Raw genomic sequence first — 141,548 nt, 5'->3', positions numbered from 1 at the left:
CGAGTTTATTCCTCTCGGGTTTGAGTAGAAACGCACCGGAGAGATTCAGTCTGTCATTCCTTAATGATCCCCGGCTCCGGCTCACTGACAAACACATCTCGAACTGCTCTTCCACATCCTTAAAATGCAACAATAACAGTAGAAAAACAAAGAAAATGTAAGTTACTTTTTTTAAAATGTCGTTCATAGCCTAAATTATCCAAAAATAATTAATAAAAGCACATACAACAATAAAAATTGGGTTACAAGTTAGTTTCTCAATGCACTATTTTCTGACACAAAGTGCGCGATAAAAAGTTTAGTTTTATATTAAGACTTTTACTGCATTGTAAAGCGACCATTTTAAGTCATATGTGCATGTCAATAGAAGCATTTGAATGAAGACTATATATATATATATATATATATATATATATATCTACCGGGTGGCATAGGGTGGCAAATGCTACCCTAGAAGAAAGCCTTGCCACCCCAGTTGGCAGCAACGAATTTGAAAATTTACAAGCGCAAATCTTTCTCGCGATTCGTGATCCCGCTCTGAACTCCCGTACTGATTCAAATGATTCGCGAACCCGCTTTGAACTCCCGAACAGACTCAAATGATTCGCGAACCGCTACGAACTTCCGAACTGACTCAAATGATTCGTGATCCCGCTCCGAACTCCCGAAATGATTCAAATGATTCGCGAACCCGCTTTGAACTCCCGAACTGACTCAAATGATTCGCGAACCCGCTCCGAACTCTCGAATTGAGTCAAATGATTCGCGATCCCGCTCCGAACTCCCAAACTGACTAAAATGATTCGCGATTCCCATAACTGACTCAAATGATTCGCGATCCCGCTACGAACTCCCGAACTGATTCAAATGATTCGCGATCCCCAAACTGACTCAAATGATTCGCGAACCCGCTTTGAACTCCCGAACTGACTCAAATGATTCGCGAACCCGCTCCGAACTCCCGAACTGACTCAAATGATTCGCGAACCCGCTCCGAACTCCCGAACTGATTGAAATGGTTTGCGATCCCCAAACTGACTCAAGTTATTCGCGAACCCGCGTTGAACTCCCGAACTGACTCAAATGATTCACAATCCCCATAACTGACTCAAATGATTCGGGATCCAGCTACGAACTCCCGAACTGACTCAAATGATTCGCGAACCCCAAACTCTAATAATTTACTAAGTATAAATATATATAATATTTTTGTTGCTGTTGTTGTTGCTATAAAAACAGACCTAAGCCATCAATAGCCTTTAAAATTGCTTAAAATGCATTTTATAAAAAATACTGAGGCAATAATGATTGGTTAATAATAACACTGTTAAAATACATAATGTAGGCAAATACAAAATAAACTATTTATGTACATGTTATTACAAATGCCATGTGATTGCTGCTGTTACACTTACAGGACAATCAAATCCTTGTTTAGGCTACTGACCAAACATTTCATTCAAATATTCACTTAATCTTTCATTTTTGGCCACCTTTTTTGCTATAGATGACACAGGCTTTATAATTTCTTCAACTAAAAATGTGCATATCACAACCCTTACAAAAATAAACCATGGTTTTATCATAGTAAAACTGCTTAGTTTCCTTTTGCATGATTTCTGAATGCTTAAGACTATAAAATAAATTAGAGTCATAATAAAGTTATAGCCACAGGTAAATGTCGAGAGCTATAATTGTGATTTGTAAATAATACAATTTATTCATTTAGTTTTTTATTTGATTAAAGTTCTTTTTTCACCCCTGTAGTAGTTTTTTTTTTCCATCATCATATTTGAGGAAGGGGGGCACAACAATAAATCCTGCTTATGGGAACCCTTAAGGTGTTGTTATACACGTCTCTGGGAATGTGTGCTCTACTACACACACACACACACACACACACGGAAGCACGCGTGGTGTTTTCAGCTCTTCACTATATTGATGCATGATGAATGCTACACATGTGCACGTCAGTGCGCTATGAGAGGATTTCACCATTTCATTTGATAAAACTATCGTCATTCATTTGTATCGTATACACAGACTGACAGAAACGGCACTGTCTTTACGACAACCTGTCAAAATAAAATTTCGGTATAACTTGAAGAAATTCAAACAGAAATATAGTACTATTGCACAGTAGAGTATGCCATACTTATACTATGCTATACTTCCTATTAGCTAATAATAATAGTTAATTAAAAAACACATAAACTCTGGTTTCAACCCACCAAAATAAAAGTTTGGTCTAACTCAAAGAAATTATGTAAGAAATTGCTTAGTAAAATATACTTAAAAAAAAGATATACTAAAACAAGTTTTCATAGAAGTTTTAATTTAAGCTTGCCAAAACAATAACACCATATTTTTCAAAAACAATTTCTAAAAGTACATTTGTATTTGTGCCTATAATGTTTATTTATTTATTATTATTGTCAGCTTCAGAGACCATATTCATATAACATCTAAGGCTAAATGACTCTTGACTGGTTGAGTTAGATGATGATTAACACTAAACAGTAGAAAATCAGTTGAGTCTCCCCAGCTGGAAATGTCATTGGCTGTTAAAATCTTGTGTTTCTTATAATAAATTGACATATTGATAACACTGAACCTTTTTTAATGCTCTTAATTACATGTTGATGCATACTGCATGCATTAGTGAGTGTGGTGGTGCTTATGGGGTATGGTCACTTATTCTTTATATAAACTGTTTCAAATGCAAGACATTGATTACATGAGATTAAATTTGTAAATAAAAGCCTATGTCCTTTTGTAGTGTGCACATATATTTATAATCAAACTGTGATAACAGTGACTAAATTCAGTGTATATACGTCTGCCATATGTTGCCACCCCTCAAAAACTGCTGCCCCCTTCTCGCCACCCCATCAATATTTTTCTAGATCCGCCCCTGTATATATATATATATATATATATATATATATATATATATATATATATATATATATATAAAATAAAACGTATACTACAAATAATATTACTTTTATCACATTAAAGGGACAATAAGTAATTTTTTAGGTATTTTATTATCTAAAATCAATATTTTTATTCATAAATATGCCCTCAATGGTGTACAAATACCTATGCCAATGTTTAAACTAATCCTTGTAAATGAAGAATTTATTATCTTTATATACATGGGACGGGTAGGTCCACGGAGGCTTCCATGTAGTTCCGCCATCTTGCAAAACTATAATAGCAGAGAGGGACAAAAAGTACTAAGCCAACGCGTTTCCACAGCGCGTTTTCGGTCAGAGCCAGAAACGCAGGTGCAGAGCAGTGAGAGGCGCTTGAAACTGCACCGGCAAGTTTAAAAGTCTGGATTGCATTCTTATTATGGACCATACATATGCCGCGCCACAGGAGAAGAAAACATCATCACCAAAACAGTCAAAAATAGAACGTAAAAGGAAACGTGACCGTAGATTACAGAAAACAAGAGTTAATGTCGGGGAAGCTTTTTCTAGGTGGAAAGAGCTAATGCTGGATAAAGATTTCAAAAGAGACGCTGAAGTGGCCAGTTTTCTTCTCGACAGGTAAGTCAGTGTTACAGTCTATATTATAATATTTTTTTTATATCTAACAATGCATATAATTCAGAAAATATAACGAATAAATTAGACATAACTACTAATTACAATATTTCATGTTTTCCACAGTCAGTAATTCATACTGTAACATTCGTTTGTTAGTTGTCATGTTGCAGTTTGTTTGAAATAACACACCTGTTCACCTGAAGGAAAACTCGATGAAGTGCTATTAGAAGACATCCTGTCAAAGCTTTTTGGTACATATCGCCTACCGTAGATGCAACGCGCATTTGAAAAAGCGAGGCGCTGGAGAGCAAAGTTAGTTTGAATGCAAAATACAATTTCACCACTAGATGGGAGTAATTCCTACTCAGTGTCCCTTTAAGATATTAATATACAATTATTATTATTAAATTCAGCTAACTAGACTTTCACTAGACCTACACAAATATATAAACAGAATTGATTTAAAGGGATAGTCCATAAAATCATTATTTATTTTTACCCACGTGCTGTTATTTTTATTTTTCTCATGGAACAGGACAATATAATTGTTTGAAGAATCGTTCTACAAATTTTGCCATGCAACAGAACTACAGCTGTCAAACTTCAAAACAGACAGTTAATAACAGAAGTATCACATAAGTAGTCTACATGACCCTTTATTTTTGGTTGAACTCACTCAATGTTATATTTGACGATTAAAGAACTGAAGAAACAAAATTGTGTCTTACCTGATTCAGGTGGAAACTTGATTTGTTAGGTGACAGCTTTTATTGTGGTAAAAGACTAATATTTCCTGTTAATATAAGCGAAAAATAGCTCTTAAGTTAAAACAAATAATTAATTCACAATTATTCCTTCCATTAAAGTCAGATACTCCATCTTGTAGGTTTGGTAAACAATCCATGTCACTGAAGGCTTTCTAATAATCTCTCTCTCTCTCTCTCTCTCTCCGTCAGTGTTGCTGTAACCAAACCCGACTATTTCCAGGTTGCTACACTGTGTTCTCTTGAGAATACAAACCTCATACCTGAGGGAACTACAGAAATGTGTTGTCACCCTAAGTTCTCCATTCTATAATATGTTGTAATGATTAAAGCAACTGTTTACGTTCATTTAATATGTGTTCATTCCTGTTTGTTTTACAGTGTTTTCTTAAAGAATCAATATTCAAGAACATTCGTGTTCCAAAAGCAGCAGTAGTATTATAAAGGTATATTTTTCATAGTATTTTATGCCTATTCCTCAATGTATTGGTCACTTCCATGCTTGTGGTCTACTGGTTGCCTTCGTATCATTGCAGGACTGCACATACTTTACAGGTCTTCAGCAGATCACTGGAGCTGTGCAAGGTCCCTCCACCATCATCCCCATCCCAAAGAAACCCAATCACAGGACTCAATGACTACCTGTTGCTTTAACATCTGCATATGGTCATGAAGTAGTTTGAAAGCAAACAGCTTTACTGAGCAAACAGGTCCGTGGATGATGGGACTGAACTACATCCAACAACATCTGGACAAATCAGGGACTTATGCAAGGCCATCCCAACACAACCAGCTTTCTGTTCCTAGCTCTGTTTGGATCTCCAGCTTTCTGACAGATATAAAACAGCTAGTGAGAATTGGTAAATTCACATCCATCAGCACTGGTGCTCCTCAGGGATGTGGAGTATTGTATTGTTTATTATTTTTATGGCACATTTAAAAGCAACTCATGTTGGCCAAAGTCTTTTCCAATAAAACAACATTTAACCAAAACTAAAACAGCAAGAATATCAAATAGCATGACTTAAACAAACAAGAGCATCAGATATACACCAGCTATCAGTAAGTGCCTTCTTAAAAGTGTTTTAAAATGACCTAATGATGTACAACATCTAATTTCCAGTGGCAGGTCATTCCAGAGGCAAATGTGCTGCAGTTAAAAAGACATCTCCTTTTGACTTTAAGCGGGATTTTGGGACCTTTAAAAACATTTTTGAGATTACCTCAATGTCGGTGTCGGAGAATAAAACTGGATCATGTCTGAAATATATTTAGGTGCTAGATCATGCAAGGATTTAAAAACAAAGTAAAACCTTAAATTGAACTCTAAAATTAACTGGCAGCCAATGCAATGAAGCTAGCACTGGGTTAAACACTGACCTGTTCCTTGGTCCCAGTCAGCAATCTGTTAGCTGCGTTTTGTAATACCTGAAGACGATTCAACAGAACAGTGGGAGTCCCCAAATACAGCGAATTACAGTAATCCAAACTTGACATAATAAAAGATTTATAACACGCTTTAAATGATCAAACGACAGAATTGTTTGTATTTTTGCAATATTTCTTAACTGAAAATATCCCATCGTTACCAAAGACCACTCCCAAGTTTCTTACCTGCTTATGCAGATTTGTGACTTAAGACCTAGACCGGTTAACACATGTGAAGACGGTATAATAGGGCCAAATATTAAGCATTTTGTTATAGCCTCATTCAACTGTAAAAAGTTATTTGCCATCCATAACCTAATCTCATAGTAAGTCATCACAATCACCAGCATTCAGTGGAAGATAGAGTTGTGCATCATCTGCATAAAAGTGGGACACATTAGACCCTCTAACATTAGTTTTAGTCTTAATTTAGTCTTAATTTACTTTCAGTTTATTAATAAAATCTGGAAAAGGGAAGGGGAAGAGGACAAGAAAATACAGGTTTAGTTTGCCGTATTTTCTAGACTATAAGTCGCACTTTTTTTTTATAGTTTGGCTGGTCCTGCGACTTATAGTCAGGTGTGACTTATTTATCAAAATTAATTTGACATGAACCAAGAGAAAACATTACCATCTACAGCCGTCAGAGGGCGCTCTATGTTCTCAGTGTATACTACAGGAGCACTGAGCAGTATAGAGCGCCCTCTCGTGGCTGTAGATGGTAATGTTTTCTCTTGGTTCTTGGTTCTAAATAAATGCGACTTAGGCTACGTTCACACTGCAGGCTGAAATGACCCAATTCCGATTTTTTTTGCCCCTATGCAACCTGTATCTGATCTTTTCATGACAATCTGAATGACACAGATCCGATCTTTTCAAATGTGACCCAGGCCACTTGGGTATGTGGTCCTGAATCCGAAACACATCCGATCTTTTGAAATGCGACCTCCGTCTGAACAGCCAGTCCACATATATCTGACCCATACGTCATTGATACGCTACAAATGTTATAATCCTTCATTGAAGTAGGCGGGAACGAGAAGAGCCACTCACATCAGTATCCCACCACTCCTGGCTGCGACTCCACACCCACACGTTTCTCTGCACCAACGTTGCTAACACTGCTCCCCAAAACGCCATGGCCAAAAACCTTGCTATCCTCCTTCTTTTTAATTTTCTTCTTAAAACGAGAAGATTGTAATTGTGCTGGCTCCGTTGGGAAAATAACTTTAATATTGCAAAAAGAGCTCCGCTGTTGACTACACTGTTGTTGACATCCATGTTTAACGTTAGCTACTTCCGCAAACAACGAGTGACGTCGTTCACCGTTGAGTACTCTTCTGCGCACGCGGGTCACTTCTGGGTCATTCCACGTTCACACAGGAGATCACAAAAGGTTGCATTAAATTGGAAATGTTAACGTCCTTGCAAAAAAATTGAATTAAAAAAATCGGAATTGAGCATTAAGCCCTGTAGTGTGAACGTAACCTTATAGTCCAGTGCGACTTATATGTTTTTTTCCTCATCATGACGTATTTTTGGACTGACGTGACTTATACTCAGGTGCGATTTATAGTCCGAAAAATACGGTAATATAGATAATGGATAATAGCCTAATTTCTAATCATAATAATGATTTATGATAACAATGAGACTGAAGTGATTTTTTAGCAATTTTAGTACCTGTATAATATTAAACAGATACATTTATTAGGAGGACCAAACATCTTGTGCTTTATGAAAATGAAATAGTTCATGCATTATAATTGTACAACATTTTTTCATGATAAATGAAACAGAGAGGACAATAGGTTCAAATTCATTAAACGTGTCTGTATATTTTACGTTTTTATTTATTTTATCACAGGTGATCGCAGAAGATCACACATACAAATGTCCCTTCCTCCATTTTTGAGATATAGGATAACTTAGCAGTTTGTCCAACTTTAGAATATCCCAAAGGGTTTAGAATAAAAATAACCGGCTAGAATTGTGTATAAAGTACATTCAGAATGTTTGCTCAATTCAACATCTTAAATGAGTCATAATAGAAAAACATTCACACATAATATCTGTGAACAGGATAAACAATCATCACTTTTTCTTAGAATCAAGTCCCATATGTCGTCTCATAAACATTTCACAGAAATAGAATAAAGTAAATGATCATATGAATCAGTAGAGTGGCTTCTAATGAAATCTAAATTGAAAACATTCATTGTGTCATTGCCATGCACCTTTGCAAGTAGCCAACGTTTAACTCTACAGATGCTTGCATTTTACAGACATGAGGTTTTGTTCGAGGAGCTGGGATTATTTTACTTCAGACAAAAAAAAAAAAATTAAAATGATATTAAGATATCATTGTCACAGAAATCGTTACATCTGGAGGCTTTTGTTTTTATTTTTCTGATTTTCAGTAGATGATTTTAAGATCTCTTCGATGCCCGCTGATGAATCTGTTTTGTGGTTAATGACTCAAACCAAAGTTCATTGACTGTCGCCCACAGGCGGATTCCAGCGGCCTCTGCCGGTCAGAGCGGGTAGTGCGGCATGCTAATATGCTGGTGGAACGCGCCGTGGTGCGCGCCGTACAGAATCTCCGTGGACGCGCCGCTCAAGCCCGTGCACAGCGGCTCATGGTTGCTCAGGACCGTGGACAGATATTTGGCCTCCTCCGTGAGTCTTTTCACCTCTTTTCTGAGCGCTGCGTTTTCCTTCTCCAAACTTTCACTTTCCTGCAGAACAACAGAAAATCAAATACATTTAATAAGCTCCTGAAGTCAGATTTAATGTGATACTGTACTTTTTCTGAAAAACATGCAAGTATATTATACATTCTGCAGGACATGAATTTTGAGTTTTGTCCTCTAGATGTCCTTATAGTTACAAAGTACACAATAATCATGGCTTGCATCAATGTCGACCGCACTTGTGGGCTTTGCATAATCCTGGGGTAGTATTTAATCTTGTGTATTGAGTATTTGTTACCGTTCACATATTTATGAGGTCAGTGATTGGTGGAACAGCCAAGCAGCATAGTTTTATAACTACTTATCCAATTTTGGAAATATTTGATATTTTCATTTCACGTTCAGACTGTGAAATATTTTGTGACTGTACAGAGCATATGAATAATTAATGAGTTGAGAACTGTTTGGTTTATGATTGGTTGATGATCTGTACATTTGTAAATCCGTTGAATTCTTTACATATTTGTCAAGTCAATAACGACAAATGGTCAAAAAGGCACGCAACCTATTTTAATACTAACTGCTTATCCAATTGTGAAAATGTTTGCCATAGGATTTAATTCTTTATTTCAGACAGACGTTGAAGCAAAACAAAGCATGTGAAATCTTTTTGTGACAAGTGCAGAGCATATGAATTATTCATGAGGTAAGCGCTGTTTTGGTTCATGATTGGTTGCCTGTACTTTTGTAAATATGTTACTGTTTTTATTTACATATTTATGAGGTCAATACATTTTGTTGTTGAAAAAGCACAGTGTTAAAAAAAATTATTTCAGAAGCTGAAACATAATAAGGCCTGTCACTGTATGGTTACGGTCAAAGCTTATGAATAATTAATGAGGTGGCTTGCTACTGATTGGTTGTCTGTTTCTAAACCTCTCAAATGTTAACCTAAGGTTCATGTAAAATATTTATAAACTGCTAATTTTTATTTGTATTGTACTTAACATGAAATAATACTTCACAAACCACAATATCAGCATAAATGTCCACAGGTAAAATTTTAAGAAGCCACATGTCAATTAATAACAGGTTAGAAATAGATATGCTTATATAATGCATATGCTTACTGGCCATTATTTTTAGGTACTCTATGGGGTCATGATGGTTCCCGCTCAGCGATGTCATCAACCTGTAGTTCGACTAGCCGCTCCGCTGCCTTCCAGTCACACTAGGGTAAAACCCCTCTGACAAGCGTCATTCAATTTTATCTGCCCACGGCCCGTAGCGACACCTTACCAGAAATGACAGCTGAACACTCCCCCCGACGGCCCACGTTTCTCAGGCAGGCCTCAACCAAAAAACATGGCATGAGTAGACACTACAGGAAACGTGTAATACAGAGGGAAATTTCAGCTTCCTGTTTATCAAGTATAGCGGCGAAGAGCGAAACCACATACTACCTTAGTCTACCTTACCCAGAATGAGTACATGAGTTTCCTCTATATAATTTTCAACTTTGGACTTGTGTTTTTGTTTGTCAGGAGCAGATTATGAATGTGCTAGTATATCATATCATTGGATTATTATAATTCGTTTTAAATTAGATTCAAATAATCTGTAATATGGATAATAACGCTGAGTGCATTTACTTGAGCACTATTTACACTTAGAAATTGCTTAGTAAATATGTTTTTTTAAGTCCTGTACTCCAAAAATATTTATTTATTTTTAAATTAACTTTTACAAATATTTATTAAATAAATAAAGTGTGTAACTTATTAATGAAGCTCATTTTGAAAAAAAAAGAACCTGTAAAGTGTAAAACTGTAAAAATAAACAGATTAAGATTATTTTTTGTTAATTGGAATAAAGATGAAATAAAAAAAAAATGTATATTAGATTACATATTGTTTTTGTCCTAGGCATTTAAATAAATACATAAACCTAATATAAATATTAATTACATAAATTAAATTATTAATACAAAATAATAATTCAAATAAAAATCAATAAATAGAATACAATTAAAATAAAAACTGAAAGTCTAAAAATAAAGGCTAATTCAAAATATTAATAAATACTATAATAATACCTGATGCACCCATTACCTTAGCTATGACCTTTACTTGAGATCTACACATCTGGATATTAAAGGATATTAAGCATTATCAGTGTAAACACTCTCTATATTATATATGTGCTGATGAGTGACCTATATGTGGATTTCTCAAAAATTGTGCAACCTCAGAATCGAAATGATATGCGGTTCCTGGTAAGTGGTATGTGCCTGTCGGGACATCATCTCCCACTCTGCGTTTAACCGGTTGAGTTCAGGGGAACTCGCATGAGGTCAGTGTGTGTGTGTGTGTGTGTGTGTGTGTGCTATCAGATCACTGATGCTGAGAACTGTAGCGGGGGCTGTCAGTACTGAGTCTGACACCAGGTCAAGCTTATCAAACCTCTCTCTTCCTGAAATAAAACGACTTATCAGTTTCCTTTGACATCTGAGTGTTTTCTGTGAATCAGACCAGATCTCATTCTCAAGCAGAATCCATTCAGTAGATTCACTTTAATCACTAGTATACACTCTTAGAAAAAAGGTAGCCTACAAAGCTGTCAGCGGGGCAGTACACTTAGGTACAAAAGCTAAAAGGTACCTTATTTACCCCTAATTGGTACATATTTACGGGAGTGCTAAGAGGACATGGATTATGATTATTTTTCCTTATTTTTTTTCTCATGATCACAACTTAATTTTCTTGTGATCTCGACATAACAAAAGTCGTTTTCTGAATTTCTTGAATTGATTTTGTTGTGATCTTGTCATAACAAAAGTTGTTTTCTAATTTTCGTGATTTAATTTTCTTGTGATCTTGTCATAACAAAAGTTGTTTTCTCATTTTCGTTACTTAATTTTTTGTTTTCGCAACTTAATTTTCTCATGATCTCGACATAAAACATTTTTTTTCCTAATTTTCAGGACTTAATTTTTCCTGTTTTTGCAACTTACTATTCTCGTGATCTTGACATAACAAAAGTTGTTTTCTCATTTTCATTACTTAAAGGGGTAATATGATGCTTTTTAAAATATCATTATTTTCGCGAGCTTCTTCTTTCAAAATAAATTTAAAGACAGTTAATAATGTCCTTAGATTTACCACCAGTTCAAGTTCAAAGGGGAACAGAGTTACGTGACAGAAACAGTGATGAAGCTCGTATGTGTTTACAGTACACAAGCCACGGTTAAGACAGCTGACTCCACTGTGTGACTGTTTCTCTCTTTCTCTCTCTCTCTCTCTCTCTCTCTCTCTCTCTCTCTCTCTCGCATACACACACGACGTGCAAAAATAGGAACATTCAATAGCAAATACTTAAACTAATAACAAAAAATTCTTCCAGTAGCTGATTCAGAAGCGCTAGATTATCGTAGCAAGTCAGAATGACCTCCTCTCCTAGTTTCACAAAACATTCGTCCATAAAATGCGTTGCTGTTCTGTTGTAAGTAATCCTAAAGATTCCTAAATGCATCTTCTTTTGGAAGGCCAAATAAAGTGCATTGCCTTTGCCTAGATACACACATCATCTCCCTGACACGGCTATGTTAACATTAACTGCGTTTACTTTAACCATGCCTTCTTTCTTTGCATGAACATTTGGGCAACATTACACAAATATGTCCACATAGTGATGTAGACATGTGGGGGCATGGCAGAGTCTTTACTTTGATAAAGAATATCTCTTTGAATTTGAGACTTTAGTTGTCGCAACTTTAGAGATCTTCTTCAAGCTCCAAGAGCTTGTAACACTTCAAAAAGAAAGGAAAAATTTAAACCGCATCATATTACCCCTTTAATTTTTCTCATGATCTTTTTTCTTGTTTTCACGTATTAATTTTATTGTGATCTTGATATAAAGTTGTTTTCTCATTATCATGATTACATTTTTTCTCATGATCTCAAAATAACAAATGTTGTTTTCTCGTTTTCACGACTTAACTCTTTCCCTACCAAACAGAATTTTCCACGCTCACACTATGAAATGGCAGGGGGCGCTATTACGCATCTTCTGAATAAATCTAGAATGCGCTAATCAAAAATAAAAGCAAGGAAGACGCAAAACAAGCAATCTAATAAGCAAGCAGATGCATGTGAAAAACAATGCTATCATCGCAATAAACAGCATATAAATGAAAACTGCCTAATGCTACCAAGTCAAATGTTGATCCAGGATGTGGCAAAGGACTGTGCAAGCTTTTAGGGTGTTGATGGAAGCGATCTACTGCATCTTTGCTTTGATTATTACTAATTATGGATTAAAGGATTTAATTAAAGTATAATTCCACTTTTAGCTCATGCGCACAGTCAAACGTGCAGCCTTTCAAAATCTACTCCATGTAATATCTTGAGATATTCATGCAATTTCATGAAAGGAGCCCTCAACACATGTGCACTAGAAAGATTCACCTTTGTTCAGCATCTGCGCTTTTTCTCTCCATAGGTTATGAGCGATAAAAATTCCTGCACTTGTTTAAACTAGAGTTGCAGGTATCTTTTAATCTCCTCAAATAAGCACTTGTCAACACGGACATCTACTGTTATTGTCACCTTCAGCAGTTTGTTGTTGCTCTTCTACATTTTATTTTCCAACTGTAAACAAAGGCTCGGGCCAGTATGTTGCCACCTTGTGGGCAAATTAATTAGAACAAAAAAATTCTAAGCTCATGTGCGAGCTGTGCGTATATTGTATTAAAATAGGGCTGTATGTGTACTATATGTACGGAAGGCCGACTGGGCCAAAAGTGTTTAAACAAAACACTGTTTGTTAACGTGCCAATTTTGAATGCGTTTCTTTTGTTTGTGTAGACATTGTATTTAAAGGTGTAGTTCACTCAAAACATTTAACAGTTTGATTTATCAGTGCAACACAAAAAGGAGAAATTTTGAAGAATCACATGCAATGGCCATCATGTTCGAAACCTATAGACCTTAGTCAGGGAATGCCATATTTAATTTTTGACAGGAATGAAAACAAGGCTTTGGGGGATAGGAGTACTGTGTGTTTTATGAATTGTACTGTTGTTTAACGATACTCCGTCTGTTCAGCTGATGAAATTTTTTTTCAGTTGACAAAAACTCCTTGAAAGTTTATGAACTTCTGAATTATGAAAATGACATGTTCTTGAATCTTTATACAGTGCATGCCATTGTAAAGTCTAAGTCTATCTTTCACAGCCACATTTCATCCATGTTAAATTCAATATGGTGTCTAACCTGACTATCTATAAGTCTTCTGAAGCCATCAACTGAAGCCCTCATTCAAAGATTATCTCCTCTCAGCCACAGCTTTCAATTCTCATGTTTTCATCTAGTCATTTTCAAACCGTGTTTGATGTCTCACAGGCCTCATCACTGAACGTGACATGCAAATTTTGAATTTGTGGATACATGAAAGAATATATCTTGTTTTTGTGTTACAGACAGTCACGCAGGATTGGAAAGACATAGAACTTATTTTTTTTGGTTGAACTATCCCTTTAAATAAATCTTACACTCTCAAAAATAAAGGTTCTTAATTGGCATTGATGGTTCCATTAAGAAACTTTAACATCCATGGAACCAAATACACAAAAGGTTCTTTAAAGTCCAAAAAGTTCTTCAGATTATAAAAATATTCTTCACACTAAGAAACAAATAGTTCTTTGGGGAATCAAAAATGGTTATTTTATATGGCATCGCTGTGCAAACCCCCTTTTTGAACCTTTGTTTTTAATAATGTAGGATCTATTCTTCTAGCTGATGTAAAGTTGAGCACTAGATCTGTTCTGTTAAGAGTCCCTGAAACAGCATGTGCAAGGTGAAAGGACATGAGTAATACCAGAGGGAAACACCCATATAACACAAATACTGAATGAAAGTGATAGAGGGTTTTGGCTTTGACTAAGAGCCAAATGCTATCCAAACGGTTTGACGACTGTTAGACAGGCGTGTGCTCGAGTTCAGAGCGCAGGAATCGAATTTAATAATGCAGGCATCTCATTTCTGTAAGAACAGTCATGCAGATTTGAGGACTGTTGTTGTTTTCTTGATAAATTACAGAGAATTTACTAGGTGCATGGCCAATCGTTTCAGCTGAGCGTTTCACCCACGCGATGTAATTAATGCCAGAATCTGAAGCAAACAAGACCAGAGCCACAACAAGTGTGAAGCACGACAGAAGCCATGACGCATCCCCACATGGTCAGTAAAGCCTCATGTAAATACAGTCAAGAGTCAATCAGCATCACGCCTGTAACACAGCTGGATGCATCAATACATCAATATTACAAATTAGGGTCTGTCTGTACCTTCTGATTGTTCCTAAGTCACAGTTTGCAGCACTAAGCAATGCAAGTTCATGAAGTGTTTGTTTTGTTGCAGGTTAATTAGAACTTCACTTTGTGTCAGGTGTGTTATGGATGATGTTTCTGGAAGAAGTTCTCACCAGGTGCAGACTGTCGGCTTTCTGCGTTTGTCTCATTCGGCTCTTCTGCGCCGCGATGCGGTTCTTCTCTCTCCTCATCACCTTCCTTACGTCATCCGTTGAACCCTGAAGATGAAGAGTACATCAGCTCAAAACCTTGACATGCATTTGCAACACATTTTACTAAATGTTCTCTCAGAGCAAGTCTTTTTGTCAGACTGGAATACTTTGAGGAGGTTTTCTGACCAGGATGTAGAGGTTGAAGCTCAAATTCATTCTCCAGAGCATATCCACTTGTCCCAAGGGTAATGTTCTTTTAATTTCCAACCGTATTATTATTAATTATTTTTTTACTGCAACTTTTCTTATATTAATGTCTACTGACATTAAATTACTGACAAGATTTTAGCAATGACTACTGCTTAACATTATATTTAATGTCTGCATGATCTTGGTGACATCAGCTTTTTCTTATATTTAAATGAAAGATTTTAAAGATAAAATTTTAAAGATAAACTTTTTTTTATCTGAAATGACATCCACACACACACACACACACACACACACACACACACACACACACACACACACACATATATATATATATATATATATATATATATATATATGTATATATATATATATATATATATATATATATATATATATATATTTTTTTTTTTTTTTTTTTTTATCGATCTGTGTTTGTTATTTTTAGTTAAGGATAAGAATTTTCTCCTTTAAACAATTCTGTAGCAGAGATGTTTTTTCATTATTCTAGTAGTTTTATATATTTAGCAGATGCTTTTATCCAAAGTGACTTAGAGTGCATTCAGGCTATAAATTATATATATTTTTTTTAACCTAACCTGTTCCCTGGGAATCAAACCCACAACCTTTTGCACTTCTAATGCAATGCTCTACCACTGAGCCACAGGAACTACAGATTGAAGGACAAGACTCCATGACTGCATGTTTTTCACATGTTGTGGCAGACAGGTGTGACATTTTCAAAGACAGAGAGCAATCTTTTCCCACAGCAGCCCCTGAGCTGTGACGTCCTTTACTGAACCCACAAGACTCATTGTCTCTGACTTTTTCCAAATGACAAAATCCCCACAAAAAGAGACCCTCCAGAGGTGTGTTCATGTTTATAACTAGCTCAGTTTGAGGTGAATTCAGGGGAACATCTGCTGTCAGACACAGACGTATAGAGCTGAGCTGCTTCATGATAAAACCAGATTCATCTGGCTGCAGTTTAGAGCCATTATACACTTCACTAGTATTTTCCAACTGGTATTTTGGTTATCTTTGGCAGATGTATGAATTCGATTCTCCTGAACTTCACACATGTGCTATAAACATCACAGATAACAAGTGTCAAAGTACTTCATTTGGAATCTATATATCAAACTGCATGAAAAGTATCTTTCTTCAAAATAAATGGTGCTTGGTTCTATATTTTCCTAATGCATCGACATTCATGTGTGACTTAAGTGTTCAGAAGCCATTGCTTGTGGATGCATGATGCATGTAAAGAAACTAAAGGGGGATTTGCACAGTTGCTATGTCTGAATCATGTTCTCTCAGTGATAAACATCTCTCTCGTCCGGTGAGGTTGGAGAGGATGTAGTAGCCGTTGAATTCAGATCACCTTCAGCTCGTAAAGCCTCGTGCCATCTTAACGGCAGTTTCACAATCACTAACGTTTGTCAGACTCTCTCACAGCACGATGCTGTGTGCAGCTCTATAGTTAGAGTCAGTTACTCAACACTAAAGCTGCTACCTTCAGAAATACTGAAATAGCATGTGAACGGTTCAGAATGAAGGTTAAAATCACCTCTAGCCTCATGACTTCCTCTCAGCAGAATCATAATCATTCATACACACATGTGCAAATCTACAGTCACATGCACACATACTCATTCACAGACAGTGTTGGAAATGCATGTGAAATCTACAGTAAAATAAGTGGGATTTAGGTGTCGAGATGCCATTCATAATGTCATAGTTAACTTAATATTCATTTTGTATGTTATATTCAATCTGGTTGGATGCATGTTGCACCATGTGTTTCAACATCGATTTCATTGAATTAAATTCAGTTTAATGTAAACAAAGAAGCAGGTATGAAGAAGCAAAATAAAGCATTTGATCAGATAATTTATTTTGTATTAAAATTATGTTTTTATCACTTATTTATATAATTATCTAAATATTATATTCTGATTTTATATATATATATATATATATATATATATATATATATATATATATATATATATATATATATATATATATATATATATATATATATATATATATATATATATATATATATTGTGTGTGTGTTTGCATGGTGCTGGTTGAGTCTCTCTTACCTGTTTATTGCCCGGTGAGGGGGATTTGGTGTAGCTGGTGTCGCTATTGTCAGAGCCCTGAGCCATGCCACTTCAGTCCCCGTGAAACCTTTGACCTCCTTCAGCGTCTGTCTTTCTCTCAGCCTGTTTATCTGTCTCTGTCTGTCTCAGGCTATATGAGACTGCATGTGTTCAGAAGAGAGATGTGAACTGATCACGGTCCACTGAAGAATGAGTAAGAAAGACTGCAACACTCGCACTCTTTCTTTTTTGCTCTGTTTCACTCCCTCCCTCTCTCTCTCTCTCTCTCTCTCTCTCGCCCTGCCTAATTAGCGAAGTGTGATGTGGTTGTAGTTAGAAACCTCTACTGCACTAGACTGGAAGTCACATGCTTCCTGGAAACTTTGCATAAAGCATCTTATTCACAGCAGAGCTGATGAACCTTCACAAACAGGACAGACAGACAGATGGAAGATCACATCTTCTCCACATGCACTGTGGACAGAAAAGTGTTCATAAACTTAAGCAACACTTGAAAATATCAGAATTTCATTGCATTTGATAAGAAAATATGAAATAGTTTCATTAACTTTACACAAAGCATACTTTTCAAACAAAGACAGTTCACAAAGTTGGTTGGATGATAATACAATAGATATACTGCTGAAAATGAAGATTAAACATATTGTTTGTCTTTATGTTGGTGATATATATATATATATATATATATATATATATATATATATATATATATATATATATATATATATTATTTCTAGTTATTTTATAAACATTTAGAATTTTAATGAGTGATATATATTTAATAAAAAACAACTATACATTCAAATACTAAACAATACTACAAATAAAGTCATTCAGCAAAATTTATGTTTATAGTCCAAATATTTTTTGGCCCACTATAATATCTATTTAGCCCTTGAAGTTAAATTGAACTCTATCTGAATTAAATTGAACTCTATCTGAATTAAATTGAGCTCTATATGAGTTGAATTAACACTGCCAAGTTTACTGTGTAGCAGTCTTGGCAGACAGCATCCTGGGCGCCTGTGTGTGTTTGAGTGTGACATTGTGATAAAGAGAGAGACTCATTAGTGCTGTTTACTGAGTGAAGTGTCATTATTGCTCATGATCTGAACAAACCCATAACAGAAGTGTTAAACTTGATTGCATAACTCGTGTGCTGTTTGTGCTACAGACATAAATGATTTCTCATAAACATGTGGCTTGTTGACGAGATGTCTTTTCATAGCAACAACTCAGATCACACTATCAAGAACATAGCAACATGCTAAAAACACTTCAAACATATTAGCAACCGCACAGCCATAGCATTGCAGCGGCGGGTTTTAAGGGGAAGCACTGCTCGAGTTTTCTTTAGAAAATGTATGGAGATATTTAATTTCAAATATTTACATTATTTAATTTTTTTACATTTAGTTATTTCATTATTTTAAATACATTTTATTTGTTTAATATTTTAATATTTAAAAATCTAATATAAAATGTATTGGACAAATATTATTTTTTATTAATTTTCAACTAATTTTATTTTATTTTATTTGTTTAATAATACTTTTGTAGAAACAAGCGACATTTTCAATAATAAAATAAAACAAGGACCACTCAAGGTTATTTTATTTAAAAGTTTTGTTTTATTTTATAATTTTTATTTTATCTGTTTAATAATACTATAGTGAAAACCCAGAACTCCATAGGAACCACACACCAACATTTCAAATCAAAAGAAGAAAAAAACTCTTCTCAGCTAATGTGTAGAAATATTTTATTTTATTTTATTTTATTTTATTTTATTTTATGGAATGTAAGCACTAAAGCCTCAGAAAATATGAAAATATTTTATTTAAAATATATATTTTTCATTTACATTTTTTGTTTTTATTTCCTTTTCTTTTATTATTTCATTGTTTTACACTACTTTTTTAATTCTACTTAGATTTTTTTTATAATACTTTGAAATCTTTTATTAACACTTTTGCTATTATTACTTTTATTTAACTTATTTGACTTAAATTGAATGAAACTGAATTTGAAATGGAATTGACAACACAGAGAGAGCAAGAGAGGGTGAGTGAGAGAATGAGAGAGAGAGAGAGAGAGAGAGAGAGAGAGAGAGGTGCTTCCCCTTCTGCTGTGGAGTATTTCAGCAGGTGCGCTGATGCACTTAAGCTCAAAAAATTCCACCTGACTTTACCCTCCACATTAACATAAGATCAACACCAGCAGAATTTTTTTAAGCAGCAGATTTTCATAAACACTGTCAATGACAGATCTCCCACCAGAAGTCCGCTGACGATCCAGTGGCGCCAAAAACAGTACCGTTCCTGTCAGTGATGCAAATGACGCCCAGTGCCAAGCAGTGAAAGCAGAGCTCTACACGTACAGAGCCTTCCCCAACATGACACATAAATTTATACAAAACTGGCCTCAGTATTTCTCGCTTTCCTCAGCAAGAGAAACTGTGTAACTGCTGGGAATTCTGAGCTGGAAAGTGCTTTGAATTTGATGATGGAGGATGCAAGAGAACCTTATTAGCTGTGTTTGCTAAGGCAAGCATCACCATTAATATTGTTCATACAGAACAAACCGCTAGGGGACATGCGTTCTAGTAACTTTCTAAGCAATAACACTGAGAAAACAGCTAAGAAACTCCCACAATATATTATAAAAACTACTCAAGAGTAATTGGATTCAGTAAGAAATTTATCAGACCATGTGCAACATCATGCTGCTGGGTTTCCACAAGCTAGAAACGTTAAAATCTAGTTTATATTTAACACATTTATATTTATATTTATTCATCTGGCACACATTTTTTATCCAAGTGACTTTTTAGTGAAGTGTCAGGGCAGACGGTTTCAAGGCAACAATATAAACAAACATTAATGCGCATGCGCGCTTTTGTGGCCCTAACACAAAATAACAACAGCCAAGTCCCAGAGTAGATATATTTTTTTGATAACAAACAAAATATGTTAGCTGCGTAAACCAGGTGGACTTAATGAAAATGCAAATTAATTATTTCCGAACAGGAGATGCATAAAGCGCGAGAAATAGAGGTTTCTAAGCTGTAAACAAATCAGGGCTACGCTCACAAACGCTGCGTTATCAGGCATATAACATAAAAGTGTTCCTTCAGAAATAGTGATATACAAACACCCGTGCCTCGTTTTGATATTTAAACAAATAAATGTAAGGAATTATTATTATTAAACGTGCAGTACGTAACGTTACTCATGTTTATTCAAAGAAGCCTTTTTGAAAATAGATCAGTTTTAAAATTGTGGCGAGTCTCCAAAAATAAATAAAGGTATGGGAAACACATCCCACAGCCTAACCACCTGAGCCCAACTTCAGTCTACTCATCACCTTTGCTGAGTTCCAATTCGCATACTATCCGTCCTAAATAGTATGCGAAACTAGAATTAGTACGTCCCAAATCGTAGTTTGTTGAAAAGAGTATTCCAAAGATACCCGGATTGGCCTACTATTTCCTGTTAGAATTCGAAGTGCAGATCAATGCACACTCTAAGTGCTAATATTACCCAAAACCCATTGCGTACGGGAGGGAGGAGCTTCGCGATGGCTTTGCAGTGATGTAAACATGGCAGCCGGGTGCAGCAGAGGAGATGCGCCCTCAGCTTTTAAGTGTAAGAATTCAAATGTTTAACCCTAATTAAAATTATATTTTATTTCGTTACACACATTGCACATGAACGTCAGAACCAGCCGCCTCACAAATGACCTGCGTTTGGTTCTACGACGACGCAGCCCTGCTTCTTCACTCCTCAACTTGGTAGAAGAACACATTGTAAAATGTATTGTGAAAAAAAACGATGAGAAAAAAAGATGGGAATAGTAAATAAAATTTTATTGGACATAAAGAATGAATGAAACGTTAACAATTGTGGTGTGCGTAACTAGGCAACCACGTTGTCGTTCACGTTGCATGACGTCATCGAAGTATGTCCCAGAACGTGCATACTCTTTTGCTACACACACAAAAGTATGTACTTTTTCCTAACAAAAAAAGTACATACTTTTAGGTCGTAGCATAAGTAGGCGAATTGGGATTCAGCACTTGACTTTAACTGTGTTTGTAGAAGGCACCGCTGCCAGACCGATATACACAACACAGACCGGAAGTTAAATTAGGGCCAGAAGCGTGCGCCAGATGAAACCGTCTATAGTTTTTACATATATTTTGAATTAGCTTTTATTCATGTTTTCAGTTTTTCTAGTAATTATTTATTTACTGGTAATATTTTATGTGCTTTTGTCATTTTTTTGTTTTTTTGTTTTTAATATGCCTGCTTTTAGTAACAATACATTGTGTAATTTCCTCTTATTTATTTATTTATTTCAGCATGTCAGTTTTTGAATACAACACAAGAAATACATTTATGATATTATATGACTTGCATCTTTTATGCAGCTAAAAAGTCTCCTATTGATCATAATTGCATGTGTAAAACAGTATATTCTTCTTAAATGTCTCCTTTTGTGTTTCATAAATAAAGAAATGAGTAATATGAGGATGAGTAAATGATAAATTGTCATGCTTGAGAAAAAAATTTCTTTAATTGCTGCCTTTAAGTTAAAAAACGGAATCAAAGTGATTTCAATCTTGAATCGAAAACGAGTTGCGTGTCATTCTGTAGGTTTTTAGACCAGTAATGTGCAGCGATATGTTTGGGAAAGTTGCTTGTTTGTTCACCGTTAACGCCTAATCTTCAGTCATCGCTAATGCTGGCAGCATGTGTGAGTAAAGATGAGAAGCCACAGAGATGTGAATGGATATTTTGCTGTTGTGTTGTGCTTACTGGATACGCCACCTACACACACACACACACACACACACATCAAGAGTCAGTCAGAGCTTCTTCTCAAGGCCTTGGACTGAATTCTGAAGGATCAGTAGACAGACAACATCCACAAGTTTTTAGAATTGCATGGAAAAACAGTACGTCCAGCTATAGACAGGCTCTAAAAACTGCTAGGGCAGAGCATATACACAAACTCATTGAAAATAACCAAAAAATCCAAGGTTTTTATTTAGCACAGTGGCTAAATTAACAAATTACCAGACGCCACCTGATTCAAACATTCCACCAACGTTAAATAGTAATGACTTTATGAATTTCTTCACTGATAAAGAGATAACAATAGAAATACAATAGTGAATGTAGATTCTACAGCGTCTAACACTTCAGTTTCATCCATTGCACCCAAAGATAAACTGCAGTGCTTTACAACTATAGGACAGGAAGAGCTAAATAAACTTATCACTGTATCTAAACCAACAACATGTTTATTAGATCCTTTACCCACTAAATTACTGAAAGAGTTGTTAGCTGTAGCCGAAGAACCGCTTCTCAATATCATTAACTCGTAGTTATCTTTAGGTCACGTCCCAAAACAATTCAAGCTGGCGGTTATCAAGCCTCTTATTAAGAAACCAAAACTAGTGTACTGGCAAATTATAGGCCTATTTCAAATCTTCCATTTGTGTCTAAAATTTTAGATTTTTTTTGCGTCAGATCAAGGCTGCATCTCATTGCTAGTTTTTACTTGATCTTAGTGCTGCGTTCGACACCATAGATCATGACATACTCATAGATCGATTACAAAACTATACAGGTATTCAAGAGCAGGCTCTATGATGGTTTAGATCCTACCTGTCCGATCGCTACCATTTTGTTTACTTAAATGGGGAGTCATCTCATTTATCATCAGTAAAATATGGAGTGCCACAAGGATCCGTCCTAGGTCCCCTTCTATTTTCAATATACATGTTGCCCCTTGGTAATATTATCGGAAAATAGGGAATTAGCTTCCACTGTTATGCTGATGATACTCAGCTATATATCTCAATGAGACCAGATGAAACTTCCCAATTATCTAAGCTAACAGAGTGTGTTAAAAATGTAAAAGATTGGATGACAAATAATTTTCTCCAATTAAATTCAGATAAGATACAGAATCTTGTAGATTACAATCTGCAACTAGACGGATGTACTGTTACTTCCTCTACAGTCAGAAATCTGGGTGTTATATTAGACAGCAATTTGTCTTTTGAAAATCATATTTCCAATGTTACAAAAACTGCATTCTTCTATCTTAGAAACATTGCCAAGCTACGAAACATGTTATCTGTTTCTGATGCAGAAAAGCTAGTTCATGCATTTATGATCATTTTACCCCAATTTTACAGTCTCTGCACTGGCTACCTATTAAGTTCTGTATCAGTTACAAATTATCATTACTTACCTATAAGGCCCTAAATGGTTTAGCTCCAGCGTACCTAACTAGCCTTCTACCACGTTACAACCCATCACGCACCCTAAGGTCACAAAACGCTGGACTTTTGGCAGTTCCTAGGATAGCAAAGTCCACTAAAGGAGGTAGAGCTTTCTCTCATTTGGCTCCAAAACTGGAATAGCCTTCCTGATAATGTTCGGGGTTCAGACACACTCTCTCTGTTTAAATCTAGAATAAAAACACATCTCTTTCACCAAGCATTCGAATAATGCATCTCTTAAATTGTGACTGCAGTTGTATCTGATCAAATGTGCATTTTTATTCATTAGCTTGGGTTAAACTATTTTTACTTTGTTGGATCAGCAGCTATGCTAATGATGTCTCTATTTTGTTTCTGTTTTGGATTTACACAAGCTCCAGTCTGGATCCAGAACACCTGAGAAGAGATGATGCTGACCCTCAGAGGACCTCAGATGATGCTAACCCTGAATCAACAACAGAACTAACAATTATTGCTGCATGTGTGACTGCATCATATAATAATGATTAATTAATAATATTAATAATGTTCATTGTCTAGCTGACTACGTCTTGTATTAATTTTTTCTACAAATCCTGTCAAACGTGCACAAACTGACCAAGGTCAATTTCTTTTTTTTCTGGAATTAGGGATATTTCAATATTTTGTTAATTTAGCAATCAGCACCAACTTGGCAGACCAACATGACGGACTGAACAGTTTGCCTTCTGTTTCTCACAGGTTTTGATTTGTTATTAAAACTCATGCATGAGTAAACAGAAGTTTTCAGAAACCTTAAGAGGATCAGTCATATATCAAACTGCGCACTTACCCACAATTCCCAGTGACTTCCAAGATTTTTCCAGCAGCATGGGCACATAGGTTGGAGATGTTCTGCAGATGGAAAAAAAACAGCTGAATCCTATTTGAAGTTATCACAACAATAGTAGAAAGGCAGATTTCTAAGCATATAAATTAACTGTTTTGTGAAGCACAGTATAATAAACACAGTATAAAAAATAGAGAACACTTACAGATACCTCCAAGTTATTGGTGTTAATCTGGGACTTGGTGCAAATTTTCTTAACTATATGACTATTAACTGGCAGCATTCCTCCAATTTTCAATGAGATTGCAAGATTGCGGGTCACTTTAAGGTGACTGAAACCCTGTGAAAGGAGGTTGATACACAGATGAACCCTGTTGAAAAAAAACAGCATATGCTGGTTATGCTTTGAAGCATGGTAGCTGGTTTGAGCCGGTTTAAGATGGTCCTTAGATGGTCATGAACTGGTTTAAACCAAGCCGGAGCTCACTGAGTGTACAAATGAAATATTACTGCTGGGGCCTGCTTCAAATACCGAAATATTCTAATGTTTCCAACTTAAATACTGAAAAATACAATTAATAAGCTTAAAAGATATATTACATTTATATTATGAAATATACAAAACTGAAATACGAAATATAAATACTAAAAATATGAAATATTTAAAAACTGATTAACAAAACAATAAATATACAAAAAACGATACATTCAAAACAATAAAATACTGAAATATTGTGTATGACATGGTAAAACAGACAAACAGGTAAACAAACAAACAAATTTATTAATTAAGAAAACCAAAGTATAACAAAACTGAAATACTATTTACAAATACATTAAGATAATAAAATGGAAATAAAAAATGAAATATTCAAGTATTTACACTGAATTAAATAATTAATAAAAAACTGAATAACCAGATGATGTAATGAAATATATATATGGAATACTGAAAGTCTGACCTGCATAAATAAATACAAAAAAGCTATGAAATATGAAAAAGATTATAATAATAATACAGAATCATTCAGAATAAATTATTGAATAACTGATTAACCTACTGAAATACTGAAAAAAATGCCAACAAACTAAATATTGGAACATGCTGAAATATGGTCATAAATAAATATGCAAATACTGAAACACTCTGGAGGTTTAAAACAATATGAGATGGATCTGTGATCTCAGCTAGGAAGTGCTGTTTTTAGGTCACTGCGGTCGCTCTCATGAGTGATTTGGAGCTGTTTGTGTTCAGATCTGCCTGTTGAAATCTCACAGTTCTTGAGGTAGGACTCAATGGCAACCATACCAACAAGCGCTTGGAGAAACAGAGTGAAGAGCAGATTCTGACAACCACCCACGTGAAAAACATGTTCTGCCAAAAAGACACATTTTTAAAAGGCTGGAACTGCTGAGCAGAAGGTCAGACATTTGATCAAAGCAGCTTTCAGAGTGAGAAAGTCTGAAGCCAGACCTCAAGAAAGATGATCAGCCCAATTCTGACGTGACAAAAAGTACTAAAGACAGAAAATGAACAAACAACAAGCAACCCACTCAAGCCGGCTTTCAGCTGTTTTCATTAGGAATCAAAACACAAGTGAATCGACATATACAAACACATGAATCCAGACCAATAGAATAAAAAGAGACTAAATGTTCTAATCTAAATATTCTATAAACATACATTTGAGGTCATTGTACTATGTCTGATAGTGGAAAACTGATCAAATTGACAAAATTCTGAAAGGAGAAAACAACAGGATCAATGGAAACCATCGCTGTAAGTCAATGGAAACCTCAGGGGAAATAACCTGGTTTTGTCAAGTTAATTTCTATGTGACAACATTTAATTTCCACAAACAGAGTTTACTGAAAAAAAAGAAAAGAAAAAAAAGGGGAAAAAAACTCAAAGGGAAAAAAAAGAAATAAAGTAATGTAAGAGTGATGCAAGCATTACATTTGTAATGTAAAAATCAACCATGCATCAACCCATTCCCAAAACCTCATATTGTCTAGGGTCGTGTGGATGCTTGACCCTAATAAATAATGAATGATACTTGAAAAAAAGGTAAATAAATTATATAACATAAAAAACATATAGACTAAAATATTTTATTTTAAAATAATTAAATAACATAAAAACAATAATGAAACACATTATAATAATATATTAATAATGTAAATAATAATATTAAAATAATATTAATTAATAATGTTATATAATAAAACCATACAAAATAATAATCTTTTAAAGGAATATAAAAAATTATATTTTAAAATAATATAAAATATTAATATTGAGAAATAACAATACCAATAATATAAAAAAAAATAATTGTTAACAAAGAATATTGAAAATAAATAATATTTAGAAATATAAATACAATAAAATATTTTTAAAATCATAAGGAAATATAAACAATACTTTAAAATAATATTTACAACATGTTGTATTAATAAAAATAAATATTTTAAAATATAAAAATTATAAGAATTCCAGTAATAAAAATAAAGAAAGAAAAGAAAGAAAGAAAAAGAAAGCATGAATGAATACAATAACAAGGAATGAATGCATGAGTCATGTTGTATTTGAAAAATAGGCTTTATTTCAATGTGGCTTTACATAACAAAAGAAACATTATTTGGTAACAAAAGTGGCCGTTCAACAGACACCCTGAAGATAAAAACACATACAAGTCACCATATCATGTGATGGCACAATAAAAATGTAAATACAATAAACATCACATGCAACAAACTATGTCAATGCAACTGTAAACAATAATAAGTCCACGGAGACTTCACCGTTAGTGAGCAGTTTATCAGACAGCGCCACCTGCAGGCGCTTCATTCAGATCAACTGAGAGACCTGCAGCTTTATGACCGAGTGTCAAACGTCTTTGAGCTTTGTGCATGATCTCAGGGATGTTTGTTTGTTTCTTGTCCACACAAACCTCCTCCCATTTTCTTCATGCTGAATTAGACACTGACAATAAGTGTCCCGACAGTGTCTGTTCTCCCCCTGTGATTGTGGTGTGGTGTTCACTCGGACTGCTCGGATCGCTGCTCGCTCTCGGGGCTTTTCATGCTGTCTGTGCGGACGATGCAGGTGGGCCGGTGGAGGTTGAGCATCACGATCAGCTGCTGTCTCTCAGATTTCAGATCCTCGATCTGAGATTTCAGCACCGAGTTCAGCGTCTCCAACCGTTCGGACTCCTAGAGGAGCAACCAGACATCTTCTGGTTAATCATAATGCCTCAACAGACACATTTATTAAGTTGTCGAGTCAAAAAACTAACAAACAAAAATGCACTTTTCACTTTTTATATTACTGGTTATTTAGAAAAGATGTATGAATTAATGAACTAACTATAGAGTAATACTAATAAACAATCTGAGCTTGATGTGCATTTTTTGAGCTGCCTGTACTTATGTTTTAATATTACTAGGTAGTTGTTATATACATTTCATGTAATATTATAGAAATTATAATATAAAAATTCCATGCATAATTCTTTTTTTATATATATATATATATATTTTATATATATATAAATTACATTTTAATTAAGCCTTTACTTCATTAGTTTATTTTAAAAGTTCTGTAATGTGATATAAAAGCACTAAAATCCTGTGCAATCTCAGTTAATATTATAAAAAAAGAAAATAAATATGATTTAATTAAAAATGGCATGCACAATATATTTTTAAAATGAAATGACATGTTTTAACTCTTACTATTTTGTTTAATAGTTTTACAATGTGAAAACTAAATTTTAAAAATAATATTTAAATAACCCATGTTAACTCTCAATTAATATAATGAACAATATAAAAAAATCATTAAAATGTCATAAATAATTAAACAAGTATCAGATTTTAATACAATTTTATTTTTATATAAGGTTAATTTTAAATAGTTCGGCAATGTGACCAATTAAAAATTAAGAGCGCAAATATTCCATGTAATGCTAAATTAATATAGCCTAATAAACAATGAAAAAAAGTAGCATGACATGCGCATCAGAATTTTTAAATAAAATAAATAAATATTTAAATAAAAGATTAAACTTTTAAATGAATAACGCCATATAACACCACAATAATAGTAACTAGTAATATGCCAAACAAGAACACTGTAAAGGGCTTAAAAGGGCTTTTTCTAACTCACCTGCTGGAGCAGGTCGGTTCTTTCCTTCTTTCTGTTTCGACAGCGAGCAGCTGCAACTTTATTTTTCTCTCGCCTTCTTTTCTTGCGTTCTTCATCGTCATCTGACTGTGGACAGAAAATTAAAATGTGTTCGTTTAAATATATATTTATACATATTGAGTGTTTACATGGTTCTAAAAATGCAATTGAAAGTGTAATTTCTAACTGTATACTAATTATAATGCTAAATATTTGTATAGTGATATGGAAGCATTATAATCACTGTTTTAATCACCCTAAGCAGTCTGACAAATAAGTGTCAAAAAGGTAGATGCACAAAAACTATTGTGTCCACCAGGTGTCAGTCTTGACCAGGCAGTGAAGTGCATTCAAAGGAGCTTCACACACAAAAGAACTTTGCTTTCACTTTCTCAAACTGTTGCACAAATGTTGTTTACATGCGATCTGCGTTTCGAATTACCTGATGCAATCAGAAGCTGACCTTTAAAGTCTGTAGATGTTAAATGTCATGTTTTGTTCTCACCTCACCCTTGATGACGTCGAACGGTCTCTTGGCATGTCTGTTCAGGATGAGAGGAGACAGAACTGTACCGAGGCTGTAGAGCTCTGCAAGTTTGAGCTGGTCTGTGAGTGTGGTGGAGGGAATACCAGCCAGCGGACCGACGCTGGGCAGAGAACCGGCCGTCATCATCGGGTCAGGGATTTGACCAGGCATCATTGCTGCTTCAGAAAGAAAGAAAGAGATGTCAGCGTGTCTGTTGATCATGCATCTAAATACAGACGTGCAACCCTTTATCTAATGTGGTGTTGCAGGTCAAAAATTACCAGCCTTTCAAATACTGCTTGTAAATAGTTCATTAAACTTGTTTTCTTTCAATTATCACAGGTTTTGTGTTTCTTTTTGGAACTGATTGATCGTAGGCGTAACTGATCTGAGCTCATGCACCTCAGTTTTTGAGTGAAAACCTCTGCTTACTGAAAGAAAAAAAACTGAATGCAATATTTATATAGTGAATGTATGCATTCATAAGCAATTTTTTATAAGTCAGTCATTTCTGGCAACAAGATGGGAGGAAAAACTACAAAAATTATCACATTTTTATTTCTTTTTAGGAAGTTGTTTTAAAGCTAGTAGCTTTTAGTCCAATGCAATAACAATGACTAGCATTTTCACTAAAAAGAAACTCCTCTCATGGTCAAAATTACAGGGAAACAGTGTGAGAGTTTAAGAAAACTCTTGTTATTGAGCTTTTGAGAAGTTTAAGAAGAGTTTTTGCTTTGGAATAAGTTTAATGAGGACTGATAGGTCAACATGCGTATTGTCTCCAGTGAAAGCCACAGAGAATAATGAAGTTTCCATGAGAGGAACACAAACTCTGTAAATGTGCATGTAAATCTGCTTTTCACAGAGTTATAGGGGAACTTCAAGATTCCCAAGAGCACAAACAACACCTACGCATGTTAAAACTGAGGCTTAAAACAGCTAGTGAATTGTCTGCAAAGGCCATTACAAGATTATGTAACAGTCAAACATGTTTCTGTCCACAAAAAACCCTTGAAGCCATTTGCAGCAGCTTCTGGCTACATTCTTCACGTTTCTTCAGAAAAACTTCTATTTTACTGATGTGGAGATAACATCGAAAACTAAACGTTTTTTGCAACACATCTGCATGGTGACAATTTAGCATTTATATTTGCATCTGTATTTCACTACAGACGTTGAAGAGTCAAAAAAATAAAATAAAAATACTTTTCAAAATACAAACAATTTGAATTAATTCACATTAATGTATAAAATTATATTTCAGGTGCTGTAAAAAGTTTTAGGTGTTGTGCAGTTGAATTCAATCATCCTATAGTGTAACATGTTAAAATAATAATTTAGAAAATGCATTTATAAACAGGTAAGCATATGAAAAAGTTGTTGTATAACTGCAGGACTGACACTATCTAGCCAATTAAATCAGGGGTCTCAAACTTTAAGGCTCAAGGTACCAAATCCTGGAACTGCTGATATATATGTATATATAAAAAGCTAGATTTAAAAAATAAAAATAGATTATTAATGTATCAAATGTAAAAATCTTTGGTTGAAACCCCTGGGCACAACAATACAGTTAAAATACAGTACAGAATGTACTTTAGTGTGCAGTTAATAACCAGGAAGTGATGCATTAATATAATTAAATGAATATCTAGGTTTATTTTCATCTCAATGTCAATGCCATTCTCTCTCTATACAAATATGAATTCATCTGAAGTGCTGCAGTTACTGAATCCGTATGCTCGATTTATAAAACACGCCTGATGTCTAAATCAACTCTTTTTCTTCTGTGATTAAAGAATAAATGCACTGTGATACAATCAAAATAAAGCACTTACTCGTTAGGTGCGGTTGTTCGTCCGTTCAGCTCGTTTGTGTGTCTGCTAGCGTTACATCAGCGAGTTTATATATCGCTGAGCTTGGTGGAATGCGGAACTCTCCGCGGCGTGACGCCAGCAGCGAATGAGCGCTAGGCTCCGCCCCCTAGCAACCAAACAACATAAACACAGTGGCGCGGGACTCCCTGCGAAAAGCCACAGACGCGGGATATCCCATCAAAACATCAACAACTCAATGATGAGCTCATATGTTTATCTTTTTATAATTAAGCTTCAGGAAATCTTTCAGTACTCGACCCACGGGGGAATTTATTTTTCTAAAAATATGATTTGCGCTGTAAAATGTTTACATTATTAAATGTGTTTATACACCGACAAAATTATTTTAAAAACAAACTTGTAAATAAACAAAGACTATATCCCTGCTGGAAAAAACAAAACAAACAAAAACAAACAAAGGAAAAAAATAATAAGACCAGCCTATGTTGGTTGACTAGGTTTAGCTGGTTTAAGCTGGTCAAGGTGGTCTCCCGGATTTAACTGGTTGAACAGCTAAAATGTAAACAAAACCCCTTTAAAACTAGACTGCAAACTAGTTATGATCTAAGCTAAGGCTGGTTTCAGTTGTTATATTAGAAGTATGTGTTATGAGAAAATATCTAATCTTTCTTCTTCAAAAATTCATGTTTAATTCAATGAGATATTTGCCATTTCTTTGTAATCATTTGTGAAATAAATTTCTGTGAAAACGGCTACATTTGACACATTTCAGTGAAAATTGTTTTAATAAAAGTAAATCATAGATTTTTTTGCTGTTGTTGTTTTGGTTAGTTACTGTATTATTTACTTTTTAAATGGCTATTTATTTACTAATTATTCATTTATTTGTCTTTTTAATAATTTAATGCATTAGTTTGTTTAGGTTATTTTACACAGATTTTTTCTTCTTCACTTTTTCACAGGCCTATGCTGTGACTAAATAAAATAACAATTTTACAAATATTTAGTGAGGAGGTTAAAATTACTGAGTAAAACAGATGTCTTTGTATAACAGAATATTAATTTATTTTACAGAAACAAAGCACAAGTGCATGCTTCAAGCAAAACTTCTCAAAAGTGATAATACAACTATAGTGTTGAATATGAAATGAAATTGAGTGTTGTGAGTGTTGTGAAACACCGGCGTGAACTGCACCTGTGGTTTTCTCCTAAAACACCTGTTTGATCTGGAGGCAAACTCAGCTCTGTCTTTGATGTGAAGATGATTAAAAGTAAAACAAATAAACTGAAAAAAGTGAGAAAAGGCTAAATGTCTCTGCAAAGTGAAGTTTGTATCATAAGGACTTTCTCTCTCAGTTCTACTTCTGTAAAATGTCTAAATATTTTGTGATAAAGCTGCTCAAAAGCTTTTTCATATCCACAAGAGACAATATAACTACAAATTGCTTTAAAGGCACTCATCCTGTTTTTTAACACTCAGGATGTTGCATGAGAGATTAACTATATAATGCATTCTTGATCATAATCGGAGGAGAAATCCATCTAATGGGGTTTTAATGAGCATATCTCTTTTGAATCTGTGATTAAGGCTTATACATACATATGATTAAACAATCCAACCTGGATATATTGGCATGCACTGAAACATACAGACAGGCCAACCGCAGACACGGTCACCTCTGTGCCTCACCTCTGACACACAGACAAACTTCCTCTATCACATTTATTGCACAACAGCATTATTGCATCATTAGAGGAGTCATCAGGATTCATAAGGCCTTGAATTTTCAGTCTTAAGTTACACTTAATGCACAATATGTGGCTCATTGTATTTGAGCTTAATTCCTTCTTCAAAGCTGTATAAACTCACATTCAGATCCTGATGAGCAATGCTGAGTACAACATTTCTGCATTTAACAACCATATTAATAAACTAAAGACAATGATAAACTCATCAACCGGACATTGTTCCAAACACAAGCCCATTTTGAACCTAAAAATATAGTATAATCGAAAATACAGTAATATGGAAATGCACAAACACAAATCAGACATGGCAGATTATTCACAGGCATAAATATGAGATAATGCTGCAGTATCAATAATATTATGTGCTTTCGACCTGCCACATTTATATTCATAAAGTCGACTGTCAATTTCATTTGCAAAAGATTTCCTAGAGCACAATATTTTGGATTTTATAATGTCTCTGCAAAAAAAGTTGCTTTGTGCATGATAGTTGCCTTGTGATTCTGTATATTATAAAAAATCTACATTTCATTTAATCATTGTATTAATAAAACATAGCCTGTGGATTTAAATACAATCTGTGCTAACACCTGAAAAATATTAAGTCATATGAGAAGAAACCTAAAATTGTGGACATCCGATGCACACCAGACATCCGGCTGACTATAAACTTCACTATATCCAAAAAAATCTGCAACCTGAATCATGCCAAAAAATAGGAACTCCTGCCAGACATAATTTTATTTTGGCAATTTGAATCACTAGCAGGGAACATGTTGACTAATCAAAAGCTGAACGTGAATAGACTGACCATGATCTGTCCGTCAGTCCATCAGGTTCCCTTTTGTATCCTTTCACACTTTAACAAAGTTGCTAACATGAGATGTTTATATTGTGTTTGTGCCAAGAACATTCAGTAAATCTACACTTCCAGCAGCAGCAGCGGTTGATATGAGCAGTGTGTCTCAATATTGAGGTGCTTGTGTGGGGAAAGAGAGTTTCACCTGCAGCAGAAGACTCATATTACAGTCTTTATTATAGTCTGAGCAATGATACGGGTGAAAACTGAGCCATGTTATAAAATAAGCATTTGTGGAATACTCAAAATAATAATTTATTTAATGATCATTTGAAAATAATAAAGAAATTTGGTGACACAGTAAGGTTTAAAATTCTGAGATCATACATAAATAAATAATTATTTATATTTAAACCTAGAAATAAGAAATAACACACAGTTTAAGGACAATGAAAACTGTATTAATACAGTAAATTGTTATTAATGGAATTATTTTTAATGCACACACACAGGTGTATGTATAGAGATAGAGAGGGAGAGCAAAAGGTTAAAGTGATAAACCTTTTTTAATTATATAAAATCAAGCTGACATATTCAACACATTTGTTACATACTGATTTTTTAATTTCAACTTCTCACTAAAATTGTTGTTATGATAATTCAATTTATACAGTAAATTATATTAAACTGAAAAATAGAAAGGTTTTCTCATGTGGCCTTCGACTTTTGGACTCACAGCATACTTAAACAAATTAAATAAAGATAGTAGTAGTTTAATAATAATAAAAAAACATGAGTTTAAAAGCTAAAATGAAGAGTGCAAGAGGGTTTAAGCCATACAATGTTTTCATCGATATTATTAAAACTTTGCAACAGAGCAGTGGCCATTTTATAAGAATGTGAACGTACGTAAAATGCTTAAATGCTTACGCTGGATACCCAAATGAAGTCCTGAAAAACACAAAGCAGTTCCCGTAACATACCGACAGCTTCGCTCCGCTCCGCTCCTCTTTCTCCCTCTGCCAGATCTTCCGGGAAAACTTTCATTGGTGAAACACTACTCTGCTGTTTCCATAGAGGCTGAACAACAGCTCGATTTCATTACCATATATGGGCACGGAAGTAGAACCGAGAGAGAAAAAAAATGTGAGCGTGCATGCGTGCAAATACGCAATGACGTCAGACGCTTTACGTTGCAGCCTCGTTATTGAGAAATCGTTGTTGGGGAATTTTATTAAACACATAGGATACTTTAGAAATAAATGAATGGCGAAACTCAACGAAATTATAGTAGACGTGGGCGACTGTTTATTTTTATTTGAAACGATGCATTAATTTCCGTGCATGCATATGAAAGAAACTTGCTTGAAAGAGAGGCTTTAAATTTCTGCCCCACTCTGATTAAATGAATAAATTCACACATTTCTTAATTTGAATATGTATTCTTGTTTATTATAAACATGCCAGACCATTGAAAAGGAAGCAGGAAGAACAAAAAATGCATAAAGATTTTTTGCCACCAATGTCAGATTACTTTTTTTCTTTTGACAATACCACAAAAAAAAAACAGTCACACACTAAAGACACTGTGTAACAGACTGCACTTATACATTACCACACCAACTGATACAGTTACGTGTACCTATACTGGTAAAAAAGTGCATGAAAGCATGTCTTTCACAGGATGAACAACATATTCAACAATGTCAACATCTGGAAGAAACAAATAGTGACTATAGTGACTTCACTGGATGTAAAGGTCACATTACATCTACTGCACAGCATTCACAATATTTTTTTGTAGATTTTGAACATGTCAGACTCATTTATGAAAGCATTATTATGAGGGCTTTTCATTTTACAATACACCCTTCTTTCTCAGATTATTTCATTCTAGATAGTTCCATAAAGAATGTTTAACATCCATCCTTTCCACAAAATTCCACAAAAAGTTCTTTATTGCCGTAAATATTATAATTCTTTTCACACTAACTAAAAAAAACTAACTTTCTTTGGGGAACCCAAAATATAAACGTTCCAAAAGGTTTTTTTCAAAGAGATTCCATAGAAGCATGTTGAACTTTTCAACAAACAGCTGTTAAAAGAACCATTGTTTTTTAGTGTGAAGAATGTTTTATTACTCTAAAGAACCCTTTCCCTCTATAAAGAACCTTTTGTGCAATGGAAATGTTCCATGGATTTTAAAGGTTCTTCATGGAACCTTAGATGCCAACAAAGAACATCCTTTTTAAAGAACTGTTCACTGAAAGGTTATTCAGCACTTTTTAGAGGATCCAAAAGTGGGGTTCCACAGCAATGCCTGAGAATAATTATTTTTTATTAAACAGTTTTTAAAAGATCTTGATGTGAAGAACAATTTTCCACTATGAAGACTGTTTGTACAATTCTTCATTGAACCATAAATGCCAATAAAGTACCTAGACATCACTGTGAAAACCCCATTTTTGAACCTTTATAAGAACAATGTGCCAGAAGCTTCATAAAGTTGTCAAGAGTTCTTTGGCTCCATTAGGTTTGCCCTCTTTTCCACCGTCATGCTTTTCCACATCTTCACTGTTGAAGCTGAAGACGGGCACGGTGTTGGTGTTGCTACAGGTGGGGCTGCATGCAGGCGAGCTGAGAGGTTCCAACCCGCCACCCATTGACATGTAAAGAGTTTCCCATTCGCTTAGACCAAGAGAGCTAGTAAGGTCTATATCTGGCACTAACAGATCCATGTCATCGCTGCTGTCAATCACGTCGCTAATGTCTTCCATGGACATATCTCGCATATCGATGTATGGTTCCACCTCAGCAGTGCCCAGTTCGGCACTGGAACACAGAAGGACGTCGGAGTCGCCAAAGATCGCAGTGCTGGTGGGATCGGCCTGTTGAGGGGAGGTGGGTGCCTGTTCTGGGCAGACATTAGGAGCTTGAATCTCCTCCTCCTGAGCTCGGGTTTGTTCCTCACTCTCTGCCGTTGTTTCCTCCATGAGTTTACAAGTGGGCTTGTGAGCAGAGAGGATGAGTTCAAGTCGTTCTTTCTCTTTTAACAGACTGGCAATCTCAGACTGCAGAGCTGCTTTGTCCTCCTCAAGACTATCAGTTTCCTAGACATAGGCAGATCATAATCATACCACACACAAAGTTATCTTTTTTTGATGAAGACGACTGCATATTAAGGTGGTTCGCTAACTTACAGCTTGGAGGCTGTTGGTTAGTTCTCGTCTGCGATTTCGACACTTGGCAGCTGCGAGTTTATTCCTTTCTCTTCTGATCCTCTTTCTCTCCTCTTCCTCTGGAGAAAGCTGAAATAATCACATGCACATTTATATATATATATTGAAATAATAGCGTTTTTTATGTTATGTTTTTTTTTAACATAGGCTTGTTATGCTCACCAAGACACCATTAATTTGTAAAAAAAAAATAATATTGTAAAATAATAAATGCATGCACATTTTTACTTAAATAATGTAACATACTAGTATACCATGGATGCAAATATATGTTTTCTACAGTCAAAGTAATGTGTATTTCTTCAGAAAACCAAGCTGCATTTAAACAAACATTGAATTTATATACTGAGCATTTATATGAAATAGGTATTTACCTGATCTTTCATCCCCTTCCTCCGGCCGGTGAAGGTCTTTTGAGCTGGTTTGGCATCTGTGGAGTGAGACGAGCTCTGTGGTTTCTCACGCCTGCAGGGCGACACTGAGGAGATGTCAGTCGACAGGACCATCCACTTGAGATCTGGAGCTGAAGCTACAGCAGTGACCGTTGGAACAAAGACAGCATCAGCATCCTTCAGAATACCTGTCTTCTGAGAACAAGCACGAAAATGTTTTCATCATATATGGTCCATAGCAAAATTGCATGTTAATACAACTTACATCATTCATTTGGTTGTATTCAAAAACATATGAAATCATTGCATAAGCATAAATCATTAATAACAGCTCTTTTAAATAGTCCATTTAGGTTACATTCCAGGTAAACATGCAACTGATTGTACCTGCGTATCCTTCATCTCAGAAGCTGGTGTGTGCAGCAGCTGTTTTGCAGACACCTTAGAAACACTCGCGTTTTTAGGCATCACTTCTGCTAGATCGCTCCAGGAGATGCTGGGAACCAGACTAATATGTGCTATGTGCCTAATGTCACCGAATGCTATTCTGCAGGGGTTTTTAAAATCTAGATTGAGGTTACTACGCTAGGAGGCACCAGCCATCAACGCTGCTTCTCTTTATAGTGAGGCAGATTTTTATGAATGAAATTTGTGAGACTGTACCACTGATCCGGAGGGGAGACAGTTAAGCACGAGCCAAATATATATACGGTATTTCACAGATGTACCCGATTCAAAACAATTCTCGCTTTGTTTCAACATTTTAGGCATTCAAATAAAGCGTCCAATGCGCAAACCGAGGTTATTTTCTTTAATTATAACGTTGCAGCTTTCACATGAATGAACAGGATACGTCATTTTACGTGCCTTGTTTGCAGTCTGTCTTTTGGATTCCTGCGGGAGGTTGCGATTTATGCATATTATAGAGATATCTTAAAGATGGTTCATCTGCACGTGCATGATTGCTTCACGAGGCATAGCCTATAACTGAGAGAAATAATCAACAAAGATGCATACTGTATTTGACATCATCAAGCGTTATTCAACAATAATGTATGCCAAAGGATGAGAATTAAACAATTAAATAATTGTTGTGATACTCCTATCGCGCCCTTTCTATTAAAAACGGTGATTTTTCGTATCCCTTTTCAATTACATTGATGGATCTCCTACTCAGAGGGCTCCAGCAACAACCCTGTCGCTGATGTGGGCAGCCAATCAGAGAGAAGCGTGTCTTGCCCATATAAGGCACATCCGGCGTGGAGCCTCTAACTGCAGCGCTACTGCGGCACGGCCTATTTTTATCATATCACACTTAATTCAATGACATTCTTATGACGACATATTTTCGCCAAGTAGCCAAAATAATCTAAGTATATGTGTCGACTTCATAACTGTTAGCTGGCAGACATTATTCTGTCTATCATGTTAAGGATCTGCATAAAAACCCAAAGGCTTTCTATGCGTGAATTATAACTCGGACTGGTAGAAAACGCCGTTGTTCTCCTCCATAACCTGTGTGAACATCTCTATTCATAGCTCAGATGAGGTAATCCTGCTTTCACACGAGGTCGTGTGAGTGGGGCCTCCCTTCTGTCCACAGTCCAAGTGTTTCCCGGCAGATCCGCCTCTGGTTTCTGATCCGTGATTCTCATGAAGGGAAAGGGTCATATGCAGAGTCATTCCTCAAAACCAATACCCATTACCAAAATAAAATTATTTAAAATAAAATAAAAATATTTATAAATTATTATTTGAATCAAATTATATATATATATATATATATATATATATATATATATATATATATATATATATATATATATATATATATATATATTGTTCTTTCTTAACGAGGAAGCTATCATTGGCCCGTTCTCCAACTTCATACATAAAAACACGATGTTCAGTATAAGAATTCCTCAAGGACATTTGCATGCTTTCTTTTTTCAGCACATCTATTATTATATATGTCGTTATATAATATATAACGACACAAGGTGATCAGAAATTATCACAGTGGTCGGTTACCATGATTTTGTACAATTAATAATTGGTCATTAAAACAATCATTAACATTAATCATTAAAAACGGGATATGTTTGGAGATGTTAGCATTAAATCCTAATTCTAAAAACCAATTGTGGTATCATGGCCTTGAGCAGAAGGCTATGGCTAAATAAACTAAATAAAAAAGCATAGTTATATCCTAGCATTTTAAATACTCAGCGTGAGATTGTACAATGTAGGCCCCTTTTTTCTTGACAGAATGTTTAAAATCCTGTTGTTGTTTTTTTTGTTTTGTTTTTATGAATCACATTTTTAAAATGGAAAAGGCATCTGTGCAATGATCTGTGAGCAGTTGCATTGAACAAATACTGTCAGAAACTATAAGTTCAGTATTTCTCAGACACATTTTCCTGTTCAATTAAAGAGAAAAAAGGATGACAATGATATTTCTAGTAAATGTTGCTATTTTTAGCTTTCCTAAAGTTAAAACAATTATTGCATTATGTTTATTTACTGTCAATATTGCTAACAGATTTTCGTCGTTCAAAGGCGAAACTTCTGAGTACATTTGCATAGGCTCGTGTTGCAGTGACGTTAGTGGGAGTGGCGTTGCTTAGACAACACGGAAGATCAAACAAAACACGAACACAGGACTAGAGCAGTGCAATGTGATGTCACATGGGAACCCTGATAGAGCTGTTTTCGGTTGTTAATCAATAACAAAACCACCTGCTTCGATCATGTTTACCCTTAGCTAATGGCGGGAAATGAATGTGCAAAATATGACCAAATAGACACTGTGCAGTCTCGTTGCTTAATATTTATACATCTCTCTCTTTCTATATAGGCCTAATATATATATATATATATATATATATATATATATATATATATATATATATATATATATATATATATATATATATATATATATATATGTGTGTGTGTGTGTGTGTGTGTGTGTGTGTGTGTCTGTGTGTGTGTGTGCGTGTGTGATGTATATGCATACACAGACGTTTTAATTTAGATTTTATGTATATTTGTTATATTTGATGTATATTTGGTCCAGTTAAGCAATGCTCACAGCTGAAAAACGAACTCAGCATTTTATTTCAAAGGAATCCTTTTCAAACTGAAAGGCTTCGTGTTGTTGTATATTGCGCTACAGACACTCCTTTCATTATTCAGAGGCACGAACACAGCCCGAGGCCATCAATTATCTGTATAATATAATTACAAGTATGAAATCTAAGAACATTAAGTGTCATTTAAACATATTTTGAACTTGACTGTAATTAAAAAGCATTACATTGTTTTGCATTAAAATGATATGAATTCCAATACAATTACACTAACTGCATTTCTACAACATAGACTAATAACGCGGTGACATAAGAACTGTTAGTATAATTTAATACTGCTGTAGTTTATAAGTCGTTTATGAAAACAATAAAGTAGGCTATTCTTGAAGTATCTTTACATAATGCTTTACACTGTACACAGTGTTTCCCATCAGCACTCCGCCTCTTCAGGATGTTTTCCATATAAGGTAAATGACGTCGTGGGATACCCTGCTATGGAACGTCATGTATTCCGCTTCGTTTTCACTCAGAACATTCATCCAAGAACGTTTTTGCAAACATTTTGTTATGAATTAAGCTTTGAGTTTGTATGAGTTTTGTATTGATTACGTATCCAGCAAAAAGTGTTCCCGAAGACGTGTTTTCTTATGTTTCTATGCAAACACTGGCAGCGCGTCTAACCGCCCTCCCTTTGACGTCAGACTCCAGACTGGTATATAAAACCCCGCGAGCGCTGTAGTAGCAGTCAAACTTTGGAAACCGATAGAGAGAAGAACAGCAGACTAACACGGAACTAGCAGACAGCGGCTTTTGAAACCTATCTGACTTTCTGGATATATTAGCGCTGGATAGCTCTTGCTTTTCGACTTTGGACAGGATGATGTTCACCAGCCTTAACGCCGACTGTGATGCGTCTTCCCGGTGCAGCACGGCGTCGCCGAGCGGCGAGAGCGTCGCGTATTACCCGCTCAACCAGCCTCAGGTATTTAAGACAATTATCTTTATTAATTTATAATTATTCAGCACAAGTGGTGACTTATTTTGTAGTTTATATATATTTAATTTAAAGTGTTCAAATTATGAATAAAAAAAATGTAAAAACAATTATTACTAGCCTATTTTATTCATAACACACACACACACACATATATATATATATAGATATATATACACACACATGAAATACAAATTTTTTATAATATACAATATATGGCATGTATTAAATTATTTTTTATTTGCATTTTAGGAGTTCACAGACCTGAGTGTCTCAAGTGCCTCTTTCGTGCCAACCGTGACCGCGATCTCTTCATGCCCGGACCTGCAGTGGATGGTCCAGTCCATGGTTTCATCTGTTGCGCCCTCCAACGGCGCAACTCGATCTTACAACCCAGACCCTTACCCCAAAATGAGGGTCACTGCAACTAAATCCCCTAATTCCAACAAGAGACTCAGAGTTGAACAGGTAAACAGTGCAATTTAGTTTGTTATAATGACTGATCAGCCGGTGCACCTACTGTATTGATATATTGCTTCGCATAGTTCAGAAAGTAAATTTTCCTGTTATTGCTTGCACAGATTTCTCCAGAGGAGGAAGAGAAGAAAAGAGTCCGTCGTGAGCGAAATAAGATGGCTGCCGCAAAATGCCGCAACCGAAGACGAGAGCTCACCGATACGCTGCAAGCTGTAAGTATTTCGCAGATCTTTGTGAATACGTGCCATATAGCATAATATGAAAGCTAATATTTAGTGTCTATCAATCTGACGGTATTTGTTTTTTCCTAAAACAGGAAACTGACCAACTTGAGGACGAGAAATCCGCCCTTCAAAATGACATTACCAACCTGCTCAAAGAAAAAGAGAGGTTAGAGTTCATCCTCGCCGCACACAAGCCTATCTGCAAGATCCCCGGCGAGTTGTCCGCCAGCTCCGTCTCCCCCATCCCCTCCGATTCGGTCCCTGAGATCCACAGCATCACTACCTCAGTGGTCTCCACACCAAGCACAACAGTTATGACTTCTTCCAGCAGCTCGCTCTTCTCCAGCACGGCCTCCATTGACAGCTTCGGCTCCACGGTGAAGATCTCAGACCTGGAGCCCACCCTGGAGGAGTCTCTGGAGCTCTTGGCCAAAGCTGAGCTGGAAACGGCTCGCTCAGTCCCCGATGTGGACCTCTCTAGCTCTCTGTATGCTCAAGACTGGGAGCCGCTCTACACAGCTGCTAACAATGACCTGGAGCCCCTTTGCACGCCCGTTGTCACCTGCACCCCGGCCTGCACCACCTATACGTCTTCCTTTATGTTCACCTACCCAGAAAACGACGGCTGTGGGCCTGTGCAGCGGAGGGGCAGCAGCAGCAATGACCAATCATCCGACTCCTTGAATTCCCCAACCCTCCTCACTCTTTGAGAATTCACTATAGACACTTGGAATTTCCATTTCGGACTCACAGCTTGATATAAAATGGTATTGCAGGGCTATGGAATTGACTATATCAAGCAATCGTTATTGCTTCCTGTATTTATCTGAAAAATACATGCCTGCCAAATGTAGCAAGATAAGCATGGATTAACTGATTTTGCATTAATGATAAAGTAAACATGAAAAAATGAAAAAGTTAAACTAATACGTTTTTATTATTATTATTATTATTATTATTTACAGGTGCTAGATTTGAATTGTTGTATTAGTGTGTTCTGAGCAATAGAGAACTGATATGTTTTGCCTTTATGGTTGATTTCTGAATGTGTAAATTTAATTTACTCAAATGTGTGCTGCATAACCATTGCATTAAATGGTCTAACGTCCAAGTATGAAGTTTTCTGTGAAAACGTAGTCTGTTTAATTTATGGGATTTTTATTTTTGTACTGAAATGTGAACTTGCGAATTGTTTGCAAAACTAGAAATAATAAATATTATTTGTTCATGTGAGCTCATTGTTTGTTGCTTTATTAGCAAGATTTATTGATGGGACATAACATGTGACAAAAACATTATGGTTATTTTTTTAATGTATTTTTATTAAGCAAGGATGTATTAATTGATGTGAAACTAAACCTTTAACATCTATAACTTATAACAAATTAAATTTCAAAATATTTAATAGCAAAATTTTTATTTCAGATAGTTATAATGTATTATTGTAGATTTTTCTTTTTGACCAAATAAATGCTGTCTCTGTGAGACTTCTTCCAAAAAAAAAAAAAAAAAGTGTATGTGTGTGTGTGTGTATATATATATATATATATATATATATATATATATATATATATATATATACACACAGACATGAAAACAAAAATGCACTGACTCTGTAGTAACTAGAAAGTTCATATAAACTAGTAATATTCACATCTTTCCATGGTTATGTTTTGGCTTGAGAATGAACTATACGATTCAAAACACACCTTAAAGGTGGATGAGGCATTAAGATTTCCTATTAATGTTTTATGATCCCGTGGGCTTTTTGGGTGATCACATAAACGGATAAACACCAAATCGTGGATCTGAATAGGTCATAAATCTGTCAAGATTCATCTAAATCAATGATCAGAGCCCTTGCGATTAGTTTGCATTATTTTATCTAGAGTATATTGCTGTCGTAAGAAATTTCAGAGGAAATGATGTTGTTCATGTGCGTAAGAGACTGTGACGCAATCACGCCATTACGTTTGGGTCACTTCCTTCCTGTTTCAACATTCGCGGTTGCACAATCAACAATAAGTGCCATTAAGAACATGAGGATTTTCTTCCCTTTTATGCTGATTTACTGTTAAATTCAGTCAGTGGCTATTAAAATTATATTAAAAAAAATAGGAAAAGAAAGATACTGACAGAACAAAATTAAACTCTTGTGCAATGCTGAACAAAATGTTTAGAATTGCATTTATAAAGGTAAATCTCAAAACTACCACTTTGATTCTCCAACAGCAGACACAGCCAGTCAGTGAGGCCCTGACGTGGAATCACGTAGTATGTAATAATTCCCTGTCTATTAATACAATTGGCAGACCCCAGAGAGAGGCAGAGACAGAAATAGCAGGTGCACTGCCTTCACCATCAGCATCAACAGCAGTAAATTTAGCACACGGTGACGCCGACCTGCGTCGATGCTGCAGCCCAGGGGAGGAAACAGACAGACAACGTATGCTGGAGAGCAGAGGAAAAAAGCTGGAGAAAAGGGAAAAAAAGGCAGAGAGAATCCAGGCTAAAGATAGATCATAACGCACTGCTTCCTCACTGATAGAGACATAGTTGGATTGCCACCATTTTTGACATCATCTGGTGGATAAATACCAAACTAAGGCACGGGAAGTGTGCCTGATTATTTAGATGAAGACACATTTATAACAGCTGTTATGATCACTACTGGATATTTATAGCTGGATTTAACACTAAGTTTACACCGGAGAACCTTTCACCCAGAGATCATACACAGTAATAAATATGAGAAACATAATCTAAAGTCCACAAAGCCTTCACTGGAAAAAAGAGAATGCTTTCATAAAAAAGTCCTGGCAGCTGTTGTTGCCAGAATATGCCAGAAAATACATAAAAAAATTATAAATTAAATTTTACAGTTTAAAATGGTCGTTTACATAACATTATTACATTTTAAACTGGCAAATCAAGGCCACACTGATAATAAAATCTGTTTTGTACCTTTAATATGAACTGAAAACCACCATAATAACGAAAGAGGAAGCATAATGAAAAATCTAAGTTCATAACAAGTAGCCTTTCTACAAGCTAAAATACTAATATATAGAAAGTGCAGTGTCAGTAACACAAAAGAATTGCAAAACACCATCATGGTAACACACATGAAGCTAAAATAACTAATAAACTTTAAGTAAACAACATATGTTGTAACATAAAACCCTAATTTAAGAAAACACAATTATTTAAATACCATCAAATGCAAATTGTCACACAGGGAATTCTGGGAATGTCAGTTTAAGGTTCAGTATACATTTAACTATATTTTACTGTAAAATTACATGAAATGTAAATTTGCATCTATTATGAATGTCTGTTTACAGGTTTTCCCTGCAAAACATATGGCAAGGCAAGTTTATTTATATAGCACATTTCATACACATTAATTCAAAGTGCTTTACATTTAAGGAATCAAAATAATCATAGAAAAAAGTCAAGGAATAAAACAGTAAATTAAAAACTAAATAATCTAAAATTGATTTAAAATAATTTTAAAAAGTTAAAAATCGAAAAAGATTGTACATAAAATACAGCGTGGTTGCATATACAGGCTAAACAATAGCGGTCCTTTAATTGATCCTTGTGGGACTCTGCATGTCATGGACGTCCACTTAGACTTATGCTTCTGCCAGAATCAGAATTTAAGTGAATACCATTTATTATCTTAATGAGCGCTGTCTCTGTGCTCTGATGCGGTCAGAACCAAATTGAAAATTGTCCAGGTATCCATTTGAGTTTAAGTATTTGTTCAGCTGATTAAACACTACCATTTCAATAATCTTGCCTATAAAAGGCAGATTTGATAATGGTCTGTAGATACTCAAAATGGTGTTATCAAGGGGCTTGACAACTGCAGTTTTCAGGGAGTTTCGAATAAAAAACCCAGAAAGAGGTGAGGCGTTCACCACTTCTAAGAGATCTGCTTCTAAACAGTTAGGCACACTTTTGAAAAAGGATGTGGGAAGCGTGTCAAGGTCGCAGGTTGATGATTTAAGGTGCTGTACTTTTTCTTCCAAAATTTTGCAGTCAATTGCTTTAAAAACAGACATAGTTACTGCTTTTTGAGGTTGTGGTCAAGTTTTTTATTTATTTATTTTTTTTACCTCTGCTTAATCTGAGGATGTGGATTACTGATTTTCTCAGAATAGAAGGAAGCAGACTCATTGCATTTGCTGACTGAGAGCATTTCACTGTTTAATCAAAAATGTGGGGATTCCTCACCCGCATTCATTAATGCTTCAAAATTGTCCTCAAACTGTATAGGGGGTGGTAGAATACCAGTATTCACAAGCCTTGTCATAGTCGAATCTAGGGTACAGGCAGCAATATATATACACAAACATTTGAAATATAATATATATAACAAATTAAACAGGTTTATAGTGAAGTTAAAGGTTAAATATATAGATAAAGAAAGTTATATTTTCATGCCAAGAATGGAGTTAAATCAATTTATGTAGGCCTGTTGTAATTTTTGTATATCTTTTCTAAAGCTTTAAAGGAGACAAATGTGGAAGATCCGTCGTCTAAGGAGAACATCTGAGCAGTGAGTGATGATGATGATTAGGTTTTTTTCTAAAACTTTAAAAGAGACAAATGTGAGAGTGTCTCCAGAGACAAGTCTGAGAAGTGGGAGACTTTAAAGTAACCTCATTTCTGTCGAGGAGAAATATTTGAGATCTCATTTTAGATTTTTATTTCCTCTGGGGTAACAGTAAGAAAATAAATACACTTACACGCTGCTTTCAACTTCCGCTGATTGACTGCTTCTTAAAAGACTATTTCCTTGTATTGTGTAGAGACAGGGGCTAAAAGTGAAAATTACTCCAAAGCACCATCTAGTGTCCAACCTACTCTAACACTCATAACCTGTTTAAAGGTGTCTAAGAAATCCATTATTTATAACTTGTACATGAAAAATATAAAAGATAAAAGACAAATCAAAGTACAGGCCTAGTTAACGATCCAGGGTATGCAATATATATATATTTTTGTTTATAGCACATGCATTTACACTGCACTTACAAATTGCAGAAATGTGTTAAATATGAAAACTGGGATATAGAAATATGAAAATATCGGGGGGGGGGGGGGGGGGGGGAAGAATGTCAGAAGAAATGTCGGATGTGCAGAGAGAGCAAATCTGAGTTTCTAATAGAAATGAATTTAATGCGCATGAAAACTGATAACTTATGCAATGAACTGAATAGTTTTTAATTGGTCTAAGCAGGTTGATGCTTACCTAAGCAGGTTGATAATATTGTTTCAATGACACAGATCTCTCACAAGAGGACCAAAAATATAGTGCCACAAAATATGAAAATACAAATATCGTACATTTTCAGGGGTATTTGTACCTTGATGAGGGCACTTTCTAACCAGAATACACAAAAGAAATCTAAATGTAAATATTTACGACTGTTACCTATTAAATAAATAAATACAAAAGTAGTTGTTAATAATGGACAGGTCACAATGTCATAACACTTAAAAATAAAATCTTCAATGGTGAAATTAGACTTTTTCCATTAAAAAACACTTAATTTAACATTCAAAGACTCACACGGTGAAACTATCTGACAGCTACAAGCCACTTAACTTAACTATTGTTATAAAATGCTATATAGCTGGCTTAAAATAAACCCAAAATATGCTATAAATTAAAAATCAGACACATAATTATTAGAGGCATCAGCAATAATCAAAAGTTGATTAACATTTATTAATATGCAATTTTAAACATTTTAGGCCAAGGTAGAAGACTGCCTTGAGCCCCAAAAGCCAAGGGTCTCCTAAAATCAAGCATGTGATCAGCTTAGAGGCAATGAAAAGAAGGAAAATCTGAACCTCCAAGCCATGCCCCAAGCACTTGTTATTAAATATATATATACTATGCCTGCACTGGCATAGTATATATATATATATGATTCGCGACTGTGAAATATTTTTTTTACAATACATTTTTTTAATATTTTAATATATATAGTAACATGTTATTAATTCCTGTGATGGCTACTCCAGTCTTCAGTGTCAGATGATTCTTTAGAAATCATTACAATTTGATTTGATGCTCAAAAAACATTTCTGATTATTATCAATATTGAAAACAGTTTTGCTGTATTAAATCATTTATAGAAATCTTTTGAAACATTTTAAATGTCTTCACTCACTTTTAATTGCTTTAATGTATAATGAATAAAATTATAAATTTTTCTATCTTTTTAAAGAAAGAGTGGTATTATTGTTTCCAGCAACAAAAATAAAAATAGTAAATGTTTCTTGAGCAGCAAATCAACATAATAATGATTTCTGAAGGACCATGTGACACTGAATCTTCTCTTTGTAATCAACAAAAGATTTGTGAACGATTGCACCAGTGATTTAAGTGGCCAAAAAGAGGTGCCGGTACTCTATTATAGCCAAAAAAATATATATATTTTCTGTTTTTTTTTTTTTTTTTTTTTGATGACTCCCCTCATCCCCTGAGGTAACTACTATTAAAGGGGTTTTATATACAGCAGTCAACAGGCGACCTTAATAATAAATCATTTTATTAGTTTGTGAATTTGCTTGAGCTAGAAAGAACTACTGAACATAAATAAAATGTGCAAAAGGATTTTGAAAAAATACCCTTAGAAAGAGCTACTGCATTCAAACTGACTCAAATGATTCGCGAATCCGCTACGAACTCCCGAACTGATTCAAATGATTCGCGATCCCGCTCCGAACTCCCGAACTGATTCAAATGATTCGCGATCCCCTGACTCAAATGATTCGCGAACCCAATCCGCGAAGCCGCTCCGAACTCCCGAACTGATTCAAATGATTTGCGATCCCCAAATTGACTCAATGATTCGCGAACCCGCTCCGAACCATAGACAGTAAAAGAAATGGACACAGCGACCCCATTGGAACTCAATTGAGACAAATGAAGCCCAGTTTTAGCGTTTTTTAGCACTTCCGTTTCTGACGCGCAGACTCAAACGAAGCTTGACGACGTCAGCAACCTGTCTGACAGATGTAAATCTTCTAGTGGCTGTGCGTGCAAACTGCCATCGTTAATCTTGCAGAGACGGCGAGCTTGAGCGGGGAGTTCTTTGGCGTGAGTGAGCAGGAGTAAGTATTCTGATTAATTATTTTGTATAGTATTTTAAAATGTAACGCCAGTACGCCATATTAAGTTAATTGCCTGCGAGCTTCTCCTCCTGTCTGTACGGTAATGTGACAGAGAGCCGAGTGGTTATGACGCAATCGTTAGCCTATTTTTTACAAAAACTGTTTATACGGGGCCATAATGTAACATAGAAGGTAATGGAGCCCTTTATACATTGTCGTGTATCTTTAGAAATAAATAATGGACAAACAGAGTCTTTAAACGCCTCAGATGTAAAGTTATTCGCTGTCAAAGTGACGCCAAAATGAATGGGAGTCAATGGGAATGCTAACGCAAGTGAAGTTCTGCTAAAAGATGGCAGCCCCCACCCGACTTCAACTTCCGGTCGAGTTCCTTGCCCCTTGCTCCGAACTCCCGAACTGACTCAAATAATTCGCGATCCCGCTCCGAACTCCCAAATTGACTCAAATGATTCGCGATCCCCAAACTGAGTCAAATGATTCGCGAACCCGCTACGAACTCCCGAACTGACTCAAATGATTGGCGAACCCGCTCCGAACTCCCGAACTGACTCAAATGATTCGCGAACCCGCTCCGACCTCCCGATATGACTCAAATGATTCGCGAACCTGCTCCGAACTCCCGAACTGGTTCAAATGATGCACGCTCCATACTCCGAACTAGGAAGAATTAGGAAGCATGCATTGTTAAGGGCGTTCTGAAAAGCGGCAGTGCAGGCAAATGATGAAAACCTTTATTAAAACAGATGTCCAAATGAACTTAAGGGTACGCTAAAAGCACGTTCTGGGCGCACGGAGAGGTGGCGCTACACTCAAGAGCTATATTTGGAAGTGCCGGTACTGAGTACCGGTGCATACCGGCCCACTTAAAGCACTGCATAAAACGTCTTAAGAAGTAAGAGCATGGAACATTTTTGTACATGTGCAACGTGTTTTTAGGAGGTCTGTGCTACTCCCTCCCTCTCCACGAGCGGGCGCTCTAAAATTTACAGAGCACCGAAGAGTCAGTGCGCATGCGCGGAGACAGAGCGCAGGCGCAGTGCGCAGCTCGACCCGGGCCTGCAGTAGTGGAGCGATCAGCTCGTCATGGCGCGGATCCGTGTGCTTTTGCTCTCGCTCTTACTGTCGTTTGTGGTTCAGTCCGTCGTGTCGATCTCATTTTACCTGCCGGTGCGCAGCAGAAAGTGTCTACGGGAGGAGATCCATAAAGATGTGCTCGTTACCGGAGAATACGAGATCATGGAGCAGCCGAACACGAAAACCAACCTGAAGGTGACGTCACGCCACACATCAACCGGATTAACGATTTAAATTTTACCAAAAACAGTTGTATTCAGCGGTTACTTTACGCTTGATTCAAATGTTCAGTTCGCGGTTCTGTGAGTGTGTTTAAACGCAAGGCCTTGTGTTTGTGCTACATGGCGCTTCCTGGTTGGACGGCGATTGAATGGTCCAGTATACTTCGGTTTTAATAACATCCAGCTGGTTAAATAAATCAAATGAGTTGTGTTAACGACGTTATGCCTTTATTCAACAACACAACGTGTGTAAAGAATAAAAGTGAATGTATCTGTATGTTTCCACCCGCATCTCATTCAGTCTTGTAGTAACACGTCAGTCTTAACGTTACTTTCACACTCAAAGACAGAGAAAGTGTGCATGGGTTAAGATATATAAGTGAACAATTACTGAGCAGTGTTGATAAAATCTTAATTTAATGATAATATTTTTGGCCTAATTTATAATAAACATGTAGTAATCTGTTTGGCCTTTTCTGAATATCAAATGTTTTGGTACTGTTAGATCACAGACTCTTCTGGACACATCCTTTATGTGAAAGAAGAGGCAACTAAAGGCAAGTTTGCCTTCACTACAGAGGACTATGACATGTTTGAGGTGTGCTTCGAGAGCAAGTCTCCTATGGGTGAGTGTTTGACACTTTTTAATAGCACCTTGGCTGACATATGTTCAGTTTAAAGTGATAATATGATGGTCGATATATACAAATCTGTTTTTTCATTACGTTTTTCTTGCATTCAGGAACTGGAATGGTTCCTGACCAACAGATCAACTTGGACATGAAGCACGGCGTTGAAGCCAAAAATTACGAAGAGGTTTGTTTGCATTGTTTTTTCATGCTTGAAAAGTAAGTTTCTCTCAGTTGCTCAAAAGTTTGGGGGGTTTTTTTATGCTTTAAAAAAAAGGTGTATCTTTTTTCGCCAAGGCTTTATTTATTTGATTGGAAATACTGTAAAAATTGTAAGATTGTAAAATATTATTACCATTTAAATGTATTTCTGTGATGCGAAGCTGAATTTTCAGCATCATTAATCCAGTCTTCAGTGTCACACGATCCTTCAGAAATCATAATAATATTCTGATTAGCTGTTCAAGAAACATTTATCATCCCCACTGTTAAAAAATATTTGTGCTGCTTAATGTTTTTGTCTTAATATACTGTGTGTGTGTGGATATATATAGGGATGCATTAAGTAGACCAAAGCTGATGGTAAAAACCTTAACATCGTTAAATGCAGTCAAATAATTTCTGTTACTTCGAACTTTCTATTTCAAAGAATCTTGAAAAAGTATCAGCTTCCACAGAAATATTTAGCTTCACAACTGTTTTCAACATTGATAGTTTTTTAAAGCATATTAGAATGATTTCTGAAGGATCATGTGACTGAAAAGTAAAGTAATGATGCAAATTCAGCTTTGCATCACAGAAATAAATTACATTTTAAAATATATTCAAATCTAAATCAGTTATTTTAAGTTGTAGTAATATTAATTATTAATAGTAATTACATTAAAATACTAAACTATTTTTTCCATAGGTTTCCTTGACTAAAAGTTAAAAAAAAAAAACTATTGGAATTAGAAATCTTTTACAATATTCTAAATGTCTTTACTGTCACTTCTGATCAGTTTAATGCAATTTAATTGCTCAATAAGACTAGTAATTTCCTTAAAAACAAACCGTACCAACCGCAGACTTTAATATGGTCGCATATATTGCATATTTAGATTATCTGCACAGACTGTTCCAGGTAGATTTGTAGCTGTTGGTTTGATTAGTCAGTCAAGTTATTCTGCGTTTCTTAAGATTGCCAAGGTCGAAAAACTGAAGCCCCTGGAAGTAGAACTCCGTCGGCTGGAAGATCTTTCAGAGTCTATTGTCAATGACTTCGCCTACATGAAGAAGAGAGAGGAGGAGATGAGAGATACTAATGGTAAGCACCAACTAAAAAACATCCCACTGAAGTTTAATGTCCGCTCCAAGCATGCAAAACGAATCATCATGTCGTGTTTTGCAGAGTCCACCAACACGCGTGTGTTGTACTTCAGCATCTTCTCCATGTGCTGTCTGATCGGTCTGGCCACGTGGCAGGTCTTCTACCTACGCCGCTTCTTCAAGGCCAAGAAGCTCATTGAGTAAAATCTGCCTGAACAATCAGGGACCCAGAACTTCTTCCTCACACCAGATCCTCCGGCCCCTGACATTTTGCTTTGCCTCGGTGATTCAATCCGGTCGCTGCGGGGTGACCTGAAGTTTATCGGGAGTGGACGTGCATCAGGGAATTCTCTGGGAAGCGAGTGATGCTTGGCGGCCAAATTGTCCTTCAGTGCGTGTACATTTTTTGATACAGGCTTGTTCAGTATCATTTGGAAAAAAAACCACCCAGTTTTTCAATGTTTTTTTTTTTGCATTATTTTCTTGTATTTATACGAAATAACACAAGCCCCTATAACTGATAAAAGATATGCTTCTGTGAGAGAAAGTTTGTGGTCATTGAATGTGTGTCAATAATTACTTTAATCTGTTTTGCCGATTATTTGGAAAGATAGAATGATTGTTTCTCATGGACAGATTGTAGACTGATGTGTTTAGCTGTCTATATTATTTCTGTAAAGGCTTATGTTAGGTAATGCAAAGCCATTGAAGAGAGAGATCTCACATCAGAGCTTCACGCTGTCATATATCATTCTTTCTTTGAGAAATGTACTAATTTTTAAGCAGTTTTATTTTGAGGAGCACAATCTTTTTTAGTTTGCTTACTATGGGAACGTGTGAGTTCATCTGTGATAGAAGTCTTGCTGATTGTTAGTTGCTAGTTTCTCCACAGACTGAATAAATGATCAATCCAACTGATCAGATCCAACAGGGTTAAAGGTGCATGAATCGGGTTTGATTTGTTAGAGGATCTACCTGTATCTGACAGATCAAACCAGACTGTCATTTTTCATTTTCTCTTCTTTTCGAATGGTTTTGTGGAATAGTGGTTACACGTCCTGGGTTTGGATCAGATTTATTATTATTAACTGCAAGTGGTTTCATTTTGTTTGTTCCAGTGTTCAATCAGTTTGAACGGCAGTGTTTTTGATTCAGATTAATTTTGGTGAAAGTGGATTCGGGAAATATACCGTAATTGGCTCGTCATTCAATAAAAATTGTTAGTAAAGTATTGTGAGTGTTTGTCAGTTACTAACAAATGAGGTTCATTACAGCGGCACATTTCATCTGGATGAGAGAATCTGAACATCTTAAATGAAAATATTTACGTTTTGAACAAAGACATTAAAATAGACCAACTATTAAATTAACTAAATTCTAAATAATATTGTATATAATAATTGTAGCCCAGCATGCTTTATTTAGCCACATAACAATATTAAAATGATAACATACAGTGCAATATATGTAAATGTATTTATATACTTACACATATATAGATGCATTAAGTAGATCAAAGTTGATATAACATTGTTAAAAATAAGTAAATGCTGTCAAATAATTTCTTTTCCCTTTTCTTTTAAAAAATAATCTTGAAAACAATAGTTATCAGCTTCCACAGAAATATTAAGCAGCACAACTGATTTCAACATTGATAATAAATGTTTTTTAAGCATATTAGAATTATTTCTGAAGGATCATGTGACTGAAGACCTAAAATAATGATGTTGCAAATTCAGCTTTGCTTCAGAGAAATAAATTACATTTTAATATATATTCAAATGTAAATCAGTTATTTTAAGGTGTAATAATATAGAGCCAACTACTTTCTAAAATATAAAAAAATATTACCAATGATGAACTTCAGTATTATAACAATTATAAACCAGCATGTTTTATATAGCAATATATTAACATTATAAATAATATACAGTGCTTGGAACATTTTAATAGGCTACTTCGTGGGTTTTTACATGCAACAATTTGTTATGTATAATCTATTCATGAGCAATCCAGAAGATATTTGAGTGAGTGAAGGATGGACGGTTGGTGGGGCTGTTACAACACAGTCCTGATCGCCGTTAAATAGCAGAAGAAGAGCAGGACTCATGACCCGGAGGAGGTTTCTGTCCGGTTCCGTGAGTGTTCAAGCTGTCACGAGAAATTCGTTCAGAATCGGCGCTTAACTGTGACATCGGTAAAAATGCCCGGCGCGGATAAAGAGACCGAGCTGTCCGAACGAATCGAGTCGTTTCTGTCCGAGCTGAAGCGCTGCGGCAGCGGGGCAGGATCCCCCCGGGGCTCCGCGGAAACCGCCCGAGAAACGACCGCTTTACTCCGCAGAATCACCGCGCAGGCCCGCTGGAGCAACGCCGGTGAGTGAGAGCTCGAGATCGGATCAGAACCGGAGCGCTGTCCGCTGTTCTAAATCAGAACCCCATCGCTGTTCCAGATGCGCATGCTTGTTTTGATGGATACACGACTTCAGTTACATCACTCTCTGTCTGTTGTTTAGTGCTTCACGTGACTGTGGTTTACAGCAGAGCTTCTCAGTCTTTCAGATTTTATATTCCAAACATGATCATCCTTATGTGAGGGACCCCATGCTAACATTTAAAGTAAAACGTTCCAGCTTATACAGAGAAAAATAAATGTTATTAATATGGTCAAAATATGAAAATATGATAGGATTATTTTGCTATTAATTTAGATGTTTTCTACTTACTGTAGTACTGTACTGTTATATTTAGTTTATTTGTTCATTTTGACATTTTATTTTGAATATTTACTGTAATATATTTATTGCAACCATTCCTTCATTTTAATAGTGGTAATCAAATATTTATTTAAATTTTTATTTATAATAATTTTAGATTTAAATGTAATATTTTAATATAATTTTTATTAATGGCACTTTGATGTTCACATTTTTCTTAATATTAATCTAATTTATTATTTTAATCTAAATGTTATTTTAATCTAAACGTTTTAATTATTATTTTAATCTATTTTCATTACTTATTAATGTACTCAATTTTAATAAAAATGTACTTTGTGTGTGTGATATATATATATATATACACACACACACAAATAAATACATTATTTTAATCATATTTTATTTTTCTAAACACTTTTCTCACTGACCCCCAGCACTTCCTGGCGACCCCATAGGGATACCCCAGTTTGACACCCTCTGGTTTACAGGATCTTGAAGTCTCTGGTGTGTTTGTGTGTTTATTAATTTTTTTCCTCAGGTGATCTGATGGAAATCATACGGAAGGAGGGCAGGCGGATGACAGCAGGACAGCCGTCCGAGACCACTGTCGGTAACATGGTGCGCAGGGTGCTGAAGATCATTCGAGAAGAATATGCAAGGTGAGGCACTCAAGCTGGATCCAAATTAGCCCTTATAATTTAATTCCCTCTTCTAATTATTAATATTAGTTTTTTTTAACGAGATAGTATTGCATCACATCTGCTGTTAACTAGGCTCAGAAAACAATGTTTATGTTGGTTTACTATCCAGACTATCTCTAAACCACTTACTACATCCATCTTTTATTTTTTAGAAGTAGTATTTTCAAGTTATAATTTCCATCATTATCTGATATGAGTAGTAATGGGTATTTTTTAACGTCTGAATAGCCAAACTTCTGTAATGATGGCATTAAATCAAAACAACAGCGGCATATAAGCTACTTAACTGCTTAGAAAATGTATATTTTTGATATCCTTCTTTCATTATTGATCGAGTTTTGATCTCAGTGATATTTGCACTGATAAAGCGATCACTTTTAATCACTCCATCAGATTAATATGCGCAGAATATCGGAGCCGAAGCACAACTTGCGTAATGACTGAAACGATGTTCCTCCACAAAATAACGTGCAGTTTCATGCTTCAACCCCTAGAGCGACAACTACACAGTGTGGTTTAAAAACTGACAAATATCAGCATACTGGTTTTGGATCATGATAGTGAGTAAATAATGACAGATTTTTCATTTTTAGGTGAAGTACCTGAATCATCTGGGTATCATGTGTCTCTCCTCAGGTCCAGAGGCAGCACTGAAGAAGCAGATCAACAGGAGTCTCTGCACAAGCTGCTGACGTCTGGAGGATCCAGCGAGGACAACTTCAGACAGCACTTCCCTCATCTCAAAGCCAACGTCATTGAAGCCATCAACGAGCTGCTGACAGAACTGGGTGAGAATCCATGGATGCTAGATCATCAGAAGCTTTTGCTTTTTCAATATTCTTTTTAAGTTAAATATGCTTGTTATTTTTAGAGGGCACCACAGACAACATCTCCATGCAGGCACTGGAACACATCCACTCCAACGAGGTGATCATGACCATCGGCCGCTCCAGAACAGTGGAAGCTTTCCTGAAAGACGCAGCGCGGAAACGCAAATTTCACGTCATTGTTGCAGAGTGTGCGCCCTTCTGTCAAGTGAGCAAATATTTGCATCCATTGCATTTTACTTAAGCGGCTCTAAACCACTTCTCATCACTAGCAAAATAGTAGAACCCATAGCCAAGAATTAACAACAATATTAAATAATAATGCATTAATAATTGCTTTACATAACGTTTTAACACAATTATAATTATTAATAAATAATTTTTTTTTAATTATGTTGAAGTTAATGATAAATTAAAATGCATATGATTTATTAATTTAATATTTTATTCAATTGATATTTAAAATTATACTTCAAAAAAATCATTATCATGAATACAATTAGTTCTTACTATTTAATTAAATAAGTACTATATTATGCTTGTATAATTATACTATACTAAAGTTAAATGAAGCATTTTAATATTAATGCTTATTAATAAACACTAGATTTTACTATTTAATTTGCATAAATATTTAAAAGATTAAATTATCTGAATAAAATATTATCTAAATAATTTAATATTATTAGGACTTTTTATATTAATGTTTTAAGAGTTTAACATCACATTGGTCTGTTTTTAAGCAAGTGTATTTAATGCTGTTGTAAAAGTTAAATGAAGCATTTGAATTTGATTAATGCTGCTTATTAATATACTTTTACTATTTCATTTTTATAAATAATTAAATTTTTATTTAAATATTATATTATCTAAATTTTATATGAATAGTACTATTTTTAGTTTTTTGAACTTCATTTAGTTTTTTTTTTTTTCAGCAAGTGTATTTAGTGCTGTTGTAAACTGAGGTCCTTCGAGGTAACTTGACTAAATTAAAACTTGTCTTTTTTTTTTTTTTTTGTCCATCAGGGGCATGAAATGGCCACAAGTCTTTCCAAAGAGGACATCGAGACAACAGTCATCCCAGATGCAGCCATTTTCGCTGTAATGTCAAGAGTCAACAAGGTGAAACAAAGGACTGATGTGCAACTCCCCAACAGAATAATCCAGAACTATCCAAAATTCAAACAACTAGAAATGTTTTGATTTCAAACATCATTTTCGTCAAACAAAGACTCAAGTTTCAGGTGCCTGTCTGAATCTCTTGCATGTGTTGTTCAGGTGATCATCGGCACACAGACGGTTCTGGCTAACGGGGGTCTGCGGGCCGTTAACGGCACACACACACTGGCTCTGGCTGCCAAACATCATTCCACTCCCCTCATCGTCTGCGCTCCCATGTTCAAGCTCTCGCCGCAGGTATATGACACCCCCATTACATGATTTAGTAAAATTAATATCAGTAGAGAAGATCTTGTAAATGCTGCTTTTGAGGTTTAACTTGAATCTTTGTTGTTGTAGTTTCCTAATGAGGAGGACACGTTTCATAAATTCGTTTCACCACATGAAGTGCTTCCCTTTACTGAAGGTAATGTCACTCAGCAACATTTTACCCCTATGAAGTAACTTTACAATTAATTTAAGGGTACAGTTAGAAAACCCTCAAATAAATAGCACACTCTGAAATTGTCAACTAAAAGTTTAGAGTGGAAAATAAAATAAAACCTTTAATGAAATGGTTGACCTGAAAATGAACATTTCCTCACCCTGAGGTCATCCAATATGTAGATGAGTTTGTTTCTCCATCAAAACAGATTTGGAGGAATTTTGCATTACATTACCTGCTCACCAATGGATCCTCTGCAGTGAATGGGTGCCGTCAGAATTAAAGTCCAAACCGCTGATAAACACAAAGTAATCCAAACCACTCCAGTCTATCAAATGTCATCTTGTAAAAAATGCTTGTTAAGTGAAAAGCACCGTTATAGATCATCTTAAATATTGATGTTTCTTAAAAAAAACACCTCTTATAAAATTCTCATTGTGACGGCACCCATTCACTGCAGTGGATCCAAATCTGTTCTAATGAAAAAAACAAACTGTTGTTTGTCTATGTTGTTCTATGGACATATGTCTTGAAATTAGTTTTCTGCTTCCAGGTGAGATCTTGTCAAAGGTCAACGCTCACTGTCCGGTATTTGACTACGTTCCTCCAGAACTCATCACTCTGTTCATCTCAAACATCGGTGGAAACGCTCCGTCATACATCTACCGTTTGATGAGTGAACTCTACCACCCTGAAGATCATGAACTCTAGACTAGAAAATAAAGAATCTCTGACTCGCATGTTTGTCTGCACTTTGGTTTTCAAAACTGAATTGAGTGAATATTTAAGATACTTCTCCATATTTTCAGAGTAAAGACAACATTCGTGTGTGTGTGTGTGTATTGTCTACGTTTAATACACCAAATATATTCTGCAAACAGCTTACAGAAACTTGCAATTTATAAAACTCAGAATTTGTTTTAAAAAGTAATCAAAAAAACTTAAGTAGAACAGAAATGATCCGAATGACGTCAGAAGAGACAAAGCTCCAGATGAACCACAGAAACACTGCAGCTCAGTCGTGACCATTCACTTGAGTGTTTCTCAACTGGGGGAAAAGACACAGACAATCACTGATTACAGAAGTTTGATTCACAGGTACATATCAAAGGCTTGGCTACAGTCGTCTGTGAGTTTGTGATACCTGTTCTGTGTTTTGGTCCATTTCAGAGCACTTCTGGGTGGCACTGCAACAGCTGGATGGTAGAAAGTACAGCCCGCTCGCTTACACTGCGCCGCAAATCTACACGGCTGCAAAAAAACAAAAACAAGGGACATGCATATGAACAAAAGTGTATTTAAGAACTTTTAAAAAAGTTAAAATGCGTAAAAATATAGAAACTAGGTTCATAAAACCCAAAAATTGGAGTAACATTCACAATAAGAACAGTAGCATGAGAGGATTTTATGTTGACATTAGGTTTTTGATTTATTTGGGTTTTTATCTTATATTTTAAAGAAGTTGAAGTTTTTAACTTAATAAACATAATAAAAACAAACACAAATAAATCCCTCAAAGTGAAACAGGCTGATGTAATTCTCACTTTAGGGTGGTAGAACGGACAGTCCGGCTTTTTACATTCTGGGAAGAAATGGCAAACGCTGCTGGCTGGAGCTGGTTCTGTAGGGTCAAAGGTCACAGGTCAAAAGTCAGCAGCCATTTATAAGACATTCCAATGTGTTTAATCTTCGTCTTACACACCAGCTCTTGTAGGGTTGCTGTTGAGTCTGCGGCTGACGTGTGTGAATGGACAGTCCACTTTGGTGCACTTGGAATCAAACTTACAGTTTGGATGAATGAACAGACACTTGTTGCCAAATTTACAGTTGGGAAATATTCTGCAACAGAACCAAAAACAACATATTTACACAATATGCATCACTATGTACAACTATGGATATATCTAATTATTAATTTATTATTAATTACTCATTTCCAGCACCACCGATAATATCAAGAGAAAAACAAACAAAGAAAAGGTTATAAGTTAATGAAAAAGAAAATCAAAGAGTAAAATAATAATAACAAAACGGAGTACTCTGTTGTTAACTTGTTATAAAAAAGAGGGAAATATAAAATAAAAACAGAAAATTAATTGTAAATCACAACAAGGGGAGAAAAAAATTATCCTCCCCAAAAAAAGGATTAAAAGAAAAAGAAAAAAAAAGGAAAATGGAATAATAAAAGTGTAAAGATTAGTCGGTTGAGTAGTCCTCCATGCTGTGAGTTCGGTGGGGTTTATAGTGGGAGTTTGTTCTCACTTGCACTGTGTGTTGGGGTGATGGTACACACACTCGTCTCCACTCTTGCACGCAGGCCAAAACCTGCAGCGTTCTGGAAGTTTCTGTCGTTTAGTCTGAACTGGCTCTACATCCATGTCCTCCACCTCATTTAACTCTCTATCTGCAGGAGAAAGACAGAGAATGAGCACGAGCAGAGAACAAATATTGAGAGGAATGTTGTCTACAGCTAGAACAAATGATGAGTCGCATGACTACAATTACAACACTTAGTGCAAAATAAACTAGCGTAACATCCATTAGCGCAGATTAAGATTACATTTTATAGAAGATAACTGTATTGTTATATATATATATCGTCTTACCGCCAGTGTTTAGAAAGTCAGTGCCAAGTCTGAGGTGGACGGCAGCTTTGGGTCCATTATTTTCGGGAAGGTCAGGGGTCGTATTGAACTCGTCCTCAGGTTCCATCTCCTGATCTGTGCGGTTTGCTAACGGACTGGGAACTCCATCTAATGTCACGATGAACTTTGGACTCGCTGCTTCCACGACCTCCGCTCTCTCTCTGCAGAGGAACAGAGCACAACTCAGCATTGCATCACAGGAATAAATTACATTTTAAAATATATTCAAACAGAAAATTGTTATTTTAAATGGGAATAATATTTCACGATTTACTGGTTTTATTGTATTTTTGATCAAATTACTGCAGCCTTGGTGAGCAATGAGCATAAGATTTCTTTAAAAAATATTTAAAAAAATCTTACAGACCCCAACATTTGCATGGTAGTGTGTATGTATAAAAATATGGAACTTGATATTGATTTGCTTGAAACCTGTCTGTCATACCTGGCCTGCACCATTCGGGGTGCGATGGGTGTGTCTTCATTTTGATTGACAGCGGTAAGTCTGCTCCTGACTGGTGAAGTCTGTTCAAGCTCCGGTTTCCTCATGACGAATGAACGTGAGTCCAAAGCGTTGAGTCTCGCCGCCTCTAAAACTTGCAGCTCTGAATTAAAAAAAATAATAATAATAATAATCCGATTAAGTACACTGCTGTTTTGATAACCGTAATACGTTATTTTTCAAAGATTCTTTGATGAATTGACAGTTCAACAGAAAATTTAACATTATAAATGTCCTCGTTTAATAAAAGTATTCAATTCTTTATTAAAAAAAAACTTTTGTACTGACCCCAATCTTCTTAATGATAGTGTATATTCAAATATATTCTAAACGGTCAGTTGCTTTACATGCTGATAAGATGGTCTCTTCTTGTCTATATTTGTGTGTTTAGGCAAAGGTCTGGCTACATGAGACTACTGAGCTTCACAGAATGTGACTGAACAACTTCCATAGTACAACTAAAATGTACTATGTAAATCTTTACAGTCAGAGGTCAAAATTAGATCATATCACTCACGGTATTCACTGAGCTGCTCTCGAGTGTCCTCTTCTGGAAGCTCCAACTGCAGACGAGATGCTAAAGCTATGGATTGTGCTGCAAAACACAAAAGAAATCAATTTGTAGTTTGATTTCATGCCCCTTCTGTCAACACAATATTTCTTTAAGCAACAGACACTCACTATTGCGCAGCGTGTCCTGGGGCGTGAGAGCGTGCAGGTGCTCCTGGACCAATCGGATCGCAGCATTATTCATCTCGTCACTCGCTGAACGTGTCCGTGGAGCTACAGGAACCATCTGCCGCTGGGGAACTGGACAACAGAAAACAGAACCAGGTTTATTATCATTATGAAAATGGCAACTATTAAAAGTGTTTCTGTTGAAACAAAGCTGATATAAATTTAGGCTGAAGCAGTAAAATTACTAGCAGTAAATATATAAAAATTAAAATGAAATTACACTTAAACAGTATTATTTAAACTAATAATTATCAAAGCACAAAATTAAGAAGAAAAAAAAAAGCAAATTCGAAATATTAAGAAAAAGACAAGAGTATATAAACATTGCTAAAATAGCATTTTCACAGATAGATTAACAATCACATGTCTATGGGTCACATTACAATTCAATATTTATTAACGACAGTGTCCCACACATGATATGCAGACAACAATATATGTAGTGTGGCCAATTTGTACCGTTGTTTTAGATGAATCATGGATATGAATTAAGAATTGATTTCATACACTTTGGATGCAGCTTCTGTTGTTATGAAATATGTTTTATAAATTAATAATTTAAATAAACTAAACTCATTTTTATTTTAGTATGACTGAGATACTATTAGTTTTTATTGATATTTTGAATGTTTAAGTTTAAAGTAGTGCTGTCAAACTATTAATCGCATCCTAAATAAGTTTGTTTACATAATGTGTGTAATATGTATACTATTTTTGTATGTATTAATACACACACACGCATTTATTTATGAAAAATATTTAGAGTTTATACTTTTAAATTAATTATATGAATATAAATATATACATGGAAATCTTTTCAAGATACATGCTGTGTGTGTATTTTATTTAAATACATAAATATACACAGTACACACACATTATGTAAACAAAAACTTTTATTTTGGATGCGATTAATCATATGACAGCACTTGTTTAAAGTTTTAGTTTTGTTGTATGTTTGTCTTTTTTATTAGTTTGTTTTATTTTATAAAAAGGTTTAATTTTTTTTGTACATCAAGTTAAAAGATTAAAATAAACTATTAAATCAAAATGAACCGATTAAATTACTTAATTAAAATGAGAAATGTTGCCTTTGCAACTACCTGAAATACAAAGTTATGTATTTTATTTCAGTTTGTGTTAATTTTATTTCAAGTAAGAATTTTTTTTAATAGTTTAAATTTTAGTTTTGGTTTTAGTTAACTATAATAACCTGCGTTGTACTAATTAATTATCTTAATTAAATCAAAAACCAATTATTACTCCATGGCCACAACAAAAGCAAATTCTTCATTCATGAAAACAAATTCTTCCATGTCATGCGTGGGGCTCCGTAAATAACTACATGGTGTTAAACTAATTCTTATTAAGTATAATATTAAATGTATATGGTGAACCCGTGTATGTAGTGGTCCTGTTGATGGATTCCTGAGCTTCTGAGATCGCTTTGAGGATCAGATTTTTGTTGGCTTGTTTGGCTGGTGGGAGGGAAGGCCTGCGAAACACACACAAAACACCAAACTATTTCTGAGAGGAGTAAATAATTAATTATTAATAACCAGACTCTAAAAATATATTTTCCACTATTTCACAGAGGAACGTACTTGCGCTCAGGTTTCAATGGTAGAGACACTTTGCTGGCAATACCGTAGTCCTCCTCATCTTCATCATCCTCCTCCTCCTCCTCATCACTCTCCTGTCCGCGTTCATGACTTCTATGAACCCGAACCACTGAACTGGCTACGGGAGCCTTGCGTTTCCGGGACAATTCCTGCTAGAAGGGTTCATTCAATGAGGTGATGAGCTACAGCACCAGCGCAGGACTGAACGGATGCTTTCACTGCATGGAAATTCACTCACCCTGCTGCTCTCCGCTGAGCTCCTGTAGCCCCGGCCATGGCTGGAACCTGACCTTTCCTGACCTCTCGTGACGTCTGAGGACCTGTAAGCGTCCGCAGTCTGTCTTGAAGACTCCAGCACTGGCCGTGCCCTGGCCGCAGTTGAGCGGCTGTATAAAGCCTGAGAGCTCAAGCTCTGCTCCAGGGGGTCGTAGGCAATGAGATCATCATCCAGATCGGGCTTGATGTCAATCACAGCTTCTGCCGACGCCTCCATCAGCGGTTTGACAGCAGATGTGAGTCTGGAGGGTCTTTCAGAAGAGCCTCTGCTTCTAGATTAAATAAATACTGGTGAGCTTGTAGTAATCAGTATTTGCGATTAAGTCAATTTTTAGAGTGATTTGTGGATCCACTCATGGGAATTAAATACCTGGTGCGGTTCTCGTGGGCGGAGCTTGAGACACGCCCCTCCAGCTTATCAGAACGGGAGCTGGAAACGGCAAGAGCACGAGGCTCCGCCCCCCTCCTGTTGTTTTCTGCTGGGATGCTGGACTCAGAGTTTAGAACGGATGGACTGATCGATGTGGGCTCTGCAAAACAAATACAAACATTATTAAACTAACTTAACAACACTACTTCAGTCTGCCTTGGCAACTAATAAAAATCAGTTTAGACACTAAAAGTTAACTGGCTAACTACAAAAACTAAAACGGATATAAAAACAAATTAAACATACAAACTTATAAAACGACTAATGCACACAATAAAATGACAAAAAAATTATAGAAATAAATGCCAATTCAAAATGATAACATTATATAAATATAATCTGAAAATAACACTCATACAGATGGTTTAACTTACATTTTTCAGTCAATAGGTCACAATATAATTCAAAGTTTAAATACAAGACCAAGTTATGTTATTATTAATTGTATTAATGCAAAAAAATAAGGTAAAACTATGTACTATAGAAAGCAAAGTCACATCACATGACTGTTAACATGATCTCCAGTATGAAACATACCAGTTGCTACCGATCGTAGCTTTTCCAGAACACCGTGTAACCTACAACACACACACAAACAGCAGTAACTTCATTATTTATTACTTTCTCAACAAAGTTTTCAACATTGATGATAATAATAAGAAACATAGCTTATGCAGCATATTAGCTTATTAGAATAATTTCTGAAGGATCATGTGACACTGAAGACTGGAGTAATGATGCTGAAAATTGAACTAATAAGTAATAGGCATAAATTAGGCTACATTCACATGTGAATAATATTTCACAATATTACTGTTGGTGAGAAGAAGACACTTAAAACATCACAATGTAAATAGGGAGATTTTCACCTACCAAACGGTGAACTTGATGGTATTGTTGCCTAGAAACAAGGACAGGTCATCTGCCATCTGCTTCGGGTTCTTCTTATTGGCCACCATGACCATGATGTAATCCGGAAGCTCCTCATCTGACAGAGACACATGGTAACATATTCAATCTGATCCGAACAAGGTCAGTGAACCATCACATTAATGCAGAAATCGTAGCATAAGCTCCGGTGAGAAGTGATAAACATGGAGTGCAGAGGAGAGAGCAAAACAAAACACCGGTCACGGATTAGAAGTAAAAAATTAGGATTTGTAAAGAAAAACGTAAGGATTTCAATATAAGCCAAGATGAGACTGGTTTTTCTTTTGCTGTAAACAAAACCTGGTTCTCGCTAGACTAGTATTTTCTCACTGGAGCTTATGCTACGCTTGCATTATCCACTGAAACGCCAGTCTCTGACGAACGTGATTACAGTTTATTAAGTTTTAAATATATTCTTCTTACACAAATGAATCAATTTGGTACAGGAGGAGCACTTTATGATGGATGGATGCACGTTATTGGATTTCTATTGGACTATTGAATCTCAACAGCCATTCACTGCCATTATAAAGCTTGGAAGCGCTGGGACATTACAATATGACCCCGAATGTATTGTCTGAAAGAAGAAAGTCATCTACACCTAGGATGGCTTGAAGGGGAGTAATTCTTGGGCTAATTCTCATTTTGAAAGTCCACGAGTTGATCAACTACCATCTGGTGAAGCGAAAAGCTATGTGTTTTTTAAGAAACAAAGCTATCATTAAGACTATTTTAACTTCAAACCATTGCTTCTGGTTATAACAAGTCTTCTGTCCTTATTAATATTGGTTTCTCCAGCTTTTCCAATTCATAAAACAGCTTTTCACAAGATGTTAACTGATGTGTGTGAAATCACTGGTGATATATTTATCAGCTGTTTGGACTCTAATTCTGAGGGCACCCATTCACTGCAGAAGATCCATTGCAGAGTCTTAATATTTAAGACTACAGTTTACTTTCATGTACATTATTTTGCGTTCTATATTTAATTCTACAATATAGATCTTTTTTAATATTTTATTCTTATATTTTTATTGTTTACTTTTATTTCATAGCTATATTTATGTATATTTTCATCTGTGTTGTTTTCTTCAATAATTGCAATGGAGTGGACCTGACTCACATTTCACTGCTGGTTATATATGCTCTATATAATTGTGTGTGACAAATAAAAATCTTGAATAATTTGATTTTATGCTACTCATTTTGAATGTTAATGTAGCATATTGTAGCTATTATGATTTTACATTTCACAGTGTCTTATTGGATACAGCTGTGCTGCAAACACTTTGCAATACAAATATAAAGTTTCTATGAAGTCAGTCAAGATGCAAGAGTGAAACTATAATTGTTCATCAGCTGTAAGAGTCACTGTGATCCCATTCTTTAAAACTTTCGCTGAATTATTGTTTTGCAGATCAAAAGACTTTCCCGTTTCTGTTATCTCCAGTAAGTGCACTGAAAAAACTGAATTAAATTAATTATGCATATCTGTTTTGAGCTCTTACCCACATAAGCGCCGAGCTCCTGCAACTTTACTTTGATAGCAGTCTGAAAAAAAAGAAAAGAAATGACATTATAGGAGAAAAGACTAAACAAAATTAATCTTCACTGACACAACAGTATTTAACATCAAAAACTAACAACCACCTTTAACCTTTACAAAACAATCTCGATATAACACCGTAAATTATTTACATGCTAATCCCAACGTCCTTTAAACAACACTAACGTACGGTAGTTAGTGAAGATCGCTGATTTACAAATACACAACATAACTCTTTACTGCATTAAAACACCTTAAACGCATTCAATGAAACAAACGAAAAAAAACGAGCAAGAACAAACGCGTAGCAAGCATTCATTAGCGAGCATGCTAAACCGTGTTAAATACGCACTGTAAACATCTCACCCTTATTTTCTTGCTAATCTCAGTTCCGATCTCCATATTTGTTGCTTTGTTGTTTCCCCTCTGATACTAGATACTATTTAAATTAACAGGACACTGAGTAAAGAAGCAGGACAGTTTGCTGTTGCTAGGCCTCTCGTGCAGCGTCTCTATTCATACTGCGCATGCGCAGCTAATGGCGCTTAAGATAATTTTAATTAAAACAAATATATAAAAACAATACATTTTATTATGTTTTTAACATTATATTAAATTGTTTTTTATTGATTGATGATGATTATAATAATAATGTATTATATTATATTTATTTAGTATTTTCGGTATTTTATTTTACTATGTTCTTGATTTTTCTTATAGAAAATGTATGTAACGTAGATTTTTTTTAAACAACATGGATACAAAGACTACAAGAACATGGCACGTGTGTTTTAAACTATGTTTTTACAGATTTCTTCGTCTTGGACAACTTATTTTTCAGTGACCCTTAATATGAATTATTTCTGTAGCCTGCGTAACTTTTATTTATTCGTTTTATTATATTTATTTTCCCTTTATTTTCTGTTTTATTAATATAATATGTCGTTTTGTTAAATTTTTATGTCATTTAATAAAAATAAATGAAAACATTTCACGTATTGACCTCAGCGCCACTCCTCCAGTCCGCCAGGGTGCGCTATAATGCATCTCTCTCTCTCTCTCTCTCTCTCTCACACACACACACACACACACACACACACAAACACACTCATGACATCAGCTGTCAAAGTGCGTGAGTTCGTTGCGATTCAGATATATGGTCTTTAATTCAATAATAATAATGAGTGTGAGGATGAGCCGGAGCTGTGTTTATATCTCTAAATCATGAGAATAAAGAGGAACAAAGTGACTGCGAATAAAATCCGCCCGAAACAAACGCAGATGTACTGATAGCGCAGGATTCGGGGTGATTTTACGGGATTGAAACGATGAGCTGGCTCGGCAGGAACGCAGTGATCGGTCTCGGTGTCAGTGTGACGATAAGCACTGGTCTGATCGCATTATTGATCATTAAAGAAGCTCTCAGGAGGAGAAACCGACGCATGCTGCACAACACGAGCTCCGCTTTACAGAGCGAAACGGGTCTGTACACAACACACATCACAGAAGTTAACGTTAAGTTACATCATCTTTTTCACTTCAGATATGGTCGTGATCACACTAGACACGTGTGTGTGTGTGTAACTCTGATGTGTGTGTGTGTTCAGCAGACTTCGCGGCGGTGAGCGGGTTGTCTTCTGAGCAGCAGGTGGAGCTGAGGAAGACTCTGGACGAGGTGATGAAGAGTGTGTCCAGTCTGAGGAGTGAGATCGCAGATCTGCGGGAGGGTCTGAGGGACATCAGCACCACCATTGCTGAAGATGTCAAGTGGGTGAACACTCTCTTTCTTCTCGGATGCTCGGGTTTAGTTTAGTCTGCATTATAAACTCGTGGGAACGTCATTATTACACAACCAATCTAAAGTTTTTGAACAGTAAGATTTTTAATGATTTTTAATTCTCTTCCGCTCACTCAGGCTGCTTTTCTTTAGTATTGATAAATATCATTACTATTTTAAATAACTGCTTTCTATTTGAAAACATGTAAAAAAGTAATTTATTCCTATGATTTCCAAGCTGAATTTACAGCATCATTACTGTGTCACGTGATCCTTCAGAAATCATTCTAATATGCTGATTTGCTGCTCAAAAAAAAACATTTATTTTACATAAACAAACCTGTGTGTCCATTGCAACCAGGCCTTATCAGAAATGATTAATAAATTAACATTTTATTTTGAGTTAAGAATGACATAGGACAGTGTCCCATCAAGACAAGACTATATTATATTACATCTATTATATTGTTATGCAATGCTTAATCTCTAAGTAATTTTCGAATGGTGTTTGAGTGATGTTATTATTAGTATAAGAGTATGTAGAACATAAAATATTATAGATCTGTAAGAAAACATTTAATGCATCCCGTCCCACATACTTTTAAATCTATGCACTCTTACTCTTATTTAATATTTGTATATATTATTATTATTATTGTTATACTATTATATATTTATTTATTGTCTAGTTCTTTATTTCATGCATATTGTTATCTAACAACAATTACATCTTTAAAATTATACTTACTAATATAGCCTATCCAAACTGAAATTAAATGTTATAGCTTAATATAAATGTAAAAATACCTGAAAAGTTAAATAATTTAATTCCACCTACTGGCATATTATTATTATTATTATTATTATTAAATTGTGCAGAATATACTGTAATATAACAAAGGCATAATATAATACAAAAATAAAATAAAATAAAGCCATGTCTGGATGTTATTCTAAATTTAAAATAAAATGTTAATTTATTAATAATACATTAATTTTTTAATGTTGCATTGGACATGCCGGTTTATATATATATATATATATATATATATATATATATATATATATATATATATATATATATAAACAGATATATGTTTGAATTATTTTGTGGTTATGAGAAAAGTATGTCGTTCCCTCAACATAGAATCTCAAGGCCATGACTTCAGATGAATATGATCACAAGTTACCACGAGAAAATGAAGTGAGGTGAACAATGCTTTTGTCATCTCTGTCCTTTCATCTAATCTGAGTCTCTCTTCTGTCTCTTTCCAGGAAGACTGTGGAGGAGAATCAGAGATCACGGCGGCGACGGCGGCTCATGCCGAGGGAACGCTCTGAATCCATGAGCTCCAGCTCCATTTATTTCAGCGCCAGCGCCGGGGTCGCCAGTCTGTGTGACGACAGCGAGGTCGGGTATGTCTGTGTCATTGTCTCCGGACGTTCGTGTATCAAGATGCCGTGTAGCTCTATAGAGTTTGTGTTTGTGTCAGCAGTTGAGCTCTTCCACAGATACTCCACGGCCTATTCCAACGCCGAGTCCGACTACACAGACAGAGAGATGGATAAAGATGGTGTGGACGACGGGAGAGACTCAGATGAGGAGGAAGAGGAGAGCTGCGTCACGGTGCTCACGCTGAGACAGGACGATTCACAGGCCGAGGAAGAGGACGATGAAGATGCCGGTCTGATGGTGGGCTCTTTAACGGACATTCCCAGCCCTGAACTCACCCTCCTGCTCACCCAGTGTGATCTGCTGCATGCAGGGGACTCTGGGAAAAAAGCAGAAGGGTTCCAGCTGCTGATAGAGAACATTCCACTGGTGAGATACCTACTAATGATAACTGAAGAGATTTCAAACAAATTTCAAACAAATGCTGATAAAATGCTTGATAACAATAATAAATGTTTCTTGAGCAGTAAATCAGCATATTAGAAAGATTTCTTATTATCATGTGACACTGAAGAGTGCAGGAATGATGCTGAAATTTCAGCTTTACATCACAGGAATAAATTGCATTTTAAAATATATTCAAACCGAAGATGGTTATTTTAAATTGCAATAATATTTCACAATATTACTGTTTTTACTGTAGTTTTCATTAAATAAATGCAGCCTTGATGAGCAAAAGACACTTGTTCGTAAAACATAAAAAAATCTTATCGACTCCAAACTTTTGAATCATTGTGTAGTTTTATAGTTCATAAATATGAAACATTTAGTATTTAATAATTTTGTTTTTATGAAGTATTCAATTTATACATGTACAGTTAAAAACATTAAAATTCAAAACATTTCAAATTTAAATAAAAGAATGACAGTTTCTAAGCAAATTATGTATTTTAAAAGAGCACAATTACACTTTCCAAACAACATTTTTCACAAAAATAAGATATGAGAAATGGAATGAAAATTAAATAAAGCAAAATCATATCAACTGTAATAAAAATTGTGTATCTTTGTGTATGTGTGATCAGTATGCTGATAACGTGGAGTTTATGTGGCGACTGGCTCGTGCCTACAGTGACATGTGTGAGACGGCAGACAACAGAGAAGAGAAGAGAAACTACGCAGAACAAGGTGAGGAAATATTACACAGATTGGACTACACTTCCTGACATCATGCTCTGTGAGAAAAGCACTGCAAATGCATCGGAAGCATGTCACACTCTGTCTTTATAACGCAATGTACTTTACCTGCACTGACCTTTGACCTCTTGACACTGAAGGTTATCAGGAGGCAGAGGTAGCGCTGACGAGGAATGGACTGAGCGCTGATTGTCACAAGTGGTATGAAAACAACACAGACCTACTGTACTTTTATTCTGAGATGAGTTTAGATGTCTGTAGTTCATAATATGTCTGCTCTCTCAGGTTTGCCATCCTCGCACACTTGTCTTCACAGAGCGAGAGCATTGATGGAAAACTGAGAAGCGCTCGCGTGCTGAAGGTGAGTCTGTAATGCTTCATGTCGGTGTTACAGATGAACACGAATGTCTTCTTTCTTGAGTCATGTGTTCAGTGACTGTGTTTGTTCTGGATGTTCTGACAGGAGCATTTGGATCGAGCTTTGGCTCTATGTGACGATGATCCCATCTGTTTCTATCTGCTCGGCCGCTGGTGCTTAGAGGTCAGATCTGACTGCTAAAACTGGAATAATTCATAATGCTTGCTAATCCTCCTTTGACAAAGTCAGTAGGATTTGGGATTTTTGCAGAAAATAAGCTCTGTGACTAACAACAGGGTTTTGCTCATTAAGATAATCTTCACAACTTAACACCGCTTTAATTAATTTTGAAGCACAAATAAAGTCTAAACACTTTTTTTTAACCCTCTAGTGCTCTTTTAATTTATTTATTTTTTTAAAAATAGTACAACATCAAATTTTGGCACTTGCTACATGGACAAAGAAAAAAAAATTAACATTATTCAAAATGGTGAAATATCCCTGAAAAAACATTGGAAATGAATGGGAAATGAATTTCATCTAGTGGAAAGCGAATATTTTGAGATTTCAAATTCAAATTTGGAACATGACTTGTTCAGAGTTATGGCTTTGTTTAGTTGCAGTTTTACAGTAAAACATGTTTTGGAAAATATATATTTCAAATATTAATTTTTTTCATAAGTTTAAACTTAACTTCTTTTTCGTTCACTTTTTCACCTCAGCAATAATCAACCCAGGGTCTTCTTTAAAAAGAGATCAAACTTAAGTCAAAATTTACTGCAGTTTAACTTGGAAATAATTTTTTTTAGGTCTATGCTCAAAAAGTGGTAAATGTAAAAAATGGATTATAACTACAGCAAAAATATAATTAAGTACTATGAAATTCCCCCGAACAGTAAAATATTAAATAAAAAAACATTTGAAGTAAAAAAATTCTGTCATTGTTGATCAGCACATGAGAAGCACCGGAGGGTTAAAACAGAAATCAGAATGCTAATGTTTGTATCTTAATATTAAGTTTATATAATAAAGCTAGGCAATAATACAGTTAAGATATTGTGAGAATATAATCACAGAGCTGAGATTTGCTATGATGATATTTGCAGATGAGTTTAACCTGTTCAGTGTGATGATGTTTCATAAATATATAAATTACCTCTGTAATCACATTTAGACACCTGTTAGCAACCGTCGATTTTAGGACGATGGAAGCAAAAGTAAAAAATGTTGCCACTGTTAGCCGACCTGTAATATCTGTGAGATGCACATGTTTGTGTGTGTTGTAGGGGATCTCTCTGGGTCGGTTGGAGAGGAAAACTGACGCTACGATTTCTGAAACTCCTCCCACATCCTCGCTGAATGAAGCTCTGGAGAACTTCCTGAAGGTAATGACGAGACTCATGTTCAGCTTTATCAGCTTTCATCAGACTCGTGCTGATGTGTCTGATCGTCTGATCTCTAGGCGGAGGAGTTAAACCCAGGCTTCTCCAAAACAGTTCGCCTTTACATCGCCAAGGTAAGCGTATTGTCTATAATGGCTTAATTCTTCAAGATTTCTTTTAGGGCAAGACACTACAGGTGAGGCTAATAGATAATAGACATCACCATACTTGAGCATTTCAGTACATTAAGAAAATTATTCAACAATAAACGTTTTTCACAAAGGTGTTGTTTAAATATGTAAATGATGCATTATCTAATTCAATTTGCACTCATTTGCATACTTTTCTATAAACAGTCAGGTTCAAAATTGTTTGATTTTGTTATTGTTATTTTACACAGTGGATTTTAGAGATGTTTTTTTTTTAATCACTCCATAAATCAGAAATCAGTTTTTAGGAATTGAATATTAAAAATAGGCAAATTATATATAAACAAACATTGTTGGGGGAAAAAGAAGTGGAGATTTCTAACTCATTTTGAAGCAACTGTATGCACGGTTTTTACCTTGAAATATCAGTTTCAGGATCATTCTGATTGCATAGTGACTTCTAATAAGGCGAATGCTTTGTTTCCCAAATGACGGTTCTGGAAGAATGTAAGTTTGGTGAGTGGATTGCTTTACGGCAGCTGGAATATTCATGACAGCGAATTCCACTCACTTTACAATGTTGCAAAAATACACAAAACAATGGGGTTTCCTGCAGTGTCTTGCCTTAACTGTTCACCTAAAAATATCAATTCCACTCCTTTAAAAACTTAATTGAAAACGATGCATTTGTTTGCAGTGTCATAAGGAGCTCGGAAACGAGTCAGAGGCCAGAAATTGGGTCCATTTAGCTCTGAGCACACCAGCAGGAGCAAATGAGGTGAATTTGTGCTCTTCTCAGTTTCACTAGTATTGCAGATTTGAAGTTCTGTGTTTCAGATTAAAATGATTTTTTCTTTCAGGATTCTGAAAGCGCTGCTTTACAGGAGGAGCTGAAGGCTTTGATTGACAGCAGAACTGATCTATAAGCAGCATGAATCATTAGGGAGGGATCTAATGTAAACTAATTTAATCTTTTTACATTTTACCTGATATGTGCACTTTTATTTATTCAGTGTTGTTTGCAATGGATGTGCATTATTAAAATGTATATTATCGTTTCAGTAATCTGAACAAAAATTCTAAATATTATACATTAAAATTAACTTCACATATCTCCTTCAAAAAACACTGCACTTCATTCCTAAAAAAAGATGATGGTCTTCGGTAACTCAGAGTCCTAACAATCATCACTTTTATATTTATACATGCTGTGAAATTAATCAATTACAAAATGCTTGATTATTAAGCAAATACCTAAAATATATGAAAATAAACTTAATTGCCTCAGTATTTTGCTGCCCTTCAATTGTTTTTAACTGACACTATTTTACACACACACACACAAAATGCACTCTTCTTGCTTTAACAGATAAAACGCTTTAATTCTGAGTAGCTTATGTACAAGAAAAAGGTTTTGTCCAGACAAAACAAACAAATATAACAAAAGATGTAAATAACAAATAGTAAAGAGGAGGCTGACATCACTGTAAAGATCAAATAATTACACCAGCTCAAATCACCCAGATCCATGAATATCCATTAATCTGTCTATATGGAAATAAACCATGAGTTTTACTCTGAAGGGTTCATTCTCCTTCCAAAATCTTCTTGAATATTTTCAGACTAAACAATGCGTGTCCACATTTCAATCCCTTTATAGGAGTCTTTTCTCTATGATGGGCTCACACACGTTCTCTGGACGTCTCTTTTCAGTCTTTAGCATCACCCACTCCATCAGCATTAATGGCAAACATCGCCTCTGCCTCGGGCAAACATGGAGAATCATAGATCTTACATATCCGCGTCTCTCCTCGACCTTTCCGCAGGTATAATCTACAAGAGACAGAGAATTGATTTGAGATATTAATCTATAGAGTCTGAGAGCATCAGTGGGCTCCACAATCATCATCCACTGCTGAGTGTTACCGAGTAGTCGAGGCGTGTGCTAGAATATTTCCTCCAATCGGCTTCTTGGGGTCCGCTGAAAACATGGCTGCTCCGTCCACCTGAGCTACCACCTGATTAGAGATGACCACAGCCACACCAAACTACAAACCAGATTTAAAATCATGAGACATATTTCTATGATCTCACATTATTTTTTATATATATATATATATATATATATATATATATATATATATATATATAACATTATATATACATAGACACATTTATATAGTTTTAAATATTTAGGTTTCAAAAAAGCTTTACAGTAATTAGGAATCATTTAATTGTTTTTTAACTTTTTTTTTTTTTATTGTTAATTCAGCTAGTTGTTAATGCAACATCTCATTTACTTTAACTTTATTTACTAATATAAATAAACCAAAAAAAATATAAAAATATGGACATATTGAAAGAACAACTAATAAAAATGACAGAAACATTAAAAAGTTAACTTTTAAATGAAACTGAAAAATATAAAAATAAATGCTTAATCCACAATATAATAACATCTATTGTAGTATCTCAGTGACACTAAAAAAAAAAACACTGACCAAGAATCCTTCATATGTGGAAATCACCTATTTATTCAAGATTTAACATTTAAATAATTAAAGAAACTGACAAATAATTACAAATCAAGAACCTTATTCTGAAATGCTGGGAAACTGCAATATGTGAAAAAAATGTGCATAAATTGGGGGGGGGGGATTAACAAAAGATATTTAAAAAGTGTATTACGTTTAAAAGCAAAGCTGTAAGAAAGTCAAATAGACATCAAAACCTTTATTTTTCATTCAGTAAAAGTGATCAAATATTTCATATTTAATTGATATTTCAAAAAGTTTAATGAAGCAATAATAATAATAGACAAATAATTTTATACAGCATATAAAAGGCTTTTTTTCCCTATTTGCCAATGGAGTTAAAATTCCATAAGACAGTTCACACGACATAAACATGACCAATAAACTCTCAACTATATTTTAAGACGAGCTTCATAAGAAAAATGTTTACTTTGTACATTTTTCTAAACTTGGTTTTTATTTTTTCTTGTGGACTATAATGCAGCTTCATAATAATATTTAATCATTTATTCAATATGTTTTAATAACGAAATTCTAGATTCTGCAAGGAGTTTGTAAATTTATGAACCAATCAGATCATAAAACAGCATGTGTGATCTCTCGTACTCTACCTCATCAGCGAGACGGAGCAGCATACGTAAAAACCTCCCCAGATGCCCCTGACGGGCGGACAGCTCTCCTCGCCCGGAGTAATCTGTCCTGTACAGAGCAGTAGCGCTGTCTACTATCAGCAGAGCGTATCTGAACAGAGATCGAGGACAATTCAACACTTGGAGCTAATGGAGACAGCTGTCTGGAGTCTGGGAGGATGTGTGTGGGTGTGTGTGTTACCTGGACTCAGTCATCATCGCTGAGGCCTGATACAGCAGCTGTGTTTGATGGTCTGTGTTGAAGGCTCTGGCGTACGCCACGTTATCCAGCACGTCGCTGCCCACCAGCCCGTACCTGACACAGCAAACACAACCACAGTGTGAAACCATCCAGAACGGACAACAAGTGTCTCTAAAGCGACTCTGACCTCTCAGCTACAGCCAGCAGTCTCTCTGGACGGAAGGTTCCTTCTGTGTCGATGTACATGGCTTTTCCTTCTCCACCGCCCTGATCTATGGGCAGCTGAAATGCAGAGTTCATATTTTAACCCTGTAAAGCCTGACATGAAATTACAGTCAGATGTATATATTGTACATACATAGTGATTACTTTATACACACTACAGCGTTTACTGTACCCTTAGACAGAATCTAGAAAAAAAAAATAGTATATGTAATTTTTGTTGAGTATCATATTTGATACACCAGACTTTTATGGCTCCTACGGTATGATGTCCAGAATATAATATAAAGCATGACTAATAAAATAAAAAAATCTTAATATTTACTAAGTCCACAGTATACTGTCCTGCGCATTTTATTTTATTCTTATTTTTTTATTTTACTGTTTCCATACCATATTTATATATAATTTTCTTTTGTTTGTATTCTTTAACAAATGCACTGTCCATGGAGTGGACCCGGCTTCCATTTCACTGCTGGTCATATGCTCTCCATATAACCAAGTTTGTTACACACACAAATCTTCAATCTTGAATTCCTCCAGTCTTCAGTGTCACATGATCCTTCAGAAATCCTTCTGATTTGTTATTATCATTATTATCAACGTTAAAAACAGTTGTTCTGCGTAATACATTTGTGGAAACTGTGGTATATTGGAAATATAAATCTTTCGTAACATTATAAATATGTTTACTTTCAGTGTGGAGCAGTTTAATGTGTCATGGCTGAATAACAGTATTCTTTGAAACTTCTTAAAAAAAAGAGAGAGGAAAAATATATTTTACCTGGCATGTGACGGCCAGTGTGTGACACAGCTGTGTCTTTCCTGTGCGAAACTCGCCGAACATCTCAGTGATGGACCCCGTCTCGATTCCTCCTGCACAACACAGATACACAAAGATTCAATCTTTACAGCACACAGTAGATTATTATTAGACAGAGAGTTCAGTGTCGCACCCTGCAGGAGTTTATCAAGCTCTTTGGACCCTGTGGAGATCTGGATGATCTCAGCTCTGCGCTGGTGGAACTCCGTCGCTGTGGTGAAGCCCATGGGAACCATCTTAGCAGCCTCTGTCTGTTTGGTTAAAACAAAGAATTAGAGGTTTGTTCATATCGCTAAATACAGAAGTGGCATTTCTGAACGTCTCACCAGGATCTTGTCGGCTTTGGCTTCACTGATTCCTTTGATGTGCAGCAGCTCTTTCTTGGGCGCATACGCTACGGCCTCCACGGTGTGAAAACCACCATCTTCCAGCTTCTTAATGTCGCTGCTGCTGATGCCACTTTGCTGCAGAGAGATTTACAACATCAGCACCATGAAAACATATTGAAAGAGCATTTGTGTTTATATCCACAACAGCAACCGTACCTCCAAACGTGAAACCGGTTGCGGCCCAAAATGTTCTTCCTCCTCTACATCTGCCTCCACCTCCACCAGAGACGCATTCCTCATAGCCATATTTGCTGTTTCATAACACACGACACATTGTCAGTTTAACAATTTGAGTGAAAGTTGGTTAAAAACTTTGGTTGTTTCACTTGGTCTATAAACCAAATTCAGATTAAGTTGGAATAATAATGTTTTAATGACTTTTTCAGAGGTCTGGAACGATTAGAGTAGCATTCACAAAAAAATAAAATAAAATAAAAAAAATAAAAAAGTATCTTAAGAAAACACGATACAATACATGTCTGGACATGTTATCTATGTATAATTTAAAACACTAATTTGTAATAACACGGTAAAAAGACAAACAGTGATGGTAACACCACAGTATTTTGATATACAGCATTGTTTTACGCAGGAAAACAAGCAAGTTACCATGGTATTACAATCGAACACAGTGTTTTCTAAAAATAAGAAGGATAAATCGTAAATTAACTAAACAAAATCAACAACTATTGACGAGTTCATTGCTAATAAAACTTATGAATCAGTCTTGTCTTAGAAACCCCGCAGAACATACACATAAACACACATCTAATCTAATCGACACTCCATGTAGTGTACAGACATGATCACACACTAAAATCCATATAAATGTTCCAAAATATTCACGTAGACGTGTAATTAGTTCATGAATTAAACCTTCAATCGTGATTATTGTTTTGCCACTCACCCGCTAAGCTCCACTTCCAGTTCAAACTAAATTTTCCCGCGTGCCGCCGTAAGGTCACGTCACGACGTCATGACGACATCGCGTCATCGCGCTTTCGAAAACTCAAAATACAAATTTGTTTTATTTTGGGGTTTAATTAAATATATTTATATGAATAAAATCCGATTTGTGAGGCCATTTACAACGGTAAAAATACGCCTGTGTCTAAAAACTCGATTTGTGAAGAAATTTAGAATAATACCCGCTATTCAAAATGTTTTTATATTTTGCATAACATGGTTTTCATATATTATCTGTAAAAGAAAGAATTTATTTTGCTACATATAGTCTCTGTAGGTTTACAGTGTTATTTTATTACGAGTTTATGTGACATCTTCAGTAAAATGCATACAGGGAAGGAAACATAATAGAAAGTTAAACTTGTAGGCCTATAGAAAATACTTATATAAAATAAATACAAGAATTTACTGACAGACGAACTGGTTAAAAATGATAACATACACATCAACGTTTTGCTGCTTTTAATAAACATATTATTTATTCAATTTATTATATATTATTATTTTTTATTTGCTCCCTTTACTTTGAATTTCTTTAAAATGCAATTAAGCTGTCAATTCAACTTCCTGTTGCGCAATTAAAATCAGTTCAAACTCATGATTTGAAAAGAGTACAAATTATTAAAACTCTGAAGAGTTCAAAAAAGAGCTGCATATGTGACAGGGAATAATTTGCATTGAATTGACTCACTTTTATAATACAAATGAAGGTAAAATATCAATAGACAGGTCATTTCAAATGTATACAGTCAGATAATTTTTTTGGTGTCTTCTGTTGCTAGGTCTTCGTATGGATTTTCTGTAACAGTTTCTTCAGTCGTGACACTCTCCTCTGAAGGCGCCGAGTCTCCAAAGAGGGTGCTTGCTTTCAAGTAATATATGAACAAGAAAAATCCTAGAAAAACATACACAAAATGCATGTTATTTTAAGCATGTTTTATAGGCCTATTATATAAAAAAATTATTTAATGTTTTTAAAGAAGCCTCTTATGTGCACACTAAAAACTGTAATATTGTGAAGTATTATTATAATTTAAAATGACTTTTTCTATATGAATAAATCTTAAAACGCAATATATTCCTGTGATGCAAAGATTACTCCAGCCTTCAGTGTCACAAGAGCTTTCAGAAATCATTCAAATATGCTGATTTGCTGCTCAGGAAACATTTATTCTTATTATAAATGTTGAAAGCATTTGTTGTTGCTTAATATTTTTGTGAAAAGAAATAAATCTGTGTATATAAGAATGCATATTAGAACGATATATCGCAGGAATAAATTATATATTAAAACATTTTTAAATAGAAAACAGCTATTTAAAAATTGTAACAATATTTTACAATATTACTGTTTTTATTGTATTTTTGACCAAATAAATGCAGTCTTCGTGAGCAGAAGAGACTAACTTTTAAAAATATCATAAAAAAATCATATTTTCCCCAAACTTTTGACCAGTATAAGTAAGTAATAAAAAATAAGTAATAGACATTTTAACACAAACCGGAATTTTGTTTCATGTTTTAAGTGTATTATAATATAATATAATACAATATATAGCTCTAGATTGAATAACATATCACAATTACATAAAATCTTCTGGACTTTAAGGCTTAATCCATGTCTGTCAGCTTTGAGGTCATATTTGCCAGAGTATCCCTAAAAGTTTATAAAATTATAATTTTAAATGTATGCATTTAAATTCAGCTGCAGTAATGCTCTCACCTTGGAAGGAGTTCAGGATGGTGAATATGTAATACGAGGGCAGACGCATAGCTCCGTAGCTGAAGAAGGCGAAGCTCCAGGTGAGTCCCAGCATGCAGCAGAGGCCCAGGATGGTGGTGATGTCAGTGGTGTCGGTTCCTGAGCGCTTCACCTTTCCAGCCTTGTTCAGCTTGCTGAACTTCAGCATGGAGAGCCATCGCAGCACCACAACGAAGGTGCTGAAGGTGAAGATGAAGATGAGGCAGTAATAACCGATGTTCACATAATAGTGGATATTAGAGTCTAAAATCCAGCACCTGCACGGGAAAAAAGTGCAGATGGTTAAAGCTGACAAAATTACATAGACAAATATTCGCCCTCACACCCACTTACTATTTTTTTCTTCATAGGAACAGATTTAAAGAAATTTAGCTTTACATCACTTTTTCACTAATGGATCCTCTGCAGTGAATGGGTGCCGTCAGAATGAGAGTCTAAACAGCCGATAAAAACATCACAGTAATCCACAAGTAATCAACACTGCTCTAGTTCATCAATTAATACATAATGAAGTGAAAATCTGCATGTTTGTAAGAATCCATTATTAAGAGATTTGTCACTTTAAACCATTGCTTCTGGCTAAAATACTGTATGACTCTATCCATAATATTGCTTTCTCCAGTGAAAAATTAATTTAGTCTGAATCAGGAGAGATATATGCACAGATAAGGCACAATTTACTTGTACAAATAGTTAGAAACAATTCTAAACAAATATGTTAGTGGATTTTGAAGTGAGATGACAACCTGGCTTTTTATTGGGGAAAGCATTATTATATTTTGTCCAGAACTGATGGTTGAAAGTTAAAACACCTTAATGATGGTTTTGTTTCTTACAAACATTCAGCTTTTCACTTCACAAGATGTTAATTGATCATCTGGAATGGTGTTGATTAGTAATTGTGGATTGGTTTCATCAGCTGTTTGGAATTTCCATTCTGACGGCACCCATTCAGATCCATTGGTGAGCAATTGATGTAATGCAAAATTTCTCCAAATCTGTTCCAATGAAGAAACAAACTCATCTACATCTTGGAGGGCCTGAGGGTGAATACATTTCCAACAAAATACTCATGTTTAGGTAAACTATTCCTTTATAAATAATGTTTCGGATATCTGATAAAGGCATTGAAGTCAGCAAAAGTCATTGTTTTTAAAGAAATAATATTGCATTTATGTCTGTAGAATGAGTGTTGCACTTTTAAATTTGACTAAAGACCACTATGTCCCCAACTACCACAGTGTATTTTATTGCTTTTACAACTTTTAAACAGTATATATATTTTTTTTTTTCTTCAAAATAATATTTTACAAAGTTTTGGCTTTAGTAAAATTAATAGTTTTTTAGTGTGAAGAACATTTTATTATCTAAAGAAGCTTTTTCCATTAATAGGTTTTCATGCATAACATTATATGGCCGCTATTATATTTTAGGAAGTTCATCTCATCATATTTTGGAGTCCACTTACATAGTTACGTTGCTCGTCTCCGTTTTTATGGTCTGCTCACCATATTTGCCCAAGACGTAAATGATACTGACAACAAGAGCAGGAGGAGCTGAAACAAATTGTTGACAATGCAATTATAGTATAAGAAAGAGCCTTCAAACTCATCATTGATAATCTGAGCACTTACAGTACTTGAACAGGTTTTTGTACTCACCCCAACCAGCCACAGAGATCTTGATCATGTAATGTTTGATGGTGACTGAGTGTTTGGCCATCTGCAGGCAGAGGTGAAAAGCCTCCACCGCAAACCAGTTGAAACTGGCCAGCAAGCAGTAGTGCATGAATCCAGCCATGATCTTGCAGGCGTTGACGTCCTTCATACGTGCTACGTACTCATTCGACAGGAAGGCCACATTGAGCAGGAACAGCGCCACAAAGAGATTAATCAGCACACGGATAGAATCAGTGGCCTTCACTCTCCTACATTTAAAAGGCAATTAAAATGTTCAATCCATTTTTGAACCTTGAAATCAAAGAGCCAGACATTGTGAATTAAAACAATTAAGGATTAGCTTTGATAATAAAGTTAATTTAAACTTGAAACCATAATTTTAAGCCAGGTTTTAATTTTACAGTCATGTTGCATCCAAATTAGACCCAATCATTAAAGGAATATTCTGGAATATTCTTCAGTGTCACATGATCCTTCAGATATCATTCTGATATGATGATTTGCTGCTCAAGAAACATTTCTTATTATTATCAATGTTAAACAGTCGTGGTGATTGATATTTAGTGTAAACCGTGGTTTATTTGATCACTTCTTTGAAAAACAATTCCAGAATCATAATTGGTGTGTCTCACCTCATGAGGAAGTGCATGAAGAGCCCGATGGACAGGAAAAACAAGGAGAGGCCGCAGCCGATGTAAGTGATGTAGGTGAGAGCAGTGAGGTCGCTTTCAGAAATGGTTATGTCTGGAGAGATCTGTATTAAAACCATGTTTAGTTACACAGGACATTAGCAACATTAAGGATTTAATAACCACAAAACATCTGTTGTGAAATTATTTCACTGATTAATAAACATAAATCTGAAGGTGCAAATACTTAATATACACTTGCACTCCAGCTCAACTGAACAGATGCCATAAGGAAACAGGAAAACCTACCATAAGCACAGCGAAGAAAGTCAAATGATTGCATTGACATGTTACATTGGTTCCTCCTTTAGTGGTATTGCACCCTTCAGTTGTCCAGTTTGGCTTATTTCCTGAAAAAAAGGAGGGACTGGTCAGTTTTGATTAGATTTGATTTGATTTGATTTGATTAGAGGTTTTAATGAAACTGACATTATGCTTTCATCAGCAGCATGGGCCGAAAGATTCAAACTTTTAACCAATTTTCTTAAATTTGCTCAAGTACGAATGCCAACATTGAAATTTAGCTCTCTGTGATATGAAAAATGAAAGTGTATTATTTTTTGTGACATTTTTTAAATAATATTTAAATATCTGCTATAAAAAACATGCACAAATAAAAACAGAAAAAACACAAGAGCATCACAGACCGCTTCCATCCCATGAGTGACAAACCGGAGTTTCCTTAGTCTCCTGCAGAGAAATACATCAGAATTTCACAAAATAAGATTCAGATGCATTTTACACTACTAGAAATACTTTTTCCCAAACATCTGAATACCTGATATTTGAATGTCAAGCTGATGGGGTCACTCAGATTTGAAATTTTTGTCCCCATTTCGATGGCATAAACCTCATCATTCAAAACCGTACTATTCTCTGCATCCTTAAAACAAAAATGATAGAGGATTGTTTGGGTTTGTTTTGTTTAATTACTGAGCAATAGAATCAGACTTCTATATAGAAACATCATGTGATTTACATCACATATAAAATAAAATGAGATGCAAATAAGACCAATGTCAGTAAAACGTCTCGGTTTCAGAAAAAGGCAAAAAAAAAATAATAATTCCCTATATATCTAATTGTTCAGGATATTCAGGATTATTATCATATTTTATTATTATTTTAAACCACTTTTTATTAATAAAGATATGCATAATTTTGTAAAATCACTCAGTTAAAAGTAGAAAAAAAAAACAGCTTTTCTGTTATAAACACATCATTTAATGCTTGACTTAGTCCATTTTTGATGTTTCTTTATACCTTTGACATGTTAGGAAAGCGGAAAACACCCATAAAAGCGCTTCCTGCACTTTGGTTGAGCGCTTTGTTAGCTGCTTCCGCTGGAATACCGAAAGCGTTGGGATATTTCTCCAGTACAGCAACATCATCTAAAACCTGTAAACATACCGAGATTTCCATTCTGAGGTACATGTCATGTTTTTAAGAGACAAAAGTTTTTGTCATGCAAAGTTAAAGAAAAATGTGTGTATGTTTGAAATCACCCGTCTACTTACTCTGATGCCAGTTGTTGAAGAGTAGATGAAGTAGGATGTTGTGATTTTGGACTCACTTTGAATTTTCTTTAAAACCCCTTTAACATTACCCATGGATACAGAGGCAATGGTCAAATTCCCCATAAAAGACAGCAGACTGGAGAGATTTTTCATTGCCCCACTGAACAAAATAAAAAAAATATTTGTGTCGTTGTTGTGATAATATCTCTAATAAGACTACATTCTACAATATTGAAACATCAGGCACAACATACAGTATGGGTTAGATGAGAAAAATCCCCTGTGACAAAATCTGTTATCACCTATATATATATATATATATATATATATATATATGTGTGTGTGTGTGTGTGTGTGTGTGTGTGTGTTCTTTTCTCATGTGCATCCGTCAGATACATTATCAAGTTCAGTAAATTATAAAAAGCTTCCTAAATATGGATTGCAATGTTTGCATGCTAAGGTTTGCAAATGATAAGATACACTGATGCCTATTTAACAAATATTACCACTATAAACCTTACTAGACTTCAATCACATGTTTAAAGGAGTACTTACGCAGCTGTCTCAGCATCTGTCTCTGTTTCATTAGCATTGAATTGTTTTGATAATTCATCGGGTAAAGGGATTGTTTCCACAACTTGAAAAGGACTTCCACACTTATAACAAGTTGCAGTTTTATTAAAGATCCCAAGTTTGTTTATTTTATCTTCATCACCTGAATTATCATCTGTGAAAAATACATAAAAATGATAACTATGTAAATAGGGAATAAGTAAGAGCGATGTGCAGCATTGGGGTTAATCACACATTTGTTCTGGAAGTGAATAAAGCAAAAATAGACATATTGTACCACGTTCTTACCGCTACAGCTGGGATCATATTCTGAAATCTCACATAACCTTATCACATTCAGGCAGGTCATTTGACATGCTTACACACACACACACACACACACACAAAGAAAAATATTACAAGCTATGCAAATAATACAACTGTAATATTCCATATATACTATGCAAATACTTTATGAGGTTAGTGTTAAAATGTCTGTCAAATCTGTCACTGACTATGTTACAACATATTGGTTTACCACTCCATTTACGGGAATTACAGAATTCTTTTATTAGTCTAATATATCTTTAATATTAATATAACACTTACATTTTTTAGAATTGTCCTCACTTTTGTATTCAAAATATTCTGTGGTTTTGTTAGTCCAGTTACATCCTTTGATAAAAATAACAAAAACATACTATTAGATATCTGATCTGCATAAAGCAAAACACTTGTAATATAGCAAATATATAGTGAATAAATTTGACACTGGACATTTAAAGTTTAAAGAAACCCAAGGATTATATTGTTTTCATACACTTCTAAAATCACAGGCTACCAAATGAATAAAAGGAACATAAAAGATCTCTTCATTCACCTTGATTAATCCAAGTGTTCAAAGTAATATTTGTGCAATTCCCTTCAATTAAACAGACAAATGTGGGTATAACAGCTCTGTTTATGCTGAGATTGTATGGTGAGTATCTTGATAAAATCACACCATAGTCTGCAAAACAACAGGTTAGAAAACAAGGTTACTCTGGGTTAAAAAAAGGGTTGCCCATGCAAAACAAAGCCCAAGAGAGGAAAGAGTCCAGATATGTTCAAACCCACCACTGTTGTTAAACAAGCTTTCTGTATAAGCTGTATTTTCTTCATACGAAAAGACAATCATGTTGATTGGTTTTGTTGTTACTGAAAGACAAAAAAATAGACATGTTATTAACAATAAACCTGTTTCAATGAAAGGTTATTTCGTACAGTTATGAACTTTCTTCTCAGAATTGTGAGTTCCAGAATTCAAAAAAAAAATACAAATGTTTTTTAACTTGCATTTGTGAAATATAAACTCACAATTGTGAGTAAAAAAACTAAACAAAAACATAAGAATTGTGACACACTTGCAATTCACTTTTTTAATATTTTATCCTCTGGTAGAAATAACATTTTATAATTAACAGCGCAGAAGATTTAGGTTTTCAAGATAAAAACATTTAAAACATTTTTTTTTTTCAAGGAACGTTAGTAGAAACTTTCTCTCTTGTAAAATGCTGTTTAGGCTACATTGGGTTTCTCCTCACCTGATGATCCACTAGAATTGCACAGAATAGTAGACTGGCTCGCCTTTGGGTCCCATGTACCATTAATACATTTACCTATTTAAAAGACAAATGATAAAGAATTTGGACACCAAAATGTAATTTTTATGTTATGCAGTAACAACATACACACTATACATTCAGTGTCATAATAATTTAATTCTCAATCCTTTTGAATGTGTGTGATTTGAATCACCTGTTTTCATGTATCCCATGAAACCATCATCACCCAGTATAAACATATCCATCTCCATATCAGTTCCAGCCTGATTTTGTTTTTTTTCCATCATGCCAGGAGTAATACATAAATGTTTGCCATCTTCCTTTTTACATTTACTCTCTCTTTCTGTGGAAATGCTGAGGAGGGCAGGTAAAATGAGCAGGAGGCCACAAATGTTCCACTTCATCCCAGACAGGATCTTAAGGTTCCTCAATAACATCTGAAAAACTACAAGAAGCTTAATGTAAGACATGAAATACACTGTGTTTCACTTTTAAACTCAAATGCAAATGTGAGCAACTTTCATTTGGGAACACTTTGGAAAATCCCAAAAAGGAATAAAACATTTTTTAATGACGCATATTTTCCTGTCATTTTTAAGTATAGATTATGACATAAAGATAACTGCCCACAACTGTTTACCAAGATAAAATCATGCAGAGCTCCAGGTTACTTTCCAGTTATTTTAGCTGTACAAAAACAGTCTGTTATGCTGCTTTATATTACAGACGTTTGTAATTAAACGCACAGCGCAAATAGTTTTACCATTGACAGCGCTTTGTTATTCTAGTAATTTACCTGTATTGACTAATGTCTCACACATTCAAAGAAAATAGCTTACTTCCGTGTTGCAAAATAAGGTGGATATTTTATGTCTTTTTTCTTGTTGTTGTTGTTCTATATTTTGATGAAACAAGTTTACCTAAGCTGGTTTGGCATGAATAAAGATGAAAAATAAGTACAAATAATAACTGATTCAAACTTCATTATAGTACTTTACAATAAAGTATGTATACAGGCATGTTTTTGGAAAAAATTAAAATATTTTTTTTTAGACTGTGAATGAACCATATGCCCTCATAAGAATTCTACATTTTGATGGAACATATATTTTATTTTATTTTAATTTAATTTAAATTTAAAAAATTAAAATGATTTATTTGGGTAGATTCCATTAAAAAAATAAATCCTTAAAAAAAAAAAAAAAAAAAAATGAGGTGTAATATTTTTACCATATTTTTTTATTAGATAGCTCAAACAATTTTTACAGTGCATGTAAATTTATGAGCAGAACTGTACATTAAGCAGATACTGCTATCCAAACTGAATTAAGGACATTAGAAAAAGCTAAATCAATTTAAAGACTAAACCAGAATATAACAAAAGTATAAAAATATTTTACTGAATCACAATTATTTTTCATTTATACTCTTTTTATACTGCCATCTATGGTTCCAGGAAGAACTTTTAACATCTATGCATTGACCTTTCCACAAAAGGTTCGTTGTAGTAGTAAAAGATTCTTTAGAATTTCAAAATGTTTATTTATTAATGTATTTATTTATTCATTTTAAGAACTGCTGACTGAAAGGTTCTTTTGGAAACCCAACATGGACAAAAATATAAAATAACTGGAATGAAATTCTTACCTGCTGAAGAGTCATTGAGTTTTTCCAAATACATCTGTCATTTCATCAAATATAGATGGTACATAATTTTGCATGTAGCAATTTTGCATTGCATTTTTGCATGTATCTTCCCTCCCCCTGTGGTTTTCTGTTCTTGTTAATCACATCTCTGGATGCAAATCAACCAGAAGAACACATGGGATGACAAACATCATTTAGTGTGTAATGATTAATTCAAATTATTTTATTCAAAATGTTTTAGTCACAAAACAACAAAGTGCACATCTTCTTCTTCTTTCTGGCAGATCACAGACTTATAAGTGTATTACCACCTCCTATTTCTCAAGTGGACCACTGACTCTCCTAACAGAGATTGTTGACAGTGTCAACGGTCCATTTGAGATATAGGTGGCAGTAATGGACTTATAAGTCTGCGATCCGCCGTAAATCAAGAAGAAGAAACTGCCTCAAGTTCAGGCATAGACAATAAAAGAAATGGACACAGAGATCCCGTTAGATTCAACGGAGACAAGTGAAGTCAATTAGAAGCACTTACTTCTTGGGGGTCGAGCGTACTGCGCAGACTCAAACTGAGCTTGATGACGTAGATGTCACTTGAGCAACCTGTCTGACAATTTGTAAGTTTTCTAATTGCTGTGCCAAGAGAAATCTGAATCACCCACCGAATCTTGCAGAGATGGCGAGCGTGAACAGGAGCAAATTTTGCTAAGTATTCTGATTAATTATCTCCCTTGACTTTATTCCTCCACGTTGTTTCAGAAGCCTTTCACTCGGATATACGTCACAACAAGGAAAAAAAGGACAATCTCAACTTCCGTTTCATGCTGACTTTAAAGCCTCGATTCCTATTCATTTCCCATTCCCACACTTATCTAAGCAGATAAAAAAAATGTCATTTTTGGGTGAACTATCCTTTTAATCCTACCCTAAAACTAAACTTAACAACGACATAAACTAATAATAAACAGCAAATTAGGAGTTAACTGTTAATTGTTTACATTTTGCAGAATGGTTACTGATGAATACTCTATTATTCATTGGCAGGTTTGCATTTTAATGTTATTATTTTTTTAAAAACATGTTTTACTCTTTAAATGAATGAACAGTATGTAAAGTTATTATCTGTGACATTTTCTCCCATGCTAAGGTTAAAATGCAAAGTATATGACATCAAGGTTGTTTTGCCATCACTCCCAATCTCACCATCAACTATCTGTCGCAAATAACAGTTATATCCTTCTTAGGAAGACAAATAAGCCTCTCAGGAACATCTGTTGCCTAACAAGGCAGTAGTAAAAACAAGCCCTGTGTTCTTATCAGTACCACAGTGCGGTAAATAGAAGTTCATCTGTTTAACAAATGAGAGGACATCTGCCAAACAAATGAATCATTGTGAGTTTACAGTTATGTAAGGCTTTGTGTTGAACTGAAGCACATATAGTACATATACAGATGATATACAGGAATATTCAGGAATAATAATTGGAATATACAAGAATAATAATTGATGATAATTGTGATATTTTACACTATATTGAAGAGGGCACTGATTATTTGCCATACATGTGGTTCTTTTTTCATACATTCTTTGAAAAGTACTTTATTGATTGGGAAAACATAAGTAATTCTGATTAATTCTGTTTGCATATTGTCAGTCAGCTTATTTGCATTATTTAAAATGACTAATTTTGTTGTGATTCATACACATCGTGTTTGTTAAATGGCATAATGGATCAGTGCTGGAGAAGATTCAGTTCAGAGCTCATTTTGTTCAATTTCTTAATATAAATTTGTTTGTTTTTTCTTTGTACATAATAAATGTTCAGATAATACATGGTGAGATTTGTATTATTGTATACTATACAATTGTAGTGTATATTGTAAAGTGATCTGACCTTAACCTTGGCATGGTTATATTCTCAGCTCATAAAAAAAACATTTATAACGGTGTATGAATCCATTAAACCTATTATATCATATTTAAAACAAATTATCTAAGGCTAAATTATCAACATGGATATCCATAAACCCACAAACATTTTTTTTAGCAAGTAAAAGACCTTTTAGTATCAGTGTAAAAAAGTCCACCTTCAGGTCATGGATCACAAGTCTTCTATTTTTTTTCTGTGAAATATATTTATAAACACAAAAAAATTGTTTTATATTGTTAATAATATTTCAAGATTAACAATTAATGTATTAAAGCAACTTATTTATCCATAAATACATATTTTTAGAAAAATTGTGTTCAAATGTGAGTAATATATATAATCATCAGGCTTTTGAGAAACATGTATTTGTTCATCTCTCAATCATCATTGTATTGCAATGCATTATGTTTTGACACCACAGAGCTTTGATCATAAAACTAAGCATTAAATAAATAAATTAAATATAATCTTGCTAAGACATGAAAAGAGAAGGTCATTTAAGATGTTATTTTTGTTTTCTTTGTGTACAACAAAGTATTCTAATAGCTTCATAAAATGTATGGTTGAACCACTAATGTCACATGGACTATTTTAATGATGTCCTTACTACCTTTCTGGGTATTGAATGTGTCAGTTGCATTGCTGTCGATGCAGCATTTGGGAGATATAGTGACAACTAATATATATGTGCATTTCATGTAAATAATCTGATAGATAACACAGATCTGACCTATTTACATTACAAACTACCAGAATTTTATCTTACTTTTTGGCTATAGAAATATCAGCAACTGCACCAAATTGCATATTTTTTTGCTCAGTCTGGGCCTCTCAATAAAACAGTTTTTTTTCTTTATATAACAGGTTTATATTTTCCTTATCAAGCTTCACATTCTACTATTTCATAGGCTACTATATAAGCCGTAAAAGCATTGTCCTGTATCGGCGAGATCTAGATCCAGAGAGAGGAAGTGAGCTCCCTGACTAAATGGTGTCAGGAGAACCATCTCTCACTCAACATTGAGAAGACCAAGAAGCTGGTAGTGGATTTCAGGAGACAAAGCAGAGAACACACACCCATCACCATTGACAAGACACCTGCGGAACGGGTAAACAGCTTTTAGTTCCTCTGCGTTCACATCAGTGAGGATCTCATGTGGTCTTCACACACTGATGCAGTGCTGAAGAACGCATATCAGCTTTTTCCCTCAGGCTATCAGACTAACAACAGTCAGAACTTATACACCTTACAGTATACTCCCTCTATACACTCTTAGAAAAAATAAAAGGTTCTATCAGGCGCTACGTATTTGGAACCCCTAAAAGGTTCTTTGTAACCAAAAAGGTTTTATATTATTTACATTAACAAAATTCATTACTATTACTGAAAGAATGCTAATTTTAAATATTCAAGGCTTTAAATGTACAAATCAATCTTAAAACACCAACCATTTAAAAAAATCTCATAAATAATGAAAATAGAGTTTCACCTACATCTACATATTACAAAATTACATTAATCTATCACTAATAAATAATGCAAATATACGGATTCATCTAAATTCCCATCAGGGTTAAAACAACATCAAGTACCTCACAACTACAAATCCATATTAATATAACTCACAATGGAAATATACAGATATAGAAGTACTTCAAATCCACAAATTCATATTAATATCACTCATAAAGTATGTGAATACATAGATTAAAATTCAGATCAACATTTCAGAACATCAAGTACTTCAAATCTACAAATTTAGATTAATATCTCTCAGATTACAGATTCAAATTCAGATCAGCATTTCAGAATAACATCTTACGCCTCATATTTACAAATTTACATTGTAATTAATCACGATCAAAGTATCAAATCAAAGTATTATGATAATTGATTATTCCTTTTTTTGCACTGGGACAGACAGGTTTTTTTTTTTTTTTTGGCTTCTGGAGAGTTTAAACAGGTATTGCTCAACAAAACTCATCATGTGAGTGATTTGCTTGGGGTATTCCACACTGAATATGAAATAAGTAGCAAAGAGGCACTCCATTGCCTCCATCACATCCATTTCTGCGCTCACAATGTTGACACCCCCCATATTGATGCTGGCTCTTTTTGCATGGAGGGGGTTTGAAACTTCATGAAAAACTATAGTCGGAGTTGTTTTTACTGATTACTGCAATTCGGAAAAACAAATAAATTATTTGTGAAATAACTTAGAATCTTGCATACTTTCTTCCAAACAATTAGGGATGTGACTGACCATTTTTACCACAGTGGAAAGGGACAATTCACTGACTAGGTTGCACACGCAACTCACAAGCAATCATGACCACAGAAACTTCGTGATCAATGCAATATTCATTAATAAAATAGCTTGGATAGCATACTGAAAAACTAAAAAGCAACAATGTATCTGTTTTTGATTTAACTAAACTTGCAGCTTGATTATTGAAGAGACACTTCACAAACATTATTCACACATGCAGTTTCTCACTTTCTCTCTCTTGATAATTTAAATAAAAATGCTATTCGTTCAAGCTACATCATTTCTGTATCTGATTTAAAGCATGCAGAATGCTAGATCTAAAGGCCGGTTAATAAAAAAAAATGCATCAGTAATTTTTTGCCTCCACGTCTTTCATTTAAATTGTGCAAATGTTTTTGTGAGAAACTGAGCAGCCCTCTCTCAATTTTAACATCTTTGTATTTCTCCTGATATTACAAAACAACTGTCAATAAGAGTAAAACATTCTTCAATAGAACATTATTCTACTAGAGCAAGACATTTTTATTTAGTTTTGTTATCACATTCACAGAGCTAAATGCAATCAAGTGATCGTGGCTGTCAATTCTTTAAAATGATGGCATCTCAAATATCTGCTCATCACAATGAAGGTCATACAGTTTAGAACTCAAGTCCAGATCATTTTCTGAACTCCCCCCACCCCCCAGCTCAAGCCCCACCCCCACCAACACAAAGACGTAACAAATCAAAACTTACATTGTCCAGACAGAAGAGAAACTTGATGTTTTCTCTGAATAAAGATGGTAAGATTAGCAGTGCTTCATTTTTATCCAGATCTGCAATATCTGTTTACACAAAAACAACAAAACAAAACAGGTTATTGTTACACATTATATTTTAGCTGTGATGGTTGTCTAGGTTTACATTCACAGTGTTTTTGGAAACCCTGTAAATTTGAACAAATAACAACATCTAAATAATAACATTATTATTTTGCTTATTTTTTTATTCAATTATTAATATATAAAGACTGAAATATTACTGTAATTACTTAGTCAAATAAAATATTTATATAATTTTTTTACATTCACTTTCAAACATTAATCATTTATTAGTATGTGAGCAGAGCAGCATCCAAAATCAAAGTGTACTTCTGCTGAGATTCTGAAGTATGCTTACAATGGACACTTTACTACTCCATGAATACACAGGAGAGGATTTATGAATGGCAGTGAAGCAATGCAAGTGAGGTTGTAAAAAATAAAAAATAAATTAAATGCAAAATGTCTCAGTTCACATTACTTTAATCTCCGAACTCCGTGTGCAAGTGTTTTGTTTGCATGTATGTCATTGCAGCAGCACATTAAACTTTAATTGTAATTAAACTGACTGGAACTATCCGTGAATCAAATTATTTTAATGCACACCTTTTAGCCAATCAGAATCAAATATTCAGACAAACCATGGTATAAATAGATTTATTAGAGTAACCATTCAACAAACCAAGCAACTAATGGTTGTGTTAAGGAAAAAAAGAACACTTTTTGTGTTTGTGTCAATTTGCTGAAGTAAACAGTAGTGTTCCTGTAGCTCAATTGGTAGAGCATTGTGCTATCAAGCCCAAGGTTGGGGATTCGATTCCCCGGGAACACATGATAGGTAAAAAATTGATAGCCTGAATGCACTGTTAGTCACGTCTGCTAAATGCATAAATTTAACCTAATTTAAACTGTTCAGAACTTGAAGAGCAGTCTCTAGATTAAGATGAAGGTCCTTCCCAAACCGCATCTTCACTTCATGCAGCAGCTACCAAAAAAAGAAAGAAAGAAAAAAGAAAGAAAAAGTCATAAAAACAATTTAGAATTTTTTATTCATGCAAAAAAAAATTGATACTAATAAAACTAAATACTAAACTCAAAGGAAACAACACTAAAAACAAATACTCACAAGTTGTGGAACCCGAAGAAATGGGAACATGTCCATGACCTCTCATATTGATTTTGTCATTAAATCAACTCTTTTAAAAAGAGCGCATCTCATTCGATTTTTGATATGTTGGTGTAGTCAAGTTGTCTTTTACATCGTTCTGTATTTAATGTGCTCCTGAAAACTTAATTGATCTTCTAAAATATTTTCCAGGTTTAATATAATCTGAAAAAGTAGAAAATAACAAAATTCCTATTGTATATCTACAATCTCCTAGCATTACTGGTCAATAACCAAGCAATTTTAAGACATTTTAGTGAAGAAGGATAAAACAGAGAAACTTCCTGGGACTGGGTGGAAACCAGATTATCAGTACACAGGAGTACTGGAAAGTTTGCAGTCTTGCATCTTTTTGTTTGCTGAAATGAGCTAAAGACAGTTCATATAAGGAAAAATATTTAGAAGTAACATAGCACAAATAACTGGAAATCACCCCCCCCCCCCCCCCCCCCCCAAAAATACATTCTGTCATCATTTACACTCTAAAAACTGCTGGGTTGAAAACAACCCAATTTGGGTTATTTTGACAACCCATCGCTGGGTCAAAAAGGGACGAACCCAGCGCTGGGTTATTTTAACCCAACCTTTTTTATGGTTTAAAATGACTATATTGCAGGGTTTCAAAAACCAGAGCGGGTGTTTTTTATCACTGTATTTCAGAAGGAAAACTACTGTATTTAGAAAATGTTCGATATAATTTCGCATGTGCTTGATAAGGCAGCGTTTGTGAGCTCAGCACCGCTCTGCAGCCGTTACCGGAGAAACCTACCTCTCCCGCTCTTAGCGCCTCCTGCTGGCAGAAAATAAACTCGCAGAGTGCAGCCATGTGGGGAAACAATGCATTTCTACGTTAAAATTAACCCAAATTGAGCTAGGCATTAAACCTACAAATGTTGTTCATTTTAAATACCATTTTACACACAAATAATAATTATCAAAAGGAAAATATTTATTAAAAACAAGAGAAAAGTCAAAAAGTAACATGTTAGAAGAAATGCAGAAAAGGATGGCATTAACAGCTACAGAGTTCATAAATAAAGCATTGAACATTTGATGAATATAACTTAAGATCAAATTGGACTTTGTTCAATTGTATATTTTGTATGAAAATATACGAAAACACTTATACAATAAATTTACAATTAGTTAGGTTCTTTACCAACTATTCTGGCATGACAGTACACAAATAAATCACAACATTAACTCTGATATTATAACATTTAACAGACGTGTGTGTGAGTGTGTGTAAGAATGTGAGCAGGTGTATGAATGAAAGAGTGTAAACTCTTCAACTAAACAACACAGAAAAAGCATTTAACATTTTTTTTTTTTTTACAAATTATACACTTACAGTTTGTTTCATAGTCCATGAATACAGATCATGCATCACGGTCAATTTTCATAATCTCTTTAGCATAACTGATGTAGTCATGAAGAAGCCCCATCAGCACAGCATGTGACATCTTCTACATCATCCAGGGCAGCGTCCTTCTTTAAAACCACCGCTGCATCAGTTTAGGCAAAAGAAGATTCTCCTCTCTGACCAGCATAAATCCCAGTCACCACCTGCTCTTCATCAGTGGCCTAAGAGAAACACATTTGAAAAAATTAAACATTTAATTAAACTATCCATTTTCAGGTAGAGGTGTATTCACATCCGTAAGGATAGGTAAATAATCGGTTTTAAAGTTTCAACACTTTGTGAGGTTGTTTAATGTCTCAGTCCACCACAGCGCTCCAGGAGGCTATAATGGCAGCACTAGTGTGAGGACATGCGATATTGTTTGAATTATATATTGCTTTCAGAAAGCTTCTTTACTGAAACATTAAAACAGACATGACATTCACATACCTCACAATATTCATGTACATGGAGGGCTGCTCTTCAAACCGTTAGTTCACCAAATAATTAAAATGTTCATAATTTACTCTCCCCATGTTTTTCCAGACTCATACAAACTCATTTTTTGGAAAACATATGAATATATTTAATATATTCTCTTTTTGTGTCCTCCATTGCTGGTCTGGGAGACCAGTATTTTATTTTGAACATACATGTTTGCTATCATATAATTTAAGATGTATTCATATATAAATATCAGAATTTACTTCTACAATAACTCTATATTTATGAAGCTTGAAAATACTGATTATCTAAACTATAAATGGATTAACAAATATTATGAGAAAACTAAAAATATATTAATTTATGTTGTAAAGACAGACAAAAGTCTTATAGGTTTGGAATGACTTGAGGGCAAGTAAATGATTTTTTGTGTGAACTTTACCTTTAAGAGCGAAGACCAAGAATGATGACTCTCCAAATCAGACAAGACAACTCCAAAGTTGGTTTGAGTTCTGCAATAAAAAACACAGACATCAATGGTCTTAATGAAATGAGCACGTAATCACACTGTTGTTGCATCAAACTGTGAAGTAAACTGGCAGGAGACAACAGAAACATTTATTTTCTAAAAATAACTTACATAAAATCTCAAAGGAATGATGCTCTCCCATGTCTCTTGCTTTTAACATCTACAAAAACAAAAAGCAAACATTATTTTACTCTTAGTAAAACACAACAACAACTGATAACATGAAATTATGAAGTTTACTTGCCTTAAACGATCTTTCCCTCTCTTCAGAAGAAGCTGAGAAAACCACCTCCTCACACAAGCAGACTTGTGTGTCCTTAACTCCAGTTAGTTTGAGTTCTGCAAAGAGGGACATCAATGGTTTCAATAAAATATTAACATATACATACATATATATACATATATGTATATACACAGACAGACAGACAGACAGACAGACAGATATATATATATATATATATATATATATAATCACACTGTTTTTGCATCAAAATGTGAAGTTAACAGGCAGGACACAACAGAAACATTAATTTTCTAAAAAAAAAGTAATAATAACTTAATTTACATCAGTCTTAAAAGAATGAAGTTATCTTGTCTCTGGATTTCAACATCTTAAAAAAAACCCATTATTTTAGTCTTGGTAAAAATAAAGATAACTTGATGTTATTCTGAAGTTTACTCTCCTTAAACCGTCTGTCCTTCTCTTCAGAAGAACACCTCCTCCTCATCCTCACACAGGTCTGTGACTCCTCACACAAACAGCTTCTGTGTCTTTAACTCTCAGCGCGAGGACAATGAAGACAGGAGCTGGACAAGTCTGAAATATTACATGTAAAACATACTTTTAACAGTTACCACTTCAATAGCCTCAAAATAATTATGCTAGTCTTTACTACACAATGCCGTTTCCTTTAGGAGACAAACATACATTCAGTTTAACCACGAAAAAAAAGACAAATTCACATGAGCGTAACCGTGACCATAACCGTCTGTTAACGCCTCAAAAAGTACAGATAATGTAAAATCTTATGTAAATATGACAAAATACATTCACAGACGTTATATTAAAAGTACATCCTCCGTTCAGTACCGTTACATGAGGCAGTTAAGACCTCCGTGTCTGAGGCGAAAACCGCGTCCGTTTTTTTTTTTTTTTATATAACGTTAAGCTCCTTTGTTTCTGCCTTTCAAAAAACCTTCCGCCTTTCATACAACCGGGTAAACAATAAAAGAAAACTTTACATTTTGAATATTTACTTACCATAGTCTTTCACTCGCTTCTCGCTTCTATCACGCTGAGAAAATGGCGGCTGCTCGCACTGGAGACGTACGATTTTGACGTGACGTGCGTGCTCTCCTTCACGTCCGCGTCCTCAACCCAGACCCGCTGGGTTAAAAAAGAGACTTATTTTCAACCCAAACTTGGGTTAAAACATCCCAAAGTCCTATCCAACGGCCTCAACCCAGCAGTTGGGTTGAAAAAACAACCCAGCGTTTTTTAGAGTGTACTTGTTTACCTTTGTTGTTCCGAACCCCCATGACTTTTATTCATGGATGTCAAGAATAATAAAAAACTTGATTTGGCCGTATCTCATACTGCTGGATTGTATGGCTGTTCTGTTCTGTTCTGGCTGTTCTTCATTACCATCTTAGAGCACTATCTGCAGTTAAAAACTAAGCTTAGGATCAGAAAACACAAAATGTAACAGTTTGCAACAAGCACAACAAAACTTACCGATGTAAGGCAACTTGTGACACTGTCATGGTTCAGGCTCTTTCGTGTTTTAGTGTAAATCCGCTGTAGAAACATTGACAAATTAATGGGTTTAAAGCTTATAAAAAGTAAATAACTTTTATCATTTGAGTCAGTTCGCGAATCATTTGAGTCAGTTTCTCTGAATGATTCGCGAACCCGCTACGAACTCCCGAACTGATTCAAATGATTCGCGAGCCCGCTCCGAACTGACTCAAATGATTCGCGAACCCCCTTTGAACTCCCGAACTGACTCAAATGATTCGCGAACCTGCTTCGAACTCTCGAACTGATTCAAACGATCCGCGAAGCCGTTCCGAACTCCCGAACTGATTCAAATGATTCGCGAACCCCAGGGGCAGATTCTAGAAAAATATTGATGGGTTGGCGAGAAGGGGGCTGGAATTTTTGAAGGGTGGCAACATATGGCAGACATATATATATATATTGAAATTTAGTCACAGTTATCACAGTTTGATGATAAATATATGTGCACACTACAAAAGGCACAGGCTGCCATTTACAAACGTAATCTCATGCAATCAATGTCTTGCATTTGAAACAGTTCATATAAGGAATATGTGACCATACAATGTGATCTCACTTAATAGGAGATAAAAGTGTGATAGAAGTAAGGGGCCTTATCACAGGAAATGCATTAAGGTTAAGACACAGGTGATGAGGGGCAGATTTGTGAGAGGGGAAAAATTTTTTTTTTGACTGACTGTATATAAAATAAGAAAAGAAAAAAAAAACAACAACACTGCTTTATATACACCATTTACACCAGTGTCACATTTTAAACTTTGTTTCTCACTAATGCATACAGTATGCATCGACATGTAATTAAGAGCATTATAAAAGGTTCAGTGTTATCAATATGTCAATTTATTATAAGAAACACAAGATTTTAACAGCCAATGACATTTCCAGCTGGGGAGACTCAACTGATTTTCTACTGTTTAGTGTTAATCATCATCTAACTCAACCAGTCAAGAGCTACATTTAGCCTAAGATGTTATATAACAATATAGCTGACAATAATAAAAATAAATAAATAACCATTATAGGCACAAATACAAATGTACTTTTAGAAATTGTTTTTGAAAAATGTGGTGTTATTGTTTTGGCAAGTTTAAATTAAAACATATATGGAAATCTGTTTGATATTACTTTAAAATAACATTTTAGGAGATCTTTTTTTAAAGTATATTTTACTGTGCAATTTCTTACATAATTTGAGTTAGACCGAGCTTTTATTTTGGTGGGTTGTAGACAGAGTTTCTGTGTTTAGTAATAAACTATCATTATTATTAGCTATTAGGCCTACTTGAAGTATATACTCTACTGTGCAATACTAGGCTATATTTGTTTTTTTATATTTGTATTTAAATTTCTTCAAGTTATACCGAGATTTTTTTTTTTGACAGGTTGTCTTAAAGACATTGCAGTTTGTGTCCATACAATACGAATGAATGACCATAGTTTTATCAAATTAAATGGTGAAATCCTCTCATAGCTCGCTGGCGTGTAGCCTACCATCATGTGTCAATATAGTGAAGAGCTATAAATGTACAGCCCTACTTTTGATTTATTCGTTCAAAAATGGCAGAATTATCTGACTTTCTGCTTTATACTGCAAGTTCTATTTGTGACTAAATTCTGCGATTCAATTCGTGTCGCTTTGGAAACACAGACGGGGTGAATTTATGAACGAAAGTGTGAAAGTTCTGACACAAAACGAAGTGAGTAACGTATCACATAGTAGACGACACCACTGTAACATTATTTAGCGAAATAACGTCCTTCAACCTGATATTTATCATCTTTAACTCAACATTACAACTATGCTAGCACTGTGCTTTCATTATAGCTTCATTTCTTGATAGACAATCAGTTTTTTACCTCTTTCCTCCTGTGTCTCTTCATGACTCATGTTTCCTTTCGCTTTGCGCGCACTCATAAAGTTTTCCAAACAAATGTAAAATATAGTCTCTTGCGCTCTGTCGTCCTCTCCTCTCTGGGACATGGGAGATTCGTGCTCGTAACTTTTAATTTGTTGCTGTCAACTGGGGTGGCAAGGCTTTCTTTTAGGGTGACATTTGCCACCCCATGCCACCCCAGTAGATCCGCCCCTGGCGAACCCGCTACGAACTCCCGAAACTGATTCAAATGATTCGCGATCCCGTTCCGAACTCCCGAACTGACTCAAATGATTCGCGATCCCCAAACTGATTCAAATGATTCGCCAACCTGCTCCAAACTCCCAAACTGATAAGCGATCCCGAGTTGGGAGTTCAAATGGAGCGTGAATAATTTGAATCAGTTCGGGAGCTTGGAGCGGGATCGGGAATCATTTGAGTCAGTTTGAGGATCGCGAATCATTTGAGTCATTTCGGGAGTTCGGAGCGGGATCGTGAATCATTTGAGTAATTTCGGGAGTTCGGAGCGTGATTCATTTGAATCTGTTTCAGAGTGCGGAGCGGGATCGCGAATCATTTGAGTCAGTTCCGGAGTTCAATGCGGGTTCGCGAATCATTTGAGTCAATTTGGGAGTCCGGAGCGGGATCGCGGATCATTTGAATCAGTTCGGGAGTTCGGAGCGGGATCGTGAATCATTTGAGTAATTTCGGGAGTTCGGAGCGTGATTCATTTGAATCTGTTTCAGAGTGCGGAGCGGGATCGCGAATCATTTGAGTCAGTTCCGGAGTTCAATGCGGGTTCGCGAATCATTTGAGTCAATTTGGGAGTCCGGAGCGGGATCGCGGATCATTTGAATCAGTTCGGGAGTTCGGAGCGGGATCGCGAATCATTTGAGTCAGTTTGGGAGTTCGGAGCGGAATCGCGGATCATTTGAATCAGTTCGAGATTTCGGAGCGGGTTCGCGAATCATTTGAGTCACTTCGGGAGTTCGTAGCGGGGTTCGCGAATCATTTGAGTCAGTTTGGGGATCGCGGATCATTTTAATCAGTTTGAGAGTTCGGAATGGGTCTTTCATGTCATTATAGAACCTTTTTAGCATAAGAGGTTCTTTGAAGTTGAGTAAAGAAAGAACCATATAGAACCCCAATAAACCCTTTTTTCTAAGAGTGTATGGTATGCCACACACTGCACTTTAACTCTAGCACGGTTCAATACTGGACTATGTACACACTGCACCTAATACAATAATCTATCTGCTACCACTAGCTACCATCCAGTTAGCAATTCACATTATATATATATATATATATATATATATATATATATATATATATATATATATATATATATATATATATATGTATGTATATATATATATATATATATATATATATATATATAATGTGAATTGCTAACTGATATGTCTAATTGTAGACTGTATATACTGAGTATATGTTTGTGTATATGGCACACTGTCTTCTGCATACTTTTGTAAGTATGTCTACTATATGTACATTGTTTCTGCACTTTCAAGAGCATGCTCTCAAGAATTTCACTCACCAAGACACATGTGCTGTGGTGAAGTGACAATAAAAGTGATCACACAAAATCTGATCTCTACAAATCTGTTTCAAGCCACATTCATATGTGGTCTGATATTCAAATGCCATTTCTGGAAATCTCAGGAGTTTCAGTCTGACCACTCAGATTTGATTTTACATGGTTTTTTTGCCTGTCAACATAAAGTAAAAATGTAGTCAGACATTGTTTGTAGAAAACATGCTTAATGTCTTTGTAGAAACAACTTAGTGTTGTTCAGTAGCGTAACAACTTTATCATGCACCTGCTGCAACATACTACTGAGTCTGTCCCCCTCTACATAACTGATTTAACAGTACTAATGAATGTAGTGAATAATAATTGCACTGATGCATTTGACATTATTGAATAACATTATAGGCTATATAATGTGCATTTGATAATGTGCATAATGTGCATTTGATATTGCTTCATAGTCAGACTGAAATCCCTGCAGGAATAAACATTTGGTCTAGTTTTATTAGGCTGCTGAAGGAGTTGGGCATCAGAGGACAGGAAATTTAAAAATTAAATTAAATGTAATTTAAATTAAAAAATTTAAATGTATGCATTTAGCAGACGCTTTTATCCAAAGCGACTTACAGTGCATTCAGGCTATCAGTTTTTACCTATCATGTGTTCCCGGGGAATCAAACCCCCGACCTTAGCAAGCAAGCTAGCGCAATGCTCTACCAGTTGAGCTAGAGGAACACTTTTACTACAAATACCATTGTTAAATAATGGTAAGTGTAGCAAAACCATGGTTTAACCATAGTATCCATGTCTCATTAATATTATGTATATTGAAATATATTTTGGAATAAACTTTAGGAAAGTCTTGGTGTACATGGTTGTTTTTCATAAAGAGATGAAGGTAAGAGGTGACGGTATCACCAGTAGAGGACGCCATAACATTTCTTTCTAAAACTGTGAAGTCAATTACTACCCTGAAAGACATTGCTGTTTTTTCACGTAAGGAAATAAAGTTTAAATTGAGATCTGACCTCAACCAGATTTTTTAGTATTTAAATATGAATAGAATGCCCAGTGCTGGCAAAATATGTTCAGACGGATTAAAGTCATTTCAGGACACACATAAATGGTGTTTTGCATTTGTATAGGGACACCTACTGTATGACACAGCTGACAACAAAACTGCTTATCTCACACTTCACACCTCAGGAATGTGTGCTGCTTTCACTTCTATTTTTAGAGCTCAGTTGAGTTTGTGGTGATATGGTGGTGGGACATCTGTTCTTTCAATGAACTCAAACATGCATGCAGGTGGCTCATCACAGGAGGCCCCGAGGGACCCTATTGGATGCCAGGCTGCAGTTTGCTGACATCACCTGTCACCATCTTCCCTTTGGGCTTCCACTGAGGTTGGAGCAGTCTGATCCAGAACACCTGTTATTGACATCATCTCTGGGATTTCCAATAGTGATTCATACACACACACGTACATATCTATATGTTTGTGTACAGAAGCTTGATTTTTTTAAATACTTTGGCTACTTTACCAACTGTTTGCAGCTATGAGTAAGAGTTGCTGTAAGTGGTATACTCCTAGCTGCGTTAAACACATTTTACATTAGTTTTACTTTTAAAAGTGCAGTTTCCTTATATATTGGCAATTTGAGTAAATATAGGCACTCAACTTTATTTTGCCATTGTGACTAACAGTTAAACGAATGTAATGCAGCCTTTTGTAAAGTAATTCAATTAGCTTGAAAAAAGAGGCTAAACTGATTATATTTATCAAGATCATTGAGATGGATAATTTCTTTGTTCCTTCTGAATTAAATTTGACAATTAATTTTTAAATCTTTGACTTTTAAATTGTAAAAGTTACGAGGAACATGAGTCTAACGTTGTCACAGTATTTTTAACAGTACAAACCTCATAATAATAAAGGAAAGTAGATGTAAAGTAATAAATAATAATAATATCTCAAAATTTGTAGCACAAGGAGTGATTTCCTAGTCTAGTAAGGGTTAAAACAGTGCTTAGAATCAGTAGGCTAAAACTTTTTCTCTATCTCAAATCATCTTGAAATTGAAAAAATGCATCAAATTGAATAATCTGAATATGATTACAATAACATAATTTTGAGGTACTCTCTGTGGTGGATGTGTAGATGTCTTTTACAGGCATCCTACACATCTAAACAGTAAGCTTTCCTAATACTGTGGTTAGAGGTGAAAAAGCCAAAGATTGTCTTACAACTGTTTCCATTTAAATCAAAGATTTGACTAAATATCTGTAGACATAAGACTTAGACATAAACCACTGGGGCTTATAAATTAAAAGTAATCAAATTATCTTTAAAAAAAAAACTATTTAAAGTTTATATTTATCTAGATTGAGGCTGATCATTTCCCAGTTCCTCTGGATTCAGATTTGACATGAATCTGTCTTCCCTCAAGCATGATGTCATGCAATCTTGCAGCCATGATGTCACTTCTGATTTGTCTTTGGCTGTGTTCATTGAGCTGCAGCCGCTCGTCTGGGGACTCATTCTTCTTGCTAGGTGAATCAAACACTGCTCAACATGCATCTAAAGTTTAAGCACCACAGAATGACAAGTAAACAGTTTGGGAAAACAAGGGAACAGCAAGACCACAAATATGACATGTGAATTCTAAAATTCAAGTTGTAATATCTTCAGTTTAACAGTTTCTTCTGTAAATATTAACAACCAAACGAACAAAAGCTTAATGTCAATTTGTAAGAGACTGTGATCAGGAGCTGCACAGATCTTAGCAATGAATATCAGGAAATACTGTTACAGTACGTGTGTAAACAAGCATTAAGAAATCGCGTACTGTGATATTGCTCCAGCAACATTTTGAGTCATTTTACTCCCAGATATGGCAAGTGTGATACGTGTGTTAATGTAGGCCTGTTTGTCATACACAATACTTCTTGCTAAGAGCAGAACGGCAGCAACAACATCATGTTTGGCTAGCATTTGGATGACTGACAGAAACCTAACCACACCCTGTTTTAGCAATTGTGGTTTGTTACTAGGAGTCCACGTTGCTGCTCGACCAATCAGCATGAAGAGAAGTTGACCTTCTGCTGTGGGTGTATCCCTTCAGGGCAGCCGCTAAAACATATGAATGACTGGGAGATCGTCATGAGCAGCCAATGAGGATGCAGAGCTGCTCTGACCAATCATAGTTGCTTTCTGTTCTGCCAGACAGTTACCAAGTCACTGTTACTGTCTAAGTAAGCTGCGGCCACCTGCCATTGGTCGAAAGTGCTGAAATCTCAGCACCTGATTGGCTGAATAAACCCACGCCGTTGCTAGGGAGCTGCACCAATCGTAGTGAGGCCGAAGTCAGCTGTTTGGTTTCTAGGCAGGATTTACTCACAGAGATGTTTTGGCGGGAGAGCGGGGAGGAAGGAGGGGGTGCTGTAGAGTGAAGTGGAGCATGTGATGTGTTTATGTGTGTATGTGTTTAGCTCTTCCTCTTGCAGGATCTTTCTGATGCAACATGCAGTTGTGAGGGAGGCGTCTCCTGGGCCTCTTGTGATTTTATATTTTTTTTAACGGGTCTTTACTATGAAACAAGAACCAATGATGTAGCTGTTGTCACGGAGGCAGCGCCAGCATTTGTTTTGCCTCGCTCTCATCTCTCGTTCCTCCCCATCCAAAATTACCTTAGAAACAGAGTCACTTTGAGTCTATTTCAATCCTCTTCCTCTAGTCAGTGATTTGTCTGTACCTCGTCCTCATCTGAAACCATCCGAACATTTTAGCAAACTGAAATCCCTGCCAGCAATGTGTTGGCCTGTACTGACTAGTTAGTATGCAGGCTGTAAACAATCTATTACAAAACAACACATCAATCAACACATTCTGTTGTAGAGTTAACTAGCACAGTCTTTCATATCTAAATTGGCCATTGCAATCTCGCGGTTGAGAAGCATGGTAACAGTGTGCACAGGAATGCTGAGCCCTGACAGAAAGGATGATGTCATCGCAAGCCAGTGAGAACAGGAAGATTTAGGTGACTCACTTCCCATTTACAAAAGTGCACTTGAACTGAGGCTCAAGCTGAAAACACGCATGCACACAAATGTGAAAAAAGCAAATGTGTACAAATGGTTCATAACAGTCACATAAATTCCTCTGTCCAAAAATGTTAACCAAGGGAAAAAGAAAAACTTGAACAGATGTCAAAGACAGTATATTTGTCCATTACAAAACCATAAAAACAAAACAAGGTTTCCTGTGGATATTTAAGGATATGGACTACCAAAATTAATTTAAATTTCAAAACAAATATTCTTCATATTCAGAGAATTTTCATTTTTGGTGGGCTAATGGTTAGGTGTGTGTAATTAATAGTGCACAAAAAAGTGAAAATTAAGCACACTGTTGCATGTGTCTTTCTTTCTTCCATAAAAACAAAAGCTTAATATATTTATCTCTCTCTGTAACTCTCTATATATTTACACAATGCTTCCAGAAGTATGCAAACTGCCATCTTTCATCTTCCAATTTTCAGGAACATATCATGTTGTGACTTAATATAATTGAAAAGATCTACAAATAATTCTGAAAATCAATAATGAAATCTATAATAAAAATAATAATGAAAAAACTTGCAAATTGTACAGTTGGAAAACGTTATGTCAGAAATTACATAATTACTTTTGCTAGCTAATTAATGCTGTCCATAGAAGTGTGCCTTTCACTCATTTTGATTAGTTTAAAGCACTTTTTAAAGTTGTTCAACAAAAGCGTTTATTTTAAATAACGTAGGCACTAATCTCAACAGTCTGAACCTACTGAACTTCTGAAATACACCGCTGGTACTCAAAAACAGACTTGACAGGTTCAACACAAACCCTAAACAAAAGGACACCTCCCACTCGAGTAATTACCATAACATGCGACGTCACTGTGGGCGTGGCTTTCTGCGAGCTCGTGTCCAATGCGAACAAGTTGAGCGGAGGGCGCAGAATGAAAGCGGAGCGACTTCGTGATAGTAAATACAAGCAGAGTGAAGACAGAGTAAAAGAGCGCTGACACAACAAGCGGAATAAAAACAGCACTGACACACACATTCAAGCACTGGCGGTGAGTGTCTCTCGTTTCTGTGTATTATTTGCTGCAGTTTCATCATGTATTTTGTGACTTCTTTAAGCTCCTACAGTTTTAGAACTGAGATGATTCTGTTTTTGTCCTTAAAAACACTAAGTTTCAGTGATTTGGTCTATGAAAGAGAGTGACAAAAATGTTCAATTACAGAATAAAGAGCATAAGACTGAAATACCCCCAACATGATATTCTGATTTGCACATCTGAAAGTAATAAACTGAAATATCAAAAACTGTCAATCACATTATTCACATTTTTATGCATTCGTTTATACTATGGTATTACTTGGTCGTAAATGCTTTATTTTGTTTTGTTTTGAATTCCCTGCTGAAAAAAAAAGCCTAAAATGATTTGCTCAATAATAAGAGTGGTTGGTCTACAATAGTCTTTCAGCCTGGTCAAGCTGGTTTTCTGTTTGCCCCATGAAACTAAAACCAGCCAACAGACCTGGGTACCCAAGCTGGTAGACCATCTCAGACCAACAAACCATCTTGGGCTGGTTTTTCAGCGGAGATTAAGAGTGTAATTCTCATTAATAATCATCTGTCCATATGATAATCTCTCTATTAATAGAATTATAATTTTTAAATGAGTATTTGTTCTGATGACTACAGCAGTCATGCTAACAAATTCAGCAAAACAAATGTCTCAAAACTCATCATGCAATCTCTCAATTTGACTAATTTTATTGCAGCTGCCATGTATTATATTAATCTATTCTCCTTGAAAGCATCTGTACTAATCTGTATTGTAACTCAGATCAGATCAGGTGATCAGATTATTCATGAACATTTCATAAACGGATTTTTTTGTTATGATGGTGCAGATATGATTGTTTTCTGGGAAATGGTGGTAGACCGAACCCTTGAGTGCAGGCCTGAAACTTCCCCTCATTTGTATGAGGCTCCTTTGAAATGTTTGTGCACAGACTAAGTCATCTCACTGCTGCACTTTGATGCCAGAAGTTGCATTTTATGAGCTGATCTACTGTCAGATCTTAATTATTCATTGATAAACCAAATAGAACCAAAACCCATCTAGCCCAAAACCCTCAGCCATGGTTATTTGTTTTTGTGAATGTGGGTGAAATCTCTATGAGATTCAGCGCGCTTGAATTAGGTCAAGTGTTCCTAAACTACACAGATGTGAACTGGAGAGTTGCAGAGAACATGCTATACTTGTGCATAATTTGGGATAGAAAAATAAATAAGTTTATCAACTTTTCAAAAAACATTAAGCTTAAGTTGTTTTTGTCCAAAATTGTGCATGCAATCAAATGATCTGGCATTTGGCAATAGGTACCCAATAAATAAAGAAATAATAAGTTCAAATCTTTGATTTTGTTTACTTTATAGCACATTAAGAATTTCTCCATTGTGCTTGTGCTTAATGTCCTGAAGCAAAACAACTGCATTACAAGGCTTCATGTCATATTATGTAATACAGAACGAATGAACAGCATGTGAATTCTCATACAGTTGCACAGAGTGACAGTCTGTGGTATATTTCAGGGCGGTTTTGCTGACTCCGCCGATGGATGATGAGGATGAACAGCTTCCTCACTGCTGTGAAACACCGCTAAGAAACAATAGCTCAGAGAACAGAGACGGGAGAGGTGGAGAGGTGGGACAAACAGCTAACAGACACGAACGCTTTAAAGACAGATCAACACAGACTGCCAGCTCTGTGCTGAATTCAGCGAGAGACAGAGCTATGGCACCATTCCAGGGTTTAGAGAGAGATGCATCATCTCCCTGCAGAGCTGTGAATGCCAGGACTGCATTTGGGGCTAACTGTGGAGCCAGGGGCCTTGCGTCACTTACTATAGCCCCTGGGGCCCCAGAAGGGCCTAGAGCACTTTTCCATGGTAGGGAAACACAATATGCATCATATAGTCATATATGCACACCTGGAATTGATGCTTCTAATTTGTTTTTTTTTTTACATTTCTGAATATATGTATTCAATAAAATATTATATAAAATAGATAAATATATGATACATTTTATCTATCTATCTATCTATCTATCTATCTATCTATATATATATTACTGCAAAAATAAAACAAAATGTTTTTTAAATCTATCTATCTATCTATCTATAAATAATGAAATAAATTATGAATATCATTTTCTTTTTCAGAGGTATTTTTGCCCTGAACATAAAAAAAGTGTTCAAACTTAAAGTGCAAAATGAATTAAGTTAATGATTTTCTTTTAATTTAACCCCTAAATATGTTTCATATTAAAATAACATATAAATAGTAATGGTTATTATACAATATAAAAATATCAATTTTGTTTTTTTTTCTGAAGGAAATGCTGGATTTCGTGCACACTTCCCTGCATTGTTTGAACCCATCTTGGATGGCACACAAAACGCAGAAGAGGACGAAGGGAGACCAGAAGAAAAGGAAGATGAACGGGACATTGGAATTAGTGTGGAGATTCAGATTGGACGTAAACTGCGTGAAATGGGGGATCAGTTTCAGCAGGATCATCTTCAGCTGGTAAGAGTGATTTCGGATGAGAAAAGTTTGTTTCTTTACCTCATGGCCGATTTGAATCAAACAGGTTAAACAGCACCACAAGTCCATGGCTTTCTTTGCAGTGGTTTCTGTCACGATGTGCAATGACATCATCGTCTGTTATTTCTATGCTGCATATGCAAATGCTCAGTGGGAGAGATGACATCATTATTGGTTTAGCCATCCTGTTTACTTAAGTTCTCTTAGATGTTATCAGGTCTACACCAATAACTTTACAGTAAATGATGGAAAGTTGAATCACTAGTTGATGTTTATATAACAACTTAATGTATAAAACATAGTCCTATAACAAGTCCTTTTTTTTTTTTTTTTTACTTTTAGAACTATTTATAAAACTACAGTCTGCATGACTATTGAAAACATTATTATTTGGTTTTAATTAAGGTTTGTGGTCAAGTCACATTAGTTTAAAGTGTTTCTGAGGGGCGGGGGTTAATAGCAATGATATGGCAGAGTATACTAATTTTGAAAAGTGCCATTTTTCATGTAAATTTGGTTATTGTAGAATTTATATTAAGTTATGTATTTTGTTGTTTTTAAATGGAAAAACAGCAGATGAAAACCACATGATCTGCTTAAACAAAGTGATAGTTTTAGTTTTGATAGAGGTAAACATTTTGCACATGTGAGTTATTTACATTTATTCATGACTTTTAATGCTTACTTGTATAAGAGATGAGGGATACATTTAGATTGATCAAGGTCTTCAGTAAATGCCAGTTGAATTTAGTGTCTACCCAGGCCGGCTAGTTTGGTGTGAACTCAGAAAGAGGATGTGAAGTGTGTTTATACTGCAGGCTAAATTTAGACTCTGACTCAAGGTCCACGTCAGCAGGCATGTGACCACAATCTCAAAAGTAGGCTAATGTAACACCTTTAGTAACACTCTGTATGTTGCTGAGCCGCAACAACCGAGATGGTTTAATGAACTTGCAGATTGTAGATTTTATAAACCGTGAAATGTGTGGAAATCAGCCGCCATGAGCCCAGATACGATCAAAAACTGAAACTTCATATTCTCACAGATCAAACGGACTTAATAATTTTAATTAAAAAACGTAAAAGATGACAGGCCAACTAGGAATAAATGGGTTAGGATCATTTAAATTGGTTAATCATAATTGCGGTTTGTTAATTCTTTTAAATCCAGCATGCCTTCAGTAAGAGCGGCAGCTTATGCAACACACTGCAATAGCAAAGAACTACAACACACGCCCACATCACAGCTGGCCTGACTGCTGATTGGCCGCTTTAACTGTCAATCAATGAGATTTAGAGGAAAGGGGAGGAGTTTGAAGTGAAGCTTGGGACCAGAGCGCCATCTAACGGCAGATACATGCCATTTTGACTCCGTTTACTTTCTTAATAGATGCTCCTAGTCTTACTGAGCATGATTTATTTAAAATAACTTTACATTTCCACACGGGGAAACTGTATTTTCTTTTTTATTAAGTCATGATTGGCATTTTAGAATAACAACGGAAGTAATGAAACCTTCTAAAACACTTTCCTCTTAAAAGCATCACATTATGGAAGTAAAATGGGTTGTGAATGCCTATTGGATGACGTGGACTTAACAAACTTAAATAAATTATTATATTAATGCCTCTCTTTGCTAATAAAATATCTTCTTTAACCTGCGTTAACATTTTTCATCTGATTATTTTTGGTTTATTTTTTGTGCAGTTCACTCAAAGGGGCCAGATGGGTTTGTTCCAGCTAGTGACGACGCTCTACAACTTCCTTTTCCCTCGTGAAACACCCCAAAATGCAAGAGCCCAGAGATGAGAGGCCATGGCACACCCGTTCAAGATCCAAATGACTTTCTAGTTCCAAATGAGATCTGGATTTACACGGCTCAAAAAGAAGGCTGCCGCCGGTCGGAGACTTTTCTCCTTTTTCTGAAGAAGCCATTCTCAAAATGGAGGGTTGGAGAAAATTTTCTGCAGGTTGCATATAACTATGAATATATTAATATTCTGCCTTGTTTCCCCAACACGTTCACATTTGAGTGGATCTTAGCGCCTTAATAAAACCATCAGAAGAAGAAAGAACTGCTTTAATTGGCAACAAGCTGTGAGAGAACTCGAGGTCAACAGCATTTGTGCTGACTTTATTTAATGCACCTACTGAACTCTGATGCATCCCAGAATGGCTTATGCTCGATTCACTGAGTTGAAGGACAGAACGGACGTGACGCAACACAAGCCAGAGGCCATTATATATTGCTTCTTAAAGGACCAACACAGTACTGAAAAAAATATTGGTCAAATGCATAAAAACAACTCGAACATCTGGTTTTAATACCTGTATAACAACAAGCCATTTCTTAGAACAAGGAGACAAATATTAATTTTGTGATTTTAAAAGGGTCATGTTTTCTCATTAAGGGAGAATGCACCATAAAATTATTAAATTTACAACAATTTTACCCTTCTGAAGTATTAGTTTGCCTTAATGAATTCTGTTCTGCTGTCATATATCAATGGGATTACACCATGACAAGATTGCTCAAGTATTACTTTAGATATCAGTGTTTAAAGCGTCTTTTTAGTAACTGGTGACATTCAAAAATTAAAATGTGCTCAAAGAGCAATACACCAAATCATATTTTACAGTAGAACTCAAGCGATAGATGCAATCAATAATATCTATCTACAAGTTATCATATAAGAACCTATTAAAGTTCTAAGTGTTGTATTGGTATGTAGATGTCAATCAATTTATTATAAAGAGGTTTATATTACTGTACATGTCTTGAGAGGGAAAGTGTCCTCTGGATAGTTTAAATATGCTTTAATTTAAGGGGCAGTTACCCCAGAAATTAATATTATATAACTTTTACTCAACATCATTACATTCCGAACATTCTTGTATTATTTTCTTTCATCCATGCTAAAAAGGTTTTGGTTATCTTCACGGTAGCGCCATGTTTAATTTTGGCGGGAATTGAAGCATTTCCCGCGATTGAGGGATAGAACGTAGTCACGAAACAAAGACAACAACTATACATTTAGAAAATTACATTGATGTAGGACTTTTTAAATAGCGAAATACATTTCATCTTAAAAAAAACCTGTCCATCCATCACAGACTCGTTTTCATTCGCGCTATATTTCTAAATGGCTCTTTCCAGGTTTTAAACGTTGACGGAATTATTATTAGCATTATTATTTTGTGTGAACTGCCCCTTTAAGAATGAGGACTATAATGGGGCATCACGTGACTGGCTAATGATCTGGCGCTGATATGAATATTTAATAGTTTGTATATGATACGCGATAAAGCGGTGTAATTTATTTTCCACATATATATTTGTAAACTCATACTGTAAATAGAAATCAATATAAATATGATATTACTAATTTATCTAAAATAGATATTGTTCCATGCTTCTTTGTGGTACAATCTACTGAGGTGCCTGTACTTTTGCTTGTGCATTATCGATAGTTTATAACATAATGTCGTCGGTAACGTTATAGTGTTGGAGACTATGAAGACGGTGTGAATATAATACAGACTGTCAGAGTCCCTAAAATCCACATCATTCCTTTGCAATTAACGTCATTCCAATTTCAGACCATTTCCTCAAGACTTTCCACGGAGGATATTTTCCAGTGCTGTGATGTGTTCGGACAGGTGTGCCTCAAATGCTTGTGTATTGGGAACGTGACACTTGCAGACAATCAAACAGCTGAAGGTGCCTTAGAACAGCAGGCCATACGATGAAGTTTTGATATCATCATCATCATCACGCTGGGCTTCAGTCACGAGCACCCAAACACGTGGATTATAGATCAGAAACGAACAAGTATCGCAGCTGGGTGAATAAATACCTCCATCTAAACAACAGGGAGCTCAGGCAGACTCTCAAAGAGAATCTGAAGTGATGACGTGCTGCTGCTGCTGTTTCATTCATCTCAAATGCCCTTTCAAATGCACTCGTCTCAGAAAGTTGTCAGAGGAGTAAATATGTTAAGCTGTTTTTAACTTTGTTTGGAATGTGTATGGGACGTTACTGCGGGTTTTTTTTTCAATTTTGATACTTAAAATTATTATACAGTTTGATAAATATATTAAATGCTGTTATAAAATTGTGAAGCAAGATGTCTTTTTTTTTAACGTATATCGCAAATGCTGTCATTTAAATGCTGTTCACTGCATTAAAATATTTATGGATAAGGTCTACTGTGTTTTATTTTTCAAATTTGAGAGATTATATACATATATTATTAAAATATAAAATGTAAAGAAAATAAAACGTATGATTTCTATGAATGGGAATGCTCTTAATCATGATTACCATAAATAGTAATCATAGTTACCTATAGTAAAATTATAGTTAATTTAATTAATTATTGTAATTATATATATATATATATATATATATATATATATATATATATTTAAAGCTAAAATAATAAACTGCTTACTAATTATTGTAATATTTTTTATATAATAATAATATTTTATCAAATATAATTTAATATAATGTATAATTCTACAATAATTCTATAACAATAATTATATTATTAATTATATTTGCACTGTAATATATTTTATTTAATATTTCATTACATTTTATTATAATTGTATATATAATTTCACAAAAACATAGAACTATATAAACTATAATTCCCTTTAAAATAATACAAATTATGATTGCCATTAATTGTAATAATATTAATAAAATTATGGGTGTTACTGAAGCATGGCATTGTATTATTCAGTGTTAGGTAGGCAGATAATAATGATACGAAAACATTTTAGAAAACCTTTTTTTTTTTTTTTACATTTTAAAAATAAAATAACAGTAATGTGCTTTATAGGTTAGATTTGTTTTATTTATTACAATTTATTCAGATGGACTTTTTATTTTATTTTAATTAGGGTCAAAACGAAAACTGTATAAAAATAAAGAAAGTTAATCAGTACTCATTACTGCACTGATTGAAACCAACACAGTATTTTTAAATGTGTTGAACTTTGGTTTCTATGAAGTTCATGAAATGCTCCACATTTATCGTAGGATTTTTTCCCCAAAACTCTCAATGCAAAGTAGTTTATAGAGAAATAATACATTTGAAATGTTAACAATAATTTAAATAATCAATTGATAAACTAGTGAAATAATTAGAATATATCCTACTTGAGATGATTAGTGATCAAGTAAACAAAGAAATGATCACACCATACAAACAAACACCTGATCATTCCCTGGCTGGTATAAACACTGGACTTAATTCAAATACACACACACACACACACACACACACACACACACACACACACACACACACACACACACACACACACACACACACACACACACACACACACACACTCGATCCGTCCTGCGATCAGGTTAGAGTTTGGCTTCAAAAGCTTCTGCCACTGATGCTTCCATACGGACCTGCAAACGCAAAACACATCACTAGTAACAGATTTCACAGAAAACGGCGCCCCCTGTTGGCCACAAACCAGTTTCATGCACACACCCACAGTTAGTGATTAAATGAAGGATAAATGTTAGCACACATCAAACAACCAAACTACAATGAACACGTACAAAGCTCAAGGGTGAAGTGTTCAGATAGATCAGGCAAAAATCATAAACATTGGACTCTGAGAGAATCAAAAGCACTTTTTAGGCGATCTCATTGATAAGCGGGTCTCACGGAGTGTGAATCAGAAGGGCTGATAGCATGTGCTACTCATACCTGAACCACCGTGAGCAATAAAATCATGCGGTGATTGATTGATCACATGTGTGTTAAGGGGAGGAGAGACGTCCAACTGTGATCCTTGAACGTCTGACCTGCACAATGCTGCCTGCAGACACACACACGCACACACACACACACACACACACACAGATCTGTAAACATGAATGGATTTGGACAGATAGGAAACTAGATAGGAGAATGAGATGATCAGAGGAATAAAAGGTTGAGTTAAAAACATCCAATCAGGATGAGTGGAAAATAGAATGTAGTAAGTGTAAAAATGGAAAAGGGAGAACAGGATGAGTAGAAAAAGAGGAATGGGGAGAGTGTGATTGTTTTGGTTTTTAAAGAAATTAATACTTTATTCAGCAGGAATGCATTAAATTGATCAAAAGTGACAGCAAAGAAATTTAGAATGTTAAACCGGATTTCTTTTTCAAAAATGTTTGTTATTTTTCTATTTATTTAAAAAAAAAACTAAAAATGTGAAGCATCACAACAGTTTTCAAAAATGTATAATAATTAGAAATGTTTTTTGAGAAGGAAATCAGTTTATTAGAATGATTTCTGAAGGATCATGTGACACCAAAGCTGAATTTTCACCATCACTCCAGTCTTTAATCACGGGAATAAATTACATTTTACAATATATTCACATAGAAAACAGTCATTTTGAATTGTAATATTAATTCAAAATTCAACTGTTTTTTCCCTCCTCAAATAAATGCAGCCTTTTTGAGCCAAAGAGCTTTATTTCTAAAATAGAACCAATTCCAAACTTTTGAATGATAGTGTAGTGTTTATGAGAGAAAGAGGCAATGAAGTGGAAAAAACAGCAGGATAATGGGAGAGTGTGAATGGGATGTGTGGGTCAAGAAAACATGACATTGCGTGTAAAGACGAGCAGGACTGATGGTGAAGAACAGGATCAAATGTGTTTATAGAGCTGGTGTGAATCGAAGAGCATTTCTCGTGTGTCATCATATCACAGCGCTGGATTGTCAACACAATTAAAAGTTAAAAAGCTCCACAGGAGCTGCTCGAGGCCAAAGACCCTGGAGAATATGTAGGAACACATTCATGTTCCTGCTGTGGGTGTTTGAAATAACAGCTATCAAACCAAAACCACCTCTGAATGAACACTGGAGTTCAGGTTAAAACAAACCAACATGGAAATGTGAGACAGAATCAACAGGAGTGTCATTTTCTCTAGGATCTATGTTAGGGGGCAAAAAAAGATTTCTGATGCATCAATCTGACAGACAAGAGACACACTAGCAGAAAACACAAAACATGAACTTAATCCTGGATGGGAAGGTCATGAAAACCTTAATCTGATTGTAAAGTGCAATTGTGTAAATGTTTTGCTGACGAGTCTGGTTTGATACTTACAGCTGCCAGTGCTTGCTGGTTTGCCAATTGTCTACGCAGATCTGACTTGATACAGGCTGAGATAAAGAACAGAAACGCAATGAGATGCACATAATTACAGCTTTAACGTTCAGCATACTATCTACTAAAATGACTGATGCAACCTGTAAGATCAAGTCTATCTTATCAGCATCTGAACAGGGAGTATAAAATTGATGAATCCATCAAAACACATTTCCAGGTAACATTTCATCCCAAAAATCAAAAAGATATTATTTTTTGATTTATTATATGAATTCTATTTTAATGCATTGGGAAATTATTTTTATTACAATTAAATATTGCACCCTCAAAAATGCAATAAATATTATAATATTTAGATAATGCAATAAATATTCACCGTAAAATAGTAAAACGATAATAATAAAGACTATACAAAATAAAAACTACTACTACTAATAATAATAATGTGGAAGATCATTCTGATTGGTCCTTTGAGATGGTCTTTGTTAACAGACAAACGAAGTTTAAATGTAACTGAACTTTGTACCTCTATGCATAAATGTTATATGGAGGACTATATAATTACTTCCCATGAACTTTAATTACCTGGGAAATTAGTTGAATATTAATCAGTGATTCTAACCATATAAATAACAGCAACCAAACTTGTAGTTAACACATTATACAAGTTTACAACATCTAAAACATTTGAGCATGAACTCATTAACTAATTAGAAATTAACTATAGTTTATAAAATAATAAATAGTTTCACAATCCCTCAAATAAAAGCTCTATACTTGATTAAAGAGCAACAAACACTCAGGTAGATGACTATTGAACAATCTGCACCTGTAATGATGGTTCCTATCAGCAGGAAGGCACACAGGAAGAGATTTCCAGCCAGAGTATTAAACGTGTCCATGATTTTCCCCTGACAGATTGTAAATATGATCCCAAATACCTGAAGTAGGAAATCATAATCATTAGGATTGCTGGTAACTCCATATAAACTCAATAAAATCCTATAAATCTCAATATAAAATAAGCCACAACTCTTATAAACAACAAAAATTATTATGAAATATCACATGCAAACCTGTGCAGAGCAGTTGAGAAGTCCTGAAGACGTCCCTTCAGACTCTGGGTAAGTCAATTCAACAGCAAACTCAAAACCGAGGGGAAGGTAACCCGTCATGAAGAACCTGCGTAAATTACACACAAACAAAACATAGATAGAGATAGATATAGAGAGAGAGAGCGGTTTTACTGTAACACATATATTGCAAAACAAAACAGAAACAAACTATAACAACAAAACAGAAAGAATGTTTTCCATTTTAACTCTTCCCGCACCCGAGGGTTCCTGCTGTGATGAAGACCACCCACAAGTGACCAAGATCCAAGGTAGAAGCATAAAGCACCAAACCCACAAGCGACATCAGATACACGGCTAGTGTTGTCTGTCTGTGGAGACACGAGATGACATAACAGAGACATAGGACAGGTTAAATCTTTCATCAAGATCAAGAACATTTCAGCTGATTTTGTAAAACAGCATCTGAAGTCTGAATCTAACATAAATTATCTTGGCGTCTCGTCAAATATGAGCACTTTATAAACCATTAGTGAAAAAATAATTGGTTTCGTTGGAAATGACGGCACGGAACTGTGGGACAGTCAAAATTTGTGACAGAAAATATATCAATAATGTTAACATAATAAAAATAAAATGATGCGTGTATAAAATTATGATTTATTCTTAAAATATTGTTTGTAAAAATGTTACATTTTTTATCATGGTATTTCATATTTTGAAGACTGAACAAATCAAAATCTACACTACCATTCAAAAGTTTGGGGTCTTAATATTTTTATTCAGTAGGGATGCATTAAATTTATTGAAAGTGACAGTGAAGACATTTATGATAGATTTCTATTTCATATAAACGCTGTTCTTTTGAACTTGTGATTTATCAAAGAATCCTGAAAAAAAAAAAGTAGTTTTTAACAGAAATATGAAACAGCACAACTGTTTACGGCATTGGTAATAATAATAATACATTTCTTGCAAATAAGCATATTATTATGATTTCTGAGATCATGTGACAATGAAAACTGGAGTAAAGATGCTGAAAATTCAGCAGCGCATCACAAATTACATTTTACAATATATTCAAATAGAACACAGTTATACTAATTTGTAATAATACTCCACAATATTAATTTTTTAAATTATTTTAATCCAATAAATGCAGCCTTATAGGAATAGGCACTTTTTTCAAAAACATTTATAAAATTTTACTAACTTTTGATGGGTATAGTGAACACATGAAAAGTATTTTTAAAAAGTAACAAATGAACTCCAGTGACACAACATTGTCTGAAGTTCAAGAAACACTCATTAACTATATTAATAATTTGTCATTTCAGTGTAGTATTGTGCGTGAACGTTTTTACACTTAAAAGACATTTTGTTCTTCATTCTGCTGAACAAAAGAAACATCACAATGTCTAGGAGGGGAAGGCGTGCTGTGAGGGGTCAAATACACAATGTCACCAAGGTCTAGGTTCATGGATCAGTGATTCAAACACCTGGACAAATACACTAAACCAAAGCATATGAACTTACTCGCTTGGGGGAAGGACTCAATAACACACTTACCTTCAAGGAGGGATGAAGACAAACATTTATTGAGCATTTGAGATTAAAGTCTAGCCTCTTACTTGTATGTCTTCGATCGGTCTAACCAGATCCCACAGATGAGAGATCCCACCATGCCAGCGATCACGATGGTGAGGCCGATCCTACCGGCGTTCACCTCCTCTCCCTGTTCAAAGCAGAGAAAGTTTCACACGCATTCCTGTGGTGGCTGGTGGATACTACATCCAGTAATTTTAGCATACATCCCGGCATGATTTACCCCAGTATAAAAAAAGGAAAAGTATTAAGACTTGAAACATTTTAAATAAATAATCATTGTTTTACCAAGTTTACCAAGATTCCCACAAAACAAAAATTTTCTTCAAGCTGTTCTTAAGATAACTTAAATCTTTTTAAAATTTTCATAATTCACAATTTATGTATACAGTGCAAAAGCAAAAATTTTGAGAAAAATAATAAATGATACATTTGTTTAGAGTATTGTTAATACATATATAAATAACTACAAGTAAAGCTGCAATACCAAACAGAAGCACACGGAGGCGCCAACAGGCCACTATACCAGTCACAATATCCTGACTGTATGTAGATATATATGGGTCCATTCAGAATTATTAAACGGAGAAAAACACAGTTAAAAAAAAGTTAATAACATTCAGAGTTTGTCGAATGTGGCAATCAGAGTGATTGTTTGTTTCAACATGCTTCTTCTATGAGTGTCCATAATAAAACACTTGTCAGACATGCAATCATACTGAAATGTACTTGTGCAAAAAGCTTTCAGAGAATGCACAGACACGGTCTGTTTGTTTGCAAATGAATGATGACTCAAATGTCTAACTCGACTTTTAGACTTGTGCCTCAAATATTGTACAATTGCTGTATGTCACTGTAATCGTCTTTACCTCCATTACAATAGTCATCCATCAAAACTTTTCTGGTGAGATACTGGTTTGCTTTATTAAGCCCATAAAGACAAGTTATGACTTCATATGACTTCATCTAACTTCATATTTCTTATTAGTAGAGGTATATTTGTTCCCACCAATCGCTGCACAAGTGAATGTTATGTATGATGACTAAAGCATTTTAGTGCTAGTCCTCTCGGAACTCATAGAGATTGTATTTGGTTGTTAAGTGATGATGTAAGATGCTGTTTCCGGGTCCAAGCCTCTTCTCACTTCACTTCAGAAAACGACCTCAGCAGCCGTTTATGAGCACTGTTCATTCATATTAATTAAGCTAAATGCTTTCAAACTTATGGTGTACACTACAGTCTCCGTGCTCACAGTGTCCCAAACACAAATAATTTTTATATTTATTTATTTATATTTATATTTTCATTGGCTGGCTATCCGGTATGGAGTTAAAAGGTTAGGATTATAACTTTCTCGGTAGTATTATATCACATTTTGAGTTTATATTAGCAACTTTTGTTGTTTTTCTCATGGTATCTGGTATCTGCGTTTGGACACGGAAGCGGTGCTACGTAATGTCAGACTTAACAAGCGAATTGCAGCGCTTGCAGTTTGAAAACAATTAAAAATCTTAATATGGAAGTATAAGAACAGTCTGGGCGAATCTCGGCTAGAGTGAAATCACCCAAAAAGGCAAGTAATCCTCACTGCAGACTGTAGCGTGGTGACTTCAAATATGCGTTTACTGCACATGTGCAAAGTGATGTACAGTGTGTCTATGAAACGCATGCAAAGTAACGTGGTGGTGACGTCACGTATATACATTTACCGTAAATACGCGTGCGTGACGTACTGACTGGCATTAATGCACATGTACAGGTTCATTCACTTCCGGATGTTCATAAGGTATGGTGGATTTAAGATTCGGTGGCAGTAAAGTAAAAAAACATTTAATTACTTTTATTTTCTTAAAAATGTGAGTTTGTGTAAATGTCTTTTAATTGTAAGGATGCTTTGGTCATAATCATAGAGATTGTCATTGCAAATGTGTGCGATTTCAAACATTTATGACATGTTTAATGATTTAGTATTCGAAGAACTGGTCTTTAAAAGTCTTCTTTCGCCTATAAATTAGCTTTTAAAGATGTCTTAAAATAGAGCAGAAAGACTTTATTAATATAAATAATGCCATTGATGGTTGCATGCATTGCAAAAATTCATGTTAATTAATACATTAACTAGTGTTTACCAATGACAGCTTATTGTAAAGTGTTACCTCTTAAATGTACCTTCATATGACTTTTTAGGGACATTGTCAGTGAGAAGAAATTCAGAGAAGAGACCCACTTCATGTGGCTAGATAGTTCTTTAACTCCTTACCATGTAGCGAGCACTGTAAAAAGTATTGGAGTGTCTGTCTCTTTTCATCTGTCTGTCTGTCTCCTCTCAACTATCTGTTTTCTTTCTCTGATAGACTGCATTACCCTCAACTGTAAAATGTTCAAATTGAAAACACTAAAAACTTACAGGCTATGCTTTCTCAAGCCAAGCCAACCTTAATTTTGACTAGACCAACTTTATTAATTTAGTTGATGTTAATGCTGGTTATAAATTAAACCTCTTAGGTACTTTACAGACAAAGCAAATAACACTTTTTCCAACACCATTTTAAAAATACATTTAAAATATTTTCCTTGTATAGCTCTTCTGCCTTTCTTCAAAATTATTTTATACTGCTTTAATATTGTTTGTTCTTTTATGTAAATTAGGTTTCATGAACTGAAATGTATTCTCTGCACAATACAACTAGGGTTTCAGTGAGATATTTAAAGACTGCCCAGTGCCCACCTGGGTATGTGGGGAATGGCAGGAGGGGAGACCTGCGTGGGTTTTATTCATTTAAAGAATTTGAGGGCTACTGCTCAGCTGATTGTTTTATCAGTGATGGAGGTGAATTTCAGAATGAGTAGATTTTTTTTTTCTTGTGTCATGTCTACAGTCTTAATCTGTAGATGTTATGTTTTGTTCTTTGAATCAGTTTGCTTTTTTGGAAGCACCATGCATACAATGGGATGCAGACACTGAAAATATACTGTATGTAGTCAATTGAACTTAAAACTACTTTATTGGCTTAAATGTTTCACATGCAAAATTGCAAAAGCAAAAGAATAATGTCCAAAATTATGGTTAATAAATAGATAAACAAAGTACCACGGCAGAGGAAAGATTAAAATAAGAAAAGGCAATACACTACGCAAGTCCAAATAGCTATATATTCTATTTATACTTCTTATTGCAAATAGTAGCAATTATCTGCAACCCAGTATTGTAGTACATTATAAAACAGTATCCAATAATAACTTGAGTGGAAATTATAATTTTAATTCAAATTATTAAATTAATGGCACTTTATTGGGACACTAAAAAACAATCCCTCACAACTTTTTGATTATTTCCTTAATTTTTAGTTAAAATAAATGCTTTTCTGATGTGATTTGAAATTTGAAAAGGGAGAAAAAAACTTAGTCAAAAGACAGATTCAAACCCGGATCGACTGCATCAAATTGTGAACGACACACTTTTAACCAGCTTCACCACTAGAGTCGATGACTTTAAATTGTGATTTATGACGGCTATATTGTGTTATAGACATACCTTACGTCACATACTTGACGTATGTATGAGACGTCACCGAGCTACAGTCTGCAGCGAGGGGTGTCTCCCAAATGGGGTGTTATTCCACAGAACGTGACTTGTCTCTGATTGGACTATATATCCAATCTATATAAATAAATGTAATGAATTATTATTATTATTATTATTATTATTATTATTATTATTATTATATATCCAGAGGCAGAACAAACAGTCTAGAACACTGACAGCTGTGGTTGAATGTTATCGCACTTTGTTAGTGCAGACTAAGATTAGTTTTTCTGGATAAACAAATAATAACACGTATCAAAAGCCACCAATAATGCTAATAAAAAAAATTCAATTCAGATATTGACCCGCTCTCTTGATTGGCTGGATAGGAGGTGGTTGGGACTTACAGGATAGTGTTCAATGATCATTTGGTTGAGAAGCGTACTGACTGCATAGAAACAGCCGACATTCAGCCCTGATGAAGAAAAACAGATGAAGTCAAAAACATAAACATGCTAAAAGCTTAAACTTGAAATGAAAATAAAAGTAGCCTGGCAGACAGCTGTTTTGGTGTTTATCTAGTAAGCAATAAATGTCTTCACATTTCCGAAGCAGCTGTAAAGATATAAAGAGCTCTGCATTCCTGCAGGATTATTTCTGTCAATGTTCAGCCAGGTTAAATGCAGCTACACGCTTCTCATGCAAGTGTTGCACAGGTGTGTATGTGTGTGGATAGATCATAAACTAAGTTTTAACATAGTTCATGCCAGTCAAGTTATGACTATTTCTGTTTAGTTCTTGATTTTTACTTTTTCAGAATCATGCAAATTAAAGTCGCCATGAAATCAATACAATTCTTATTTTTATATGTAATATTGTAGGGTCTATTATAAATGATTTATCTGTGCACTTTATTATTTTTAAAAAGTTTATGTGCCCTCATAATCATTAATCAAATGTGTTAACCTTCCCTCCCCTCTCGAAAATGACTTCTCTTCTCTTCCTGTCATGTTCCAAGGCATGAAGGGCAGAGTAATCAGGGTCTGTCTTTTTTCTGTCTCCATTTTGTTAGCAACGCTCGCCTAACTTCCAACGATCCAATCAATTATGGAAGGATGAAATCAAGCCCCACCCTGCATTTTTTTTTCTAATTTTAGAAGCCGCTTCACTCAGATATACGTCACAACAAGAAAAAAAGAACAATCCCAATTTCCATTTCATGCCAACTTTAAAATTACATTAATTTTATCTTCATGCAATTAAAAGCTAGTCATATTTATTTTTGGTACTTGCCGATACAGAGTACCGAGATATATATATATATATATATATATATATATTTTAATTGCATTTGTAAATTTTTTAATTATTGGGTACAGAAACGAAATGAGTATTGGTATCTGCGTTTAGTATCGGGGCATTGTAACAAGTACGAGTACAGAAGCTCAGTATCGGCCCTATTTGCATCCCTATTTATCATCATCATCATCGAAAAAAATTGCTTCATATCTTTGTGAAAACCTTGATCCAGCCCCCCACCCCTGAATTCTTTGATGAATAGAAAGTTCAAAAGAACAGCATTTATTGGAGACAGAAATATTCTGTAACATTATAAATGTCTTTACTGTCACTCTTGATCAATTTAATGCACACTTGATTAATAAAAATATTAAAATATTAAAAATGACTCCTTACTGATCCCAAGTTTTTAAAATATTACAAAATACATATTTAAATGTAAATGTATAACATCAAATCCACAGCCATCTACTAAAATATGATGTAAATAATATTTTATTTTAGAGAGAAATGGAAATTAACATGGCTGAAGCTGCTATGCAATTTGGCCCATAACTACCTTTCTGGCACCAGAATCCTACTTTCAATAATATAATATAACAATCATGTCCCGTGTCATTGTGCATTTTTTTGACTTTTTTTTACAGTGCACAATTTGACTATGCAAGTAACAGCACCTGTGTGATCATTCATGCAGGTTATAATAAGTTATGAAGTTTAATAGTCGTTAGGATCTTGTTCAAATCACAAACCCCATGTATGAGCAATAACAGTCCTGCTTACAGGACTTGAGCAAAACCACTGACTATAGAACTATTCATGCTAATGTTCTCAGTTACAAACTACGACTGTCTGTTTGAATGGCAGCAAGCATAATGCACCACAGTTTGAGGTCCTGAATGGATCTGTTGTGCGCAGCAGAGTAAGACATTCACCATAAGTGATGACGAGGAGCATGAAGGCTTTGTTACGGAGCAGCCTGAGGATCGATGCTGTATATGAGTAGCTCTCTGGAGAGATCCTCCGAGCCACGGCTTGCGCATGGGTGGGAGGGATCTCCGGACGCTCCTGAAACACTGATGAGAACATAAAACACAAACATTGGCTGGCAGAAGCCTCATATATCCATATATATCTTTATATAAATCAATGCTATTGTTCACTCTTTACACCTGTATGTGGGTTTTATATATATGTGGCCAATAAAAAGTATTAAAAAGAGCTTGTGACTGATCCTTTTAACTCCATAGGATCCTCAAACTCGGTAAGATCTTATAGAAAGAATTACCGCACAGTTTGTGGACGGTCCCTGCTTGTTTGCAATGAAAGGTAAATAAAGAACTGGTTGTTTGAATTAGATACATCAAACATTAGACTTGCGTATCTTGAGTAAAGAAAATGCTGTACTAAGGAGCGGAGAAGAGTGTTTTAATTAAGTCATGGCCAGTTCGGTCGTAAATAGCCTTGGCTTAGCACTTAATTTCTTATAACATGAGATTTTGGCCAAAATGTAACTCCACTGTAACTTCATTTCAACAAAATCTGATTTTGGTCAAATGTTAATAATATAACGGCACATTAAAATATCTGATCATATGTAAAGCAACAATACCAACTTTGACGATGCATTGTTTATTTATTTTAAAAAACTAAAGGGTTTTTCTATTTTCTATAAAAGTAGTTTCGGACATATTAGGTTTCTGTCCGAAAATGACAAAATAGAAGATTGACACTGATCTGAGTTCAGCTTCTTGGTGTAACTAGACAGCTCTGTTCAAAACAATGAAGAGCTGCCAGCTTTTTTTTTCTTCCGGTAATTGGAATAAGGCTGAAATAAAATGAAAAACTCACTGAAAAAAGTGAAATAACTATTTGAAATACTAACTGAAATAAGTTGAAGCTGAAGTAGTGTATTGTATTGAAATAAATTGAAGCTAAACAGAAATAATATTTTAAAAACGAATAAAAATTATGCATAAAAATGATTAGATTAAATTATTAAACTATTAAATGTTAAACAAAAATTTAAATGAAAACTAAACAAATGAAAACTGTATTAATAAGTAGTATAATTGTGTGTAAATATTACTAAAATAGCACACAATATCATTATATTGTATTATGGCATTCCCAGAATGTATTGTGAAAAAAGAAAGTGTCCAAGATTGCGAGGTTTTGGCATAAAGGTAATATGTTTGATAGTTTAAACATTAGAAATAAGAAGTTCCAAAACTATAAATCTAAAGAACAAAATAAAAGTCAGTTATGTTGGTGTGTTTAATACAAGAGGGGCATCTGGGTGGAAATCTCCTTGAATTTAATGTTTTGACATCTGTGCATGTTTGTGTTTGAGTAAAAGTTAGCCCGCTGTCCCCAAAACGGCGGGTTACTGAACTCTGCGATATTTGCTCCATCAAACATACTCTAAATATTACAATCTTTGCCGCAGGATTTAAGTTATAGAGCTATAAAACAGAAACACTATAATCTAATGTGCTTGTTTCTTTAATAAAGTTACAGCTGAAGTGGTTATTTTGAGGGAAATCAGTAGAACAGTTCACCCAAAAATAACAATTGTCATCATTTAACTCCCCAACATGACTTTCTTTATTGCACTGAATACAGAAGGGGGTGTTTAGCAGAAAACCCCATGTGTACATTCCCATTCAATGAAAGTAAATAGGAAGGGAATTCAAACAATTACAAAAAGCATTATGAAAGTACAACACATGACTATGACCAACAGACTTTAAATATAGGATAAAAAAAGTATGCACAACTTTCATGTTGCTTGTATTGAACGACTTAATGCTTAACAGGGCATTTGCTCTCCAAAAAAAATACGTTTGTGTTTAATTAATGAAAAATGCATACAGGTTTAGAAAAAGATTGTGTGTACATTTTTGGGTGAACTGTACCTTTAAAACTTTAAAATGTCTTGCGATTTCCTCTTTTTCAATTATCTAGACATAATTTTTTGCTTGTGAGAACAGAACTAAATCCACGTGAGTGTTGCTCAGAATGTGACAGGAGGTTTTTTGGCCTTGTCAAGATAAAAATGGGCAGCTCAGCATTTAAACAGTGGAATGAAAAGCACAGAATTATTTCCCTTTCTGTCATTTGGGGTAAGTGTCAGATAATCATAACTCCATTTACACTTGTACAAACAGCCTAACAAAATGACAGGCATTATGTGCCAACAGACAATCATTTATATGTTAGGTTTGTAGGTGTATAAACGATACACAAAATTTGTCTATGTGCTTCCAGGAAGAAGAACAGCATAAGACTCATCAAAAAGAGGAACAGAAAGACACTAAAAGACCAGTCTCGCTTTATTCTACCAACATTGACAGCTGCCTTCTAAGACAACATCCTAATCTTCACTGAATCCCTTAAATGACTGAAACTCTCTACATAGGCAGCACCTCCCCATGTCGATTTAATTGAAGCATGCTGCCAAGATAACATGATAAACTGTTATCTCTGTGAAAGACGGGAATTAATTTGGATAAAACATATCATATAAGGCATCTTAATTATATTGCATGCTTTTGGAATGATCTGTGGAATGAAATAATGTAACTGAAACTGATTGCTCTTACCAATGACAACCAACACAAACAGGAAGGTGGCCACTCCGGCTGTGATGTAGAACATGACTCTGATGTGAGCCGCTAACTCGTCCAGATCGTCCACATTAGGAACCAGCATAGGAGGAACAAGGAAGCCTATGGCAATCCCCAACTAAAGGAAAACAGACATTTCTGAGATTACATCAAATACATGAATGTCATGTGACCTTTCGAGCTAGGCTTGATTTCAAACATAGCTGGGCTTTTTTTTTAACTGCACTCGCTTTGTTTCACTCCACTTCCTAGTTTTCTCTTTTGCCAATCAGTACAGTGTGAATATAAATTTGGGAACTAGCAAAGGCCTGTTCCACTTAATACTTGGATTCTAAAGACTCAAAAGTGGCATGCAATTATGTGGTTGCACATTAAAACACTACTGGTATTTATTAACAACTTTGTTTCACCCTGTGCTCGTACTACATTTTTGTTGGCTTAAAACAGGGTTTTTTAAACTGGGTCCCAGGGACCCAATTAAACGTTTTGAAATAAAATAATAAATACAAATAAAAATGTGTTAACTATGAAAAAAATAAAATAAATAATAATAATAATAATAATAATAATATACATATATACACACATACATACACACATATATATATATATGCTCAAAAGTTTGGGATCAGTAAAATGTTTGATGTGTCTTAAAGAATTCACTTTCAAAAAAAATAATTCAAGTGTTTAAAAAAAAAATAATAATAAATATATATATATATATATATATATATATATATATATATATATATATATATATATATATATATATATATATATATATAGGAACCAGTGATAATTTATCCATTTAGCACATCCTTGCTGAATTTATTTTATTTTATTTATTTAGTTGACAGGCAGATTGTACATTAATAAAACATTTCTTTACCATTTAAATGTGAATTAAGCATTCATTTCTTTAAAAAATAATAAATAAACATTACTGACCCCAAACCTTTAAAAAAATTTTTTTATTTTATTTATTTATTTTACTATTATTATAAATGCTGTTCTTTTGAACTTTTATTCAAAGAACTCGAAATCACAGGTTCTAAAAAAATATATACGTATATATATATATATAAAAGCTAAATGGTTTCTGATATTGATAATAATTCAGTATATTAGAATGATTTCTGAAGGATCATGTAACACTGATGACTGGAGTAGTGATGCTTATGAAAATTTAGCTTTGCATCATGTGATATATTATTTTAAAATATATTAAAACAGAAAACAATTGTTTTAAATTGCAATAATATTTCAGTTTTATAAGATAGATTAAATAAAATAGATCATGAAATTAATTTAAAAATAAAAAAAAGAAAAGAAAAGAAAAAAAGCAGTTTAAACCGAATTAAATGTGCAAACATTGGCTCAAAGAATGACGAGCGATTATGGGCGGGACTATCTGTTTGCCAACCAACAGCAAAGGGGGCGTGTACAAAATACCTGTGTGGAAACAGTCATTATTTTTACGTTTAATGCCACAAAAATGTCACACTTTAGATTTAACAGCACATGATTTAAATGAGCAGCCTGCAATTATTATTATTACTATTTTACTGAAACCCACCTGATTTCCGAAGACCCCGATGGAGCACGCAGTGGACACTTCTTCCGATCCGAACCACACTGATGCGATGCGGGAGGGCATCCCGAGGATAAACACCTGAGCCACTGAGCATATGAACTGACCCAAAAATGTCACTGGGAAAAGGTCCGGTCTCGCGCTGGCCACCTTGATCCACGTGCCCGTGCAATTCAGAGCTGCGGCCACGAGCGCGATGACCCTCAGCCCTTTTTTATCCAAGAGCCACGAGACGGGGAAAATAAGCGGAATGTACGTCAACATATAAATCATGGACATCCAGTCAATGGTGAAAGAGTCCACGCTGTAGAAGCGCATGAAGATATTGTTGATGATTCCGTATTGTATCCATTGATAGGAGTTACACAGCGAATACGAGCTGAATAAAAACACTATGACCCATCTCTTTTTATATAAACGCGTTTCCGGCGGTGTGTTGCGCTGTTCAAAAGTCACCTTAGCATCAGCCGAATCTGTTTTGGGGAAATATGTATTATCATTCACCTCTCCGTCCACTGACTTCGATTCCATTTTCGCTCGATTCAACCGCGTTCAGAGACTGAAAGACTCATTCATTCATGCTGAATGAACTGTTGTCAAACATGTCAAACTCTGTTGTAATTAAATACTTACTTTACAAGACAGATTAATGCCATGTTACCTGAGTTTAAAGGCTATTGAATAAACTTCCCATATTGCATTGAACTATGTTCATCCGCTGCTCGGATTCCGAAGCAGAAACTCTTCAAACATTCGTTGAAAGTTTCGCCACCGTGATGAAGTTCCTGGAGTAAAATAACGAACTAGAAGAGAACTTATAAGCAAACTGGTTGGCAGAAATGGGCGGGACTTCACTGTAAGGAAGTCACGTGACATTCGTGAGCAACTTAAGATACGGTTTATGTTGTAAATCTAGCAGACAATGTTCCAAAACAAAACTAAATAGCTATAAACATAGGGGTGTGATTTGGTCCAGTCATTTTGGAACGATCATTAATTTGTAATTTCCAGTTTGGAACTCTTTCCTTTCTTAAATAGGCGACTTAACATTTTAAGTTCATGTCAATTAAATAATAATTTGTTTATTTTGTGTACTTAAAAGAAAAAGAAAAAGAAAAAGCATAATCGCAACTCATTTATCTGGTTTGTGAGGGGACAATTGTGCGACAAAACTACATTTCCCGTCATTCTCTGTTGTATAAACTATCTCTGGCCACATTTAACTTTTATAACTGCCTTTTAATAGCTGATAATCTTTATCTTCGTGTAAGTGGATATTAATGTTTCGCTATGATGAACCAGCAGCGAGTCAAAGCCACGTACTTTGTGTTTACAGGGAACATAATTTATTGAATTATTATACAGTGACGCCTGCAGTGGATTTCACTGTTTATTACAGATCCCAACCCTGAGAATTAATATATTTAAAGGATTGTAATTTTAGTTTGCAAACACTCTCAGTAAGGCAAAAACATCCTGAGATTTGAATGGGACTCAATGGAGGATTAAACTTTTCTGTCCACCAAGCGCCCTCTAGTGGAGATAGACATAAATCACACCGACTTGAAACATTCCACCATAGGCATTACACTCGTTTCGGTTTACTGATGTTTGTGGCGGATAAGGAAGAAATGGCGCCCTCTGCTGGATTGGTGCTACTGGTGAAGTTTTGGCGCTGTTGACGTTGAGAACTGTGTGTGTAAAGCTCCATGCCATTAATTGCTCAAGCTCAATATTATTTTAAAGTATTACACACATTTACATCACATTTAACATTCATATAGCGATGTTTATATCATTTTATATTACAAATTATTATACATTTATGCATGTATCACAATTAGAAGAAACTATATTTCTCAAACAGTTTTTGAGACCAAATTATAAGCATCATATTTTTGTGAAATTTGTTGGCTAAACACAATATATTCTAATTAGTATACTTTTAGAAAATGGTTAACTCTAATGAAAAGTAGATTTTATAAGACCAAAGAGAAAAGAAAATTTATTTTTAAATGTCAGATTGAGGCAATTGTCACACGTTTTTTATGCTATAATTTTAAAGAAATGATCTATTTCAATATTTGTTGGTCTAAAAAATGCCGTTATGTTACTTTTTACCCGCAATTTGCCTTTGCGTTAATAGTTTTATTTATGTTTTGCATTTCTGTTAATTACAAACAAAACATTAAAGATAACAAGAGATATATACAAATTACATAAAGGAAAAGAAAATCCCCCACTATCATTGTTATACAGTATACTGGCATAATTAAAAACAATATCCATGCCGTCACAGTCAAGTTTAATATATGACAAAATAAAATTATGCAGCAAAAGCATTTGCCTATATGCAAAGATCAGGACAAAAAAAGCATAGTGTCTTACATTCAGGGAGTTAAAGCACATTCATCAAGGATGAGTCTTTATTAAACACTTTAAATGTGAAAATTAATTTTAAGCTTTTTTGAAACCAGGGATAGAATAAAGCATAAATGATGGGATTAATGGTGGAGTTCAGGAAGAAAATCGTTACGGTGACATCTCTGACATGAAACAAATCATCATCACTGTACGGAATCACTAAAGTACAAATATAATACGGCAGTAAACACAGAAGAAATACAACGACCAGAATCCCTAGCAGTATGGCAGCTTTTTGTCCTGATTTGTCACCGACTCTGTTTTTGGAGGATCCGGTTCTGTTGTGAATCTGAAGAGCTCTTATAGCAGTCGCATGTTTCTTAGCAATGACAAAAACATGAGTGTATAATATTATAATGATTGTACAAGGCATAAGAAACACAACTATGAGGTCAATAAATGACGAAACCACATCTACAATAACAATACATATTTCTGGACATGTGACATCATTGAAGTTTTCATTAACAAAAAGAAGAGTAAAGTTATAAAGGAGTGAAAACAGCCAGTTAAATAAAGTTGCTATGCAGGTGACAGTGGGTGATATCTTCTCAGAGTAAAGAAAAGGAGAGCTTAAAGCCAAAAACCGATCAATTGCTATCAGAGCCACAGTATGAACAGACACACTTGTTGCTTGACTATTCACAATTTTTAAAACAGCGCACATCAGTGGTCCAGAAATCCAACATGATTCAATGACCCAAGACAAATGCAGTGGCATCACAAAAACTCCAATTAGAAGATCAGACACAGCCAAAGAGAGGATGAGGACAGGGCTGTGCACAGACCTTTTGAGGGGCATGTGCTGAAACTGAAAAAGGGCAGCCCCCTCCCTTTTTTATATCAATTATATATATTCTCCTTTTTAGCTATTCTGTTTGGTTTTATTAGCTAATTTGTATTATTTGGTTAACATGATTATGAATGACATTGAGAAGAGGGGAAGGTGAGCAATGAGTCAAGTATTTTTGACAAACTTTTTTGAAATATAATTTAAGTAATTATGTCCAACTCAATTCCAGATTATAAGAAACTATAGCCATACCGTTACTATAACATATCCAACATTTATCCGCCTACCTGGCAAAAATTTGATACTATGGTGGACCAGGGATGTTGGTCTCTTGAAGGTCTCTTATTCACTACACTTTCCCTAAAATAAGCCAGCAATGAAAAAATAAATAAGAATAGTGTGAAAAGTACAGTTGCAGTGAAAAGCATTTCTGAAGGATCACGTGACACTGAAGCGCACTGAACTGGAGTAAACATGCTGAAAATTCAGCTTTGATCACAAAAATAAATTACATTTTAAAATATATTCAAATAGAAAACAGTTATTTAAAATTGTAAAAAATATTACACAATGTTACTGTTTTTGCTGTATTTTGGATCAAATGAAGACTTGGAATTAATCATGAATTACATTCTGCATGATAAAATATAAAGATTTCACAGTGATCTTCTGCAAATTATTTTTAGTTACTACTACATTACTGTGGTAAAACCATGTTTTACTACATTTTATACATGTGAGGACGAGCGGAGAGTATACCATAACATGATTAGCCTAAATGTTAATAAATTAAGTATATCAGCAATTATCAGCAATCATAAATCAAAGAAGAAATTTCTTAGAAATATATGTTATCTAGGTGACGAGGATCACTCGTCGCTTTGTGTAAGTTCCAGTACGAAACAGCGGGGGGCGCACCTGTTATGATTTCCCGATGGTAAAAACGAATTATATGTTGTTGTATTACTTATCAATATATAGTTTTTGACCAGCGAATGTGTGCAAATGTGATTTTTTTTTTGTTTTTGTCCGTCATTAAAACGGCGACGGCGCCTGCCGCTGCCGGCATCACATTACATTTTCATCTACAGGTTACAAACTAGTTTTTGTAGCTATATAGACGGAGCGCTCGGTTTTTTCCTGTGGTAAAATGCATTTAGCCAAAATCGCATTTTATAAAAGATGAAATGCTACTATATGCCCAGGCTATTTAAGTGTTGGCTATGTATTGGCTATGACTAGATGGCAAATGCTAGCCCTCTCTCTCAGGCGACGTCCCACATGTCTCAGTCAGTGAGTCAGACATCAAATAAATAAAATATGAGCCTTTATAGACATAGTGTTTAGTAGTACTTATTCAAACAACAAGATATTTATTTACCCTTCGCAAAACTTTGTTCAGCTCAGCTGTTGTCTACTGTGCGGCTGCTGTGGAACTTCAGTTGATTTAATGAATATAAAGGGGGCGGAGTTATCAGCTTACTGACAGCTTGAGGTTTGAATAAGATTTACACAAGCTCATTTTAAGAACTTTCATTTGCTAAATATCTGTAAAACAGACAGACAGATGTAAAAAGTGACCAATAGCATTGATAAAAAAAAAAATAAAATAAAAAAATACCACCAAAAAAAGGGCACTTCGGAGTGTAAGGGCAAAAAGGGCATGTGCTCTGCACAGGTTGAGCCCTACCTGTGCACGTGCCTGGATGAGGATGTTCGCAGGTGTGTGGAGCTGCTTGAAGTGACTAACAGAGATGATGACCAGCAGGTTTCCACACACGGTCAGAAGAGACACAGCTGCTGCAGCCGCATACAGAATCACATAGACAGAAAAAGAAACAGATCTCTCTGGACACGAATATTTCTGACAGACATCGCTTTGGTTCATTGTTGTAAGATTCATTGGGAAATAATAAGAACCATCAAATTCCAATCAGAGCATTATTCTCTGTTCTTTCATATAAAGTGCAATATATGCATAACCACATAAAGACTTCTGAACATGCTATTTGTATCTCCAAAAGCTCTAAACTGCTTCTCACTGAAACACAATCTACATATGCTCACGTGCGATGACCCATGCTGCCTTTTATGCACTAGACTTGTTGAGTCTTTCCAAGATCAACAGCATCAAGGGAGAGGAACATACAGCTGGGAGATCAAATGATTTTGAAAGATTTCACACAGAGCTCACATAAAAGCATGAGTGAATTTATATGAAATGTTTAAAATCAAAAACTAAAAGTAAAAAATTCTAGCCTTTTAAAATCCTAATGTATGTATATAAATATCCCACTGTATGTTGTGGGCTCAGCAGAAGTGCACATACAGGGTGCATAGCGGCCACTCACAGGCACCCTTCCGGGCAGTATAAAATGCATGGGTGCAAAAATTACGTCAGAATCACGACTGAATGCTAGCACAACTGATCAAACAGCAACCATGGCTGCTAATGTAATTTCTTGTTCCCGTCTCTCAGGGAATCAAGGTTACGATAGTAACCGGAAACGTTCCCTTTCAAGGCGGTAACTCAACATTATGTCAGCTAAGATGTGTATGGGAACTGTATAAAATCCCACCGTGAGAGCACTGAAGGTAAGCCCTGAACGGGGTCAATCACACCCACACATAAGCAAGATAGTTCTAGCCAATAGCCGCATCGCTAAGAGTAGTCGCATCTGATATGCGGAATTAGACCAATGAAACATCTGCTCCGAGCCTAACAAAATTTGCGTATCTTCATGCAATGCATGCGAAGGATCCACTGAATAGGGCAGACACAACACAATGCGCACTCAAGCACGAGAGTTAAACACAGAGTCGACAGCGTTAGCGGTGACAACTGCATAAACCTTATAAACCATAACACAGAGTTAGCAGCCATGGTAACTACTGCATAGCTGGTTACAACACGTCCCTTATTACAACCACCAAAGCACATGAACAGCTGGTCCGACTGACGAAAGGTGGCCAATCGATCCACATACATCCGCAAAGCCCTAAAAGGGCAAACAGCGCTTTGAGCATCAGCGTCACACGAGGCAGACGGCTCAGCAGATAAGGCAGGCAGGGCAACTGAGGCGCCTGGTAGAAGGTGCGCACACCTCCTTAAGTGTGCTCAGCACTCGTGCCTGCAGTGGCCACACATGAAGGTTCCACAGCTCAGGGCTGGGGTGCGATATTGTGCCATTCGCCTGAGACAGCAGGTCCTTCCTGAGGGGTATTTGCCATGGGGGAGCCACCAATAACTCAATTCCTCGAAAGCATGTCCGCTCCACGGTTCAGGATGCCAGGGATGTGCACCGCTCTTATGGAGAGAAATTGTCGGTTCGTTCACAACAGGAGACTCGCTGCCTGTTTGAATAGAGCTCTGGAATGCGCGCCGTGCTGGCAATTAATGTACGAGACCACAGACGTGTTGTCGGTTCGAATCAGTACATGTTGTCACTCCAATTTTGACCGAAAAGCTTGTAGGGCTAAGGACACCACTTCCAATTCCAAACGGTTTATGTGCCTCCTTCTCTGTGACTCAGTGGTGGAATGTAACGAAGTATTTGTACTTCGTTACTGTACTTAAGTAAATTTTTACGTATCTATACTTTACTTAAGTAAAAAAAATAATGCATACTTATACTTTTACTCAAGTAGATTTTTCAGCAATTATCTGTACTTTCTACTCCACTACATTATTAAAATGCGTGTCGTTACATCCTTCCGAATCGTAAATAAAAAATTTTTTGGTCAACTGACGTTTTGGCGTTGCTGGCCAATGCACGTTGAAACAGATCGGAGATCTGATTGGCCAAAGAACTCACGCGCTCAGCGCGTGTTTTGAAACAACACAAGCGGAACTGATGTAAATCAAAGATATTATAATATTTGTTTGACGTAAGTTAGTGGTAACTGTTACCCTAACAGGGCAACTTCTTTAGCTGGTTATTAGCACAGCAGGGACGATAGCTTGCTAGTACGTTACATTTTTGGAGATGAGCAAACTACTGCTATATCTACACATTCGTAGTTGGCTAAAATAGCTGTTTGTTTTGACTCGATGAAAAAATGTTCAAACTATTTATACGGCGTCGGCTCCTAGCTTCTTTACCATACAACATTGGGTATTTATTTGTAAGCATGCAGGCAAAACTATATCTTGGTTTGATTCGATTGTGAACAATTTTGAACTATGACAGTGGTTTTTCGTCAATATCATGATATTATATATATATATATATATATATATATATATATATATATATATATATATATATATATATATATATACAGTACAGGCCAAAAGTTTGGAAACATTACTATTTTTAATGTTTTTGACAGAAGTTTCTTCTTCTTATCAAGCCTGCATTTATTTGATCAAAAATACAGAAATAAATGTAATATTGAGCAGAATAATATTGTGCAGAATAAACTGGTCATACAAATTTGATTAAAGTGTTCAGAATAACACTCACCTGTGTACTTTTGAGTTTTTTTTACTGCTCTTAATAGTACAGTAAAAATAAAATAAATTGTATGTCATAATAAAATAAATTGTACGTCATAATTGGCTTAGCCTAATTATTATTTAATGAGTAATTAGTAAATAACCAGATTTTTACAGTGTCAGTATTGCACAACAACTATTTCCAGTACACAATAGATATTGTTTGTGATTGTTACAATTGAACAGCCCAGACATTGAGACAACTGATTGTACTTTTACTTAAAAAAATACTTTAAAGTAAATTTAAAAGTATGTACTTATGACTTTTACTTAAGTAAGATGTTGATGTAGTAATTATACTTTTACTTAAGTACTAAACTTAAGTACTTCCTCCACCACTGCTGTGACTCCACCCACAGGCCGGAGGCAGATACACCCAGGCACACTGCTCCCCAGCCTGAGACAACAGGCCCTTGGCGGAACTCAAGTCTTCAGCCAAAACTGTAGTGGCCGCATATACAGCAGACCCAGATGGCACACTGAGGAAGCCGCCGCCATCATCCCAGAAGCCTCTTAAACTCCCTCTGTGAAACCGACCTACCCAGTTTGAAACGGCACAGTGCGCTCTTGATAGAGATGGGCTCACATAGCCATTGAGTCCAAACATACTTCCAGAAATGTTATAGTCTGACTCTGTAAAACACGCTCTTCTGCATATTCACACACAGTCATAGCTTATCCAAATGGCGAAGCATTGTTTCCACGTGACTGATTAGCACATCTCTTGAGTGGGCTAAAATCAGCCAATTGTCCAGATAATTCAAGATGCGCATTCCGCTGCGTCTACACATGTTGAAAAAGTGAGGTGAGACAGGGCCAGGCAGAACAGAAGCACTGAATACTGATAAACCGTGCCTTCCAAAAGCAAATATCAGGAAGCGCCTGTGGCGCGTCAATATTTGAATATGGAAGTACGCATCTTTTATATCCACTTAGGCGAACCAGTCTCCGGGTCGTATCTGTGCCAAGATCTGTTTCAGCATTGTCATTCTGAATATATGCTAGAATATAGTATATTCTATAATATAGTACATTCTGAATATAGTAGAACTACTTCACTACTGTACTTAAGTACTAAAAGGCGGTATCTGTACTTTACTAGAGTATTATTTTTTCCCCCTACTTCCACTTTTACTTCAGTACATATTTTCGATGAGTTTAATACTTTTACTTCGTTATCTTTCTTATGTGCTGCATCCTTACTCGTTTCCCACATTACCACTGCCAGAACTGTAGATGGCAGGTTTGATGAAGCTGGCACATCATTGAGCGAATCAAGCGATTAAGAAGACTGCGCGTGCTGACTGAACTGCTGTGAAGAGAGAGTTGAACACCGAGCCGAGACAGAAAATGACTCTTTCACGAGCCAAGAACCGGTTGCATCGGTTTCCAGATCACCAGTAGTTCTTTCTAACAGTTCGATTCATTAAACTGGTTGAAGAAAACAGTTCACCGGTTATTTTGCGCTCGACATAATGACGTCATTGGCGATGATTGCAAGCCTTCGGTTTACCTGGGCTCATCACATTAGCACAGAATCAGTTCAGAATCAATCACCAAAAGAATCAGTTCGGTCCAGCGCTCTGTGTGTCGGTTTGCTTCACGCTGAATCACACATGCTGTTCTCGGTTCTCGAATCTGACACTAATTCGTAAACGGTTCTTGACTGGTGAACGAGTCAGTCTTTTGTTCATTATTTGGCTCGGCTCGGAGTTAATCTTCAGTTCTCTCTTCACATCAGTTCAGTCAGTCTACTGTTTGAGTAAATGAATTACTCCGCGATATTGGCTTGTTTTAACTCAGAGGGAGTGTCAGCCACATTAAAAAAGTAAACAGCTTAAGTCATTTGTGGATTAATGATTATTGGAGACGCGAACCGTTTAAAACGATTCAGTTCGATTTGGTGAACTGTTTCAAAAAGATCCGGTTACATCTAATGATTCTTTCGCGAACCGGATAACACAAACTGCTTTCTTTTGAACTGTCTAACAACAGACACGGAAGAGAATGCTGAATAAAGTCGTAGTTTTTGCTATTTTTTATATTTAATTGACCCTCTGATGTCACATGGACTACTTTGAAGATGTTTTTTTTACCTTTCTGGACATGGACAGTATAACTGTTACCATATACACAGCTTCAATGGAGGGACTGAGAGCTCTCGGACAAAATCTAAAATATCTTAAACTGGTTTCCAAAGATAAATGGAGGTCTTACATGTTTGAAACAACATGAGGGTAAGTTATTAATGACATAATTTTGCAAATTGGGCGAAATAACCCTTTAATCTGTTTTTTGTTTACAAAAAGTTACAGTCAAAGGAATTGTGATTGTCCTTTAGGTTAATCATTTGAAATAGTAAAAACAATATGTTCAAACTTTTGACTACTTTCTTTAATAACTACATAACACAATACTTGTACTTTTACTTTCAATACTTGAGTAGTAAATTTTAAAATAGACTACTTGCAATACTTAAGTACAAAAAATGTTGAATACTTTAGTACTTCTACTTAAGTATGGTGCTTAAAGAGCACTTCTACTTCTACTCAAGTCACTTTTTTGATAGAGCACTTGTACTTTTACTCAAGTATGGGTCTCTAGTACTTTATACATCTCTGTATGCTTGTGAAGTGCTGAGTTGATGGGTCTCTGGTCCAGAATCGAACGGAGTCCACCATCCCTATTTGGCACCACGAAGTAGCGGCTGTAAAACCCGCTTTCCTGCTCGTTCGGAGGGACACACTATCGCTCCTTTCTCAAGCAGACTGAGAACCTCTTGTCGTAGCCTAGTGGTTAGAGAGTTTGCCTCCTAACCCTAGGGTTGTGGGTTAGAATCTTGGGCAGGCAATACCATGACTTAGGTGCCTTTGAGCAAGGCATCGAACCCCCAACTGCTCCCCGGGCCCCGCAGCATAAAACCAAGATATTGAAGTGGGGAGGTCTGCGTTTGAACTGGTCCTGGGTCCTGTGCAAAACTGGCATGTAGCAGCCATCGGATGCGGAGAGGAAAAACAGGGGTGAGTAGTCCTCTAATGCAACTTCCACAATGACTTAGAAAATACTTCTAGCGTGAAGAAATAGGTTCTGATGTAATTTTCACACCCATGCATTTTATACTCCCCTGTCAGTATTTGCATGCTTCGCGTCAATTGGCCAGCTGTCCCCAGCTGGCATTAGTGCATAAGATTTCAGCGAAAGTGGAGAAGGGAGGAGTTGACATATACGTCTTAGCTGACGTAATGTTGAGTTACCGGCTTGAAAGGGAACCAAAGACTAAAGAATACCCAAAATGTGTAACTTTCATTTTGAATAGTTTTGAATGGGGAAAACGGCAACACTCAATATGGCCACCCTATCGAATGAAGCCCCGCCCTCTGAGTAAAGGAGCCAATCGCTAATCGGTAAAGTCAGCACGTCACTGCAGCTGCCATTAGAAGTGTGCGGTTGCTATAGAAACAGTCCGCATACTGAGACGTGCACTCAGGACTGTGCATGTACATTGGATGATCTAGGCTTTTTAAAAGCTATTTAAGCAAAAGAAACAACATTTATGAGACAGTTGTTATACTATTCATATATTATTATATGATATGATCCATGACTGGGTGCAAACATAACATGTAGTTAGACTACAATATTTGAACACATTGAACACACACGCATACACACATACATACACACATACACATACACATACACATTCACATACACACACGCACAAACACACACACACACACACACACACACACACACGCACGCACGCACACACACACACACACACACACACACACACGCACACGCACACACACACACACACATATATTCACATCAGGTTTTCCTTAACCATTAACAGTTTATAATAGTATTAAAGAAACAAATTACATTACATATCTCAATCTCAGTTTCAGTACTCTTGCTACTGTGTTGTCAAGAAAGGTAAACGTGTTAAATTAACTGCATCTCTGCAATAATTGATGAAATATTCAATAGCTGGTTTATAGTCAAGACTCATATTTACAGTTTTTTCTGAATGCTTAAGCGCTAATCGTGATTCTTGTAGCACAATTTCTAAAACTATTAATACGTATAGCAAAACCACTCACTGAGTTTGCAAAACTAAAAGCACAAACACTGCTTTGCACTCATTTTGTAACACACACTTTGCAAAACTGTAGGCACAATTCACTGCACAACA

General features: G+C 35.2%; 14 protein-coding genes and 4 long non-coding RNA genes across 27 annotated transcripts in view; 6 read left to right on the top strand and 12 right to left on the bottom strand.

The window, feature by feature from the left end:
• The window catches only part of LOC127938084 (adenylate cyclase type 3), a 13,485-nt gene extending 13,310 nt beyond the window's left edge, over positions 1-175 (bottom strand). The window contains exon 1 of the mRNA XM_052534490.1: positions 1-175. This exon is cut by the window's left edge and continues 694 nt beyond it. The gene's annotated coding sequence lies outside the window, so the exon portion shown is untranslated.
• A 7,389-nt stretch (positions 176-7,564) lies between these two features.
• LOC127938013 (basic leucine zipper transcriptional factor ATF-like) lies at positions 7,565-23,628 on the bottom strand. The gene is made up of 4 exons (XM_052534377.1): positions 23,577-23,628; positions 17,289-17,762; positions 14,929-15,033; positions 7,565-8,490 (listed from the first exon to the last, which is right to left on the bottom strand). The coding sequence occupies exons 2-4, from the start codon at positions 17,352-17,354 to the stop codon at positions 8,287-8,289; spliced, it is 375 nt and encodes a 124-aa protein (XP_052390337.1). The 5' UTR covers positions 17,355-17,762; positions 23,577-23,628; the 3' UTR covers positions 7,565-8,286.
• On the top strand, positions 8,484-24,469 carry LOC127938014 (uncharacterized). The gene is made up of 3 exons (XR_008148617.1): positions 8,484-9,151; positions 9,592-9,681; positions 23,982-24,469. It is a non-coding gene; the product is annotated as an uncharacterized LOC127938014 (long non-coding RNA).
• Positions 24,470-26,998: 2,529 nt separating this feature from the next.
• On the bottom strand, positions 26,999-34,612 carry LOC127937979 (jun dimerization protein 2-like). Of its 4 annotated transcripts, none has more exons than XM_052534326.1 (4): positions 34,500-34,612; positions 29,110-29,309; positions 28,587-28,691; positions 26,999-27,631 (listed from the first exon to the last, which is right to left on the bottom strand). In XM_052534326.1, exons 1-4 carry the CDS (start codon positions 34,561-34,563, stop codon positions 27,458-27,460), a joined length of 543 nt encoding a protein of 180 aa, XP_052390286.1. In that variant the 5' UTR covers positions 34,564-34,612; the 3' UTR covers positions 26,999-27,457. The 4 variants fall into 4 exon arrangements, with proteins under 4 accessions (XP_052390286.1, XP_052390287.1, XP_052390289.1 ...); XM_052534327.1 differs by having other exon boundaries at positions 29,110-29,306; positions 34,500-34,598; XM_052534329.1 differs by lacking the exon at positions 34,500-34,612 and adding an exon at positions 30,969-31,135 and having other exon boundaries at positions 29,110-29,306.
• A 466-nt stretch (positions 34,613-35,078) lies between these two features.
• LOC127938933 (protein c-Fos) lies at positions 35,079-38,830 on the bottom strand. Its single transcript, XM_052535856.1, has 4 exons — positions 37,535-38,830; positions 37,130-37,342; positions 36,717-36,824; positions 35,079-36,626 (listed from the first exon to the last, which is right to left on the bottom strand). Exons 1-4 carry the CDS (start codon positions 37,613-37,615, stop codon positions 36,015-36,017), a joined length of 1,014 nt encoding a protein of 337 aa, XP_052391816.1. The 5' UTR covers positions 37,616-38,830; the 3' UTR covers positions 35,079-36,014.
• Positions 38,831-40,973: 2,143 nt separating this feature from the next.
• LOC127938931 (protein c-Fos-like) lies at positions 40,974-43,167 on the top strand. Its single transcript, XM_052535855.1, has 4 exons — positions 40,974-41,221; positions 41,486-41,701; positions 41,815-41,922; positions 42,027-43,167. Exons 1-4 carry the CDS (start codon positions 41,117-41,119, stop codon positions 42,642-42,644), a joined length of 1,047 nt encoding a protein of 348 aa, XP_052391815.1. The 5' UTR covers positions 40,974-41,116; the 3' UTR covers positions 42,645-43,167.
• A 6,825-nt stretch (positions 43,168-49,992) lies between these two features.
• LOC127938833 (transmembrane emp24 domain-containing protein 10) lies at positions 49,993-53,555 on the top strand. The gene is made up of 5 exons (XM_052535731.1): positions 49,993-50,361; positions 50,893-51,013; positions 51,130-51,203; positions 52,196-52,322; positions 52,407-53,555. The coding sequence occupies exons 1-5, from the start codon at positions 50,176-50,178 to the stop codon at positions 52,526-52,528; spliced, it is 630 nt and encodes a 209-aa protein (XP_052391691.1). The 5' UTR covers positions 49,993-50,175; the 3' UTR covers positions 52,529-53,555.
• An 856-nt stretch (positions 53,556-54,411) lies between these two features.
• LOC127938739 (translation initiation factor eIF-2B subunit beta) lies at positions 54,412-58,914 on the top strand. Its single transcript, XM_052535568.1, has 8 exons — positions 54,412-54,699; positions 55,582-55,702; positions 56,381-56,532; positions 56,616-56,779; positions 57,598-57,693; positions 57,850-57,987; positions 58,090-58,156; positions 58,728-58,914. Exons 1-8 carry the CDS (start codon positions 54,528-54,530, stop codon positions 58,883-58,885), a joined length of 1,068 nt encoding a protein of 355 aa, XP_052391528.1. The 5' UTR covers positions 54,412-54,527; the 3' UTR covers positions 58,886-58,914.
• A 92-nt stretch (positions 58,915-59,006) lies between these two features.
• On the bottom strand, positions 59,007-67,406 carry LOC127938738 (zinc finger CCCH domain-containing protein 14). Of its 2 annotated transcripts, none has more exons than XM_052535565.1 (17): positions 67,230-67,406; positions 66,826-66,868; positions 65,261-65,375; positions 64,925-64,965; positions 64,328-64,487; positions 63,920-64,229; positions 63,664-63,830; positions 63,457-63,554; positions 62,003-62,131; positions 61,839-61,916; positions 61,265-61,424; positions 60,781-60,980; positions 60,437-60,578; positions 59,877-60,013; positions 59,719-59,795; positions 59,319-59,425; positions 59,007-59,222 (listed from the first exon to the last, which is right to left on the bottom strand). In XM_052535565.1, the coding sequence occupies exons 1-17, from the start codon at positions 67,263-67,265 to the stop codon at positions 59,219-59,221; spliced, it is 2,004 nt and encodes a 667-aa protein (XP_052391525.1). In that variant the 5' UTR covers positions 67,266-67,406; the 3' UTR covers positions 59,007-59,218. The 2 variants fall into 2 exon arrangements, with proteins under 2 accessions (XP_052391525.1, XP_052391526.1); XM_052535566.1 differs by having other exon boundaries at positions 63,920-64,226; positions 67,230-67,391.
• Positions 67,407-67,946: 540 nt separating this feature from the next.
• LOC127938788 (regulator of microtubule dynamics protein 3-like) lies at positions 67,947-74,409 on the top strand. Of its 4 annotated transcripts, none has more exons than XM_052535656.1 (12): positions 67,947-68,345; positions 68,474-68,630; positions 69,916-70,056; positions 70,153-70,462; positions 71,119-71,221; positions 71,371-71,431; positions 71,516-71,591; positions 71,694-71,771; positions 72,875-72,973; positions 73,051-73,104; positions 73,817-73,897; positions 73,980-74,409. In XM_052535656.1, the coding sequence occupies exons 1-12, from the start codon at positions 68,192-68,194 to the stop codon at positions 74,043-74,045; spliced, it is 1,380 nt and encodes a 459-aa protein (XP_052391616.1). In that variant the 5' UTR covers positions 67,947-68,191; the 3' UTR covers positions 74,046-74,409. The 4 variants fall into 4 exon arrangements, with proteins under 4 accessions (XP_052391616.1, XP_052391617.1, XP_052391615.1 ...); XM_052535657.1 differs by having other exon boundaries at positions 68,471-68,630; positions 71,697-71,771; XM_052535655.1 differs by having other exon boundaries at positions 68,471-68,630.
• A 64-nt stretch (positions 74,410-74,473) lies between these two features.
• On the bottom strand, positions 74,474-78,903 carry LOC127938789 (DNA repair protein RAD51 homolog A). 2 transcript variants are annotated; one of them, XM_052535659.1, is made up of 10 exons: positions 78,826-78,903; positions 78,075-78,169; positions 77,856-77,993; positions 77,663-77,780; positions 77,491-77,582; positions 76,672-76,766; positions 76,485-76,598; positions 76,265-76,394; positions 75,046-75,167; positions 74,474-74,952 (listed from the first exon to the last, which is right to left on the bottom strand). In XM_052535659.1, exons 2-10 carry the CDS (start codon positions 78,162-78,164, stop codon positions 74,829-74,831), a joined length of 1,023 nt encoding a protein of 340 aa, XP_052391619.1. In that variant the 5' UTR covers positions 78,165-78,169; positions 78,826-78,903; the 3' UTR covers positions 74,474-74,828. The 2 variants fall into 2 exon arrangements, with proteins under 2 accessions (XP_052391619.1, XP_052391620.1); XM_052535660.1 differs by lacking the exon at positions 78,826-78,903 and adding an exon at positions 78,795-78,822.
• Positions 78,904-78,994: 91 nt separating this feature from the next.
• Positions 78,995-88,629, bottom strand: LOC127938787 (adhesion G-protein coupled receptor G2). The gene is made up of 18 exons (XM_052535653.1): positions 88,335-88,629; positions 86,881-87,132; positions 86,667-86,741; positions 86,200-86,280; positions 85,964-86,092; positions 85,693-85,758; positions 85,393-85,461; positions 85,087-85,258; positions 84,532-84,691; positions 84,278-84,412; positions 83,793-83,897; positions 83,662-83,704; positions 83,264-83,364; positions 82,958-83,079; positions 82,308-82,573; positions 82,115-82,202; positions 80,608-80,903; positions 78,995-79,779 (listed from the first exon to the last, which is right to left on the bottom strand). The coding sequence occupies exons 1-18, from the start codon at positions 88,366-88,368 to the stop codon at positions 79,634-79,636; spliced, it is 2,340 nt and encodes a 779-aa protein (XP_052391613.1). The 5' UTR covers positions 88,369-88,629; the 3' UTR covers positions 78,995-79,633.
• A 5,549-nt stretch (positions 88,630-94,178) lies between these two features.
• LOC127938835 (uncharacterized) lies at positions 94,179-100,640 on the bottom strand. The gene is made up of 3 exons (XR_008148815.1): positions 100,534-100,640; positions 94,462-94,665; positions 94,179-94,320 (listed from the first exon to the last, which is right to left on the bottom strand). It is a non-coding gene; the product is annotated as an uncharacterized LOC127938835 (long non-coding RNA).
• Positions 95,584-97,037, bottom strand: LOC127938837 (uncharacterized). The gene is made up of 3 exons (XR_008148817.1): positions 96,987-97,037; positions 96,789-96,858; positions 95,584-96,084 (listed from the first exon to the last, which is right to left on the bottom strand). It is a non-coding gene; the product is annotated as an uncharacterized LOC127938837 (long non-coding RNA).
• Positions 97,120-98,378, bottom strand: LOC127938836 (uncharacterized). Its single transcript, XR_008148816.1, has 3 exons — positions 98,137-98,378; positions 97,441-97,692; positions 97,120-97,214 (listed from the first exon to the last, which is right to left on the bottom strand). It is a non-coding gene; the product is annotated as an uncharacterized LOC127938836 (long non-coding RNA).
• A 6,416-nt stretch (positions 100,641-107,056) lies between the features above and the next one.
• LOC127938004 (uncharacterized) lies at positions 107,057-112,496 on the top strand. Its single transcript, XM_052534361.1, has 4 exons — positions 107,057-107,221; positions 108,754-109,109; positions 109,558-109,751; positions 111,477-112,496. Exons 2-4 carry the CDS (start codon positions 108,776-108,778, stop codon positions 111,576-111,578), a joined length of 630 nt encoding a protein of 209 aa, XP_052390321.1. The 5' UTR covers positions 107,057-107,221; positions 108,754-108,775; the 3' UTR covers positions 111,579-112,496.
• A 2,116-nt stretch (positions 112,497-114,612) lies between these two features.
• LOC127938867 (feline leukemia virus subgroup C receptor-related protein 2) lies at positions 114,613-130,448 on the bottom strand. Of its 2 annotated transcripts, XM_052535765.1 has the most exons (11): positions 129,621-130,447; positions 128,021-128,162; positions 125,351-125,491; positions 123,524-123,591; positions 119,616-119,719; positions 118,245-118,355; positions 117,988-118,093; positions 117,741-117,852; positions 116,909-116,964; positions 115,511-115,622; positions 114,613-115,203 (listed from the first exon to the last, which is right to left on the bottom strand). In XM_052535765.1, the coding sequence occupies exons 1-11, from the start codon at positions 130,164-130,166 to the stop codon at positions 115,169-115,171; spliced, it is 1,533 nt and encodes a 510-aa protein (XP_052391725.1). In that variant the 5' UTR covers positions 130,167-130,447; the 3' UTR covers positions 114,613-115,168. The 2 variants fall into 2 exon arrangements, with proteins under 2 accessions (XP_052391725.1, XP_052391726.1); XM_052535766.1 differs by lacking the exon at positions 115,511-115,622 and having other exon boundaries at positions 129,621-130,448.
• Positions 130,449-131,878: 1,430 nt separating this feature from the next.
• On the bottom strand, positions 131,879-136,317 carry LOC127938869 (trace amine-associated receptor 1-like). The gene is made up of 2 exons (XM_052535767.1): positions 134,566-136,317; positions 131,879-132,830 (listed from the first exon to the last, which is right to left on the bottom strand). Exons 1-2 carry the CDS (start codon positions 134,753-134,755, stop codon positions 132,034-132,036), a joined length of 987 nt encoding a protein of 328 aa, XP_052391727.1. The 5' UTR covers positions 134,756-136,317; the 3' UTR covers positions 131,879-132,033.
• Positions 136,318-141,548: the final 5,231 nt, after the last annotated feature.

This window comes from Carassius gibelio, chromosome A20 (assembly GCF_023724105.1).
Source record: "Carassius gibelio isolate Cgi1373 ecotype wild population from Czech Republic chromosome A20, carGib1.2-hapl.c, whole genome shotgun sequence".
Lineage (NCBI taxonomy): Eukaryota > Metazoa > Chordata > Actinopteri > Cypriniformes > Cyprinidae > Carassius > Carassius gibelio.
The sequence above is the reverse complement of the archived record's forward strand: the minus strand, read 5'-3'. Positions and strand labels throughout refer to the sequence as shown.

Excerpts from the sequence above, each read along its gene's own strand:
- LOC127938013 (XM_052534377.1), bottom strand. The coding sequence starts at position 17,354 with ATGGCTCAGGGCTCTGACAATAGCGACACCAGCTACACCAAATCCCCC. Across the intron at positions 15,034-17,288 it reads CCTCACCGGGCAATAAACAG|GGTTCAACGGATGACGTAAG; the intron begins GTAAGAGAGACT and ends CTTCATCTTCAG. Across the intron at positions 8,491-14,928 it reads AAGCCGACAGTCTGCACCTG|GAAAGTGAAAGTTTGGAGAA; the intron begins GTGAGAACTTCT and ends GTTGTTCTGCAG.
- LOC127937979 (XM_052534326.1), bottom strand. The coding sequence starts at position 34,563 with ATGAAAGTTTTCCCGGAAGATCTGGCAGAGGGAGAAAGAGGAGCGGAG. Across the intron at positions 28,692-29,109 it reads TCGACGTCATCAAGGGTGAG|TCAGATGACGATGAAGAACG; the intron begins GTGAGAACAAAA and ends TTCTGTCCACAG. Across the intron at positions 27,632-28,586 it reads GAACCGACCTGCTCCAGCAG|GAGTCCGAACGGTTGGAGAC; the intron begins GTGAGTTAGAAA and ends TTGCTCCTCTAG.
- LOC127938933 (XM_052535856.1), bottom strand. The coding sequence starts at position 37,615 with ATGCCTAAAAACGCGAGTGTTTCTAAGGTGTCTGCAAAACAGCTGCTG. Across the intron at positions 37,343-37,534 it reads CTGAGATGAAGGATACGCAG|AAGACAGGTATTCTGAAGGA; the intron begins GTACAATCAGTT and ends GCTTGTTCTCAG. Across the intron at positions 36,825-37,129 it reads GGAAGGGGATGAAAGATCAG|CTTTCTCCAGAGGAAGAGGA; the intron begins GTAAATACCTAT and ends TGATTATTTCAG.
- LOC127938931 (XM_052535855.1), top strand. The coding sequence starts at position 41,117 with ATGATGTTCACCAGCCTTAACGCCGACTGTGATGCGTCTTCCCGGTGC. Across the intron at positions 41,222-41,485 it reads ACCCGCTCAACCAGCCTCAG|GAGTTCACAGACCTGAGTGT; the intron begins GTATTTAAGACA and ends TTTGCATTTTAG. Across the intron at positions 41,702-41,814 it reads AGAGACTCAGAGTTGAACAG|ATTTCTCCAGAGGAGGAAGA; the intron begins GTAAACAGTGCA and ends TTGCTTGCACAG.
- LOC127938833 (XM_052535731.1), top strand. The coding sequence starts at position 50,176 with ATGGCGCGGATCCGTGTGCTTTTGCTCTCGCTCTTACTGTCGTTTGTG. Across the intron at positions 50,362-50,892 it reads ACACGAAAACCAACCTGAAG|ATCACAGACTCTTCTGGACA; the intron begins GTGACGTCACGC and ends TGGTACTGTTAG. Across the intron at positions 51,014-51,129 it reads CGAGAGCAAGTCTCCTATGG|GAACTGGAATGGTTCCTGAC; the intron begins GTGAGTGTTTGA and ends TCTTGCATTCAG.
- LOC127938739 (XM_052535568.1), top strand. The coding sequence starts at position 54,528 with ATGCCCGGCGCGGATAAAGAGACCGAGCTGTCCGAACGAATCGAGTCG. Across the intron at positions 55,703-56,380 it reads ATTCGAGAAGAATATGCAAG|GTCCAGAGGCAGCACTGAAG; the intron begins GTGAGGCACTCA and ends GTCTCTCCTCAG. Across the intron at positions 56,780-57,597 it reads AGTGTGCGCCCTTCTGTCAA|GGGCATGAAATGGCCACAAG; the intron begins GTGAGCAAATAT and ends TTTGTCCATCAG.
- LOC127938738 (XM_052535565.1), bottom strand. The coding sequence starts at position 67,265 with ATGGAGATCGGAACTGAGATTAGCAAGAAAATAAGG. Across the intron at positions 62,132-63,456 it reads CAGGACCACTACATACACGG|TTCCCCAGCGGCAGATGGTT; the intron begins GTTCACCATATA and ends TCTGTTGTCCAG. Across the intron at positions 60,579-60,780 it reads TGACTTTCTAAACACTGGCG|ATAGAGAGTTAAATGAGGTG; the intron begins GTAAGACGATAT and ends TTTCTCCTGCAG.
- LOC127938788 (XM_052535655.1), top strand. The coding sequence starts at position 68,192 with ATGAGCTGGCTCGGCAGGAACGCAGTGATCGGTCTCGGTGTCAGTGTG. Across the intron at positions 68,346-68,470 it reads CGCTTTACAGAGCGAAACGG|CAGACTTCGCGGCGGTGAGC; the intron begins GTCTGTACACAA and ends GTGTGTGTTCAG. Across the intron at positions 70,463-71,118 it reads TGATAGAGAACATTCCACTG|TATGCTGATAACGTGGAGTT; the intron begins GTGAGATACCTA and ends ATGTGTGATCAG.
- LOC127938789 (XM_052535659.1), bottom strand. The coding sequence starts at position 78,164 with ATGGCTATGAGGAATGCGTCTCTGGTGGAGGTGGAGGCAGATGTAGAG. Across the intron at positions 77,583-77,662 it reads GCTTGATAAACTCCTGCAGG|GAGGAATCGAGACGGGGTCC; the intron begins GTGCGACACTGA and ends TGTGTTGTGCAG. Across the intron at positions 76,767-77,490 it reads CACTGGCCGTCACATGCCAG|CTGCCCATAGATCAGGGCGG; the intron begins GTAAAATATATT and ends TCTGCATTTCAG.
- LOC127938787 (XM_052535653.1), bottom strand. The coding sequence starts at position 88,368 with ATGTATTTGGAAAAACTCAATGACTCTTCAGCAG. Across the intron at positions 83,898-84,277 it reads GCTTTCCTAACATGTCAAAG|GATGCAGAGAATAGTACGGT; the intron begins GTATAAAGAAAC and ends TTTTGTTTTAAG. Across the intron at positions 83,080-83,263 it reads CTTTCTTCGCTGTGCTTATG|ATCTCTCCAGACATAACCAT; the intron begins GTAGGTTTTCCT and ends GTTTTAATACAG.
- LOC127938004 (XM_052534361.1), top strand. The coding sequence starts at position 108,776 with ATGGATGATGAGGATGAACAGCTTCCTCACTGCTGTGAAACACCGCTA. Across the intron at positions 109,110-109,557 it reads GCCTAGAGCACTTTTCCATG|GAAATGCTGGATTTCGTGCA; the intron begins GTAGGGAAACAC and ends TTTTTTCTGAAG. Across the intron at positions 109,752-111,476 it reads AGCAGGATCATCTTCAGCTG|TTCACTCAAAGGGGCCAGAT; the intron begins GTAAGAGTGATT and ends TTTTTTGTGCAG.
- LOC127938867 (XM_052535765.1), bottom strand. The coding sequence starts at position 130,166 with ATGGAATCGAAGTCAGTGGACGGAGAGGTGAATGATAATACATATTTC. Across the intron at positions 125,492-128,020 it reads GTTTGTGTTGGTTGTCATTG|TGTTTCAGGAGCGTCCGGAG; the intron begins GTAAGAGCAATC and ends TGTTCTCATCAG. Across the intron at positions 116,965-117,740 it reads GATAGGAACCATCATTACAG|CCTGTATCAAGTCAGATCTG; the intron begins GTGCAGATTGTT and ends TCTTTATCTCAG.
- LOC127938869 (XM_052535767.1), bottom strand. The coding sequence starts at position 134,755 with ATGAATCTTACAACAATGAACCAAAGCGATGTCTGTCAGAAATATTCG. Across the intron at positions 132,831-134,565 it reads GCTCCACACACCTGCGAACA|TCCTCATCCTCTCTTTGGCT; the intron begins TCCTCATCCAGG and ends TGCACAGCCCTG.